The sequence below is a fragment of the Passer domesticus genome, chromosome 1 (assembly GCF_036417665.1).
Source record: "Passer domesticus isolate bPasDom1 chromosome 1, bPasDom1.hap1, whole genome shotgun sequence".
Classification (NCBI taxonomy): domain Eukaryota; kingdom Metazoa; phylum Chordata; class Aves; order Passeriformes; family Passeridae; genus Passer; species Passer domesticus.
Window position 1 is genome coordinate 31,761,068 of NC_087474.1, and position 115,189 is coordinate 31,876,256.

The window sequence follows — 115,189 nt, forward strand, 5'->3', positions numbered from 1 at the left end:
CAGCAGTTGTGCTAGTTGGAAGGTGCGCCCACACAGTCATTTTCATTTATCATTGCTGCACTTTTGCTCCCTGACATTCCCGGCTTACCTACAGCTGTCTGCAATTTTGTCTCATCCTCTGCCTCCAGCTTGGAGGAAGCATCCTGGTTCCCTGGCAGTGAAACCCAAGCACAGAAGCAAGCCCAAGCTTTGCTCTCACAGTTCATCCACTTCCATCAAGCTCAAGGCATCTGGCTCTGGAGGCTCAGCTCCGAAGTGGCACAGCCATTTGCAGGGGTATTTGCATTGTCTGTATCAGCCTTCTACAAATCCTCCCTGCTCAGGTTTTATGCTTAGGGGCTGTTTCTGGGACTGTCTCAATATTTCTTGTTGATGTTTCTTTCAATTCTTTGATAGCAAAAATGAAAAATACAGTTTTTTATTAGAAACAGTCAAATCAGACAAACTGAGTCCCCAGACAATTCCTGTAGCATGTAAAGTTTTTTCCTGAGACAGGAAGTGTTACTTCGGACGGCATAAATGTCTCACATGTGCTCAGCAGCTGGGAGCCTGCTGATCTGTCCCCTGACATTGTACACCTCAGTGAACATGAGCAACTCTTCCAGGCTTTTCACTTAACCTAAAAACAACTGAAATTGTAACTTTTTATGATTGTGTTCCACATGAGCTGGCAATGAGTCGGCGTCAGTTTGTCTAGATCAGCAACAAACCAAGAACCATTGTTTTTTTGTTCTCTGATAGTTTTTACCACACATTAAATGTTGTCTTGTTGTATTTAAATGTCCCATCAAAGCAAATAGTGATATTTCTCAGAGAAAAAACCTGGTTTTTACTTATGAGGGAAATGTTTTTTATTAGAATGAGTTCACAACTATTTTGACTGTTCTCCTTTGGTAAATCAATAAAATTCAGTACATTTGCAGAATGCTCCTGGTATGAATCAAGCACCACTCCAGCAAGACCGGCATCCCTGGGGATGCCCCTTCCTTGCTGAGCAGAGATTGCCAGCAAAAAGTCACTGTCCCCTGATCACTGGGAGGCCCAGCACTGAGATGGGGAAGGTGGAAGGTGCAGCAGGTGCTGTGGAGCTGATAAAGTTAACCACTGGAGTTACAACAACCCTTGAGAGTGGCCATGAAAAGCTGGATTTAAAAGAGGATCACTTGTAAAAACTGGGACATGGCTGACATGGGGGGACACTGGGACATGTTAACTAAGAACAGAGATGTCAAGGAAGTCAGCTGGCAGTTTTCTTCGCTGATCCTCCCGCACAAATACAGAGGTGGTTTTGGATGACTTGCCAGCTAGGCAATAAAAAGTGTCACTGTTAAAAATACACAAATATTTCTGCTGTAACTTATCATAATATGTTTCTGCAAGGATTCAGCAGGTGTCAGAACAGAAATGCACCAAAAGAGCAGAGGATCTCAGTGCTGGTGATTTGCCACCTTTGAGCTGCAGAGGTGTTAGGGTGGAGAACCGAGGCAGTACCAACATCGCTACCATATTCTGAAGAAGCTGGGCTGTTTCTTACCCAATTCCCATCTCTACTGCCTGCCAGCCTTAGCAGGGAGAGCAGCTCAGTGGGGAGTGACTCAGCCATGCTGCTTGGAGCAGTGAGCACATGTGCCCAGGTTCACTGTGCCAACTGGCTTCACACAGCTGTGTCCACACTGCAGTGCCTCGTGGGCTCAGCTTTCTTCAGGCCCACATCAGATGTGCAGCTCCCCATGCCCCTTTGCACTACCACAAAGATATTTGAGATCATTTATCTCCTGATATATCTACACCATACACTACTTGTCAGCCTCCAATACGCTCAAGAGAGTTCTCTGCGTTGCATTCACTTTGCAAACACGTTGCATGTTACTGGTTGTCACTGGTGCTGACAGGACATGTGATACCACAGCCAGGACTCAGGATAGTTTTCTCTCTGCCTGACAGTGCCACCAGCAGCTGTTAGAGTCCTGCTCTAAAGGAAAGCGGAGACTGGTGTGGAGTATGTCTCTATAGGTCAAGGTTAAAGGGCACTGCATGCATACATTGTAGTCTCTCTGTTCTCAAGCTGTGCTTTTTTTCCAGATACCTCAGCCACCTCTTGCCCTGCCTGCTCCTAATTTCTCTTTGAGTCAACAATTCCCCTGAGACTGTCTCACATGAAATCAGCCTCCTTAAGCAGCTGTCTTGCCTTCCATGCTCCCTTGCCCGGTACAATAAAAATCCTTTAAAATCCTCTATGTGTCCTGTCCTAAACCTTACAATAACATTTCCATGTCATGGAGAGCTACTGCAGTCTGGCAGTTTCCTTCTCCCTGTGCCCTACACCTGGCCAGGCTTTTCTTTCCACTCTGAGGTATCCCTGTAATGTAAGTGCAAGCTCCCTGATATGGTCCCTGCATGTAGTCATCAGAAATCCAAGAGAAGCAGATTGCAAGACACCCCAGCTGGTGGCTGGGACAAATGATAAGAAAACCTTTAAGAATCCAGAGAGCACTCAGCTTCAACAGGCCGAATATATTCATTCCCTTAGGAGCATTATAAAATATGGCCAGTCTTGGCTTGCAGTAAGAATACAAGTAATTAGGAAATCTAGTGCCTGTAGGTACATTACATGCCAGCAGAGAAAGTGGCAGCAGCAGCAAGATGTAACCAAGGCAGGCTAACTAGGCTCTCTCAGGAGTCCAGAGAATATAATGAATCACTGCGTGTTTGGAGCCGATATAGATCAGCCCCTGGAACTGATACAGATCAGCCCTTTCCACCCAGGCATCCAGGAAACACATTTAATTTTTTTTAGCCTAATTTAGCTCAAAAATATATTCTGGTTTATAGCAGAACGACTTGATTAATAGAATGTAAGTAAGATCTCTTCCTCCTCCCCCCCAACACACCCATGCAGACAGCACTCCAAAATACATTCCTTGAGGTTTCTTATCTGCAAGCAGATGTCATTCTGAAGTGAACATGTCAGGCATCCTCATCCTTCTGAGCAAAGCAAGAGATGGCTGGCTGTCACATTCATATCTCCAGCAGCTCAGTTTACAATTCAAACACTCAGACACCCTCACTACATTACAGCAGTGTTGTTAGTAAGACTGGGAGGACCTATAGCCCTGTCAAGCTTCCCATATCACCACACGTGCTCTTCCATGCACTGCCTGACTGAAGAAAAGCTGGGCAAAGGCAGATGGGGGGATGCTCTCATGTTTCTGCACTTGCTGCTTTTACTCCTCAGGGAGGCAGGAGAGCAACCAGCAGGTAAGTGCAGGAGAGAGACGAGGGAATACAGTTGTCAGACTGTGGCTACGGGTGCTCCTGGGAGGCTTCTCAACCAAATGCTAAACTGCCACCTCCATTCCCTGAGGTCTGATGAACTCAAAACTCACAGCTGTATTCTCATCGCTGTTTTGTGTCTCAGGAAAGCAAGTTGTAATTCTGTGGAAGTATCAGTGATAAATCTGCCCCATTGCTCCCTTTTTTCCTCTGGTCCTCCTGATGCTTCCCAGCTGGTAGGGCTCAGTAACTCCGTCTCACCAGAGCTCTGCCAGCAGAAGCAGGGAAAGGGAGTGTGAGCACAAGCACCAAGTCTGGCAAAGAGCATGCTCTGTAACATATGACTACGGGTTCTTTCACTCTGGTAATCATAATAATACATTTTATTTATATAGCACCTATTTGCATGGCAATGGGCGCAATATGTGTGTTTCAGTGAAATGAGACATGACAGCAAACAGATTAAAAACTACGATTCATCTCAAAATGAGGGAAAGCAATCAAATGAATCACAGAGCCAAGCAATGGTAAATCATTCTTAAAACAGCATAATAGCAAAACAAATGAAAAATATAGTGTACAACGCTTTTTCCTTGTCTGATGGCAAATACCGAGTGACATTGCCAAGCTTATTCAGAAACAGAGCCTAGTTTACCATTAAATTTCATTGAAACCCTTAAAGAGAGAATTATGTAAGTGCAACTTCAGTTTTGCATTAGCTCTGTGCTAACCCCAGTATACACATGGGTTTGGACCCTTGCAAAAACCATTATCTTCTAATCCTGGTACTGTTCATCATGTCACAAGAATAAATGAAACGTGTTTTCCCAAACTTTAAGCCCCTTCAATTTTAATGGATTTAAAATTGGAAAATAATAGAGAAGAGCCTATTAATATTCAAACTCTATTTTTCTCATATGGAATTCTTCAGCTTCCTCAGCCCTAATTAGTTTTTCTGAGGCTGTCAGTTGCGGGCAATATCAACACTCTAGTCATCTCTTCTGCCTTCTCCTCCCATGTCCTCACCCATATTTGTTATTCCTATCCTCCTCTTGCCAGAGTGTCAAGCGTTCTCCATGTTCATTTCTCCTAATGACTCATCTTCCTGCAAGGAACTAAAAAAATGACACAACAGTCTATGTACAAATGAAGGAATCTTAACCTCAGGACATGGAAGAATCTGATTTTTTTTCTAGCGGGAGGTTCATGCATCTAATGCCCTATAAGATGTTGGCTGGGTTGCAGGACCAGAGCAAGAGAAACTCTTCATTCATTCAAATTTCTAACAGTTTGACTTCAGCTGCTCTGTGCTGATCACTTCAGGAGAAAGCAAGGCTTTTCCTTAGAATTACCATCTTTAGACTTGTATGTTCCTGTTTATTATGTTTCTCTACTGACAAAGCTCTTCCCAACTTATTATGAGACATAAATATTTCAAATAGACAGTGGAGTATGGGACTAGAAATCCTTCTGGCATGTGACTGGATCTACCACATATTAAAGAGTAGTAGACAGAGAAGCATTTAAGCATTTCTGTCAATTTAGAAAAGACATATTACAACCCAAATTAGCAAAGCTGCCCTTTCCTCTAAATGTATCCATCTGGATGTCATAAAAATGCATTAACATATGGACAGCTTTTTACCCTGTTAGAAGCTGTCCAGCTATGGTTCAATCATGCTGCATAAAGTTGATGGAAAACTCTCCTTGACTTCATGTGTCAAAATGTTTAGTTATGATTTTAGTGTATATTCTCCTGCGCCTTAGAGAGATGAGAAAATATCAGCATGATTCAGGATATTTTAGGAAAAAAATATAAGTGCCTTAAGCCCCTGGGTGCCCTCTGTTCCTTGCCACTCCACTACTGTTAAATTAGGTTCTGACATAACAATCAATGGAAAGATGTGGGAGCCAATAAATAATGTGTGTAATTAAGCTGCAGCATTGAAACGTCTGTCTTTCCTGAACTTGGCCCAGAGAGTGGGAGGCTGTGCTCTGTGATAAGCACTGTGCTCTGTGATAAACACCTGAGCTCCTAAAGTCAGTGTGGGGGCAGAGACGGCTTGCTAGGAGAGGATTTGCAGCAGTAAACAGAGAGAGGAAAGGGAAGGCACTGATGGGAACTGCTCAGGCCATGCACCAGTTTTTCTCACCACATGCTTGAATCCCTTGCCCAGGTGTCTCTGGCTGTTTTACAGGGACATGCACAGCACCTGGTATTTTCCATTACAACAAGACAGAGGCACCAGGAAGAAAATAATTTGTGGAGAGGAAAGTCTCATTTGAAAGAACCCAGCTAAAAAAGCTCACTGTGAGTTCTCAGACAGGATGGAGGAAGACTTCAGTGGTCACTTTCAGTAAAGCTGAATGAAAGCCCAAGCTGGCTGAGCTCAGGGGTGCAATGGTAGAGCTGTCAGCTGGTACCTACTCCCTCAGGGGCACAGAATGATGTACATGTCATCTGCAGATGTTTGCATGGATCAAGGACCTGCAAACTGTCAAATGCAAATAGAAGATATTTGCGGTGTTGCTGCACAAACATGATTGCTCCTCCCTCTCCAGCCCTACGAGCACTGTGCTGCTGCCATCTTATCTGAGAAGAATGCTCTGCTCTGGTGCAATCACTTTTTTTTCCCAGTGTTTTGCAAACCCAATAGGCTCATTTCCTGACAATGTTCAGCAGACCCCCAATTTGGAAAGTATTTTTGAAGACTCCTGTAAGAAATATGGTGTGACTAAGGTGTAATCTTAGTTTAAGCAGTCTGTTGTGCGATTGTTTTCAAGCATTTTTCAGCACAAAAGCATTCACCATCTGCCTGTAAGCTCCTGCTGAGTCTCAGAGGGTTGTGCTTTGAGGTGTCCTTTGGTAAGGAGCTGCCGTGTTAAAGCAAGGGTTAACTGTTCAAAACATCAACTTAAGCAAAACACAATTCAAGCTAACCTAGGGATCATGCCTGGGTAAAAACCATCAGATGTAGTAGGGCTGAAGAAGCAAAAGGAAGAGCAGAGTGTATGGAGATATTTATAACTCTTCTTTTTGACTGACATTAATTAACTTGCCAACTGGACTAACTCACAATGAATCAACATCCTGCAGAATTGCAATGTTCCACCCAAAGTGGGAATATACTTTGCTACTGAGCTGTCAAACACATATTTATAAAACACCATGATGCTGGAAAGTGGTTCTGCAGTGTGAAGCAGTGCAGACATGAGCTATACATCTCAGCTGCAGTGTCATTTTTTTTTACTCATTTGGTTATTTTTTACATAGAACACTTTCGGCCTTTATATTTGTCTTTCAAAAAGTAGTAAGACACAACAAAAAATGCATATTAGAAAAAATTGGTATATGTTTTTGTCACAGTAATGCTATTGGGTGCTACTGAAATCTATAGACAATAAGTAATATTACTACTCAAATATGCTGGCTTAGGATACCATACTAGGGAATTAAAAGTTTTGACCACAACACTCATTCTACATTTTCCTATTAAAACTACAGAAACATTTTGAAAAATTTTAACAGGCTAATTTGAAAATTAAACATAGGCATTGTTCATTTTGTACTTTGTCCATTTTTATTACCTACCAGAATCTATAGTTGGTTAATTGGAATATCTGTCTTAATCACCAGTGTTTTGATTCCTGAAAGAGCACAGTCAATTGTGTGTTATTAAGATTCAGATTATTTTGGAAGGACCAAGATAATTACAGGTCAGTCCTGCCTTCAGTTCCCTATCATAATTTAAAACTGTTAATTCTGATTTCCACTGATGCAAAGCAGTTTAAAAAGTTTTGGTGAAATACTTCTTAAATAGGAAAGATTCTTTTAGAGGCAATATATTTTACATAAAATATTTCTGGTGTAAATGAATTTCCTGATCCCAAAAAATGGATGGATTTTGAATCTCCTACTGAATCTAATGAAAGCTGATGGAAATTTTGTGCCTCTGTGAGTCTGTGACTCCGTGGATTAGGCCTCTAGCAGAATTAGAAGGGGAACACAGGGTGTTGAACCTTTTGGATGCTGTTCATCTTATCTACCTTGAATATTGCCAGTTTTCAAGATTTCATAAGAGATATGATAAAAACAGAAGGATTAGAACCATGTCTTGGCTTTCAAAGTTATTGGTGAAATTTGATAAAAAGACATTTGAAACACAATAAAAACGATTGCAGGTTATCAATAAAAAAGGCAAGAAACAGATAAAGTCCATGTGCCATGTTCTTCATGTCTCAAAAGCTTCTAAGTGCTCTTCTCTCCTTCTTGGGGTAGCTTTCAGATCTCTAGAGTATAAATGAAGCATTCTCTTGCTGAGAACAGTGTACTATTTTGTCAATTAATAACATCTGTAAACACCCACATTTAATGACAACTGCAATTCATTTTCAGCTTCAAAACAGAATTTGTGATTTTCACTGAGAGAACAGTGACAAGACTGTGAAGACGATGAAAAATGCAATCTATTTTGCCCATACATTTTTAATAAATGAAGCACATATTACAGTGAGCTATTTTTAAAGCTTTTTCATCTGTGATGTTATAGTGTGTAGGTACAAAATCCATCAAGATAATACATTAATGTTTAACAGTTAGCACATCAAACTCTACTCTGAATAAACAGAGATGCTCTTTTACTAACTTGATTCTATTCTCTCCTACATTTCTTTATACTGTCAGAACTTATTTACTTCACTCTATTTTTGAAGCACTAATGTAATCTTTTTTTAATGCACTAGAAAACTCAAAAGTCTTGCCATACTTTTAAGTTATCACAGCATACAGGGTTGGGATAATTTATTGTTATATGCTTATTAATATCTGATAAAGTACTAGACACAAATACAAACATCTAAAAGTTTATACACTAAACATAACAAAAAAAAAGTGCATTGAGACCAATAGAGTAGTGGGGACATTTAGAACATTTATAAATTAATCTGTTCTGGCTTAATAGTTAGTTTTTCCCTTCTTTCCAGTATCGGTAGAAGTTGTGGCAATGTAATTCTGAGCCCTGCTAAGACTGACTGAATCATGACTGGATGAGGAAACCTCAATGCATTGGGTTGAAACTGCTGTCATTGTTAGGTATCCACAGAGAGGACACTTGGATACTTGAGAAGATTTGTGAAGTGTTAGTAAGCAGTTCTTCTTAGTTCTGCCCCTTCTGAAGAAAAGCCAAAGAGCTCAGGGAGAAGGCCTTGCAGGAACTAATCTTTGAGGCTGCAGAAGCTCTTGTTGAGAAATGCATCAGCTGGCTCAGCTGACTCAACTGCTCTGTTACTTATTTCCTATCATCTGGGAAGAACGAGAATACCTCAACAGCGAAGCTCCGTGGAAAGTCTGGAGAGAGCTTACCTATCCAGCTGTCTGTCCATATGTCTCTCTATCCCTAGCTCATGGCTGAAGTATTTATGTGCTAGCTTAGCTGGTTTATTATGGGAGGTAGAGGTTGCAATGGCAGTCATTCAGATGCCAACAAGCAGGCACATGAAGTCCACCAGATGACACCAAGTATGTAAGACATCTGTGCAGAAATGACAGTGAAGACGAAGGAAGACCTAGAAGAGGCTGGCACCTTCTGGAGAGACAGCTGGACACCATGCAGGCTGCCTGCAGTGTCAAAAATGTCTCAGTTTAGGCAAGATTCCTACCTCATATGACTCACAACTTTCCATGAAGTTCTGTGTCATCAGGGAGAAATGCCACAATTTGCCAGTTCTCCCAACATGTATGGAACACAGTGTTCTCATCCATTTTTTAGGCCAAAAGCAGTCAATATGTTCTCAGCGAAATGCAGCTTGTTTCACTCCATAATATACTGCAGAAAGACACAAGATGCCATGTTTCAATGGCCTATTAAAATGCACCTACTGTGCTTCAAAAAGCTCCATATTGGGAAACTTCAGCTATCCAAAGCTGTACTAATGGTCAAGCAATACATGCCTTATTGTGTGCTATTCCTATAATCATTTGGTTCTGTAATATTTATCAATAAACATCCATTTTAATTAAATCTATTTCAATTAGTTAATACTCCTATTTATGGAAAAAATAGATTTCTATAAAAGGAGAGGGCTTCTAGTGCACTCTATAATGATATTTTAAAGCTGTCATTTTAAAATAGTACCCTGGAAATGTAAGTGATAATCAGAAATCATATTTGCTGGGCTAAGATTTCTGTTAAATAGAAATCAAACTCAAGTGTTTAGTTTAGATGATTGCAAATTTGCACTTGGTGATTAATACAGCACTAAAAAGGTAGGATTTTCTCAGCATTCCTTTTCCCTTATGCAGAGGTAAAAAGGTCATGCCACAGAAGATAAATGTACAAAACCATATGCTCCCTTCTGCTTCTCTGAGTGGAAGAGAGAAGACAGCTGCATATTGTGGCAACAGGGTGGATCCCTAGTAGGGACTAACAGCTCTGTGCTGGCTTTTGGTTCCAGATAGAAACACTTCTCCTACCCTGGAAGGACTAATTCATGTCATACTCCCTATGATGATTTGACACTCCTTTCTTCCCAAAGCTGGTCTTACTCCTGAGGCTGTTGAAGGGCACAGAAAAGAGTCGTGTTTGCTTGAAGTGGCAGAGGTCAGCCTTCACCATTGGGGAAAGAATGTGAACCTTGGATGGACTCAAACTTCTAAGAACTTATTTCAATATTTTTAAGAGCTGATACCTGCATTTGGAGTTTGGCATTGTAAGCCTGATTTTGACATTGACTTCTTTGCATTTAATTAAATTTCCAGCTCGAGGAACTAGCATTTTAGCTGTCACACAACCTCAAGCACTGGCTTTACCAGTAGTAGTGTTTGTAAACATGAACTCTTGTAAGCAATGGTACTGGTGATTTGAGAATGGATGCATCTGTAGAATGGTTGTACCTGGCCCTGCTATAAGTCACTTTTGTCCTGCCTTTGAGCCTTGTCTCGCATTCTTCAGACACAGATAGGAATCTAGATGAGATAAAAATTCAGAAACCTGAAACAACAATCAAATTGTGATTAGAAGAAATCACATGGCCTTGTGACCTGGCCAAATTCTGTGTACACCACCTTCAAAAATTCAGCCTAGAGCTGAATACTTTACTTCTTCTCTTAATTTTTTTTTCTGAAACAGCTGTGCCCTGTTGAATATCAATGGCGTGTCCTCTTTCCTTCTCCCTTCCCCCCTCCAGATTCCAGTGTTTGACCAACTGACAAATAGATAGTATCGCTGCAAAACATGTATGAGAGATTATAAAGTAATTTGGACCATAGAAGGTGGAAGTCCAATACACTATGAGGTTGCAGGCAGCTACCATTATTATTTACCTTTGTTTTGAGTAATCTTATGCCTGGGAAACTACTGCTGCTAACTTTCAATTTTGATCGAAGACTTATTTAATTTTGTTTGCTTTGGGGTTTTTTTTAATGAGTAACCAGATAGGAAAAAGTGCTATTACAAATCTTAACCAGATTAGAAAAAAGTGCTATTAAAGATCTGTGGCAGTCTGTTAATAGAAAAAATAAGGGATTTTTACCCTTATCTGACAGGACTAACCCAGCTGTGTATTCCAGGCATTGCTGCTTCTAAATTTGGATTTAAAAGAGAGTCCTGAACTTCACACCATTAGATTCTCAGTAAAATATTAAAGAAGTAGAGAAGAAGCCCTGTGATATGTACACAGCTTTGGAAATGCATAAAAATTCTCTAGAACACCTAGGAGAGGTTCTGCTAAAATCTAAAGTCAAAACAAAAATGAGAACTCTGTAGACAATGAACAGAAAATCAACCCTGCCAACAGCCTTTGTCCTGTGAGAAGCATGAAGTAACCAGCCTTCCCCTTTGGCAGGTGCAGCTCCATCCAAGTCAGCTTGCTCTCATTTGCCTCCTCTGCCAGAAATTTGTCTGATGCAAAAGAGATGAGAGTTTTTTTTCTGTAGCTCCCACAGATTTGTATTTTACAACTCCATACATCTGTATTCTAACCATCCCCATTCACCAAAGTAAATTGCACAAAGAGGTTCAGGAGGCCATATTTTCCCTTGGCTTTCCAAAATCCACTCCACAGCAAAAATGGTGTTTTGACTGGTCACAAAACTCAGAACAAAAGGATCCATTAGTCCTACAAGCCAACTTTTCTCAAATAATGAGCAATTTTGTGAAAGAAATTAACTGCAGGAACAAAAAATACAAATTTGGGGTCTGTTTAGACCATTCACTACAAGTAATTAGTCTTTAAATGGAGATATTGTGTTACATGTGTCTATAGTAAATGATTTTTTTAAAAGACTGGTTTGCTGTAGTGCCCATAATTATATTTCTTTAAAATACTTTTAGGACTTTTAGGACTGGCTCAATTCTTAAAATTACATATTATACTCTTTCAAGCATTTGAAAATTAAAGAGGAAATGGGAGTTATGTGAGATCAATACTGGCAGAACAATTCCTGAATTGCTCTTCCCATGGTATCATATTTGTCGTAAGAATTTGATCTACAAATATGGTTCTAAGTAAAATGAGTCCTTTCTAAAAAGAAAATACCTAATCAGCAGTTATTTTCCTCTTTGTTCTCCTTTCCAATCCATGTACCTTTTAAAAGCACTTCATATTTTGTTCTTCAGTACTTGGTCTTTATTCTGTCATTCAGACAGCAAAGTGTCTTGTGATGCTGCTGTCATCTTTGCCAGACTGACCTGTGGGGTCCGTGAAATGAATTTGCTATGGCAGATAGCAGGGGACAGGCAGCAGTGCTTCCTACTAACACTGTTTATCTTCTACTACTTCTACTTTCACTGGAGACACAATTTTGTGCTGGCATCCCATTGAGGTGGAGACATGAATAGTAGTGTATTTTGTCTTGAGAAGTTTTGCAGCCAAAGAGTTTGGGGAAAGAGCTGTATTTTGTAGCCAGAGCTACAGGTGCTTTTGTAGCTACAGACCAACAACAATTAAAGGAAGAGGACCTTTCAGTAGAAGCTGCTAATTTAAAATTAATTTCTCTGCTGTAAGGAATGGCTCTTTCTGCACTCAGCTGACTATTACTTTGGCCTTGAAGCATGAGGATACAGAGCCTCTCTGGCAACACTTTGTGTAAGGAGAACACTGTTAGGAAATGGGCTGAGTCTACTCATGTAGGCTGCTGAGCTGTGGCTTTTCTGATATGGTTAGGTTCACAAATGATTTGATTCCCCAGAGTTTATTTGAAGTTTTTAATTAAAATCCTCTTCATTGGTACTCTGATTTTATTGAATGTGACAAAAATTTCTTGGGACTTGATTTTTCTTTAAACTACAGTCCCTTTACAGCTATCACATAGTGTAAAATAATTTTTAAGAGTGTGTAAAATGACATCATTTTAGCAATGTAAAGGAAACCTTTGGGAAAATGAGAATGTCTGTATTCTGTTTTTCTGGGATTTCATCTTCCTATGCCTGGACTGAAGACAAGATGGTGAAGTAGGAGAATTTCTACAATTTCTTTCAAGAAATTATTTTAATATGTGAGCACCTTATCAAGACATCTCATAAGCATTATTTTCATAATCTTGTAATTTTTCTCTTTCACTTTGGGGGCGCCCTTTTCTGGGAATGAGACTATGGAAAGGGAAAAAACGAAGACATTTCCTCATGGCCAAAAAAGACTCCAAGTGTGCAAGCTTTCTTCCTAAAGCAGAACAACCAGAAGTGCACAGTTGGTGAAGCCAGGAAGAGAGCAAACAGTGGGGAGTATGGAACTACAGCCAGCTTGTTACTGCACAGCTGGGCAGCTGTGGCTTGGATTCTGGTCCATGCTCCCAGTATAATTTAAGATTTATCAATGTATTGAATAACCCATACATACCAGAACTTTATTCAGTGTAGAAATAGTTTCTGTTTACTCATTGAGCCATTGTATCACTGAGTAATTCAGATAGGAAGGGAATCCAGGGGGTCTCTAGCTCAATCTGATGGTCCAAGAAAGCACAACTGTGAGAGTACACCATGTTACTCCAGGCTTTTATCCAGCTGAGTCGTTAAAACCTCCAAGGATGGAGAATGTATGACTTTTGGCAAACACTTCTGCTTCCTGTTGTGAAACAGGTTTTCTTTGTCTACAGACTGAATTTCCCTTGGTTTCATTTTATCTATTTTTTCTTATCCTTCAGTCATGCACCACTGAGAAGCCTGGCTCCATCTCCCCAGTAAGCTCCTTGCAGACACTGCCAGACTAGTGTCATGTCCCCTCCAAAGCCATCCCTTCTCCACACTGAACAAGCCCAGTTCCTTCAGCTTCTCCTCACTGACCAAGTGCTCCAGCCTCCAACATCCTAATAGCCCTCTGCTGAGCTCAATTCACTTCATTCAATGTCTTTCCTGTAGTGGGGGCCCCAAAGCCCCCCAAGAGGATACAGTATTTAAATGTGGTCTAGCAAAGATAATGGGGCAATAATATACTGACTTTCCTCCTGTATTAATAAAGCCTTGGTTTCTGTTGATCTTTTTTGCTGCCAGAGGACACCGCTGGCTCATGTTCAGCTTGTTGTCTACCAACACCCCCTGGGCCTTTTCAGAACAGCTGCTGTCCAACCACGCAGACACATTTTTCTCCAGCCTGAATCAGTGCAAATAATTAGTCTACCTCTGATGCAGGACTCGGCTTTTGTCCTTGCTGAATTTCATAAGGTTTGTGCTGGCCCATCCTTCAGCATGCAAAGGTCTTCCAGGAGGGCAGCCCTCCCACTCAGCATTGTAATTGTACCCCAACCTGCTCTCATATGTAAATCCACTGAGCAACCATCGCTGTGACATTTCCTCCAGGTCATTGTTAATGATGTGAAACAGGACATGTTCCAGAACAGACCCTTGTGGTGCTCTATTTGTTTTTCTTGCTACTGCCCTCATGGTCCACTAACCACTGCCCTCTTGGCCTGAGCATCCAATCCATCCGGTTGTCCACTCATCCAGACTGAAACCCGTGAACTTGGTGAAAGGACATTGTCAGAATTAGTGTCAGAAACCTTGCTGTAGTCTATTACGGTTTTTTCTACCTTGCTTAGGTCTTGACATCCACAAGATGGGATTGGCCATTTTACCATAGAAATTTTTCAGGCTGGTTAGACATAATTTACTCTTTGTAAATCCATGCTGACTGTTTCTGGTCACCTTCTCCATGTGTTTAGAAATGTGTTCTGAGAGGACTTGCTCCAGGACTTTATCAGTTACCTAAATGAGTCTGGCCCTCCAGTAGTTTCCCAAACCTTCCTGTTGGACTTTTCTGAAGATGGGAGCAAATTTGTCTTTTCTTCAGTTGTCGAGGACCTTCTTTGATCTCTATTACTTTTCAAACATTGCAGAGAGCAGCCTTGTATAGACACCAGCCAGCCCACTCAGCTCTTTCAGGTTCAAACCATCTGGGTTGCATGAGCTGAGTTCTTGCAAGTCATCCCTGCCATGATTTTCATCTACTGCTGGTACCTCTCTTTTTCCTTACACAGAAGCCTGGGAGACCTTGCTAGTGAAGAATGAAGGAAAAAAGGCATTGAGCACCTAGAACAGCTGTGTCTGCCATCACTACATCATCCCAGTTATTCAGTAACAGAACATTGCTATGGCTCAGATCTATGGATTATTTGTGCCTAGCTGTATTCAGGAGGATATTGTAGACAGTAGATCCTTTAGTGAACTTGTTACTGACACTCAAGGAGGAAAGAAATTTATTTTTGATTCAATTTCATTTAGCTGAGCCTTCTACAGCTTATGGCCATACATTCTAGTGAAATAAAGGGGTTGGATATTCTTTACATAAGAAAGATAAGCACTTTTGCACCTGTGGAGAAGTCTTGAAATGGTCTTTATGTAAGCTCTTCTTACGTTTTTAGATTTTTTTTGTCATTTAGTCAAAATTTCAAGATGGGGATGAGGTTGTGTTTTGGTGGATTCTTTCCCTGCTCTGAACAGTGTGTGGGCTGAGAGTTGAGAATGCATATAGGTTGTGCACAGGGAAAAAGTATAGGTCACCTGAAAATAATTAGCACTTCTGAAATAACACTCTTTGTGTTTGAGGTATAGCTCATAAAAAGAGACTTGTTTTCATAATATGGGTTTTTAAAGAATGTTGTTCTGCTGTCATGCTTCCTCCACATTGTGAGGAAAAACCCCCACCAACTCATAAAGAGTATCAGATAAAGAAATAAAATTTGCAAAGAAAAAAAGCTAAATATTTTCAATTGCATCTAAGATAATTTCTCGGATGCACACACTGATGGGAAATAAAATACAAGTATACACACAGAACACCTACAACAATATGTTCAGGCAATTAAAGAAAATGAAGGGTACTTCCCAAACTAAATATTCAAAAAAATACGTCATTTCAGCTCCTAGCTAAAAGCCCATCATCATTTGGGACTATGTCTTTCTGCCTACACTTCTGCAAAGATGCAAATTCTGTAACGTTACTGACCTAATGAGAGGGAAATGTGCACTTGCAACCTGCAACAGTGTAATCAATGTGATTCCCGTGTCCAGTCAGTGACAACTATTTTTTAATTGGGCAAGCAGTCACAGGTGAAAGAGTTTTTGACAGGTTTCAGACAGTAATGCACTTAGGTAATCATGTTCCAGAGATTTTTTTTTAAAAAACCCAAGAATTATAAAACTCTGTCAGTGTAAAGAAGCAGAAGTGGCACAAGAAAAGAATGTTTTGTTTTTTTTTCTGTTGGGTCAAGTACAGCCTCTGTTCTCTGATAATGCCAAAAGCTTGTTCCTTTAGAAGGCTGTACCTCTGCTCCCCAATAATAACCTTGCTAATTGTATAGTGTTGTATACAGTGGAAAGATTTTTCCTGACCCCGCAGGGAGCAAGTGCTGTGAAGCATGAGATTTGATTAGCCTTATTATCTTAGCCTGCCCAGTTACCAATGTTGTAAGCTGCCATGAAATTATCCATCCCTTTTAAAAATAAAGCCATACTATTTGTCTTCATTATCTCCTTCTATGGAGTTGAATTCCACATGCATACAGACCTCAGTGATGAAAATAGCACAGGAATTACACATGTAGCCTTTTAACTCTGTAGGTACTGTTTTCCTTTATTCTTTCATACCATCTTTCCTTGTAAAGCTCCTGAAAGAAAACTGGTTTTATTTTACCATCAATATTTGTAATTACCTATGTGATCTTTTAATGAGTTACTCTGGAGCAACTCATAGCTTGGAAAATGGTGTAATTTCTTAGAAATTTTGCTGTATTTGCTGAATATTTTTTTTAAATGTTCTATGATATCTTGCATACAGAAATGAAAAAAAACTACACACACAAAAAAAATGAAAATAATAACAATGATAATTAAAAATCCCCTAGCTCATTTCTTTGGCACAAAAAAACTTAGTAAAAAATATTTTGGGTATGTAAATGGATACATAAAGAAGTTATCATCATAAGATCTCCAAATAGTGATAAATACAGCAAAGAAATTGACACTTCATTGTCTTAATTTTTTCAGGTTATGAAGATGGCATATTCTGGTGGTTATCAAATAAATAAGTAGTCTAAAGTTAGGTCTGTCTTAAGACTGCTCATAATAAATGATTATCCAAATTAGACACTGCTTAACAAAAGTGTGTGGAACACTGGACTTGCTGAGTATGCCCGCAATCAGCTCAAAATCTCCTTTTAAATAAATACACCACCCCAAATTCCCTCTTCACTCAACACCAGCTTGCCACAATATGTATGGAAAGGGGAATGAACTCTAAGAAGCACCTCCTCTGTGGGTACAACTGTTCATTTTATCATTAAAATAGTCATCAGAAACTGCGACAGAAAATATGGAATTCAAACCCAAGAGTTCTGCAGAGAATAAGACAAAGAAAATTTCAGCACAGTTGACACCAGCCAGCAGATAACCTCTCCACCATTGTGGCAGTGCTGTGGTAATTACAGGTTTTTGGTTTTGTGTACATCCAGAACTATAACGGGACTGAAAACCACATCCTCCCTTCCACATTCTGTATGCTGGAATGTCTGTTCCTCTAACTCCTCTAACACCAGGGTAAGAGCTCTAGCAAACCAGAAGACCCTGGAGAAAGACCTCTACCCTGTTGCTTGTAGCATCTGCAGAGAGAAGTGAGAACATTAGCCATCCCAGTCCCTGCAGTTTTACAAAAAAGAGCAGAAGATTTCACAGCAAAAGCGCTCAAGTGAGATATGTATCATCAAAGGCTGAGTTCAAAGCTCTGAGGAGTCATAAACTCCAGCTCTAGTGAATGCAAATCAATCAGCCCGAAAGTATCAGGGCTGGGGCTGCCCTACCATACAGTCCTTACGCCGCCTGAATCCTGTGGCTAGACAGAGCCTGAGATAATCCCTGGCATAAAGAAACTCGGTTTTGGCACTCTTCTAACCTATGCCTGGCTGCCCATGATCACTAGCCAGAAATTGCTGGGATATAAGTCAGCCCTGGCCAGGTCCTGCCTTCTCCGCCACAGACTGGGAACAGGGTGAGGCTTGGCTGAGGTGCAGTAATTGCCCATTAAATGGACAGAAGAGATTTACGGTCGTTTTTGCACTGCGGGAGTGCTTCAAAGCTCTCAGATTGAACAGCACCGGCAGGGTCCTAAGGGCCATCCTTGTACGGGGGATTTCTGAGCAGCATGCAAATGTAAGTAGCAAAAAGCCCAAAGGATATGATACTTCCTGATACTGGCTAAACATCAGTTTCTAAGTTCTTCTCTAAAACAATACATCTCTATTTCTTCCTTGACCCTAATGGATCAAATGGATTAAATAGTGGGCAAAAAACAGCGTGTGAGCATTTGGGACACATTCCCTAGAGGGCTTTAATAGCCAAATAGCAGCTGCAGAGGCCAGAATGGAAGATGCTCAAAAGACTGTGGGGCAGTCAAATATCTAAACTTCGTGTTTAGATATTTCTGTTGCAGCCAAAAATGGGCTCTTGTATTTCACAGGTTTAGATTCAAGCTCTGAGCTAAACTGTAATAAGGAACCTCTAAGTTTTGCAGTGAAGCAATTTTCTTTCATTGGCCACAAAGGTAAAGCCAGAATATCATGAAAGATGCCAGCATAAATTGCTGCAACCCTTTCTCCTTAATAGAATAATGTTCAGTTTTCACAAATGCAGAAGCTGTGAGAGAAGAAGTCAACAAGATGTTGAGTTGTGAAATACAGGATGAGATGGCATTTATGCGTTTTGTGGCTCTGGTTCAATTAGAACATCCCCAAAAAAATAAATTACAGGCAAAGGAGAGAAAATGACCTAAAGTTATTTTTTGGGGAATGAGGATTTTTTATGCCTGTCAGTTTTTCCATTGTAGCTGCAGGGGCTCAAACACCGAAAGGTTGGTATAGGTCATTATGTTGCCTAGAATCCCTCATGCCATTTTAAGTTTCTTTCCAGTTCAACAAGGAAAAGATAACTGTTTGTGAAGCAATTTACCAAAAATATGTTCAATTTGGACTTTTTACTGAGAAATTGCAGGAGGGTTGTAAGCTGTTTCGACCTGGGGATGTATAATTCCACATGCCTATGAAGCTCTCAGCACAGGGTAGCTACAGTAATTTGAAGAGTAAGTAAAAATAATTCCTAAAGGAATTTAACACACTGTTTTCCTAAGATGAGGTGCACAAGATCTCATTTACTGATGCAACTTTATTGGACAATCTGAGAGAGGTTTTTCACCTGCTGGCTGCTATTCCACAGTTTCTGCAATTATGCCCATCATAAATATCAGCTGGGTTTTTTTTGATGTTGTTGGTGGCATAGAAATCAGTTCAGTCATTATCTGGTAGGAAAGCAGAATCTGAACCCATTAAGACGAAAATGGGTAACTAGTGGATTTTCTGTTAGAACTCTGCCCCCTCATAGCTCTGGCTTTCCCTTTTTGCCAATGGGTCCCAAAGAAAAAGCCAGCATGAATTGCAGGCAGCTTGTTATGAAGGTTTACCTTATGTCACACCAGGCTACCAGGTATTCATAAAACAGCATAATTATACAGGTTGCAATTCAAGTGTATGCTTGGATTCAAAAATTTCCAGGAAAGTCGGTATGAGGAGGAATAAGTGAAAAGAAACTGAGGAATGACAGATTGTTTTGTATATGAGCATTTTGTTTCTGGAGCAAATTTTACCCTTAGGTGAAAACCAAAAAGGTCCACCTTTAGTTAGTGAGAATTGTGTATGCAGGACTGATCATGTGCAACCCAAATTTTCCTAAGTCCGTGAGTATCCAAAGGTGAGAGCCTCCCCTGGAAAAAAAAAAAGCGAGAGCTGCTCTGTAATCATTGCTCAAAACAAACGAAATGTTTAAACAGTGACCAGAAGAGCGGGGGAATCGCTTTCCCAGCGTTATTCCCGTTTAAGTGGTCTTGCAGGTTATTGGCATCAGGGGAAACTCCCCACTTTCCCTTTCCCCTCTGAAATGCGTGACTTCTCTGCTAGCGTTTCTCGCACTCGGCGACTGAGCAGCCAGCGCCACGTGTCCCCTCCCGGGACTCGGGACCGGGGGACCCGGGCTCGGGACGGGGTCCCGGACACGAACCGGGGGGGGAGCCCGAATCCCGTGCGGGGGCCCCGGCGGGGACACGAGGGGACAGGGGCTCGCTCGCTCGCTCCACACCCACGGCGGCCCTCGCGCGCGCGTGTCCCCACACGGCCCTGCGCCACCCCCCACCGCCGCCTCGCGGACACGCGCGCTTGCACAGGCTGTGACACGCGCAGCCACGCGCACTCCCACGCACTCGCGCTCGCTTCCCTCACACTCGCCTGCCCCTCCCGCTCCCTCACACTCACTGTCACTCACACTCACACACTCACTCACGGAGAGGGGGGCGAGGCAAAGGCGCGCTCCCTCCCTCCGGGCGGGTGCGGGGGAGGCGCTCGCGCGCCACTGCCGCGGAGGCCGCGCGCGCGCGCTCGCCGGGGGTGGGCGGGGCAGAGGAGCGGCGGCGGGAGCGCGTGCTACAGCCACGCCGGCGGCGCGCGCCGAGGCGGGCGCAGAGCGGCGGCGGCGGCACCTCCGGCTCGCGCCGTCCCTCCGGCAGCCCCGCGCGCCCGGGATCGTCCATGGGGCGGAACGGCGCCCGCTGAGGGAGGAGGGGACGGGGAGCAGCGGGAGTCGGTGCCGGCCGGTGAGTTCCCGTACCGGCGGGGAGGTGGCGTGCGCGCGGCGGGGGGAGGGAGGGTCCGCCCGCCCGGCTACTCGCTTCTCCCGTCCCTCCCGGCCGGCGGGGAAATGGTGGTGGGAGGCGGGGTCCCGCAGCCATCCCGGCCGAGCCCCTCGACTCGGCGGCGGGAGCGGAGGCGCCGCGTGTGCGTGCGGCGTGAGGCGGGAAGAGCCGCCCGCAGGTAGCGGGGCCGGGCGGGCCTGCAGGGGAGCGAACATGGCAGCGCCGGAGTCCGGGAAGAGGGATTTTTGCCCCTAGAGCGGGGATTAACCCTCCTCCTCCCGCCTCCGGATGCGTCCCCGGGAGACTCGCGCTTCATCTGCCGCTCCGGATTATCCACCCGCCCACCCCTCTTTCCCCCACCCCCTTTCCCGGTATTTTCTCTCCTCCTGGAGATTATCAGGTTTCCCGCCCCTCCCTCTCCGGGATCCTCCACCTCCCCCCTCCGAGGGGATTATCTCCCCCCTTCTCTGCCGGATTATCCCCCCAGTTCGCTGTCCCTCCCTCCGCGTTTATGCTCCTCCGCAGCCTCGCCTCTCGGGGATTATCTCCTCTCCCTTTGGGGTGATTCTTCCTCTCCTGATCTCTGCCCCGGCCTTTCCCTGCTTATTTTCTATCTGAGGAAGTCAATCCTCCCCTTCCGTCTGCCTCGGACTGGGGAAAGGGGCGAAAATGTGGTTGTGATCAGGTGGGCAGGAGTTTCCAGCAGTGCTGTCATCTCCTCGGTCGTTGTACGAGTACTACAGGCAAGTGGATGTAGGTGTAGGAGAGGAGGCAGCGGGGATGGATGTGCGGAGCTTGGACCAGAGTTCAGCCTGTGGCGTTGTGCTCCGTGTGCAGGAAAATATCTGCACCCTTCCTGCGATGTTAACATCTGGTGGAGATGAAGGAGAGCCGACCTGGATCAGCGCTTTAAAAAAACGTGCATGGGTGCTGGGTGGTAGAGGCTGCACGGGAAAAAAGCCAGCAGCCTCTGAGTTTCTTTGCGGAAGGTGCAATGTACAGTAGTAGCATTGTAGGTGGGAAGGTGCTTGCATGACATTGCTGCTGTCCGGGGGTCAAAGCTGGCTTGGATAGCTTCTGTCTTGGCGTGAAAGGCAGCTGGCGTACGCTGTTGCGTGGTGTTGAGGAGGAAGGAGACTGGTATCTTTTGCTGAGGCTCTGATGCTGAATGTGGTTCTTTATGGTCAACTTGCTGGCTGAGGAAAAATGTGTGCGTTCCTGAAACAGAGGGGGAAGGTTTATCCCGTGTATTTGACTCCTGCGTAGGTTTGACCAGTGTCCTCTCCTGACTGCACATGGCTCTCCCTGCACATGGGTTTGCTGGAGGAGAGTTGCAGATTTTCTGGCCATCTTGCGGCACAAGGCCCAGGGTTATATCTATTAAACTTCTCCCACTTGGTTTTGAGAGGAGAAGGGGCTGCAAGAAATGGTACGGAGACTGGGCACCTATAAATAGATGTCGGACTAGAGGAGGCTTTGAAATCTTAGCGTGCTGCTTCTGAACAGATAGTGTCTGTTATACCGGCTGGGTTGACACTAGCATCATAATGTTTTCTTTTATTTCTGCCGAGGTGGTTGGCTTTTAACACTTTGACCAGACCATACAACATCTGCCAAAAAATTCTTCCTGAAAAGGACAGAGAGAAAATTCTCATTTAAATAAAGTGCTGACAATTGGAGTCTAGTTTGAGCGCATTTCAATGGGATTTTTAAATGACCCTTTAGAGAAATCTTTAGTTTCCTCTTCCCTCCCTTGAAATGCTTGGAATTGATGATCTTGTGTCCTTAATTTCTTCTCAAATTATTGCACTAGATAGATTACCTGAGAGCTTTGTTGGTGTGAAAAATCTTCAGTACTGAGGTATGGTGTCATCACAATGCTGGTAGCACTGCTAGGTTTTTATTTTGTTGTTTAGGTTTTGGAGTTTTTGTTTGTTCATTTTTTTTTAATGGAATCTTTGACATGTAACCAAAAGGGCGTATATTCAGCTTCCTTGAATTCAGGGTGCTTGCATTTATTTTAGATCTTACGGATCACTGCTCTTTCAGCTTGTCTTGTTGAGAACTAATTAATATGGAAATTATTGACAAATATACTGTACTAGCTCTGTGGAATGGTATCTGTTCTGCTGCTCTGTTAGTGGGCCAACTGCATACTCTAAGTCTCTAAAATGATTGAAAAGCTGTTGCAACATATGTGCAATTGGACCTTCTTTGAACTATCTCTTTCTTGTGCCCTTTTTTCCTTAAAACAATTAGCAGAAGCTGTTAAGTCATGATGGTTTCTTTTTTCTTCTTTTTTTTTTTTTTAATAAAAGGAAAATAAGAAAGGAAGTCATGAAAATGTGCCTGAATAATACGAGTCTTAAATGCTAATAGGATGAATATCTGCAAGACCCTGACTTTTAGGACATTTCTTATTTAGACCATAAAATTTTAATCTGATCTTAGTTTTCCTTTTTTTTTTTTTTTGGTAAAAACAGGAAAGGAAAGGTTTTGTAAACCTCAGGGAGGCAGAAAGGAACAGAAATTTTGGCAGTATGACTTACTAGTTTTGGTATTTTTAGTTGATATTTAACCATAGTAAAAGCAGGAAAAGCAAATAATTGATCAAATAATTTGGCTTTATTTTAAGTTGTTAAGGATATGATCAGAACATTATCCTCAAACTCTGGGTATCTTTGGTGAGCATCAAGATCCAGCTTGCTGTTAAGTCCATGTGTTTGGTATTTCTATGTGCAGAAACAGAGGTCAATGATCTGCAGAAAACTTCATAGTGCCAAAATGACAAGCAAAAGACTATTTAGTATGAGTCTCTGTGTACAGTGACTTAGTCTCTGAATTCTTGTATTATTCTAAATCTATTTGTTTGTAGTAGTTGTATTTTGAATGCCATTTTCTAGAAGTTCAGTGTCCTGCTTTAAACCCATACTTTCTGCTGAGTGGTTTAAAGTTCTCACTGAGTGTGACTGTCCCAGGCTTGGGTGAGTGCCCTTTGATCCTCTGTGCAGGACACTGCTCAGTGAATCTTTTCTCATGCTGAAGAAGAAGTGGGAGGAATTTCTCTGCTCAAGAGACAGGTATGCACTTGGGATTGTGACAGTCTCCATGCAGATATGGAAGGAATAATACTCTCAAGATCTGAAAAGATGAAAAGCTCACATATGTTAAAATAAAATGTCCCGTCATGTTCTGTGCTTAAACTAAAAATGGGTAAAACTTGGAAGGGTTGGCCTTGCACATCTGGTAAAAACCGGAATTTTTAGAAGCATCTTGCAACTAAAGGGGTAAAGACACTATCGGACTTATTTGTGTGGAAATATGACATAGAATATGATGGCAGGGTTAAGAGCAAGTCTGTGAGTGGGAAAAGTGGTTTTGCTGTCCCCAACAAGAGAAGAAGCTCATAGAGGGTGCTGGAGAGGGCGAGTTTGATTTGGTGTGACACGTGAGAGGCTGAAATACAGCTGTGCTGGTCACACATACTGTTACAGGGCCTGTATAATCCCGTGGTCACTATAAGCATCTGCAGCTGGATCTCAGCTTATACTACAGCCATACTGTAGTGAAACAAAGCATGGTGATGGTAATGTGCTATCCTGTGGCTTAAAATTGCTTTTTTTCAGAATAAAGCATGCCTGAATTATGTAGTTATGGATGATGTCACTCTTACAAGAATAATAGAGACCAAAAAAAGATAGAACGAGAGGTTAGGGCAGGGGTTCTTCCATGTGTAAACATTTACATTCCTGTTTTGGGTTAATTAGAGTCTTTGAAGTTACAGTAATTTCACAACCTTTGTTAAATAATAACAATCAGAATTGAAAATATGGGATGTTGTCTACTCTTATCGTCATGTTTTAATTATTTTTAATGTCTGTGGCTTAAAAGAAAAAGGTGTTTCATACAGTGTTTCGTAACATAAGTGTTTCATATTAGCAACCATTCCATGGGTTTTGAACATCAGTTATTTAAAGAACTCATTCTAGTGCCCGTGAAACCATGGTGGGAATTAGAAAGATACTGAAATTGGATGACATTTCAGATTTACTAGGAACAAGTGTTATTTAATAAATTACCTATACGTGTTTTTTAAGAGTGTTGACTAGTTTTACATTCTGACAAGGAACTGTTTGGAGTAGGGGCTCAGTGAAATCCGTGCTCACTGCAGAGAATGACTATGGTTTCTATAAACTAGTTTTTGGGGGAGAGGGACACAAAACATGATGACACACGACACACACAAATTCTTTGTATCTTACACAAAAACATTGCTCCTCTTGCAGCTTCTGCTTACCCAGATCCCAAAGGATCAAATTACTGTTTCAGTTAAATTCACTGTTCCAGTAGGTGGAGACAATTGTTGATTTGAAATAAGCTTAAGCCTTTACATTTTGATTGCAAACATTTTATCAAGATACTATTGAAATAATGAAAATTAGGATGTAAGAAAAAGTTTAAATTTTTATTTTAAGATAGTTTAGTTAAGCCTCTTACTGAAAGAGCTGTGGCATTCTAATATTGCTTCTGTAGCAAGAGTGGCTACTCAAATAGTTTTGGTTTAATTTTCTAATTATCTCCACCCACTGGTCAAATATGCATTAATGAAAAGTTTAAGTGATAGTTTTTAAAATATCGAAACACAGGATGGAGCAAAGCAGATTGAGAGTAAATAGACTGAGGGTAAAAAGATTGGATGAAGTTTTTTCTTAAGACTAGTTACACAAGGTAGGGGAGCCCTCAAGTAAATCAGCAGGAGAATAAAAGATGGATGTATCAGTCATTCTGACTGTGTTATTCCATTCCATGCTAAATTTAAAAAAAATATTTTATCCCGTGTTCATTCATTAATTGTTCAGAGATCTGATTGCAGGGATGATGTCAGAGGTTTTGCATGTCAACAACTTTTTATGGGATGTTGATTTATTTTTTAACAAGTCAGTGGGCCAGTTGGTAAGTCAGCCTTTACACATCTTATTAAAATTCCATCTCATTCCTTTCCTCCTCCTCTGTTGACGTTTACAGAAGTCTTTTTGGCAAGATGAAACTGCTTATGCAGCAGAAGTTCTCAAACTGGGAAGACAGACTATATTCTAGCAAATGAAGTGAGAGAAAAGTTAATTTCTCCTTTCCAAGCTATTCTGGCTTACTGTATTGTGAGTTGTGCTGTAGCAAAGGACAGGGTTGCTGCACAGAAATTGCTTGAACGTTATTAATTTTGCTGTACTCATACTGCTGCTTACAGCTTCTCACGCATTCTTCAGATCATTAGAAGGAGCTGTAATTAACAACTGAAAGTTCAGTTTACGCATTCTTTGGTAAAGAGCATGCAGGCAGGGAAAAGTTGGTAAGTGAAACTTAATGTTCATGGAGTGTGTGACAGTAGGGCATTCAGTCATCTGAATTCAAATCAGGCAGACAGTCTCTCATCTCAGATCTACTGGCATAGCTCTGCTGCTTACACTATATTTGGTACAGAACAGCAAAATGGGATGAGCAGTGCTTATTCAGTCACTTCTAACCAGTGAAGCTCCTTTATACAGATTTAATCTTGTAGTATTTTAACAACTTCCAGGAACTTGTTGCAGTTGGCATTTGTCTTAGATGATCTTCCCTGAGGACAAACTCTGGGTGTACATTGCTATGTGTGGTATTTAAAGCAGTGTTCAACTGAGGCTTATTTATCAAGCGAAACACTTGGTTTCAGTTCTGTGAATTTTGTTTTATTCTTTCGTAGTTTTATGTGGGATGGCCCACTTGCTGCATGGATAAAATTCAACCTTGTTGTAAGCCTGTTGTGTGAGAGTTGTCCATCATTAGCTCTGCAATAATCTCACTGGTGTCTTGTCGCAGGAGGGATCAAATGGACACACTAGCTTTAAGTCATTGTGCTTTGGGAAGCAAGATAAACTGGTAACTTGTGTTGCTGGGTTTTGATCAGCACTTCTGTAACATTACCTGGTCACGGGGCAGTAATGACTGCTTGAATTGCTCCGACTGGTGGTTGAGAGCCCTCACATGTGTTTCATGTTCCTGTTGCTGGAAGGGACAAGCGTTTGGGCAGTTTTGAGGACAGGCCATAAATACACAAAGAGAAAGGGGTATGGGAGCATTGAAGAGTTTTATTGTGTCTTGAGTCTGACACATAATTTGATAGGAAAAAAATCCATCCATCCATCCGTCTTTGTGTCTGCCCCACACACACCACGGGCCTCCAGCGGGTAAGTCTTAGGGATCCAGACATTGTTAGAAATCGTGCTATTGGAATGGGAGGTTAACTGGGTGTGTACACTGGTGAGAATGTCAGAGGCTTTGGCTGTTGTTAAAAAGGGGCAGAAAAGGGTTTTGTATTTAATGATTTCCAAGTTGGAGCGCGGAGCCCGGACGCGCCGGGTCGGCTCGCAAAGGTGGCTCAAGCGCGCTCTCCAGTGGCCGCACCGGGACAGCGCGCTGGGGTGGGCGCGGGGCCACCGCGCCGGCTGAGTGACAGAAGCCAGCTCCTGTCGTGCGGATGGCTGCTTGCCTAGCTGAGCACAGTGACAGATAGGCTCCTGCTTCTTAACAAATAAGTGGCTAAATTCGTTTAAAAAAAATCTGCTGTTGCCAAAAATTGATTCAGTTAGGAATCTTGCTCTTGTAGTTGGGTCAAAAAAGGACTGTCCCATCCAGCAGTCTGTTAGATGGGGAGATTGGTGCAGTCTCTGCTGAGACTTTTTGTGCTATCGGCTGGAAACAGGCAGGTTTACTGCTGAATGGAATTTATTAGCTATGAATTGAAGCGTGCACATTTAACTCTGTCAAATCTTGGCAAATAGCTCTGCAAACAGCACAGACTAACTAAACAGCAGCAGAAAGAAATGTGTAGTTCTTAACAAGTTTAGCACATAGTTCTTGGTCTTCCATCAGATTCCATGCTGTTCAGGAAAGCAGCAGGGGCCTTCAGAAGGAAGAACTTCATTGGCACTAATAAATAGGAAATGGAAAAGAAGGGCGGGCTGTTCAGCAGGTGGACTCATCATAAAGTGAAGGTCTCAAGGCGCACTGTGGTAATTTCAAATTTCTGAGATAACTCTTCATAGATGATTTCAAGTTTCTAGTATTGTTTTACTTTGTCTCTCTTTAACTGTTCAAACCATGAACTTCTGGCTCCTGGTAGAGTTCTCTTTTGTAGACAAGACATAAGTTAGGCCTTGTTTGACCACACACCTTGTTTCTTCAAAAACAACAAGTGTTTTGAGAGTTTTATATGACAGTGTGACTGTCAGAATGGTACTGTTAGGTCTTGCTATTAACTGGAGTTGTTAAACTAAGACACTTGAAGTAAGTTTGAGCTCGTAAGAATGTAGTGTTTGGTTGGGTTTTTCAAAGTAATTTTATTTGTAAGGTACTCGCAAAAAAACTACAAAGAGGAACATTAAGAATCCTTTCTTTAGGATTGTAAGAATTAGTCTAATTACAAATTTGCTAAAAAATGCATGTGTAATAAGTTTCAGAACAGTCTGCTACTTAGCTTAGAATGCACGGGCCCTATATGGAAAAGTGTGACTGTATCTATCACACTAGAAGTCACATATCAACAGTTGTACCAGTTCTCTCTTTACCACTTCTGATGAACCCCTTACACACAATGTGTACTTTTGTGCACAAAGCACATTTCTCACTATGGATGTCACTATAAAGCTTTTACATATTTCAAATAATAATAAAAAAATAAAATCCCTTGGGCTTCCTTACCCCAGGCATAAATGATTTTACTTTACAAATGTAATTACTGTACTTCCAGGAGGTAATCTCTCTGGACAGCCATAGACTAGTTTGAATTAGATTACTCTGTTTTTCCCTCCAGGGTGAGTTAATACATTGAGTTTTATTTTTCTGTAATTACTTTAAAATTTAGATCACTTTTAATGCTTACTATTCTTCATTATAACTAGACTGGGAAAGTTAAGAATACTTGCATTTGAGAGGATGACATTAACTTTTTTTCACCTATAACTTAATTTCCTTCAGGTAGGTATCTGTTCTGCTCCTCAACTTCATACAGCTCAGACTGTGTTCAGTTAGTCTCAGTTGTAGAGTTTCTTAATTTGGAAATACTGGAAATATTTACTTAATAAGCAGAGAGTAAGCACACTAAATCTTTCAACTGTGACATTTAACCAAGTCTAGCTAGAGCAATGTTTTTGTTAAATCTGTATTTCCAGAGTTCTGGGTTTGAAATCTTTCCAGTAGTTTGGCAGTAAGCTTCATGAATAAAGCACGTTACTACTTTTACCTCTGTTACAAAATCTTTGGACAGAAAGCCAGTCAGTGTGAAATAAACAGAGGAGCAGAGTTAGTCAGGGAAGATAGTCAGGAAAATGTTTTTCCTATTTTTTTTTTCATGAACTTTAGCAGGAAGGGCAAATCTCTGGATAGATGATTGTGAACCATGATTGGATGCAAATGCATTTATATAAATGACCTGTTTGTATTTGGATTTTACTTACTTTAAGAAGCAGCAACACAGTTAAGCAGTAGATGAGAGAAGACTACAGAGATTAATTTGCAAATTAACCTTCTAATAATACAATGCTGTTGTGAAATAGAAGGAAATCTTCGGTGTTTGAGGTGTCAGAATATGACTTCCTGTTTGTATTGAATACAGGACTAGCCAGGATATCTGCAGAGGCAATCATTTTGGTTCTGTAGTTGGCATCTGGTATCAAAGTGCAGGAGTATTATGTACTAATGCAAACTTAAAGGGTAAAACTTGTTACTTGTGTTGTCAGTGAAGTGCCACAGCCGAGCTAAGTAACATTGCAAACCTGAAAGTACTTGGGTCCCATTGAATACAGTAGGTTTTCAAATAATAATGACTGTCATTGGGTCAGACTCAAGTTCCATCAAGCTCCTTTTTCTAACATGCAGTGCAACATCTGAAACCATGCAGAATCTGTCAGGAGCTCCTATTAAAGTTGTCTGAGCAGATTTTCAAGAAGACAGAAGACATGGATGTGTCTTGATGAGAAGATGCTGGGACCAGAAAAATTAGTGTCTGGATAGTCTTAAATTCAGCTTCCAGATAGGCATAAAGAAGCATAGCATGGTCCCCAAGTGCCTAGACATCATTATCCAAAAACTGATGAAGAATTCATTGTGCTAATGCGCAACAGCAGCAGATTCCAAAATGTAGTGCGTTGTTCGTGACTAAAATAACATCTTATGTAATTGCCCTGGGCCTGCAAATTAGCAGCTTCCAAAAAGATCTTATAGCTTTGCAGAAAGGATTGAAATGTAAGACAGCAGAATGATTGATAATGCTGAAGGTGTAAGACTTGAAGGTCTCCAGGAAGTCCATCTCTGAGTGAAGAACAGATTATGCATTAGCCACTCTTCTTCTTCCTCTGCTCTTGTGCAAGTCATTAGGGAGCCAGCATAAATGCAAGAGGATGACCTGAAATACCAGGCACACATTAGCAGCTGTGGGTGTGGCTACCTGTACTCTCTAATATTGCGCTGAAGAAAGACCCTGCATCAGGAACTTTCTCTTTTATGGTGTGCTCTTCCTCTGTGTTAGGATATTACCCATTTGAACTGGACAGGATTTATACCAGTAATGGATTGGAAGTTGCAGTCTGTCTTTTAAAAATATGTATGTTTTATTTTGTTTGTATGCGTGCATGCAACTGCATACATTTATGGAAATATACAGAAAAAGAAGGAATTTTTAATAAAATGTACTATTTTATATATGTGTGTGGGTGTATATATATATGCATACATATGTATCTTAAGAAAAAGAACACTTGTCTGTAAACAGAAAGCCCAACATCCATAAACTGTCTAGGAAAGCGTAAATACAAAGTAAGCATATATGACATTTTCTCTAGGTAGTCTCCCAGAATCTGGTTAACATTTAACCTAAAGATTTTTTAAATTAAATTAGGTTGTGGATTGTTTATGTAATTTGTGTTGGGTGCTTTTACCATTCAAGACGCTTCAATTTCAAAACTGGTCTCAACTCCTTAATGGACTAGTATTCATACATAAATTGCTAGTGTGCACTGGAGATCTCTTTGATTAAACATGAGAAACTCTTATCCTTGGATTGGATTACTGTTTAGTTTCTTTAAATAATTAACAATGGATTTTCACTGAAGTGCTTGATAACCGAGATGTGATATGTGCAGCATTGTAGTCTTCTGTGAAGATTGAACCCGCACTAGTTCTTGTTTTGGTAACAGAGCTGGTGGCAAGTTTGCAGCAGATTAATGATTACCCATCTTTAGCTTAGGAAGCATGTCAGACTGACCAGGCTACCCATAGGTTGGTCTTTGGTGGGCCATTTCTCCATTCTGCCTAATGATGTGTCCAGATGAAACAACAGAAATAGATGTTTAGCCTCCAAACACTGAAGCTTGTAAGGCTGTTTACATATTTACCTGCTCTCTAGAAATCTGACAGCTGCCATGTGATGTGTTCCTTCTGATACTGGCTTCCACACAGGCACCTTGAGTAAGGTGGACCTGGCCTTGGCAAATATTTTGGTGTGGTTTTAAAGGTTTTCTGCCTTTAGTGTGGGGTTTTAATAAACACAGAAAGATAAAGTGTGTTGGAATTAAAGGAAGAACATTCTAATAGTTGGAATTTTGGGTTGTTTGGTCACTGAGTCCTTCAAACTTATATGTGTGTGCTGATAAAAGGTGGTCGTCTGAAGCTAAAGGGAAGACTTCTCAATTAGCAATAAAATGCTCTTTCAAGATAGTTTGACAGTATGGTATCCTGTGCCTGGAAGCATGTTCAACTGATCTGTGGAAATGCATAGGTAATAAGGAAACTGTCTCAATTGCTGTGATTAAAAAACTTCCTTCTTAATGTACCCCTTCACGTTGTCGTATATTGGAATTTGGAACAAGCTGAAGCAGCTTTCCCTCACTCACTTCAGTCATTTTGCAGGTAACTAGCAGTTTCTCAGATTTGGTATCACTTGGAAAACACTTCCAGTTTTACAGCAATAAGCAATGGCTTTAAAGCTTCTGCATTCAGTCTTGTGATGTAAGGAAGAGGAGTGGAGTTAGGTGTTCTAGATCATCCTGTGTTAGCAGTGAACTGGAGATGTGCTTTCAAGTGAAATCAGCTTGATACAAGATCTTAAAATCCAAGCAGTGATTTCCATACAGACTAAAGGCTTAGTGTTATAAAAATAGTTTCTACTACCTGCTGGAAATGTGGTGTCAAGGATTCAGAGATATGTAAAGAGCTCTTTCCCCTTTATTTTCCAGTCTATCATCATCTCACTTACTGGTAAAAGTCACAGTTCTCATGCTTGATCCTTTCATCATTTAAAGAGGCAATAACAAAGCAATGTCCCAATACAGTTCTCTAGAAAGGCTTTAAAAATATTTTTCAAGGTGACTTTCTTATAATCTTTTAATAGGAAGTGTAATCATTGACAAACCCCTAGTTTGGTCTGAGTGGAATGTGGAAGCTCTCAGGTTTGACAGAAATTGGGAAGCGTAAAAAGTGTGAAGAGTTCCATTACCAAGAACTTGATCTAGGCTTTTATAGGTGCTCTTTCTTTTTAGAGAAGAGATTTTGATAGTGGTGGGTAAAACAAATAATTATGTGAAGTTTTTTAAAATTTATTTAGTTAAATAATAATGCAACAGAAATGGAAAAGATATAACACAACGTACGTGGAGTTCAGAAAAAAATTGACTGACCTTTCTTATCCTGAGTTGCACCAAGAGGGCAGGTCTTCCTCTAATTATTGGTACATCTTGCTCAGAAAAGTGACAAAGGTTTATCTAACTTCTACTCTCAAAACCAGCTATAACTTGATCATCTTGATATGTTGAAAGTGAGGCTTGACCAGACTTGTGTTTTCTCTTGCTGAAGAATTAGTTCCTTTGGAGAAAAAAAACCAAAAAGAGTGCAGCATGAATATGCTTATTGTATAGAAATAGGAGGAAAAAAGGAATAAAATTTACCAGCTGTACATTGAATATTGTCTTTCCAAGTGATGCCCAAAAATACTCTTGTGCATCTGAAGATGTTGAATGCATCATAAATCTCAGCTAATATTATCTGGAATTGCTCTACTTAGTTATCTGTGACCAAAATTAGAATCCTGCTAAAGCTTCTGTTATGTAGTTTTTAGAGTTCATTGGCAGCTTCTGAATGAATTAAAAGGATGAAGAAAGGCTAAAGAAGTGAAGACTCATAAGGAGACTCTTGAGATCTTGGCCATCCTATTTTAAATTGGAATTTAAAAATGTTAGAAAGATCTCTGAATGTCTGTAGCATAGGTTGCTTTTATTCAAGCTACTCATTTCTTTTTTTGCAGCTAAGGTGCCATTTTGGTTTTAGTATCTACTCTGATTCTTAAGCATTTGGGTATATTTAGGAAACAGAAGGGGTACTTTCTTGTATGAACAGAAACAGGCAGTGAATAGAAAGATAGTGGAAAATTCTTGAGTCTGTATGAACCTAATGGACTAATCAAGAGTTGTAATGTGTGACATTTCACGGTTTGTACTTAAGGAAATATATGCAAATACCTCTTGTCAGCCTGTTTTGAGGGGATCTGAGCATATAAACCTCTGCATGAGTCTTTCATTCAAGTAGGTCACTTCCTTTTTATTCTTTTTTTTTGACACAATTCCGAAACCAACTTTAACTGATGCCTTAACTTGAACTCACTAGGGCTGGTAACCTGCTTGCAGCTAAACTTACACTTAAATCCTTTTCAGTAATATTTTTGCAAATTCTACTTCTCTGGAATGTTGTCTAACAAACTTTTGAAAAGGCAGCATGCTGAAAGAGGGGCACAGTGAGGCACTCAGCACTGGGAACCTCCCTCTCTTTCGCATCAATGACGAAGCATCATGTCATCTTCCAGGCAGAAGTGCCAGTCTGTACATGAAGACAGGTAGAACAGGTGACAGTTCCATTTAAGCACTACCCCTTCCATCATGGTGTAAGCACCATGTGGTAGTGCTAGATACAAAAATGACAGATAAGGGTGTGGTTTCCTGGGCCATTAGCTGGAATATCTAAGACATTTCACTTTTTTTTTGTTTTTCCTACTGAGCTACTCCTTTTGCTGTATCTAGTTTTTCTAAATTAATCGTAATGTATTGCCTACTTTCCAGCCATTTTTTCCCCTTTCATTAGATATATTTTCAAATAATTCACTATTAAATAGGTGTTCAGGACTTTTAGCTCTCAAACAAATTTTTTGTTTTATGTCTGTGTTGGAGAGACAACCAGCTCCTCTGTGTATGGTTGGGTATTTGGCTAAATGATTTGAACTCTGATGTTGGGGTATGTGCATCAGCCTGTGCTCCCATGGCTGGTATGATGACTGCAAAAAACCCATGAGAGATAATCTGACACTAAGATGATCTTGAATTTGTGCATCATGGTGGTGATTAAACTCACTGAAATATATTTTCTACCCCTCCTGAAATATAATCCAACAAAAGTCTTCAAAGGATTAAAGTCAGCAAGTTTTTATAGAGAATTACTTGTACATGATATTGGAAGTGCTGTGTCTGAAAATATGTTTGGGATGCTATTGTGTTATGTGTGTGTCTTTTATGGAATCTTGGAAGTCGTAGGACACTGTATATTGTATGGCTTTGCTGTGCTGTTAGCACAGTAGATTTAAGCATAAATATTTTGTGAGGCAAGAATGACTGGGATGCAGTTGCATGATATTTCCATGCTTCAAATTTATGGTGGAGTCTTGCAGCTCTGCTGCTTGAAGCAGATTTGTGCTGTGCTATAAACTTATCATTTTGTCAATCTTTGCATTGTTTTTCTGTATCTCTCATACAGAAAAATCTGTATGCACCTGTTCTTGGAAAGCCTCAGCACTGAAGAGCGAGACTGATAGAATTATACTGATTTATTCATTTTATTAAGTCTTGAACTTAAGATAGTCTTCCTGATAATTTAAAATGAGAGATCTGATGTGTGCACATAAAGCACTGTGTAAGTGTTCCTTTCTCACAAAAAGGTACCTCTTCTCTGGAACAAGAACTGCCTGCAGAGTGATAGACTTTATTTAAAGAATTAGGAAAACTGATGAACAGTGTAAGTCTTTGGTAAAATCCTTCAGGGGAAGGGTTCTGCAGTATCCTGCTGGTATTTAGCATGGATGAGAATGTTTCTCTGCTCATGTTTAAGTTTCTGGTTGGCACACGAGACCAGGAAGTTGCAGGTCTTCTTGGAGCCTTCTGTTTTAACTTGTTTGACATGTTAACAATTTATTTATTAAGCAGAGGAAGATCACAATTTTGAGCACATGTGAAATTTATGTAACTGTGTAGTGAATTTCAAGTACTTAGAGTGTATATCAAAAAATTACCATGAGACTATTTAATTCTCTACCCTTTCAGCCATAATTTAATCCTATGTTGAGCCAATGTAATGCATGCCTGATTGAATCTTTATCCTTCATAGCTCTTGATGTCCATTGTTCTGGACAGAGACATGGTAATTAATTTGTGAAAAGATTTTTTCAATACAGAGACTTGGCTTCTTTTTTGAACTACTGGCAGGAGCTCATTCAAAGCAGTCTCTCTGGTATTAAAAAACAAGTGTTGATTCCTTCTGTGTGAAAGTTGGCTTGTCTGGGTCTGAAAACTTACGCTGAGAAGTGATGTGGTATTTAAATCCTGACACTGTCTTTGGAAAAACAGAGTATCTGCCAGATTTTCTGCAGCTGAGAAAGCTTCTTTCATGTTCCAAATGCTTCAGTCATTGAACGCAAATTCCTTCTTACAGGATCAAATGGGATTGCTATAACTATGGCAAGTTACTGTAGAGGAATACTCGGTGCCATCAGTAAGCTTGATTTATGGAAACTTGATTTATGGAAAGGATATTAATGAAAATAGAAAGGGCCATTTCCGAGTAATATGGTGTTAGTACTGCTGAGGTTTGTTAGAAACAGTATTCCAAAGGAAGTTTTGACATGATAATCTGATGTTTTTAAGGGATCTCTCAATGTACAAACTATTGCCAGTAGGCTGGATCAGCGATCCAGTAAGTGCTCACCAGGCTGCTGGGCTCGTGCCCTTTTTAGTGTGCCACTGGATCTGTCCAGGGACAGGTGTTTGGGAGTCTACCTGCATGTGGTTTACTTGCTTAGATCTGTTTCTTCAAGCTGTTTTCCCTTCCTGACTGGACCAAAAAGCAAGCTAAAGTCCAGCGTGTGTCATTGCAGTCCAGCAGTCTTTACAACTCTGCACACGTGTGTAGCTGATTCTCAGGATGCATGTAGCTGAGGAATCAGGGTCTGTTGGCTTAGGGAAGTGCAAGTCTGGGTTGCTTGAAATTATAAGCTGCTCTTTGAGTAGAGACAGTCAACCAGGTTCTGTCCTGAGTTTAGGACTTTTCTTCTACCACATGACAAGTGGAATGTGTGCAGGTCTTCTGGGGGCTATGTTGATAGATAGGGTTTCTGAGAAGCTGAAACAGAATTAAAGTTCCATTTGGTGTTGGTCATGTCTTCAAGAAAAGTATAGTGATAAGTGAAAGAAATAGAGATGATTATTTGAAAAACATAAGTAAACAGGTTGATTTTCTTTCTACAAATAGGAATTTATACTTGTGAAAATGCATTCCTAGACTGTGTTGTTTCAGACCATTCAAGATCCTGAGGAGGAATGGGGCCATTTCACTTATATGCCAAGTTTGTAGGAGACAATGACTACTCCATCTATTTCTTGCTTCCTTTTGTGCTGTATAACCTGTCTGCTGAGATAGAACTTGGGTTTTTTTTTAATAACATTCATAAGTACTGGCAACAATGTGGTTTTGACCTTGTAAGACCCAGAAAGTTATGCAAAAAGACATCTTAGCCCTTTCAAGTTTTCTTGGGATCTTGAAGGTAATTTCATATTAAATTATTCCACAATCTTAAAACTAGTTACATCCAAAGAACCAATTGATCCATAGGAGGTTACATTGCTTTCTTTTTATATTGTTCTCAGGCCCAATACTCTTCAGGGAAAGAGGAATTCAGTGGGGAGTAAAATAAGCAGAAACAACTGTGGATGGGACTGACTGCTCTGAGAACTCATTTGGTGTCATGAGACAGTTCTCTCAGCTGCCATGCCGAAGGTGGCTGGCAAAGCAATTACCTTTTTCCAGGTCAGGACCTGGACTTCATAAAACCTTCTTGGGGAAAAGCTGTAACATGGAATTATTATTTATTTATTGCAGTGAAATTCCAAGGCTGGGGACAGAGATTCATGATCCCTAACCTACCATTTCTGATTGTACATGGACTTCAGTAGGCTATTTTGGGAATCCTCTCCTTTTCTGTGGGTGGCATTAGAGGTGGTTCTGGCTGCTGCTACCCAGGTGTCTGGGCCTTAAAATTTGTGCAGCTCTGAGAGATTTTATAGGCAAATCCCAAGAAGGGTTGTACTAGTACTTATTTGTACTAGTACCCTCCTCTCTTCTCCCAACCCCTTTCTCTTAAGACCCCTAAGAAGTGTGGGAAACAACAGAATGAAGGACTTCAGTGGAAACTAAGGTAGTGTGGCTTTTATTGTTTCAGCATAAAGAGGTTTGAACAGAGTTAGTGTATGAGGCTGTGTATTTACTGATTTTAAGAAACAGCAATTGCAGTTTGAAGTCAAGAAAGACGTTATCTTACAACGTCTTAGACGTTATCTTCACTTATCACTATACTTTTTTCCCCCCCTCTGTAGGCTTTCTCATGGCTCAGATGTAGTCAAAAAGCCAAGTTCCATCATGGTCTTATTTTTGCAAGAGAAGTCATTATAAAAGAGATGATGTCGTATCAGTAAAAGTTGTCATTTCAAACTTTTCAGATTTACAGCAATTTGCCTGTCTCAGAAAATGATGAAAAGCCTTGACAGATATTATCCTTCACTGAGTTTTTCAGTGGTGTGAGCTGTTCAAGAAGTAAAGTTCAGCTGTCTTTGCCAGTGCTTCTTTTGAAAAAAAAAAAAAAAACCAAAAAAAAAACAAAAGAAAACCAATCAACCAACCCTCCCCCAAAAAACCCTCCAAAAACAAACAAACAAACCAAACAAAAAACCCAAACAAAAACATTTGAACTGAAAAATGTGCAAAATTTGCTTAAAAGCGTGAAGTTTTTGCTTCAGTTGGAGTGGTGGGTTGCGTGACTGAAAATTCCAAGTTCTTAGCAAAACTTAATGAAACCCATCTTGATATTCTGAGGAAATGGAGTAGAAAATTTCAAACACGTCAGTATGCATCACATACAGTTTTGAAGACACCCTTTGCTGTTTCACTGCCTGTGCCCACCTTATACAACACAGAACACTGTCATTCAGGGTTTACAGCAATAACTTGGAAATTGACTTTAAAGTGGAGGTGGCAAACATTCAAAGAGAGCATTCAAAGTGGCAATTTCCTTAAAAACATAGCATTCTTAATCCAAGCTGCCCCAAGACCAGTAGAAATAAATTTTTCCTGATGTTATTGTGCCTACATATTCTTAAATTGAAATTAGACTTCCCACTTTTCATTAAACGTTTGCAATCATGAATAAATCCTGGTAACACTGTGGGGAAGTAGTCCAGGAGGTAAAACACATGACTAAGGGCAGTGTGACTTACTCCGTAAAGTTTTTCAGTTCCCTTCAAAATACAAGTGTCAAGCTGATCTTTTTATTCCTTTTTCAGGGTTCTTGAACATAGCCTGCAAAGGACCAAAGGAACATAACTGTTGAGGGTAATGAATAGGCAATTGTGTAAATCTTGACTGCATTGAATTGAAAGCAAGGTTTGGAATGGAGTGTCTTCACTAGGGGAGTGACAGATGTATTTTGATCATTCCTGAAGGTCAAGTAAGCCTTTAACATGCCATATTTTGCTGTTTCTTTATTAAAACACAAAGTTTTTTTTGTGGTATTTTTCACTATTTGGAAAGATAAGCTGTGTTATTTGGCAAACAAATCTGAAAAAGCAATTTTCTATCCACTACATCACTACTAACATTCCAACTGTGTTTTGGAAAATTCTTTGTAGGTAAAGATTTAGCTGTGTCCTTAAAATAAGCAAGAACTGTGTCATATGACAAAGGTAGTCAAGTAAAAGTGTTTTTTTGTTTTTCCATTGCAAGTCACCCTGAACTAGGACATTATTAATTTAGTGAATTGCTTTTACTGCTTCCTAATAAGTTTGTTTGGGCAGAAATGGGGGTGTGTGCATGACAGAGATTAATTTAGTGGAAGTGGAAGCATTAGAGTTTAGGGTTGGACTTGAGGTGAAATGTTTGGAAAATGTACTAGGCAATCATGTAAAATTGAAAACTGAGGTCCTGAGACAAAGATAATTTCATTTAAATGTTATAAATTTTGCAGATTCACTGCTGTTTGCAGATTTACTCGTGTCCTAAGTTTTTTGTCTTCAGTCTGGGATGCAGTAGAAAATTGAGTGAAATTAAGCGAACACTTCCCTATGGAAGCAGTTCATGATTTTTTTCCTTTCAATAGAAAAATGGGCTAGATATAATAATACTGTAATTAAATATCTTTTTCCTTTTTAATTAAAGAATATGTTGACATAGTCAACATACTAAAGATTTTACAACTTACTAAAGATTTTATAAAGTGCTTTAACTTATTTTGTGCTCCAAAAAGCTGTCTTGCATTTCTGTTTTCTGCATGTAATTTTATTGAGCGATTTTCAAATGCTTGTGTAGCATCCATAGTGGAATGTCAAAAGCATTTTTACACCTGCACTGGTACAGCTCTAATTTAAATACTCCAGTGTATTAGTTCGGAAGGGATAATTCAATAAATACTTCACAGTAGCAGAGGCCTGAAACAGTGCATGCATGAAATGTTAACATATGAGTGTGACTGGTAAAAGGGCAGAGGTGTGCTTTTTTAAGTGGCTGCATCATAATGGAGCAATCAGATTTTGAAAGTGCTGAGTTTGGATGCTTTCATTTAAAAAAGCATTCTGCTGTTATAAAAGAACTCTGAGAATGTATTAGGACACAGCGTTATTTCGCTTGATATCAAAACTCTTCATTATAAAATTCTTTTTTTTTAGAATTCCTCAGTGTCTCTTACACTTGAAGCTGTAAAAGGAAGTAGTGTTAAAAGCAACAGTAGTATCTGGATGATATGTGGTTTGTGGTGCATTTCCTTGTGTAAGCATTTTCACTAAAGCAAAAGTGGACCAAAAACAAAGTGCCAAAAACTGGCTTGAAACCTGGAGTAATAGCAGTGGGACGAAATATATATGTAGTATTTTCACTGAAGAAAGAGGACATTTTGTTCAGTTACAGTTTTTAATTTTGGAGGAGAGTGACGTTTAAAGTGTACCTTTGTACTGTTTTGTGACAGACCAGTAGATTGAGTTGACAGTATGACGTAACTATAAGAAGGTTAAAATAGATCTCATTATCTCTCCCTGTCACTAGAGAGGGAAGTATTAATGGTGTTGTGCAAGGCGCTCACGAGACTCTTGTCCAATATATTTGCCACACTTCTACACTTCTGACTGCCTATATGGAAAAAAAGGTGCAGACTGGAAGAGGTACGGGGCAGTTATGCTTCTTTCCCAGTTGATACAGGAGAGGAGAAACCTTCTGAAGGGCAGAAAATTGCCCTCTTTATGTTACAGTAATGAAAAGTGAGACATTTTTTCCTAGATATAAAAAAAAAAAAAATCATCAGATTAAGAACAGGGAGCAGAAAGAATTGTTTAATCTACATTTTCTATTAACCAAGATTAAGGAAATGCCAGATACCCCAAGTGTGGACTGTTTTTAACAACATCCTCCTGATACTCTGTTGAGTGATCAGTGCCTTCAGATACAAGGATGCAGACACTCCTGGGATGCAAATTGCATTGAAACCGACATCATCTCTGGTAATAAGATCACAGATCTCTGGAGGTGCAGTGTTGTTACTTTGCTACACAGTGGAGTACCTAATTTTGTTTATTAAAAGTACCTTGTCTTTTTTGTAGATGTGCACACAGCACAGTACAAAACAGCTCTGTGACTGATGTTCTGAACTCTTTCATTTGCACAGACAGTAGCGTATGTTACAAGCCTTGTGAATTTTAGCTTTCTTTAAAAAAATACCTGTCCAGTGTCCTAGAAGAGAGTGCAAATGATTGGAAAAAGATGCTGATGGCCAGTTGCTCCTGGGATGCCTGGTCTCAGAAATGGGACACAATGTGCAACTTGCCTTATCCACTATGCAGTGTTCATTGGAAACCAGCAACAAGATGAAAGCCTGTTCTTGGAGTGGAAGTCTGCTATCCCTTTGGAAGGGTGTTCATAATTTTCTCTTCAGGCCTAATTTTTTTACTTGTGTGAAGAAGAGATCTAATTGAGGAAGAAATCTTAATTGATTTCCAGCTGTCCTTAGGCTGAATTTGTGAATGGGATAAAACAATAGATGGTTCTGCATGGCTTTCCCTCAAGTGCTTTACCAAGAAAAGTGGTACAGTAAACTGATTCTTACATTTGTTTGAGTTTGTTTCTTTGTTTGTTACACATTACTTCTTCCTTGCTATATAACTGTCGTCTTTACTTATGTTAGCATTTTTTCAGTCCTGCTTTCTTCAGGCTCTGTTGTACTGCAGCAGATAAATAATACTGAGTTCTGTGGCAGAAATGCAGATACAAAGCTTTTGATTCATTTGAAAGAGTGCGCATTAGAGAAAGCAATACTTCAAAAGCTGCACTTAGGTTGTTGTATCTCTTTTGCTGGCATTTTAGACTTCATATAAACTGGCATTAATTACTATAGGTACTGCAGAGAATGCAAGTTTCTTCATCCAGCTGCTGTTTTCAAAATACCAGGGAGAATGATGGATGTGTGCAATAAGCTCAGCCTCTTGTATAACTTGAGTGGAGTGCAGGATACATTCTGAAACTTTGTTGAATTTCTCCTATAACTTTTGACTACGAAGTGGTATCTTAGACTGCCTAGCCACTGACTGTTTTGCCTTCATTTAAAAATCTGTTCAAATATATTCTCCAGTACCTGAAATACTAAGGTAGTTGAAGAGCTAAGGGTAGTACAGTCTTTCTTCACCAAAACTGAAAATTCTCCTGGGGCATGTCCTAGTATTCATTTAACATGCAGTAGTCTTTGCGTGACATCAGTGTATGCTTTCCTAATATCTGTAGAGAAAAAGTAAAAATACAAAAAAAAAATTTTAAATTCAGCCTTTTAAAAAACTTCTAGTTGACTTGCTGTACATGCTCTGGTTTGTGCTGTATAGTGCTTGAAGAATTTTTTTTTCTGTAATCTTGTCTGTTTGTGTGCATATGTGTCCTTCCTCAGTTAGTCATTTCTGTGCCTGAAGCTTACATCGTTCTTCCTCTAATTAAAAAAGGTCAAAAAACTTGGTAATACCTAACACTTATATAGGCTTATCTTCAAAGCATCAAGCTTAGTTAGTGAGTATGAAGTTAATTGCCTTTGTACTTTATGAAATATTTTTCTTGGTAATCCTTTAAGAAAGAGAAGTCTGACATAATTTCCTTAAAACTAGATTTTAGTGTATCTGTCCTCAATATCTTGTTGTTGGTCATGATATATGTGTTTAAATAAGACTTAAGCTTTTAATTCTGCTAGTTTTGGAGTTTTGATGTTTTGTTCCTTTTTTATCTTTGCTGAGATTACTTTTAAATAGTGCTTTTATTTTTTCCAAAAGATGCAGCTGTGAGGTCCATCTGTTCGTCAGAAAATTTGTGCTTCGTCTTTTTTTAGACAATCTTCGCAGCCTCAAAGAAGTATGTCTGCAGTGTTCAAGCTGGGAAAGGGTTGTTAGCTCTTCCCTATAGCTTTTGTGACCTTCACAGTCATGAAACATGGGCATGAAAGATATAGTTGAGCCAGGTTTGATAAGGGTAGGGACTGCTTGAGCTTCTATTTATAGGTATGTTAAAATAGTTCCATCTTGGTTTGCTAGTAGACCTGTAGAAAATGAAGTTACAAAAATTAAAAAACTTTTTGAAGCACTTATGTTATTTCTTTTCAATGTGCAGAAATTCAGTGGGCAGCATTTGAACATCCAGAGGAATATTCATTCTTATCAATTAGACTTTTCCTTCTTCCTTTAAAAATTCATTGCAATATGTGATTCTGCAGTCAGAAAAGTGTTCGTGCTGCAGACAACAGCTTTCTTCATTAATCAATCTTACTGTCTTTTTAGGGATCTGCTGTGTTTGCTGCCTGAGGAAGGGGTCCTATTTAGAAGAGGTGCCTGAGTGCTGTTACAATGGAATGCTGCCCAGGAATGTCTGAGTTAAGGCGGCCGTCCAGGGCAGCCCGCTTGGCAGTGTCTGCCGGATAGGAGGTGCGAGGGTGGGTGTTTGAAGGAGTGCCACTGCCCCCTGCTGCAGTCAGCAGCTGTGTGGAGTGGGTGACTGATCTGTGGAGGAGCGCGGGATGGAACTGCAGAGCTCCACCGCTCCTGCAGGGCTCGCTGCTCCGGAGCTGCTGCTGGCAGTGATCCTGCTCCGTGCTTGCAGCTGCTGGCTGTGAAAACACAAACGTGATGTTGTATGTGCTCACTGCATAGTGCTTCCCCAGAGACTTTTATCTGAAAATACAGCTTCTGAAACTTACTCTAGCAGTAGTAAGAGAGCTTTGTCAGCCTTTCATATATTCTTGGTCAATAGTCTGTTTGTGAATGAACTTGTGAAATATTCTCAGAATGTTAACTTCTTCATAGGTTCTAGACTGCCAAAAATGCTATCATTTGTGACTGGGGAGAGAAGTGGCCAAGACAAAATAACTTTTTTTTTTTCCTTTGCCTTTTATTTAAGCATAATGATCATAATTTAAAAACCTTAAACACAAATGGGAAAAAGTTACAGAGTTGTCATTGGATAAGGGCTAGTGAAGTTAAAAATTATTCTTCTTTTGTCTGAGCTTATTGTGTGTCTTGTGAAACTTCAATATATCCCTCTTGAAAAGGTTTTAAATCACACAAGAAACTCTTTCTGAAGTTTATGTATGTGACAAGATTTTAATCTGACTTTCTAGACTTTGTGTGGAGTACCTGCCTCTCCAGTAGTCCTTGAGGTATTTATTATAACTTTCTATCCAGATGAATAGGCCATGTGGAAATAAATATGCATGTTTATTTAAATATATTATACATAATTTTCTTTTCATTCCTGTTATTTTGTAAGCTTGGAGACTAATAAAATGAAGCTGAGCTAAAAAAATTGTGCAAGGTATTCGCTCTGAAAAGCTTTAATTTTCCCCAGTGAGTGACACATTTGTCTTCTGTCTGCAAATCTGGAAAATTTATTTAAATGTATGCTTCCTCTTTCCTCTACATAGAATTAATGTAGACAAGAATTAGGCACTGAAAGAAAGAATAAAAATCAAATTTGGTGGAAGAATCACAGCTGAGAGCTTGGCGAAAACCTGTCTTTTTCTTACAATTACAAGAAGAAAGGAGTTATCAGGGTATCTTTTACGTCTGTTTGATTTAAACTTACAATTGTAGGGTACAATGTGTAGATTAAACCTTTGAAACATCCTTTGGCTGTCTGAAGAACTCTGTGGGAATTAGGGGAATTTAATTCTGGTTAGTAAATTTTGCATTAGGAAGTGGGATTTTTGTATTTCCACACCTTGTTTGCCACAGAGATCAATTAACATCGCTTTGCCCCTTTTCCCTTTTTGAAATGGGGTTCAAATGACAAACTAGTTTGCCTGAATGTGGGGTCATATATATATAGTAGGAATAAATTGTTCAGTGCATGCACAGAGCAGACCAGTATGTTCCTGCTGAGTCTTGCTTGAGGCTTTAAACTTGCTGCAGTTATGAAGATGTTCTTTGAAAATTGACTGTGGAAATTAATTCTATGTGTATTCCCTGCCACGAAAGCCGGGGGCTGGAGTTGTAATCTCATTTTCTCTTAGGAGTTCCAGCTCAGACTCAGTTCTGTTGTCACCTTTCCTAAGAATCCCTGTATTTCAGCACCTCTCCTCAACTGAGAGTTTGTTTCTGCCACCCGATTCCTCCTGGTGTGTCTGGAGGCTGTTGTCAGTGGGTTTCTTGTAATATGTGTGTATTCCTCGGTGGTTTTGTTAACCATTGTAGTCAGCCATGCCTGTCTCATGGTGTCCTCGTGAAAACAAATCCTTATGTGTTGCGATGAGAGTTTAAAGTTTTCCCCAGATGGGTCTTAGAATATAGAAACAGGCTTGTCTTCAGACAGAGGGAGGTGAATAGTAGAGCTCTCAAAGTTAGTATATTCTTATTATTTTCCTGTAAAAGATGGGACAGGAGAGGGAAGAGAGACCAAATTAGTTTTCCACTGAAGCAAAAGCATGCATTTCCTCTTTGTTGTACACCAAAGTGCCCAGTAATAAGAAGCACTTCTGACAACCTGGTTTATGCAGTTTGTTCATGTAGTCCTTAGTTCTTCAATATGCCTGACTTGAATGTAAGTTCTACAGGGCTTTCTACCCCCCTGTGAGTAACTTCTATCAACATTTCAAGGGCAGATTCACCACAAAAGAGATGTGCGGCTCAAAAGGCAATTCTTGATGGGATATTTAGATTTGGTAATCTCAAAACTCCTCAGTTCCATCTGTTTCTTGCTTGATAGGAGCTGATCTTTTAAGTAAAACTTTCCTACCTAAGTACTTTCATCTTCAGCTTTCATTCCTGCTGTTTAGGAATAAGATGCAATGCTTTTTAAAAAGTGCTAAGGTGGCTTTACCCCTGGAAAGAAAAAAAGGAATTTGTTTAAATGAGTGCTACTTGAAATTCTATGTGAATCTACATTATTCTGAAAGATCATTATAATTAAGCCTGGAAACAAAGTATCTCCTGTTGTTTGTTGTCTAATAGACCCTAGAAATGAGTAAACAAAAGCCTCTTGAATAGATACAGAAGAAATGGTTCCATTATACATTTCCCCAAGTGTCTTCCCCTCCTCCCACCTCTGCCCTTAGTCTTTAGATAAATCAAATTTTTTGAAAGTACATGTATGAATATCTAAGGCTTATGTAGTCTGTATGTTGCTTAGACTTTCAAAGCTATTTTCACACATCAACAAATACCAGCTTTTCACATTAAACAGGAACTATATTTGAAAGTGGCCCATGACTTGTATAATACACATAAAACACTGAGATTAAAATGCATTGTCTAGTGCATCAAAAGAAGTATCCATATATTTGTGATCTATTCTTTTAAAATAAACCAGCAGGCATCATTCCTGTTGGAATATGCTCTTGATGATTTTTCTTTTGGCAAATAACATTTGATCATGTTCTGAATATTTTGCCAGCTGAGTGTAAAGCAGTGAAACTTGGTGAAGCATATAAATATTCCTCTGCCTACCATGTGCTAGGTAACAGGTGCAAAGACTATTGAAGCTTAACCTTACTCATGCTAAATTTTTTTTGCTTAACATTGTAACTGGTTAAAATAAAGGGGTGCTTAAAAGTTTTTTTTTTTATTCAACTATTTAGAAAGATCTCCCCTTTGAGATGGGGAACTATCTACACTGAGGCAATATTGACCCTCATATTGTGTTCAAACACAAACAATACAGCATGAGTAAAGGCGCTTTATCCTGCCTTTTTGGTTTGCTTTCTATTTGCTTTGCTAATATTAAGACAACACTATTTATAGCTAAGAAAACTCTTGACATGATGGCTGTGCTATGAGGCAACCAACACACAACTGTAGGAAGCTGTTTCTGAGAACAGCTGGTTTTGGTGACCTGGAATGCAAGTCTGCCTTTGTGAATTTTTTGAACTCTGCATGTTGATAAAGCTGGTTGCTGTTTTCTAAGAATGCTAAAATATACTTAAGTAGTTCTGATGCTAGATGTTTTTGAAACCTTTATTAAATTAAATATTGATTTGAAAATACCCTGACTACTTGCCTGAGGACATTGTTCTGAAGCTTAACATTACTCTTAACATTTTCTTTTTGATGGTAAGATTTTTTTATGTAGGGACTATATTTTTTAATTTGATCTAAGGCAGAATTCTGAAAGGCTTAAGTAAGAAACAGGATAATGTAATGGAATTAATATGAAGAATGTGTTTATTATAGATGTCTTTGTCACCATCAAGTGCTGGAATTGCAGCTGGTAGTTGAGATGCATACATTGACTTCAAGGAAGCTTTGCATTTTCTCTGATTATTTGTAGGAGAAAAAGTGCTAACCTGAAATCCCTTGAAAAGAATTTGCAAAACTGTTAAAAATGTAAAGAAAGCTTATTATTCTAACACTTGCTTTATTATGCAGCACCTATGACGTAAATTGGCCAGAAACATCTGCCCACTTCTCCAGATAGTACAGCTTGCGTGACTACATTAAAAGTCACGAGTCTGAAACTGGGAATTGAGAAAATGTGAAGAAGGCAATTTCACCTGCAGTTGAACTAGTCAGGATGTAGGATGTACCTAGTCTGGGGAAGTTGTGAACTGTTTGCATGGTAATTTTGTGACTTTATGTAATGTGTGGTTGCTGACAGGACTTTGTCTGTTACAAAATAGAAAGAATGCTGCTTCAAAATCTGAAAACATAAAGTGTTATTTTCCCTCCTACTCATGGTTTCACAGAAGATTCACTTTTCTTGAAAAAAAAAAGTACAGTTAAAACATTTAACATAATACAGGTCTTTTGACATGCACTGCTGTAGTTAAAATGTCGCACGTGAGTTGACTTGCTTGTTGAAAAGTGAGTTCCACTTAATAGAAAGAATGGCCAGAAGTTTTTTTCTTCAGATGGAATTTTCTAGGAAGAATTGAAATCAGAAAGTAGGTGTTGAGAAATGCAGTTTGTTCTGTTACTGTGCAGTTTCATAATAGCTTTCATTATAAAGCAGTGAGGAAATTTAAGGGTAAATTCCTGTGTGGGAGAAGGGGCATATAGGCTTTTCTAATTCTCTTGATATATACTACTCTGCAACATGCAGAGCACTGCAGAACACAGTGATTATTCCAAGGCTTTTGGGATTGCTGTGGATCTCAACAGGAGATTTTGTTAGTACACCTGTGTGTGTGTCTGTTTGAGAATGCATATATAGCTTGGCGAGAGTTTAAAAGAGTAAAGTTAAGAACAAAGACAAATTCTCTTACTCACCTCAATGACTTCAGGGGACCAGACAGCTGGAATGGGGGCATTTTCTGACATGTCTTTGGGCAGCATTTTTGACTCTCAGCCAAGATAGGTTCTCTCAGCAAGTCGGAGGGTACCAGGCAGGCACGATGCATTTCTCATTGCAGGATGTACTTCCCATGGCAGTGTGTAGTGGGACCAGGCTGGTGTTAGCATCTGCACTGTGTGCACTTAGTGCCAGAGTGCAGTGGGTCAGACTGGCTGTAAAGGACTGCTGCGGTGGACACAAGTGCTCCCACAGTAAGAGCTGCCTTGGAAGCAAAGTTTTGGTTTAAAAAAATTAATTTGGAACTGCATGTTCATTTTTACAAGAGTGAATCTGCCTCTACAAGCATTGAAAAACTTGTGGGTTGCTCTGTGAATGAGGGCTAAAAACTTCTAAAAAATATGAAATAAAAAGAGTACTGAAGGAGTTGATTTTATTGTGTTTGGAGAATTATGCATACCTTATACATAGTTTGTCCGTGTTTGTTTTTTTCAATCCTTAGTAGCAAATCTTGGAAGGAATGTGCTGGGCCTGGATTCAGTTGGATATAATCTTTATTTCATTTTTCAGACACACACACACACACACACACACAAAAAGTTCTTTTTCTCTTCTGTCTCCTTGTTCTCAGTAGATGTACTTGACTGCTTAATGTCTTTAAAATTACTGTTGTGGTGTTTCCCAGAGCTTTTGCTCCTTATGGAAGCCTGTTTTGGTCAGTATTTACTTTTTGTTTTTGTTTTGTCAGCAGCCATGCAGCAGGTCTTAGACAACCTTACCGATCTGCCGACATCAACAGGCGCTGAAGAAATAGACCTGATTTTTCTTAAAGGAATTATGGAAAACCCTATCGTAAGATCACTTGCTAAGGTATTTCAATTTGCTGCTTTGAGTAGAATCTGGAAATGTTTTAACTCTTACGTTATTGTGTGAACATTGATTATGGATTGAGGTGCCCACAACATGCTGTTGGTTCATCTTATTAAAAGACTTGAAGGCCAGCTTGAAAGTGAAGAGTTGGTGTAATTTCTGTGCATGCTGGTTAATAGTCATATAGAAAAATCTAGAGGAAGATGAAAAATTCAGAGACTACAGAAATAATGTGGTTACATTATTTATGAAGAAAAAAATCATAATATTTGAAATCAGAAGCAGTTGATTTTAATGTAGTCTTGTAACCACTATTGTGTGCATAACCCATATGCCTTCTGACTTTTAGTGGTTTTGCCAGAGATGAAAAGTGAGAGCAGTCACCTTCATTATCCCATGGCATAAAAATGTTTTCTTTTCATCTTTAGCTCAAAACTACGTTCTGATATGCCAGGAAAATATTCTCTCCATGCCCTTTCCTGGATCTCAGACTAATAATTTTATCTTTAATCGTCAGCTTGCTAAAAAGTAGATTATCCTAAGTTTTTGTTCTTGAATTACAAAAATATTTTATGTATGGGTGGTAGCAATCAGTTATAAATAAGTAAGGTGATATTTGCAAAAAAAAATTTGGACTCTTTAATGAAAATGTAGCTGGTCTTACCAGTAGGAAATGCAGTCAAATACTGTTCATCACTTATATGCATTCTTAATCTTACTTCATACAAATAAGCTCCTTTCATGAGGAAAACCCAGTTAAATTAAATACAGCTGTCTCTTAAATAGGAATAGACATCTGAAAGCAGTGCCCTCAGGGCAGGTATGAAATCCTCTGTAAAGCTAAAGGATTGTTGTCCAGGGATTTTGTTCAGTATAAAAATCTGAAAAGGAAAACTTCTCATGAGTACTCATATAAGAATTTACTTCTGTTTAGCTGTTCAAAAAATTGGTTTTAAGATGAAGACATGGCACGGTAATAAACTTAGAAGTAATGGAAATGTCTTATCTGGTGGTGAGATGACTGCAGAGAGAAAGATTTGTGTACTAAATTTACTAGAGTAAGTAAAAGAATTTTTTTACTGATGATGGGAAAAACTTCGAGTACCTGCTGCATAAGTCATCTTTAATATTTATCATGAGGAAAATGATCACTGCAAAGCCTTTTTTTCTTATAAAGAATTTGTGCTTTGATGGCTAGTAACAATTAGGTGGAATTTAATGACTAGCAGATGGAAAAAAAAAGTGCTTGTAATGGAAACAGATTCTTAACTGTACACATGCTTTATCTAGAATGCTTAAAGGTTTTAATTGTGTTCACATGGTGTGACTGCACTCATATTTCCTTTATAATTATTTTGGAAAAATCCTCAGTCTTAACAAGCAGTGCTAAATAAGGATAAGATCAAAACACATTTGGTGAAGCGTATGTAATTCACATATTTGTCCCTAAAAATACATAAACTTGCTTTTCTATTAGAAGAGCTGGTTCTCAGTTTTCAGTCATCTCAGTTCTCTGAGATGGTTACATTATTTAAACAATCATTTCAAAGCAGGCCAGAAATGCAAAAGCTTTTTCATTTTCCTTTATTAGCCAGTTATTAAGACTAATCATCATGTAAAGTACACCAAAAAGGACAATAAGAAACTTGGGGAAATGTGCCACAAGCTATACAAACTTACTTTCTCCTTTTGGGCCTTAAATAAATGAAGGCGAACAATAAGTATAGTAGTTAGTTTATAGTATTTTGCAGAGCAGTGTGGCATTACATTAATTTCACACTTTTCCTGTATAGAATAAAGGCAATAAGGTAGAAATTACAGATTTTTTTTTTTTGGGATAGGGTTCTTTCACTGAATCTTTCCATTTTTCAGTAGGTGGTAGAGGAAAGGAGAACAGTTATGATTGTAAAATGTTTTTCCTGTCACTGATGTTTATGGAATCATACAGTAGTTTTGGTTGGAAGTGGCCTTTAAAGGTCACCTTGTCTAACCTCCTTGCAATGAGCAGGGATATCTTCAAGTAGATCAGGTTGCTCAGGGCCCTGTTCAGCTGACCTTGTTTACAGGGATGGAGCGTTTGCAACCTTTCTGGACAACTTATTGTGGTGTTTTACCACACCCATCCTAAAACTTTTCTTCCTTACATCTAGTCTCAAATCTACCCTCTTTGAGTTTAAAATCATTGTGCCCTGTCCTGTTGCCAAAGGCCTTACTAAAAGTTTGTTCCCATCTTTCTTGTAAGCCCCCTTTTAAGTATTGAAAGACTGCTATAAGGTCGTCCCAGAGTCTTCTCTTTTCCAGACTTAACAACCCCAGCTCCATATCTTTCTTATGCTGGTGTTTGTGTTCAAGCCTAACTAGTCTTTAGAATTAATACGCTTTTTGGAAAATAACTGTTGAACTTGGAACAAGCATTAATTCTCCTCACTTTTGCTACTGAACTATGGTATCAAAATTCTCTTCTCCTCGATGGTTAACTATTCTTTCCAATCTCAAAACTTTATCTTCTTTCTGCTGTTACACTACTGCTTTTAGTGTTGTAGCAAAGCCTACAGGAGACTAGGTGAATGCCCAGCCTACGCCAAGGAAACATCTTGGGAGTAATCTATAAGCATTTAGTCCAGTATTTAAGATGTCAGATTGTTGGAGGTAAAAGCTTTACTGTTTGAACATTTGGCAGGTATGATACGTACTGAATGCACAGAAAGGCTCAATTCGCTTATCAATATTTCTGAAATGTTCTATTGAAGTGAAAAAGAAAATTGCAGTGTCCAAGTTAGGTACTCCTATTTGTTTGTTTGTTTTTTAACTTACTCATTCCATTCCATATCCTGTTACTCCTCAACATATTACAGGATCAGAGATTGTTCACTGAATAAACTTTATGTTCATCAGTATATACATGGCCTTGATTTTGGAGTGAAGGGTGAGAATATTTGTATTTAGATTATATCACTCAGTGTTAGTGGTTGTTTTTTGAAAACAATTAATGAGAAAAAGGTAACCCATACTCTTTAATCATACAAAGGTTTTGCAGTTGGGTTGTGTTTAAAATCACTAGATTTGTGTTTTTACTTGCCGTAAAAGAACTAAATTTCAAAAGGAGGATATTGTTTACTGTATGTGTTCTGTACAAAATAGCCTTCCTTTATAAAGGAGAATGTGTGTAGGTGCCGAGCTTCCTATAACTTGGTAATCACAGTCATTTGGTTTGTGTGTGTTGGTGTTGGAGAATGTTTGAAATGCCTTTCTGTTAAGTTAACCTTTCCAGAGTTTGGCCATCAGGCCGACAGAAATAGCATTTTATAGATATGAAGTACTGAATTTAAGACTCAGATGATTTCAGGAAGCCAAGTTCTCTGCTTTTAGCAAAATTTTATTTTATTGTCTGTTTTAAAGCAGTAATAAGAGGGCAGAAGTGCTCACATACCTTCAAATTATATCTGTGGGAAGTATATATAGATGACTCTGAATTATATCTATTATGTGTTTGTTTTTATATGCCAAAGTAACTGCTCCTTTGTAAATTTCTTGTGCTACATTGTTGAAAATAACTTCTAATTGAGAATTTGAGTTATTTTTGGCCTCCTCTTATTTCCTAATTCTATGATAGAGCACTGTCTGTAATAAATAAATTAAGCATTCAGATATGCTTCTCTTCCTGCTCAAAGCTCCTACCTTTCAATGAATTTCAGTATCTGCAAAGTTCAAGAAATGATTATGTCTGCAGGAATAGCTCTAGAAATACATGAAATGTTATCAAAGAATCACAGGATGGTTGAGGCTGCAGGGACCTCTGGAGGGCATTTGGTCCAACTCTCCCTACTCAAGCAGGGCTGCCTGGCGATGGTTGCCCAGGAGCACATCCAGACAGCTTTTGACTATCTCCAAGGAGGGAAACTCCCATCTTCCTGGGCAACCTGTGCCAGTGCTCAGTCACCCTCACGCTGGAAAAAAGTGTTTCCTGATGTTCAGACAGTGCTTCCTGAGTTTTATTTTATGCCTGCTGTCACCAGTCAGCACTGGACACAGGCTGTCCCTGTCCTCTTTGCATAATATACCTTTTATACACATTGATGAGATTTCCCTGAGCTTTCTTTTTTTCCAGGCAGAACAGTCCCAGCTTGATCAGCCTTTTCTCAAATGTGGGGTGCTCCAGACCCTTCATCATATTTGTGGCCCTTCACTGAGCTATTCCAGAATGTTCACAGTGTTCCAGGTGTGACCTCACTAGTGCTGAGTAACACTCACTCTTCTAGTAACATTTTAATGCAGCCCAGGATACTGCTAGCTACCTTTGACTCCAACTTTTTTTTAGCATTTCCTTCAGTTAGGCAGACTTTAGCAGGTGGAATGTGCCATTCAGAAGGTGTTTGAATGGGAGGAGTCTGAGGTAAATGTTTTTCTTGCAGACTCTGAAAAGATCCCATAGTTCCTTTTCTGCCCTTCTTCTAGAAGGTGTACTTCTCTAGGATTCCAAAGCAGGAAAGGTCCTGAGGTGCTGTTCTGCTGACAGAACAGTGCTTGGTGTGTGTAACATAGAGGAGATAAGCACTTACAAGCCTCTCTGGTATGTGCTGCTTATAAAGTTTATTGGGTAGTGTAGTTGAGCATGCAAAATCCTTCAGCAGTTTAATCAGGTTATCCTGTATATAATTTTTCTGGCTTTTCTGCTGAAGATTGCTCTGTGAAATTACTTGAAAAGTTTATAGATTTGAACCACTCAAAACTTACTTACATTATAGTCTCATGTATTTAATCTTACAGGCTCATGAGCGACTGGAAGATTCTAAACTTGAGGCTGTCAGTGACAACAACCTGGAGCTGGTGAATGAAATTCTTGAAGACATCAGTCCCTTAGTAAATAAGGATGAAAATGTTGCAGAATTGGTTGGAATACTCAAGGAGCCTCATTTTCAGGTGCCACCTTTTTACTGTATATTACCAAGTTACTGTATCAGTGTCCACGTAGAGATCCAGGAATAATAATGAAACAAAACCTGAACTATAGCAAAGTGTAATATGTAGGATTTTAATCTAAAAAAAAGGCTTTATTTTTTAATCAGAAGCCATGTTAAAAATAAGCATGGTTTTATTTTATGATATAATTTCAACAACAACTTTACTCACTGTGTTAAATTCTTCTGGAGGTTCTGTTATGAATCTTGGACAAGCTTTTACTTCCTGTGTGACTGGAGTTTCCATAAAAATTCCCCGAAGGCTTGCTTCATCTGTAACATTTCCAGGTGATCTCTGTTCCTGATCTCAAGCATTGTGCATTTCAGTTCAGGTGTTTGCACTCACACTCATGTAAGATGTATGGTTTTCAGAGTGAATGAACCTGATTCTTCTGTGATCCAATCTGCACTGCAGCTGAAGCTGAGACTCTGCAGCCCTCTCACTGTTGCTCTGCTTAAGTGAAGTGTTGACATATGCTTGTCAAAAGCAGATGTTTTTCCATTTTGCTGTTTCTATGATCAGCTTCTGTATTGAGCCTCAAAGATCAAGGTTTGAAAATCCTTTGTAGATTCTGGCCTTTCCTAGGTAGGGTTCAGTGGACTTCAGTGGGCTGCTACTAAGCTAAAGGTATTCTGTAGAAGAACATAACTAGTATAAGTGGGTTTCTTTCGGCAGGTATGAAGTCATAGGCATTTTTGGGATAGATGAGTTTAAACACACTTTTTGCCCAGATTTTTCATTACATGTTTTACAAACATAGACGTGAGATATATTACTGTTTAACATGGATAAACACTGGAAATGCTTTTAGTTATATTGTGTGCTATTGGAAAAGGAATCACTTCAAGAACTCAGCTTTTGGGGCAGTAGCTTTTCTGAGTACTCACAATTCCTCTGCCGCTCCTGTGTTGGCCTCCCTTGTGCTCTTGCTTGTCCAGAAAGGCATCACAGCTGAATGATGAAAAACTATGATTTGGAGACTTACTAACCTACAAATCAGTCTTTGATCCCATAGAAGAAAATGTTACTTGAAAAGGACTACATGAATTTGCAGGAATTGATAGTTAAAATGCACAAGCATTAGAACTGAGGGCCAACTGTGCACTGACAGATCTGACAATGATCCGTTGTGTTAGACAGAGAAAATAAAGCCGAAAGTCAAAGAGGATGGTGAATCAAAAGATGAAAAGGGCATAACAATTGAAGTGCTGCACTTTGAAAAGCTCAATAGCAATGATCTCTGGAGAGAGATGGCAAAGGCCAAAGACAAGCTTGGGAAAAGGATCTTTGGGGTGGAAACTGGAGATGGCCTGTAGAAAATAAAAATTTTTGGGTGACTAAGAATCAAATAAGTATTACTGGGTGAATAGCCAACACTAAGGCAAACCCAGCATTTATTCCTGTTTGGTGGTCAGATCTGCAGAGAGGCAGAACATGATGTTGGTGTCAGATACTTCATTAGTTAAGACTTAAGCAACTTAAACATGTAATGTAAAAGTTCCAAAATAGCTGATGAACTGGAATGTCAGTATTTATGCTCTTGTACCTTTTTTGTTGCTTGGTATATAAGGAGCAGACGTGAAACTGCATATATGCTATCTTAACTTTACAATTTTGCTCAATTTTTTTAATGCTTTCTAATTGCATGTTAAAGATCCGTTTAGCAAACATCTCTTCTTTTTTCTTTCCCTGTCACAGCAGTAGGTGTCTAGTGAAGACTATAAGGCTAGAACAAGTCAACAATGATACCTTCCAAAATGTGTTGTGAAGATTTAGTGATTTGTTGATAAGACTTCTGAGTGAGAAGTAGTGTGATCCACCTGTGGTTCTCTTCCATGAGCTTATCCTGTTTTTTTTTTCAACCCATGTGAAAATCTGTCATTCATGCATCCCCCATCTGAGTGGAGACTCTGCTGTTTTGGTTTAGAGACTGTCTCCTGTCAATTTCACTTAATATTCTCATCCTCTTGTGTAGGAAGAAAGTGAACAGTTTTTCTTAATCAGCTTTTTCATGTTACTTGTGGTTTGAGAGGCCCCATTGTGTTTCTCTATGTCAAACAAATAAAATGAAGGAAAGCAAAGCTGTATACAGCATGAATTTCTAAAGTAGTCTCATAACTTCCATTGGATTTTTTTACTCATGGCATAAGAGTTACTAGTATTTGGTTTCCCTGTTAAACAGCTGATGAATAGAGCAGAAAAGCTCAGTTAGAAAGGACCTACAGTGATCATCTGCTCCAGCTGCCTTACCAATTCAGAGCTGACTGAAAATTAAAACCTGTTGTTAAGGGTGTTGTCCAAAGGCCTGTTAAAAATACTGACAGACATGGGGCATCAGCCACCTCTTTAGGAGCCTATTCCAGTATTTGACCACCTTGTCAGTAAAGAAGAGGTACCTCTAGGCTCAGGGAAAGTAGAGGTGGATTGCTTGTTAGGCTCAGTTTGGTTTTATATTGTTTACATCTTCGAGATACCATTTCTGAGTCTGTCACTTAATATGTTAAGCTAGGATTGTGTTTTCCCTTGCAGTCTGTATTGAATTTAATTTGCCTTGTTCTCAGTCTATTGCTCATGAGCTGCCTGCAGAGGCAGTTACAGTCAGTTGTTTTAGTCCTTGAGTAGTTCATCAGCATCAGGAACCTGTCATTTCACTCCTCATCCCCATTTCCTAGGTCATTTATCTGACATGTCAGTATATTGGCAGGTGCAGAACTGAGCCCAGATGCCTGTGGAAATCCCCTGATGACATGAATTCTGAAAACTAAAAATACTATATTCCTGGCACCAATTTTTCTGTCTTCTAAGCAATGTTTTCTTCCACTTGAAAGCCTTACTGCTTATCCTGTTATAGTTTTGTTGTTTTGAAAGACTTCTGCCAAAGGGCTATGGAAATTGTTCTACATTAACAACTCTAACTGCCTTGTTGTCATGCTTGGTGACTCTTCCAAGGACTAGATTTGAGAAGCATAACCTCCTTTATTAAGCATGTTGATGCTTTCCCATGATCCATTTTGTCCAGTCATTCTGGGTTTTATGGAAAGTTCTGATTTGTTTAGTATCAGTGTCACACTTGCTGTTTTGCAGTTTGTCGACTCTTCCATGGAGCCTAGTTTAAATATTCATGTCATGATTATTGCTTATATGCTGCTTCTTTCCCTATAGTGTTGGGTGAGTCATGGCATGTAAAAAAAATACAGTGCAACTTTGTTGCAAAACCTGGATTGTGCCAAAAGGACCAAAAAGTGTGAAAGGAAAATAGATGGCTAAGATAGTTAAATGCTACCCTGGAGAACTGGCCTATTCATCACTCTGTCATAATTGGAATTCATTAAAAAAAGAAGTCTGAAGAAGTTTTAATTGGTATTTTTAAAATTTATTTTCTGTGTGCCTGTTGTGAGGCATGAAGTCTCATTTGCAGAAACAATGAGCAGGTTTGGCTGCTGTGTATGGGCGAAAGCACCTATCTATTTACTTCTTCAAAGTATATCTGCTGTGATTCAATTTGGAAGCCTAAAATTGGGGAGAATTTTCAGCCCTTAATTTTGTACTTCTATTACCCTTGTGAAGGCAAGCAACAAAATCAGCTAAGGTCAAAGTACAATTTTTTATTTAACCAATATCATAGTTAAGACCACTCTAGAAGAACTTCTAGGACAAATTGCAGACCAAAATGTGGTTATAGTATCTTTTTTTAAGGCTTGAGAAAGTTATGTGTTTCCTGCAAAAAGGAAACAGAAAATTATAAATACTCAATAAATAAGTGCTATCATTTCTGTCTCATTTGGTGCAAGTAGGCATATTCCAAATTCTGCATGAAGGGAAAGAGGAAAAATACAATGTCAATTGCATTTGTAGAAAAAGTCATTTGCATCTCTTCTCCAGTTCAGTAAAAGTGCAAACAACCCAACCGGCCTCTTTAAAAGTTCCATGGACACTACTGTGTAATTGGTTTAGAGGCTGACTGTATTTTACAAATGACACAGTTGTAACCTGCTTCGGTATGCAAGTATAAAATGTGATATACATGGCATCAGTGCAGTAGTTTGTTTGGAAGTATCATTTAGTGCTAGAAATACCAAATTATAGGACTTCATTTTTTCTACACATTTTTGTAGAAGAGCATTTGGGAAGAGCTAACTCCGGAGTACAGACAGGTGCATGCCTAGCTGTATTATTATTTCCTCTTTTCTCTTTTCTCCTTTAATTTTATTTTTTTAAATCCCTTCTGCTTTTTGTCCTTTTTAGTTTTAACTGAACTTTTCAGAGGTCAAAGTGTGAAAGTTCTAATGAGTTTCACAGTATTGATGGCTGGCCAGTAGGTCAGTATGTGTTGGAAAGCCAGCTGGCACATGCTGCACGTGGAAAAGGCTGTAGCAAATCTTACCAGACAGTAGCTGGAGAGCAGAAGCAGGAGTGGTAAGAGAGGTTGCTTTGAGGAAAGAAGCAGCAGTTCAAAATTTTCACACTACTGGAGTGGTTAAATATGCAGAAGAATCGCTTCTACTTCCTCTTGGAAGAGCTTGTTCTGTTGCTTTCACCCTTCAAGAATTAGCTAAACCATTCATCCTAAATAGATTCTGCTGGCAGAAAAATACTTAATCTGAAAAGCAGCCAGTATTGTCTTCTACTAGTTAGGTTTGTAAGGGCTGATCATACCTTTGAAATGTTTCATTTAGAAAGAGTGATCTTAAATTGCCTCCTAGTCAGACATTAATACATATTCCTGTGTTCTTACCAGCCCTGGTAAGATTTTTTGTGATTTTTGTAAGGTCATGAATGATTGCCTCACTTTTCCAGGAGAGCCTTTAAAATGTGTTCTTTTCACATGAACATTAGGGGTCTCTAGTCTATTTATTAAGTTCTTGTATTTAAACAAGGTTATCAGGGAAGACTAACACACATTTAGTGCATAGAAGAGGAAAGGAAATATTTTAGAAACTTTTAATCCTAAAGTGTTAGGAAAGGAGTCCTGAATTCAAGACTATAAAGTAATTCTACTCTTGTGTATTCCCTCCCATCACAGCCTCCAGTTTGTAACTTAATTGTTCTTTTGCATCAGAATTGGAGAAATCATTACTATATTATTTGGGGCAGTGCTTCATAACACATTTAGATTGTGTAGAGAGTTTCTTAAATTAAAAACAAATGTTGAGTTTGAACTTGGGTTCAGCACTGTAGAGAGCCTTGCATGTTTAATGGTTCTCTGTTTACTGAATTTTCAATTACTTTTTAAAATATTTTTTTACCTGTCAAATATGTGCAGCCACAGAAAACTACTGTAAAGAGATCAATATCTTCTAAGTTTATGGATTGTTTTTTTGACAGCATCTTGCATAAATAGACCATACTGTCTGTCACAGGACTGTGTATCCACACGACTGTGTGTTACTTCTTGTGATTTGTAGCAGTTCTTCTAAATGCCTTTTTCTGACAATATTGGCATTTTTTCATGAGAACCTTTCTACAGCTGTCCACTCTTGGATAATCAGCTGATCCTGTTTACAGGAGGAAATTTTATATGGAGGAAACTTTGAACTGTTTTATGGTTGTTGATCATCCATGTTGTTTTGCAGACTTTGGCAGTGGTTTTATAAGTGTTTCAGCACCAGTATGGAAAGGTCAGATTCCAGTGGAGCTCTGGAGTTGCAGGAGCACAGGCTATCACTTTTTCGGGTATCACAAGAAAGAAACCAGAGAAGTCCATGTATTTCTCAGTTCCCTCAGCCATGTTCCGAAATAAGAAAGTAACTTAGCAACATAAAATGTTGGCAAATAGTCCAGCAGTGGGACAGGCTCAAGGCCCCCATTGCCAGGCATCTGTACTAAAGTGTTCTTCAGGACTGTAGGTCATGCCCTGGCTGGCTGGAAACAGGCTCATTGCACTGGTACAGATTCTTGAGTTTCAGAACTGAGAGTTAGGTGTGGGACAGTAATAAGTTAACTGTGCCTTCAGGAAACCAGTGAACTGCTTTTCTTAAAGAAACCACTTTAGAGTTGTGGGCAGTCCCTGATACTCCTGTGACTCAGGCATTGTGTAAACAATAGGAAAAAGATCCTTTGGCTGAGAGATGGTTAAGTAGCAGTTGTATTAAGTCATGATTATCCTTAAAACTGAATGGTTAAAAAGAATCAGAATGTGAATTCTGGGATCAGATTTAAGAACTGAAGAATTTTATAGAGCATGTTAATTTGAAAAGGGTGACACAGACTGTTATTTTAGTAGGCTTCTTGGACTGTGGATCAGATTATAATCTATAAATTGCATTACTGTTAAAGGGCAGAGACCTGTCCAGGCAGCTGTGTGAGGCTTTATGAGAAGTATAGTGGGTTATGGTCAGAAACTTCAGGGATAATTTGTTCTAGCATGTGACCAGAAGAAAACTGGAAGTTTCATACCACTGTATCTACCTGGTTTTGTGAGTGCTAATCTGTAAAAATGGGTAGCTGATGCAAATTAATTTCATTTTGGAAATGTACAAATATCCAAAAATATGTTGCTTGCAAACATTGGCAGAGAGATCTATTCTCCTGGTTTCTGGATTGGATGTGTCTTGGATAGTGAAGAATTAGAAATTGCTACCATCTGACAGCTGCTTCATTTAAATAAATGATTGTTTTTCCTATTTAATTTGATTTGGTTTGTGTCCACAGTATCAGAGCAGCCACAATAAGCAGCTGTCTTTACAGTCTTAATGGAAGGGGCAAAATCGGTGAATTAATACTTCCTTCTAACCTCAAGTTGAAATATCAGCAGGTTCATCGTGTAATGGGCAGATTAAAATGACTGCTCAGGTTTGTGACACCTTGAGGGCTTGCATGCTGAGCTTAGCACTAACCTAATGTGGTTGCACAGCCTTTAGCTTAGAGGTGGCTTACAGAAGGGTGAAGCAGACTGCACAGCAAATCATTACTCTTACCTGCCCATCTGCTCTTCTTTCTGGTGGTTTGCTGTCTTCCTCTGGCATGTGCATGCCAGTATCAGTGATAGTCCCATGGTGTCTTCCTTTTTAGCTACTCCTGTGACACAGTCAGTAACCTGCCTTCAGACCATATCTGAGCAGTCACTGTAGGAAACAAAGCTGTGTAGTTGGAGGCCCAGTAGGCATCTCTTCTGCTTGCTGCTTCTCTCCATGTATCTGTCAGTGTGACTCCCTGTGCTGTAGGATGCTTTACCTTAGACTACTGTGTAGGATGGCTATCAGGTGTCCCTTTTCCTCTCATAGAATCACAGAATGGTTTGGGTTGGAAGGGACCTTAAAGATCATCTTGTTCCAGATTCCCCACCATGGGCAGAGTCACCTTGGTCACCTTACACTAGAAGGTGACAGAAAGACAGAAGGTCTCCACTGTCTTAATGCACAAGTTTGATCTTGGTTTACCTCTACGTATTGTCTTATGCATTTTTCTTTATCCTAAGATATCTTTTATGAAAAAATCATGCTTAAATTACATTGTCTTCCAAATATGATTATATTCATTTTAATCTCCTCCTTCTACCTTGTATTTATGTGTGTGGACTGGAGAAAACACCATCAACTCTAAGGTCTGAGCTCCTGTCTTCCAGAAAGTAAACTTTGAAAGCTTGGATTAATTTGTTACTAGAATTCTGCCTTGGCTTTATGCAAGCAGGAAGCACTCATTCTGCAGACAGCTAGAAATCCTTGCATACTTGTCATTATCCAAATTACTGTGGAGGAATATTTTATTGCATTAAATGCAAGTATCTAATGATGAGTTATCTTCATTTTTTTTGCAATGGGTTGTTCATTTACTGTAACCATTTGCTCAGATACTGTCTCATTGGGTGGAAGACTATTTTAGGTACTCCTTTTTCTGTCTTCTTCCCTTGTAATATCACACATTCCTCCCCAGTTTAGTTACATTTCTCCTATATTTCCTTAAGAAGCAGCATTTTTATGTACAAGATAGGATATTTGCCAAGCCAATAGGCTTATCAGTTCATGTGAGCACTTATTGTGTCTGTTTTTGCTTCATTTCATGTGAAGTAAGAGTATTATGACCTGATCCCAAAAGGACAGATTCAGTGGCTATTCAGCACTAAATCCTTTCACAAACAGTTATTTCATGACTTTAAAAAATATTTTTTTCTGTTCCTTTGCAGTCACTCTTGGAAGCACACGATATTGTTGCTTCAAAATGTTATGATTCCCCTCCTTCTAGCCCAGAAGTCAATAATTCTTCTGTGAACAACCAGGTTGTTCCAGTAGATGCTATTCGTATCCTTGGAATTCACAAAAGAGCAGGAGAGCCACTGGTAAGTAATTGAGGGTGAGTGTGTCTAAAGTGCTAGTGAAAATGTTTGTACGTACCTGGTTTCTTGCATTATGTTTTAATTATTTTCATAATGTTGTGTAATTTAATGGGTAAGTGTTGAGAGGTTGAAATAGGAAGATACTTCCGTGTACTCCATCCCATTCTGTGCAAGAGGAAATGGGATAGTGATTAGGCAGTCACTGGGCTGAATGTCTGCTGGCATAACTGACTAACACAACATCTTGAGATGAGATGACAGGGTTGCATGCAATCAAGAACAGTAAATTTTTCAGTCATATGAAAACCTTGTGTGAGAGCACTTGTGTGTCACCTAATGCTTCTCTATATCAGGAGCTCTGACACTGTAGTAGCTGTAACTGTTTTCATTGGGGTCGGTGGAATATCCCACAGCTGTGTGTTTGTGCTTGAGGTAATGGTAAAATGAAACTGAAATTCAGACAGTGGTAAACTGGGTGTCATGTGTCTCTTTCAGGGAGTCACGTTCAGAGTGGAGAACAACGATCTGGTAATAGCCCGAATTCTTCATGGAGGAATGATAGATCGGCAGGGTCTTCTGCATGTAGGGGACATTATTAAAGAGGTGAATGGCCACGAGGTTGGAAACAATCCAAAAGAATTGCAAGAACTGCTGAAAAACATCAGTGGAAGTGTGACTTTGAAAATTCTCCCCAGCTACAGAGACACTGTCATTCCTCAACAGGTCAGTAGCACATTTCTGATGATTCTGTGAAAAGAACTGCTGCTCAGTACTTTATTGTGTAAGATTCTGGATTAGACATATTTTGATTATTTTGTGAATATAATGCTAGGAGGAAGAGTAAAATGTAGATACCTGTATTTACCTTTAATTACATTTTAGAAATGAGTTTATTCACCTAATATGCCTGCCTAAAAAACTGGAATTAGTGTCTAAAATTGTTAGACATTTGTATGCTACATATAAAGCATGTTTCCTTGACCTTAAGTGACCGCTGATGACCTGACCATGATCACACTTCATGCACTGAAGTGTGTGTGTGGTTATAATGTGGTTAGTGTCAAAATAAGCAGCTTAACAGAATTCAGAAGCATATTTAATTCGACAGACAAACTTGAACTCGCTGACTTCAGTGGGAACTTGGATGGTGGCTGTTCCTTATCCTTTTGTTGTTGCTTGTAGGCTGTCAATTTCTCCATGGCAGAAGTGACTTCCTGAGCTAAATCAGTGTCTTTGGAACACCCTATGAGGTGCTCCTTCAAGTAGTGGGTCTTAATGCCTGTGACTATAACAGGCTGTGCTTCCACTGAACAGAGGCTGAGGGAATGTGCTCTGTTGAGGCAGGTGCAGGGCTTCCTTTGCTCCCCAGCCTGGTACAAAGACAGTCAAAAATGTTTTCAGTTCAGTCATGCAACCTACTCTTTCTTCCCCTGCATCACATTTGAGTCTTAAGCAGCTGCATCCCCTGTTATTTTTGCCATGAACTCAATGTTCTAAAAGTAATTCTTAAGATTCTACAAACCTTAGAGTGCTCACATTCCAATAATTTGTTTGTGTTTTTAAGAATTAAAGTCAGAATTCTAGTTGAGTTGTATACACTGAAATGCAAAAATGAGCATTTTGTAATACCATGTCCAAATGGAACAGATTTTTCTATTTTTGTCATGAAGCTACTTCAGCCAAGGTTTGCACCATTGATTATTCTGTCCCAGTTGGTGATTAACTTTTTCCCCCTAGATTGTATTTTGCATGCCAAATGCAGCTTGGATCATGTCAAGGTTTTTGTGCTGTAGGTAAAGACATTACTTCACTTTGACAGATAGATTAGTCAGAATGTATTTTATATTGCTTAAGCTTTGTTGCTTTTTACACATTTCAGGTTTTTGTGAAGTGTCATTTTGATTATAATCCATATAATGACAACCTCATCCCATGCAAAGAAGCAGGTTTGAAATTTTCTAAAGGAGAAATTCTTCAGATTGTAAACCGGGAAGATCCAAATTGGTGGCAGGTTGGTAAAAAGATTAAAAGCAAAATAAAAGTAAAATAAAAACCTGAAAAGCATCAGTAGTTGCCTTAATAATAAATTCTTTAAATTATGATATATTTCCATTTAACAGTAGATACATGAAAAAAATATTTACACTGCAGTCCAATTTCAAGGTCATATAAAGATATGAAGGTGAAACACTAAAGGAAAAGGAATGTTTTAAATTGTATATGTAACACTCATTTTACTGTTAGTTGTGTTTGTCTTTGTTCTTGTATCATAAGCCTGGACATTCCCAAATCAATCTAAGGTGAACAATTTATAGAAAAAAAGTCATAGTTTGACTGTAATTGTGGTAAGCCTTCCCTGACAGCAGCTGTGGAAGACATAGACCTCTTCCTGAGTGCTCAGAGGTGTGGAGAGAGAAATTAATCTTGTGGATTTGAAGGGGGTGAGAACAGCTGTTTGGAGAGGCTGTATGTTTCATTTCTACAGTGGTGGTCAGTGTCTGTGAGCTGTGTATCATGCATGCTCATAGTCACAGTGTTTGGCACTATTTCAAGTATTAACAGTTCATCCTGGTTTAAGGTGGTATTTCTACATTCAATCCTTCAGTAGAAATGTAATCCAGTGCTTATGCTATGTTTATTTTTTCCAAGACACTATGTACAGAATTAAACATTATCAGTGTCTCTGAAAATGGGACAAGTGAACTTTTAAGACCCTTTTATCAAATGAGATCCTCAAAACTGTCAAAGGGTATAGCATTATTAATTTCCCTTTTGACCCTTACATTGCTCACCCTTTGCAAGGTAACAGGCAGAACAGAGCCAGACTCTTCCTGAGAACAAGATATATGACTTCTGTAAAAGCAACAGAAATATTCCAATATACCTAAGCAGATGCTGAATTTTGTTGCTTCTCAGTGACAGTAATAACAGAAAGAAAATTAATAAAAAGTGTGAGGAAAGGCTGAAAATTTATTGTTGCCAACTTAATTAGTTTCAGAAGTAGACAGTCCAAAACTCTGGAGGAGTTTGATGTTTAGCACTCATGCTGACTTCTGTATTGCCTTTGAAACTCTCCAGTTGTAACTTGTGGGAGTCCAGGAGAAATAAATCTTCAACACTCAATCTGGCAAAATTGAAATGTGTTAAATCAGTATAGTGTATTTCTATGCAGATCATGCCCCAGGAAAAAGAAATTTAGTTTTTCCTTATGCTTTCTAGAAATGCTAGACTGTTAATGAAAACTTCATACTGTAAAAAATCAGCTAGTCATAGATAAAAGCATACAAGTTGAAAAGCAAACATCTCATCTTAGCAAAAGAAGGATTTATTGCAAGCAAAAGATTTATGGAGAATTAAACATTTCATAACTGTGTTTGTGTGTGTTAAGCTTGCTGAGAATTGAGCTTGCCATGAATTATTTTATAGAGAATTTTAGCCAATTCATTACTGGGAATACTTAAGTTACTGAGATTTTAAATCTGTATTTGCTTAGTGCAAAAACCTTGAAGGCATTATTAGGGATGTGTTACTGGTATTCATTGGGAAATGACAGTTAATAACTGCACTGAAACCTCTTTGGAGCAGCTCAAAAATATAAAATAAGTATACTGTATACTAGAAAATCTTGAGTTTTGTCACCTGAGACACCTGAGTGTCTGGAGCCAGAGAATTCCACTTGGGAATTTTATGCCAAAGTTTTATGGCTGGAGGAGCTTACTAATGTAATGGGAACCAGTAATGAAACTTGCATCTATTTTATTTAAGTGTTCTGAAGTTCTGAATTTTAATACTCAATAGCAAGACACTATTCCTGTAAAGGAGAATTTTAATATTTACATCTGACTCTGAATTTTTAAGTATCAGTAGTAAATGTATCAACACTCACCACTGAGAAGCTAGCAGTGAGGAAGTCAGTCAACACCACGTTGATGAGAAAAATGCTTCTTGCAAGTTAAATATAATCTTTTATTTTTTTTTCTTTTTCCCACAGGCTAGTCATGTCAAAGAAGGAGGAAGTGCAGGTCTAATTCCTAGCCAGTTCCTGGAAGAGAAGAGAAAGGCTTTTGTTAGGAGGGATTGGGACAACTCAGGTGAGATTTAGTAAATTTCAGGAGTAGATTTTGCTCTGACTCCATTTGTTTTGCTTTTCTTGCCTTATATAAATAATAGAAAAACTGTCGTGTGAGATTACACAGATTATTGTGAACTGCTGAATTTCATATTTTGGCTTTTGCTGAAGGACAAAGGGTGAAGTCTCTGTTTAGTGTTCAAAGACACATGAATCAGTTTTGCCACCTGGTGATGAAAAGCTGAATGCGGTGGGACAGGCAGTGTGCACTTTTAAAAAAAAATTTGTATGATATACACTGGAACTTAATAAGCTAAACATAATTTTTTCAGCTGCTTTCTTTTCTAGAAAAAATTTTTTTTCCATGTTCAGTTCTTCCTGTACCATAATGATGGGTTTGTAAATAGATGTCATTTCTTTCCCTAGGATATGTACAATTCTAGAATAGTCCTTATAAATTTATTAATGTAAAATTTCATATTTTCATGTAAATAAGATTTGGAAATTAACAGAAATTGTGAGTTCATCTAGTTTTTTATTTTTAGGGCCTTTCTGTGGAACAATAAGCAGCAAAAAAAAGAAAAAGATGATGTATCTCACTACAAGAAATGCAGGTATCTCTTAATACTACATGAAAGTCAAAGTTCTTTAGGCATCAAAACTTGCAGAGTGTAGTGTATCCATAGCTAAAGATTTGCAGTAAAATATTTCATTATAAGTTTGATAGATCAGATAGTTTTTATAGTTTAAAAGCAATAGTGACCAGTGCAGACATGGCTGTGCTGAGTACATAATTTGATGGGTGGAAATCAGAGAAAAACTGGGAGTTAAGAAAAAAAAGTGAAATGTTTGCTGCCAGTGGGCTGAGGGGATGTGGTTTTTTGCTTCTGTTCAGCATTGTTGAGGCCACACCTAAGAGTACTGGGCACCTCCCCAGTGCAAGAGAGATGTGGACATACAAAGATGTTCAAGGGACTGGAGCATATCACCCATGAGAAAAAGCTGAGAGAGCTGGGAATGTTCAGTCTGGAAAAGAGGAGGCTCAGGGCAGGTCTCACCAATGTGTACAAATACCTGAATGGAGGGTGCAAAGAGGATGGAGCTGGGTGGGTTTTTGCAGAGTAGTCCAGTGACAGGGAAAGAGCCAACAAGCAACACAGGCTCTGAACGTCAGAAAACACCTTTTCCACTGGGAGGGTGACTGAGCACTGGCACAGGTTGTCCACAGAGGTTGTGGAGTTGTCATCCTTGGAGACACTCAGCAAGTGTCTGGCTGTGGTCCTGGGCATTGAGATGGACCAGGTGCCTTCCAGAGGTATCTTCCAGCCTCAACCATCCCACGATCCTGCGGAAGTTCACAAATTGTTAGCCGCAGTTTTCACCTTCTGATCAAACACAGACTTTTCTCCTTGGGAGTAAAAGAGAGAACCTGAACTTATGCTGTCCGTGGAGCAAAAACTATTTTATTCCCAAACCAAATTAAAGCTAGAAGTCTTGTATCAAACTTACTGCCCTCTGAGTACTGTTTATATTCATATGGGGTCTGTTGATAAATAGCAGGACTACTATTTTTTTTTTTCTTACAGCCCTGAGTGTGTATTAAAGTTTTTTGTACGTTTCTCAATGTAGAATTCGATCGCCATGAAATCCAGATATATGAGGAAGTGGCCAAAATGCCTCCTTTTCAGAGGAAAACCCTGGTCTTGATTGGAGCCCAGGGAGTGGGGCGAAGGAGTTTGAAGAACAGGTTTATTGTGCTGAATCCTACTAGATTTGGAACTACAGTGCCATGTAAGTTGTTAGCATTCCCACTGTAATATCATACTTTGATTAAGTATGATATTATGATACTTTGAAAGTGTGTGATGTTTATCCTAGTGATTCAGTGTGGGAATGATTTTGTCAGAGCATAAAAATTGTATAGAGTGGGAAAACAAAAGGCTCTTCCTGTTTTCAGAAACCTGAACTAACATATGACCATGAAAACATTTGTAACTAGCACTTAAATGTTACTGATGCTGCAGAAGACCAGTTTTTGTCTATGCAGTATTTCAGTCTGGGTTTCCTCAGTGTCAGTTGCCATCCATTACTGAGGTCATTCCGTAATTTCTTAGTAGCCTTCTGTAATGAACAGCCAGTGGAGTTTCTCAGGTCTGCCTTTTAGTTTTCCACCTGTGGACTAGACATTATAAATTGTTGCTTTAGTTTAGAAATGTAAGGAAAAGCAGCAAACTTCCAATAAAACTGAAGTAAGTGTTTGTGATCTCCAAGATTTGTGTAACTGTCCAATATTTTAATATATCTAGCCTTAAGTACATGATCTTTCATTTCCCCCCCCCTATAAATAGCAAAAAAAACCCCTTCTTTTACCTGAAGCATGTTTTCTTGCCTTTCTTTCAAGTACTTTGCTCATTAACCTTTTTTTTTAACTCTTCCCTCCTAATTGGCTGCTGACCAGAGAAGCCCACTCTAGCCTACATTGTTATTCTCCTGCCATGTGCTTTTCAGAATTTCAAAAACAATCTGTTCCCTTCTGTTTCCAGTGGGCAAGAAATAGATCTGATAATACTAGGAGGAGGGACAGGTCTGAAAGATGAATTGTGCAAGATGAGAAAATCAGTCTCTCTCATTTGCTGAATCTCTAGCATCAAAACTGGCCAGGGCAATTAGAATTGGTTTGTGGACCTGATAACAAGGTTTACTTCTTTTTTTAAAAGAAATCTTCTCTTGGGAATTCCATTATTTTATATTGGTAAAATAGTAAGAGGCTTTTTATTGCTTCTAAAATTCTTATTCTATTTCAAAAAAGCCTTCAGAATTATTTATTTCTCTAAAATGCTATATAGATGCTTGAATATATGTGAGTAATGCAGCACAGTTGTTGAACATAAAAGTAAACTTTCCCCAGTCTGATAGTCTAATGAATGCACATGCAATACCCAGTTTATTGTATACAGAACCCTTTCTCTGCTTCAGATTTTAAGTGGGATAATCAGTAAACTTCGTTGGTCTTTGATTAGAAGAAAATTCTCCAGGTTATTCATAAACGTATTTGTGTTGAATGTGTTTTGGGAGGTGGGAAATGGGTGAAATTGATCCACTGCTCTACGGGGAGAGGCATGTTCTTGGTGTTGAGTTCTAATCCAGCACGTGGTGCTGTGGTTTTTCTTCAGTGTGGATAACTGAACTGTTAAATTATCTCCTAGCTGTAAGTTGTTAAAGCTTGCTCTCCAAAATTAATTGAAAACTGATATATGATTTTTTTTAATGTATTGTATTAACCACTATAGTTTTAATCTTTCCATAGACTCTTGACTAAAACTAGATATTCTAGTAATATATTTATTCTTAACAGGCTCAGATGATCATTTTTCTTGGCACTTGTGTTTTCTACAAGATTGAAGTGGATAGGAATTAGTGGAAGGGAAAGATTGCTTTCCACTTGTCACAACAAGTTGCACCAAGTGATGATAGAAGCATTACCAAAGGAATGCACTGACTGTTAGGTTTAATATGTTCTAGAGTTCAAATCTAATTAAATATAAGTACCAGGTACTTAATGTGGCGATAGGGCAGCAAAGTCAATAATAATATATTGTATTTTATTTTACTTTTTTTAAATTTTATTTTTACTTTTTTGTTTAAGTAATGTCTGTACTGCACAGTGTAGCCAATACCCAAGATAGCTGATAATGATTTTCTCAAATACTGGCTTTAATCTTTCTACAGGGAATTTAACTTGCTTTAAAAAGGACGTTGTCCTGGAAAGCAGCATTAGCTGGCCTCCCCTAAGATTCTGCTATGGTGGCTGGGCTGCTTCTGATATTTAAGCTGACTTTCTTTATAGCTAGCTCAGATAATTCTATCCTGAACAACAGGGCAAATAGAGAGAGCAAAGGTTTTGAGGGTGGGATGGGGCAGATCTTGTTGTGCTCAGCTATTTTCAGAAGTACATTTGGCATTTGAGAGTTAAACTTCCGTTTGATTTCCAAGTCACTTAAATAAATATTTTATTAAGTGAATACTTAAAAAGATTACATGAATGAGTATTGTATATGGTGTGAAGGAGTAAAACAAAGGAAACAGGCAAATGGGTGGGTAAGCAACATATAGAAAGCAATATAAATAAAGGGAACAGGAGGGGCTGTCCTCAGTTTTGAAATTTATCTAGAATAATGAATAAACCTGTACACGGAGCAATTACAACTATGTATGTTATAGTCTCTCTAACTTAATAAGCAGTCAAGTCTCATATTTATATTCCAAATATGAAATGAAAGCATTCGACTTATATTTTTAATTTTTTGTTTAGTTACTTCACGAAAGCCAAGGGATGATGAAAAAGATGGGCAAGCATATAGATTTGTGTCACGAGCCGAAATGGAGACGGATATTAAAGCTGGCAGATACTTAGAGCATGGAGAATATGAAGGAAATCTTTATGGCACCAAAATTGATTCCATCCTTGAAGTTGTTCAGACAGGAAGGACCTGCATTTTGGACGTAAATCCACAGGTATATGATTTATAATGTTATTATTATAACAAGTGTGAGATTATAATGTTGAAGAGGTGAAGAGAGATGCCTTCAAATTTGGAGGCTTCTTATCTGGTTTCAAGGTTACAATTATCAACTGGATTCTTGTGTTTGTGGCATTTACTTGGAATGGGTTAGAAAGATGGAAAAAACCCAACTTAAATTCTGCATGAAGGAGGAGTCTTGAAGAGTAATAAATAATCTTTTTAGCCAAGGAAAAACTGATGCTGAGCATTTCAAAAGGCAGTGTAGGAATTTCCAGAATAGAAATAAGAATCTTCACTTATGTATTGCTGCCCATTGTAACAGATGAGTTATCTTGTGGCGTTGCTAAAGTAATGGGGAGATGTGGTGAGTCACTCTCAAACTTTGGTGTTTTGTTTTTTTTCTCTTTTTCTTTGCCTCTAGGCTCTAAAAATACTGAGGACTTCAGAATTCATGCCCTATGTGGTGTTTATTGCTGCTCCAGAGTTGGAGACTTTGCGAGCTATGCACAAGGCTGTGGTAGATGCTGGAATTACAACCAAACTTCTCACTGTAAGCAAATCATTTCCTATTTAGTTTTCTTTGAACAAGATGTTCTTAGATTTTTAAAAAAATGTTTACCATTCAATTTAGGTGGAATTTGTTCCAAAACGAATGTCTCTAAGAAAAGTTAGGCAGGACTTTTGCTGATTACTTAGTAGAAGTTAATCAAATACTATGTATTAGGAAGATTGCCTCTTTCTTAAAAATAGACCTCTTACGGAGAAGTGTTGATTACAAAAATTACTTGTAATGTGTGCTTTGGGAACTGTCACCTTTGATTATTAGCAGCAAATGGTAGATATTTCATGGTGGCAATTGTTCTTTTATGCAGATATCTTTCCTTGACTTTCCTATCTCCCTCCCCACCCAAATTTTTGTTCCTGTTTGTCTTAATAATATGTAATGCTTGGCAAAGATATTGCAGCTTGTGTCAAAAAAGGAAAAAGCAAAAACCTCAATAACCAACAAACCATCAAAAAACGTCCAAAAAATACAAAGAAACCCCAAGAATGCAGGTTGTCCCTGTTTCCACTGCTGCAGCACTGAGAGTGGCTGACAGCTGCCAGAATAAGAAGTGTTGAACAACTTACCCTGAAGTTCCTTTGATTTGTCATATAAAGTGAAGTGGCATGTTTTGTTCATTAGATCTTCCCTCCTTTTCTTAGACACTATGTGTAGCAGAGGGAAATAAGATGATTCCTCTGGTGCAGCAAAGTATAAATACTCTGTGTGGGCATGAACTTTCCCAGCTTCAGGAGCAAAGGAAAAAAAAAAAAGTCAGATTGAGCAGTTCAACTTCCCCAACAGAGAAAAGCTGTGTTTTGCTGATGGCTCATAATGATAGTGCTGCAGCTTCATAGGAATATCTTGAATAAATGCTGACAGGGCATTCAAAGCTATAAAATGGGGGTGAGGGGTGGGTTAGTATTTTCATGAAATGAGTGTGTAATTTTTAGTCATGGGTTCTGGTTATTGTGCATTCTGGTGTGTCTGTGGATGCTCAGTCATCTCTCTTTCCTGCCCCAAATGAACTCTGAATTTTATGGTGCATGTACGAGAAGGCAATGTTAAAACTGTCCACACAAGTATAAAAATAATTTCCTGTACTTCCTAATATTTGATTCCCTAAGGGACGTCTTTGCCTCTGTATTACTTCTTACGAATAATAAAGAGGGTTGTTAAATTTCAAATATGCATTTATGTGTCTTTACGGATTCTGCATCGCATCCCTGCACATGTATATGGAGTATGATTTGCTGTTTCATATTCTTGTGCTTCCTGAACAAATGAAAAACAAATGTCATTTAAAGTATTACAGTTTGCTTGTTAGTGGACCTGGCTGTATTATTTCTAGCATTCTAACCTGTTCCATTACAAAAAGTCTGGCTCTTGGGGTCACACATCTTACTTGTTTCCTTCATTCACTGTGAAGGCAAGGCTATTGACAAACTTAGTTTTTCATTTTGGCTTTTTATTGACAGCGGTATCAGGACTTGAAAATACTGAAATAATTACTGTAAATGGGGACAAATCTCATAACTACTTCCAAAAAAACTTGCTGTTCCACAAAAATTGAGAGGAATTTTAAAGAATGTAGGACTAGCAAAATACAAAAACGTGCTCAGATGCACTTTATAAAGGCTTCCTAATGTAGGAATACAAATTTCCTGCATATTTTGCAGCTCATGTCAGGACTACAATAATGTAGCAGTGGTTTACAAATGAGGGACTGATGTCAGGTGAGCTAGGCTGAAATGTTGTCTCTAAGAGCCATAAGGTATTCTAGAGCTTTATTCTGTTAGAAATTGCCTTTCATTTCATACTAATTTAAAATCTTGGATTTTTGGTGTCTTCTGTGGAAATAAAAGGGACACAAATGTTTTTACAAAACTGATTGGCTTAGTCATTCCTAAAGCATTAATTTTATTCTGGTTGGATCATCAGTTGCCCATACAAAATTATTAACTGCTCCCTGTGCACACCAGCTCAAGTTCACGTGCTTCTATTGATTCTCTACAAAATTGCAAGATTGGCAAACATTTGCTTGCTATATTTAATGTTATTGACACCTTTTTCAGCCCTTTCAATGTATTTTAGGTCAATTTCTGTTTGAATGTATTATAAATGAAAACATCCCTTTTTTTAAAAATGTATGTGGTATCTAGGTTTAAATAGTCAGTTGCAGTATGTACTTCTGCATCTATAAGGATTTGCTAAGTCTTCTCTTTAAATCTTTAGTAAGATTTAGATTCACTGACCCTTAAAAATCTCTTGCACAGGACACTGATCTGAAGAAAACAGTGGATGAGAGCGCCCGGATCCAGCGAGCCTACAACCACTACTTTGACCTGACCATTGTAAATGACAACCTGGACAAAGCCTTCGAGAAGCTGCAGACGGCCATCGAGAGACTGAGGCTGGAGCCCCAGTGGGTCCCCATCAGCTGGGTCTATTGAGCTGTTCCAACTGGAGCTGAAGTAACAAATAAAGTCAGCAGCAGCAAATGTGATGTGTAGATACTGGTGATAACCTACAGCACCTGTGCATTTTTACTCTGTGTATATTCAAAAGTACACTGTTCTGAATTTTTATAAAAATGTTGAAGAGAAAGTGTACTTAAATATGTAATTTATTTTAATTTTTCTAACTTTTTACAGATAACCTTTCTATTCATATCACATGAAGGAAATGCGTTTAAGCATTTTTCTATGTTTTGATTTAGTATCTTTGCCTTTTTCATCTAAGAAACTTTCATTCACTTCAACATTTACATCTTGGTCTTACATTTTCACTGTGATTAAAAAAGGATACTTGAAACAATTTTTGTAAAATTTGTTAATGTTAGTGTTTAACTGATCAAAAGTCTATAGCTCTTATTCGGAAAGAACACTAATTTCTTTGAGGTTTTTTTTTCTTCAAAAAATAATAATTTCATGGGAGCAGAATTTTAAATATTAAAAGCAGTAACAAAAACACAGGTCCATTGCTCCAGCTGCTTTCAGCTTAATGTTGGTGCATTCCTGATGTTTCAAAAGTTCTTGATATCTCTTGATTTGTATAACTTTTGTGTAGATTCCCTTATATCTGTCTCCTAAAATAACATAGAGCAATACCTTGCAAACTGCTTATTATGCTTTCTTGGGAGCCAACCTGTTAGCCCATTACAGTTGAAGTACTGACACTAGAAAGTCATACGCAAGGTAATTCAGTGCAATTTGAATAATGGTGAAGTAGCTTGAGAGAGAACCTGATAATGTGGAGCCTTGTAGGTGACACTTAATGTTTAGGACTATTTATTCACGCTTGTGAAAACACATTGCTTAAAAAAAAAAGAAAAAAAAGGCATTTTCTTTTCTTAGGACATTGTTCTGTATTTGTGTAGTGATCTGTGGCTTCATTTCCTGTGATGTCTAGCTGGGTTCTAAATTATCTTTTAAATATTTGTGTGTGATCAACTGCTGTATTTTGAGTGTTGTGTAATGGCATTTCTGTGCTTTTTCTTACATTGTTTTTAATTGCATTTTTCATTAGAGAGTTTGTGAATTGGAAGCTTACTGCTAAAAAGCAATGTTGTTTATAGGTTTTTTCATTTACAGTGTATTTCCTTTTTAGTGACAATTCTCCCCTCAGTACGCTCATTGATATGATTCGTATTAGGTTCAGGTTCATTGATCAAAACTTAAGCTGATGTAAATTTCTGCTTAATGAGAACAGAAGGAAAATACAGCTTATTGCTCTGATGAGCTCTTTTTGTGACCATGTTTTCTATGACATTGTCAGCTGTTGTATATAGTCACATTCACTATCACATACTGAGTTAGGTGTCTAAACTGAAGTCATCTGTTTAATTCCGCTTCCATCTGGTGACAGGCACCTGGCTTCTGGATTCCTTTTCAACACCAAAGTGTGACCCAGAATGCTATCACAAAAGGCATCTTCCTCAGAACTATTTCTGGAGGAAGACAGGCTTAGACACTGTAAAACAGCATTGCTTCCTGTGGCTCTCAAAAGACTTATGTGCACAAGGAAAGGAAAAAAATGAGTGGATGCAGTAGAGGAAGCCTGTTTGAAAAAACCTCAAAACACCTGTATGCAACAGATGGTTTTTACACAGCCTGTAAAGTTGTTGTGGGGGAAGAGGGACAGAGGAGACTTGAAATCCCAGTGTGTGTGTATGGAAAATGTTAGTTAAACTTGTGAGACAGGAGATCTTCTTGGCTTTTAATACTGAGATTTCAAAATGTGTTTCAGAGGGAATATGAAATTCTCTAAGGAAAATTTGTACCACTGCTTATTTATTATTATGCTTTTCAGGATGTGTTTTCTCTCTCTCTCTTTTTTTTTTTTTTTTTAAGTTTGGCAGAGCTCTCAGTTGTGGTACCAGCATGGGACTTGTAGTTGTCTTTCCCAGGAGACATGTTCTGTGATCCTATTGCTCAGAGGCTGCTTTGAGAAGTGGATGCGGTGTTGTGTGTAGCAGCAAATGATAGCAGGGCTGTTGCTTGGCTATTTCAGTGGTTTGCTTTTGGCACTCTGAACTGTTTGTGTACTGTGTCATGAGAGACCCCCATATGTTGTAAATAAGATAAGCTGTCTGGACAGATAAGATGCCTTTTCATTATGAGTTAGAAATATACCCTTATTTCTGATGCCAGAAGTGGGCTGAGTTTACTCTTCCCCAATGAATGGAATGAGAAGATTCTTCAGTTTACATACCCCACTACTTCATATTGCAAACATCACTTATTTTCATCTTTTTTCTGTAAATTTACTGAACCAAACACATGAAACACAGCCACCAAGGTGTAGTCAGGAAAGCTTCTCTCTGCTCATTCTGTTTCCATCCCAGGGAGAATACTGTCAAAGAGAGTCTCCCTAGTTAGCAATCTCCAGAATAGTCACATATTTGCTAAAGCCTAAAGCTTTAATATTTGCTACAGGTTCATACTGTGGGTTTAAATCAGGAGGTAGAGCATTGTGGCTGAGCTTTGGGTGGTGGTGGTGGTGTAGATGGCAGTGAGCAATTCTGCAGTGCAGTTCTGAAGCAGTAAGAGAAGGTGACTTGCTTGGATTGGCACAAAGATCATGTGGAAGTATCTGCAGGTCTGATGTGGTTGTCTGTGTGGCAGGTTGGTGGGGGGGAATGACCCAAAACCAAACACCACACCCCTTGCATCTGTTTGTTACATCTTAAGTGTTCATATTGGATTGTTTAATGGTAAGAGGGGGAGAGAGATTGCTTTGTTTCTTCATGGTAGTTTTGGGTTTTGGCACAGTCACATTTTCATCAGATACTTTGCTTAGTTTGTCCCCACCTGGTAGAATGACTGGAATGAGAATAACAGTTACTACTTTTTAAAAAGAATGTTCTTGGAGGTTTTTGAAATGCTGCTGTTGTTTCAGTCACATCCACAGCAGTGACAGTCCCTACCTGCCAGGGTGTGCTGCATCAGCTGTTGGACAGGGGCCTGTACATTGTGCAATTAGGGGAGAAGACACTATGAGAGGTTCATTTTGAGCAAGTCAAAACATTTCATAAAACACCTGTTTGGTGTATTTTGGAGGAGTTAAAATAACTGGGATTTCATGTTATCTCATTCTGTACTAAACATTCATTTTCCAGATACTAACAAGAAAACTTTACATTGACTGTTAAAGAGTACAATAGGTGTGTCTGAGCGAGGTGAAGATGCTGCTAAATGTTTAAGATATGTGGTATGTATCACAAGATAAATATTTAAGTAGTTTAGAAAAGTAAATTATCAAATAGTTGTCTGTGTATATGTATGTGGATGGTAAAACAAAAAATGCTCATGTTGGTTATCACATTACTAAGCTACCACGACTTAATCCAGAAATGTTACCTGCATGTGAGACTTTAGAACTGGTACACTTCTCTACCTGGTTTATTGTGTTTACTAATGTATATTTTTCTAAATATACAGATATTTCAATCTAAAAAAAAAAAAATCTATATTTATCTGTAATTTCTATCTGTTTTGGACAGTGCATGAGGTGCTGTAAAATTCTGTACATATAGAGACTTATAGAAGAAACACTGTAGTTGCCCCGTGAATGAAAAGTTACACATAGAAGTACAGTCAGTATGCCACGACCTGTAAGTTATTTCCCTGAATTCACCAAAAAATTCACTTAAGCTTGCACCAGACTCAGCTCTCCTGTAAATACTGTGGTGCATTGTGTACCCAGGTGATGACCTTGCTGTCTCTAAGTGTTACAGCAGGTCTGCTTTAGGTTCTGCATCATGTGACAAGATGCAGTCCAAGTTTAGTGGGATAATTATAATGGAATACGTCATCTACATAGATTTATAAATGTCTTTCAAAATGGTCTGCAAACCTTTGCAACGAAGGTAAACATGGAGCAGAATCACAGATCTTGGTAGGCAAGGAAAATCAAGCTCATAACCAACACAGTATCTGTGACTTGTGCCGTGTTCTCGGCTCAGAGCAGCTCTGTGTACTTAGTTGTACAAAAGCTTTGTGGAGCAGGATGGCAGATCAGCTCATTGCTTTTGAATTTCTGTTTATATAAACTGTCACATCTTGGCTGAGCTCAAATTGTGATATTTTTTCCTTCATCCTCTCTAGTCACTGCATCTTCTAAAATACCTAAGTGACTTGCTTACAAATTGCCTGCAGCTCAGTGCTCAGGAAGTCACCTGGGTTTGGTTTTGTTTTTTGAAGAGGGTGATTCAGCTAAGAAATAGGAAACTTCTTTCTTTGAAACACAGAAAATCCCTGGCTAGGTACCCCCCTGAGCCCAGTGGGCCTCTGCTATGCCCAAGGACCAGTGAAGAGCGATCAAGCAGAGCACTCCAGAGATCAGGAACTGGGTTCTTACCTGTCCTTATGCATGAGCCAATCTTGTGAACATCAACTCCCTTCACCTATCCCATGGTTTCCCATCCAGGCTTCCTGTAGCTTGCTTCTCTGCTCACACTGAACCTTGAGGCCATGTCCCAGTGCATGGACAGTGCCTCCTGCAGCAGCTGCCCCGTTGCCCATTGTGCCTGTGGGTGCAGCTCTGGGCTAACCAACAGCTGGGGCTCTGTTGTATGTCTGCACATCTGTTTGGGCTGTTTGCTTCATGCGGGGTTCCCTGCCTCACCCAAATTCCAAAGAGTTCGAGTACCACATGGTTATTGCCAAACTTCATGATGCTACTTTGCAGAAGTGATGAGATCGTTTTATTGGTGTCTGTGTGGTGAGTACTGGATCAAAGACTCCTTAGTCTGCTGGGCCTCTTGCCTTAAATACCCTCAGCTCCCAGCACCCTCCTCTCCCTGCAATAAAAACCTCTCCTGGGCCACTGAAAGGGTTTCTATCCTTAAGGGTACTTTAATTTCCTTCTCTGCTGGACTCTTGTGACTGACAGTGCTGAAGTGAAGTCCTGGCCCTTCTTTTTTTTTTTTTTTCCCCTTGGGTTTCTTCTTTTTTGGCCTGTACTTTTAGTTTTCACATATGTTTAACAGGCTTGCTGATGGGAATTGTCTGGGATTTTCCACTTGTGTCTTATAGAGGAAATAGTAGTTAACAAGAACATCAGTATTTAGGACTTGTGTAACTTACTGGTTTTAGGCCCAAGACAGATCCTAAAAATAAAAATAGAAAACACTTGTAAAATAATCAGTTCTGGTTATTTTTATAGGCAGCTTTTCCTTCTAATCATATTAAAAGTGTGCTTGTGCCCACACACACAAACACCCATAAATATATATAAACACAAACACCCATATATAAATAAAACTTCGGGGTAAATGCTGCAAATATTTCAGGCAGTGTCTGCTAAATTACCTGAATTCTCTGCAGTGGGATATGATTCCACAGTTACGTTGTCAACTGCTGGATCCTCAGTTCTGAACTGCAGCTGGGATTTACTGGTACAGGCCTAAAAACAAACCCCAGCTTGGTGAAGGCTGTTATGTAGCTTCACCTACAAATGGAATTTATTCAGCAGGGGTTCAGCAATATTTGTATTTTATAGAATAAACGACACATGAAGTAAATTAATTTTTTTCTTGGTACTTGGAACTGTTTGTTATGCTCATTGGGTATGGAGTTCCTTTTGCTGCTAGGACAGTGGTCAGGTAACAGATTTAAGTAGTCCTGGAAACACTTTCTCCCATTTAGCCTTTTCCTTTTTATGTCACCAGCTCCATGCTAATGCTTTTCCATGCAATTTTGGTTGCTCTCCTGGCTGAGCTAACTGTTGGTTACTCCACAAGCAGCCAACATTTAACTGAATTCATCAGAGCCTCTTCCAAAAACCCAATCTCTCTGTTACCTGACCTCTCACATGATCCATAGCATAAAGCAAAATGAACAGTGCTGCTTTGTACAGGCAAAAAAAGGTTTTTTTTTGTTGGCTTAGGTACACAATTTTGTGTGGAGATAACTGTTGAAATATAGTTTCCCCCTAGGACAATGAATGTTGAGCATCCCTTCCCCACCCTCCATGTGTTGCCCATGTGTAACATTTGTGCACTGTGGTGTAGGGAGGGGAACTGCTTCTGTGGGGTTTAAAACACAAGAAAGTTGCTGCTCTCTGCCCCCACACCAGGCTAAGAACTCAAGGATCTTGGTTGTGTTTGGGTTTAAATGTGTATTAGAACTCTGTTACCAGGTGTTTCCTTACCTTGCTTTTTCTCACAACTGGTTTTGCCAGTTGGAAGGTCTCATGGTTTTCTGTTTTGTAGGGTTTTTTTTTATTATTTCTACAGTATATTAAATTAACCTGGATTTGAATTTGTAAAACTTTCAAAACTGCTCTCCTGTAAAAAACCGTTTCTTTAGCTGAAAACTTCCTACAAGAAAAATCTTAACCATTAGCTGAATTTTTTAACATAAACCTGGAAATTATTTAGTACCTAATTGTTTGAATACAGTACTGTAGAGCAGGCCTAGGATATGGGACTTGTGTTAGCATTGTGACTTCATACTGATAAAGTCAGCTACTGTGTGGGATGTTTTTAAATTGTGACTTGTTTTCTAAGACCCTCCCGCCTTGTCTTTTTCACAGCTAATATTTTCACAATAAACACAGCCAAACATAAAATGTTGATGTACAAATGATGAAATTCTGTTAATTCCCAACAAAATATTTTTGTATATAATAAAGATTTAATATTGAAAAAATGTAATTGGGTTTTTTTCTGATTTTTTTTTTTTTTTGTCATGGTCTGCATTTGAGCCACAATCTACAAAGGAACCGTCTTTGAATCTGCCTTTTTTCTTTTATCTGGATTCTCCAACCTTCCTCCTGGGCAAGGCAAAGGGAAGCAGTATTTTGGGGAGGTAAAGTCAGGATGTGAAATCGAACCTTTTGTGAGACAAGCTTCAGCCTCCTCTGAAGCACCCTATGGGTCTTTTACCACCTCCTTTGCTAGGGAAGACCACATCTAAGCTTGAAAAAGCATTTTCCATGTCAGGCCAGCCTGGAGTCGCTTGTTTGTCAAAGATGTAGTCCCCCCAAAAAAACAATGGAAATTACATGTGTAAGTTATTCTATTGTTTTGACATAGCATTTAATAGAAAGTTTTTGTAAATTCATTACAGAGGCAACTTTTAGTAGTGATAGGCAAAAGACAACTGTCCCACTTACACACTGCTCCCAGAAGCAGAGTTCCATGCTTCCAGCTCCTAAAGGATCTTTCTTTCTACACCAGCACAAAGTTCAGGCAACACCATCAGCCTCCCTGAACAGATGAGATGCAGAAACACCCACGTCCCAGCGTGCAGAGCTACCCTGAGCTCCCAGGGACTGGAAAGGCACCGTGGTGCTTTTCTGCAAAGTCCATGTCCTCAAGGAAAGCTGAACTGATGTGACTTTTTAAAAGCTTCTTAGACAATCTGCTCAAGGCCACGTGGGAATAGAGCAGGAAATTGAGCAGAACTCCTAGCCACCAGCTACGCTGCAGGGCCTGGTTACTGATCACCCCCACACAGGTGCCTGCTTGTTTGTCTCTCAGCCATCTCACGATCTCATCTGTAAGCACTGATACTCCACCTACTTGGAACATCTTCCCAAGCCCACATTTACAGTGATCTATGCTGCATTTCTGTTCCATCCATGATTATACAAAATTGTGATGAAAAAACAGGCAAAATAGTTCAAGCACACAGTGCTTTACTATTACTTTTCTGTTAGTCAAAGAAACAAGGAAAATATCTGCACTGAAAATGTCATATGGGTAAAATGATAATTTCTGTGGTGTGCAGCAGGGACCCTTCATGTGCACACACCAGAAGGCATCGCCATGCCAAAGTTCAGCATGCAGTTTAAACAGCTGAAACTTGCTAACATGAGTAAAAACATTACCAGAAAACAGAAATGCTGTACAGAGGTATAAATCCCTAAAGTGGGTCTGGGTGGTTGAAAAAGAGACTTTGCTATTTCCTGCAGTGTGCAGCTCATATCTGTAAAAGTCAAACAATAATTAATTAGATAATCTAATCAAGTACCTTTTTGAGAGCCCTCCACTGCACTTGCTCCAGAGTGAAGGCATTCTGCACACCCAGGCTTAAGGAGAAAAACAGTTGCTGCATTGCAGAACCCTGGGTTTCCAGGGCCTGCCTGTTTGCTTGCTTACAAAAAGCAGTTTGTACTTTGCTGCCTTCTCCCATGCATATTAATGCAAGCAATCTGGCTTTCACTGCCCTGCAGATCTGACACCTACCAGAGCAGCTATGTTCAGTTTCTCTCCCATGGCTCTCTTTTTTAATTTCTCCCCTTCATCCCTTATTTATGTATTTTCCACTGAAACTGCAGAGTCCCCTGGTCACCCTAATTCCTGGCTGTGCTGCCCTAAGTACCAACAGAACAGCTCTACTGCTGATCCCAAACACACCAAAATTACAGAGAGCTACAAAAGAAGCAACAGGCTACAGCAAAAACTGGATACTCAGTATAGCTCCTATACATTCCCACCTAAAGCATGAAATCCATACAGTGCAACATAAAGAACAAGTGGGAAGAATCTCGGTTCTTTCGTAGTTACAGCCTTTACAGAAGACTCTGTCATTTCCAGATTAATGTTTGATGAAGCAAACAGCCTTTGCACGACCTCAAATCTTCCTCTGTCAGTGAGAGTGGCCACCAAAGGACTGCTCAGCGCCACAGTGCCATCGGCTGAAGCGACGTTAGGCTGTATTCATGAGAGACAGCAAAAGACACAGACATTAAAACATTTTCCAGGCACTGCTGTTCCTGCCATTGCACAGCTCAGTTTCATATAAAACCACCAGAGAGCTGACAAGGCAGCAGCAAAAGGTCAAGATTCCCTTTACTATTAGCACTGACAAGTACAACATACTGATCCAGAACCAAAGCTCCATGGCACGCTTTAAGGGGAAACATCTCTCCTACTGTGTCATTCCCTGAGTTCAACTTCTCTCACTGCACATCACACTTACCTATCACTCTGAGCAAACAGAGAAGAACTCCCCTTGCCCCTGCATATTTAAAGGATTTTACTATTGTTTTTTAAGTGACGTTAAAAAGCTTAGAAAAATCACAGAATCATAGGTTGTTTTGGGTTGGAAGGGACCTTAAAAGATCATTCAGTTCCAATCGCCCTGCTACAGGTAAGGACACTTTTCACTAGACCAGGTTATTCAAAGCCCCATCCAACCTGGCGCTGAACACTTCCAGGGCTGGAGCATCCACAACTTCTCTGGGCAACCTGATACAGTGCCCCACCACTTTCATAGTAAAGAGTTTCTTCCCATCTAAACCTACCCTCCTTCCACAATTAGGTCACCCTGAAAGCATTCTTTTCTCCAGGCTAAACAAATCCAATTCTCTTATTCTTTCCTCACAGGAGAGGTGCTCCATTACTCTAATGCCCTGCACCATTCCTTCAGCAGTTTCAATAAATAGCCTCAGAGTTTTGAGACTTCAGGGTTTGCCAAGGCTCAAGCACTGTTGCTATCAAAGCGAAATTTGTTTCCCAAGGAGAGCTGATTACTGTTACTGAGCCTTTAAAACAGTGAAACTATTAGAAAAATAAAACCAGAGCTTAAGTCACAATTTTCTTTTGCTCCCAAGCTGTGAAATCTCCCAAATACAGCAATGTTCAGAAGTTAGGTATCCACGTGCAGTAAATTACGTGTTGCATTTGCCATGTCAGATTCTGAACTTGGCTAAGCACTGCCTACAGCTGAAATTCCCACTGGAGCTTGACATCTCCTCCTTTATTGGGGAGACATATGGCTGAGGACACAGCCACTGCTGCTGCTGTGCCCACAAGCACATCTCATCTCCATTACTCACCAAACAACACAAGGCTGGAACAACGTGAAGATCACAGCAGGCACGCAGCAGGACAAGGGTGTCATCAGGCAGCTCTGTGGAGGACACAGTCACAGGCAAAGGTCATTTCCAGTGAACCATGCACCAGGCTGGCTGCTGGAACAGGAGCTTTATCAGGGAGCTAACAAGGTCCTTCTCAGCTGGATGTTTGGAAGAGGCTGATCCAGCCCCTTCCTGCCTGTAGAACAGAATGGGATGGGCAGAGGGTCTGACTATCTCTATCCTTGAGAAAAGGCTTTTGTAGAAAAGGGGTTTTCCCCCCCGTCACCTTGCCTTGTCCTTATCTCCTCAGGGTTTTACTTCGAGTCTGGAGGCTGGATGAAGGACTTAGGCCTTGAATCAACCAAGAACCTGTGCTCCCAAAATCCATATGTGATGCTAACTTCTGCAATGCAGAATTTGAGAGGAATGGCATAGCTGAGATTGCCTCGATGCTGGGAGATGGACTAAATGATCCCTGTGGTGCCCTTCAACTCTAACAAAAAGGCTGTAATTCCTACCACAAGCAACAAGCATAAAACAGCTTTTGAATCTAGATCCAGCTACACTTATGTCTGGACTTTAGAAGCAGACATTATGTCCAAAGTCAGGTAATAATGCAACACACTCAATTAACTGTGCCCTGCTGCTAATGGCATCTGACAGTTGATACCACATCAGCGGGTTTCTGTTTTTTACTTCTTTTCTCTCTCCATAAATGAGTTAAGCTCTCCCACCTGGGTCCTGTGCATATATGGATGCACACTGACATTCTGCTGCATGGTGCCACAATTTACACTGGACTTCCCTTCATTATCTTAATGTCAGGGAATTCTTGATATACAAGAGAGAAGAGAAAAATCCAGGGAAGTCTGTCTTGGACTTTGCAGGTAGCTTTTAATTAACACTGAGGTGCCAACTAGATTGTGAGGATGGCATTTGTTTGACATTTATGTTTAATCTCCTGTTTCAGCAGCTGCAACACAGCCCTCTAATTGCAGTGTCTCTGTGTTAAACTCATTTTTGCTAAATTTAGTTTGCACTTGAACAACATACACTGTTACACAGGAGACAACACCTAATTTGTAATTCTCGGCATTTAGGCAGGAAGGACTCTGGCATGCAGTAAGTACAGAAATTAGCTTGCCAAACTGCAAATGCTCACACTCAGCAGAAGCAAAGTTGAGCAGTCTTGGGGGAATGTGTAATTTACACACAAAATCTGTCAGTGATTGAGGGCTGAATTTAATTCACAGCCAGGAATGCTAAGCATAGTATACCAAACTCATAAAAAAGGAACAGAAAAATTTATGTTCATGCAGCTCACCAACTGCTCAAAGAAAGCCATAAAAGCTTTAACATGGAGGGAGCTTCTAAAAGGAAAATAAAATTTTGAAAAGGGCTTTTCACAACATACCAGATATAGCACTGATAAGAAGGTGAGCAGCTGAGAAAAGTTCTTCATCCTGAGGCTGATATTTCTGCAACAATAGTTCACTCTTCAAACTGCACCCTAAGAGCTGCAAGAAGTCAAGGAGGTCTCTTTGTTGCTCAGGTTTTAACTCCTCCAGATCTGGCTTGTCTCCTGTGCAGATATCATAGAACTGAAAGCAAAAGAAATAAGCAAAACTTCTTGAAAAGAGAAAATTCAAGCAAAAGAGAATGCTAGTACTACTCTGAAATTACTTTTAGGAAGCAATCCAAAGGTTCTTCATCTTACCATGTCCCCCAGGGCAGTCACCATTTCTTCATGGAGCAAGAGCTCACACAGGGTTTTATATAAAGCTCTTTGCTTGTCTTCTGCAAGCTTCATAAAGGGCTGGAACTGGGTCTTCAACCGGGACAGATCTTTCCCAAGAAAGCAGTGGAAAATAAAACTAAGTATTCCTATACAAATGCCAGTAAAAACAGATAACATTTTGCTGTGTGTTTCACAAGCTCATTCATCACCACACCTTGACATCCTTGACATTCTGATTTCCACCAGCACAAGTTATTATGCAAGGTTTGAAAAGATCTGATTTTATTTCCTAAGAAGCCAATGAAACCTCAATGCAAACATTAAGAAAGAAGAACAGCTACCAAGAATCAACATTTTGGTGTACAGTATTTCTAATAGTTTGAAATTCAATACTTTAATGTTAACAAACTAAGTACATGAAGAGTACTCATTAAGTACAAGGGAGTGCTCTGCATTCATCTTCTCACAATTCAACTATGATACTGAAATTAAATCTTCTGTGACATAAAATTACCATGTTGCTAAAAAAAAATGAAGCTTTCAATTCAATAATGCCAACTGGAAGGTTGGAATGGGTTTTTTTTCCACATTCCAAAAATGTGGGCATACAAGTGTTCTCAAATTTGTTTAAAAGAAATTTTCCTTCATGTCACTCCAATCAAGAAACATGCTCTGTTTAAAGACATCCTTTATAACTAAAAAATTACTTCACTGGGGAAAATAAAAAAGTTCAGCCACAGGCAGGTATTTTGTTTATCTGATGCAATGGTATGAATTTGTCTATACAAATAACAGAAAATGAACTGTGCTTCCAAATTCTTTAGTAAAAACAATTTTTTTAGCTTTTTCATTTTCCAAGAGACAGCAGAAGTTAAATTATTTTAAAAAATCTCTGAGCCTTTTAAGCAAGAAAAGCAAATAGGTATGTCAAACTAAAACAAAAAATAGAACAGTGGCATACCATTTTTTCACAAGTGTTTTTTACATATTGTTTATTAATCAAGGGTGAAACTTAGAGCCAAGAGGGTGATATTCATCAGGAGAACCAGCTGTAAGAACTCCACCAAGAACTGAGGAAAAGCACAGTGTGTTCTGAGATCTTGACTGGTTTTCCCTTTTTTCTTTCCACCAGTAACATTCCCACCTCTTCTTTCCACATTCCTACAATACAAACTTGTACCTGGGCCATTATACCAATTTGCAAATCTCCATTTAAACCACATTTTGATTTTCTCAGTTACCAATCTTCTCAGAAAATAATGAGGCTAAGTGAAGGCAAGGGAGATGTCTATTTCTGAGACTTAACTGGTAACTGAGAAGCTTTACTGAGTATTTTTCAAATAATGAGAAACTATTTTCAGTGACCCTTTCTGAATGAAAGCATGTATCATCACTACACTTGAAGAGGTTATCTGGAATGTAAAAGAGTCATCTGACTTTGTAAGATGGTATTTATGACAGATGGATTCAGAATTTTCACGGAAAGAGTCCACTGCATACATGCACTGCAATCTGATTTTTTATATTCTTCCAGTACATCCCCCAAGAGTTCCTGAGCTATTAAAATGAACTAACAAGATTTCTTACTTACTATTGTACCAGATTATTTCTGCCTATCAGGTTATTTAATGCACTGTAATATAATCATGCAAAGCATTTCTGGTAATACCTTGTTTCAATATACTTAAAGAAGCATCACTGGGAACGAGGTTTTTAGCCCCAGAGTACATCTCATTATCAACAGCATCTGGCTGATAGAGGAACGAAGCATCTCTGAATTGAACTGAATGGGGATAAGCTGAGCCTTCTGTACTTTCTTTTTCAAAACCTCCTTGCTGTTCATCTAGCAGACAGAACTCTGTAATTAGAAATTCAATCAAAAACAATAATTAATAAAATACATGAGCAATTACTGAATGAGATGATAGCTTGTATTTCCCAGGGCTCTCACATGTCATCTCTCCATGTCTTGTCTCTTCCAGATGGAGAGAATGCCAGCGGTTGCTGTGCATGTGAATTATTGAGCATTCCTGCAGCCCTGATGTTTGGTACAGTGTGTACAGACAAGACCTGTGGTGCAGCTGCCTCCTACAGAACATGACACCAGCTCCTGTGAACTAAATTAATGTAGAGAGAAAATAACATGAAAACTTCCCACTGACACTGTAAACCAGAACGCTGCAGACAGGAGTTGCAGGTAGGAATTCCTGATGTTTTCATAGAATCACAGAATAACCTGAGATGGAAGGGACCCTCAAGGATCATCACGTCCAACTCCTGGCCCCACACAGCATCATCCCCAAGAATCACACCATGTGCCTGAGAGTGTTGCCCAAATGCTTCTCGAACTCTGTCAGGTTTGTGCTGTGATCACTTCCCTGGGGAGTCCATTCCCATGCCCAAAGACCCTCTGGGTGAAGAGCCTTTACCTGATATCCAACCTAAACCTCCCCTGACATAACTTTGGGCCATTCCTTGTTGCTGGTCACCACAGAGAAGATATCAGCATCTGCCCCCTCTCCCCTCATGAGGGAGTTGTAACTGCACTGAGGGCTCCCCTCAGTGTCCTCTTCTCCAGGCTGGTCCCCCCAAGTGCCCTCAGCTGCTCCTCACACAGCTTCCCCTCAAGGCCCTGCACCATCTGCACTGCCCTCCTTTGCCTCTCTAACAGTTCAATGTCTTTCTTACATTGTGGCACCCAAAGCTGCCCCCAGCACTCAAGGTGAGGCTGCCCCAGCTCAGAGCAGAGCAGGACAATCCCCTCCCTTGCCTGGCTGGTGATGCTGTGCCTGATGCTCCCCAGGACAGGCTTGGCCCTCCTGGCTGCCAGGGCACTGCTGGCTCCTGTTCGCCTTGCCAACGACCAGGACGCCCAGCTCCCTTTCTATAGCACTGCTCTCCAGCCTCTCATTCCCCAGTCTGTATTTTTTCTTCCCTCTAGGAGGTGTGCTGTAATGCAGGCAACGGGATCCACTCATGAAGGAGACACACAAAAGTACTTTCTGAGATTTGTAAGAACTCTTGAGAGTCCTTCACAGAGCTTCTGGTGGTCATGGCACTGACAGACTCCACTTTCTCAGCCAAGCCACAGGTCCATTCTCAAGTCCTCCAGGTAAGTGGACAACAGACTTCTGCGAGTCTCTAAAGGACATCACCCAGGGATGTTTCCTAACAGAATCACTCCGTAATAATTGTCTCTCTTCAGTAACATCACAGAGGAAATAACATGCCCTGGCTGGATTACCCTTTCTGCCTTGTCTTTGTGACAAGCACTGGCCAAACTCACCCAAACAGGACTGTTCTTGTCCTGCCATCCCAGTGCCCCCCAGCCTGATGAAGTTAAGGCTTCCTGGAAGGTAAGCCTTAACTTTGTAAGAATTATGCTGAGAAATCTGGAGTATCAAATTCTATGCGTATCTGTCCAATACTGTACCCTAAAGATGCAGAATACAGTCAAAGCCCTATGAAGATTCTGATGATCTTTAATTGGCTCAAATGCAAGATTTGGATGTGTACCCATGGCACTCTGCAGTGGGTCTGAGGAGAACACAGGCAGGCTAGCAAGAGAAACTCAATTTTAAAGTAATACCTGACAGCAAAGGGGAAAAAAGGTAACTAATCAAGCACAGTGCTCAGATGTACCAGGAACAAAGCCTAAATATAACCCTTCTGCAGTTGTAAGAGTCTGTCTTACTAAATTAAGGACATTCAAAGCAGATGAGAAAGCATGGAGAGCACTCCATCAGCAAAAAGCTTTTTCAAAGAGAAAGCAGACAAAGAAATCCCTGCCATAGAGAAAGAAAGATGACAGACCTTTACGCTTGCATAACCCTTCACTGAGAAGAAGGAGCTACAGAGGAGCAGAAAGCGATTAACACAAGCCAAGAACTTCCCAAAGCAACGAGGCTTTGGACAGCAGCTGAGGCACCACAAAGGCCAACACACTCATGTTACTGTCACTGAAAGTAACAAGGCTTTCACATGAACCCTGAGGAGGAAAACTGTGCTAATACACTGCCTCCCCTCCTGAGGCAAAACAATGCTAATAAGGGAAATAGAACTTTTCAGATGATGTTGTTTAATCCTGTAATGGGACTCAATTCACAGGAAAACACAGGACTCAAAATTCTGTATTATGAGGATTGTTAATAAATTCTGTATTGAATTCTACTACATTAATCAATGACAAACATCCAACAGTGCAGTTACAGCTTGTTAGTTACTCAGAAATGTTAACAAAAATGCAAGAAAACTAGAGATGATCAATGAAAACAATCAAAGAGACTCCTTTATGTGGAAAAGTGGATATATTGGGACTGCTTAATTTACAGACATTTAAGAAAAGGCAAACCACACACATATACCCATGAACAGAACAAAACAAATCAGCTGGGTGCTTTTATATTCCCTGATTCATAAAGCAAGAACAAGAGGCATTTCAGCGCAACTTTAGAGACACAAAACTGCAAAGCCTTAAGCAGAAACAGCTTTTACATGGAGTGAAAAATTTGCCTGTAGAAATCAAACAGAATTATTACAGGAAAGCATAATGGTAAATGGATCAGAAAAGCTTTAGATCCTTCTTCCTTTAAAAAAAAAAATTTATTTATTTATACAAATATCCAAATACGTCCAGTCGCATTAATCAGAAGAGAATCCCATTAGGTTACACCTGCTATTGGCCACTTTCAGTGTCATGAGAAAGGACTATATTAGTCCTTCGATTTAACTTCAAAGGCTATTTCTATTTCCATAAACAGACACTGATCCCTGCTGCTCAGACATTAACAAGTTGAAGTTTAGGCTCCACCATACTTACTCTTGCTGGCAAAGCCCTAATTTTGTTGTCAGTTCCTCCCCTTTACCTTCTCAAAGACACTCAGGAAAGGGAAAATAGCACACATTAAAAAAGAAAAGAGGCAGGACATAGATTGTTTAAGATAAAACATGAAACAAACTGTGCTGGTTTTGAAGCTTAAAAGACAATAATATTAAATATGAAAAAAAAAAGTGGAAAAAGAAGCAGAAGCGGAAAAAAAGCAGAGAAATACAGATCATTAACAAGACCCATGTATTCTTAGCTAGCAGAACATCATAATTTCATGTAGAAATCTCTAAGTAGGCTATCAGTTATATACCTATGTAGTCAGACAGCGTTAATTGCACCTCATTACTCTGAATTACAGTTCTATTATAACCATGACGTCAACATCTGCTGCTACTATCTCTGTGCTCAGTCTGCATCAGAGAAATTCCACTTTTCAGAAACTTTTTACAGGTTACATAATATTTACTTCTATTCCTGAGCCTACAGACTTTCTTAATATCAGAAGGAGTATGATGGAGAGTTAATCTTCTGCATTTCTCATCCAAGTGAGTACATCCTGGATTCAAATCTCAACTCTACTCCAATTATTTCTTCAATGTATCTCCTGTTTCTCTCCACATCAGTCCTTCCCAACTTCCAGCTCTACTATCTGATTTTATTCCTCCTTGCATGACATCCTCTGAAACCTCCTTTAGGTCCGTGAGTTTAAATGAGGATAGACAAGAAAGAAAAACCCAACTGATTGTGCAGAGCAGAGATACAACTTCCCCCAAAAGCCAATTTCAACATTTTTTTAACCTGAAAAATATTCGACTTGACATAAGTGAAGCATGACCAGACAAGATGACAAGGGCATTTCCGCAACCACTCTGAGGGCACTCTTTAAATGAAAGTGGAAGAAAAGTTTAAATTCCAGTCCTGAATGTACGATTCTGATCTTAACATGACTGTTGTCTAAACACTGCTGGTTGATAGCTGATTTACATTCAGGTCACTCTCTGTAACAGGCAAAGGGAATAGCCCAGGCCAAGGGCCAGCTGGATGGAAGCACAATTGCAGTGAAAGACATGGATGATAAATCTGAGAGGATCAGTAGCTTGCCCTTGCAGTTATTGAAGTTTGCTCCCAAATTTGCCCTAAACCAGAACAGCTGCATACTGGGCTGTACTGACAAGACTGTAGCTGGTGGATTGATGGAACAGAATTTTCAGTTTGGGAAAGTGCATTCAGACTGCTATGCCCAGTTTTGGACTCTTGAGTGCAAGCCCCACATTCACAGACTGGAGCTATCTAGCAAACGGCAGACACTGAGGAGAATAAGTTCACTACCACAGTGGTCAAACATAGTAACAGGCTGCCCAGCGGAGTGATGGAATCTCTGTCTCTGAAGATAAATCAAAACTTTGTAACAAACAAGGATATGAGCAATCTGATCTAACTGAACTTAGATCAAATGTTCAGAAGCTGGCCTTGCCTTAAGCAGAGGCTCGAGCTACATGATCTCTTGTGGTTTCCTGAAACCTAAGTCATTCTGAGTTTACAGTGCATTCAAGACAGTGAAAAAGCATTACTATATCAAAGTTTTAAAATTCCTCAATCTGCATTCCTAGCACAAATAATTATCAAGGCAAAGAACACCACACAACATAATCACCTTCACACGCAGGGAAACACAAAAATCATTGTCTGACAAACAGCTGTGTCCACAGTTAAACTGCGTGCCACAACAAAAGAGTTTTTTACTTACCAAACTGTCCATTGTGCTTTATAAACAGTTCAATTACACCGTAGGCAATAGTAGTTGCAGGAGGAATTTCAAGGATCACGCTAGAATCCTTCATCAGACTCCCATTCTCACTTACTGAAACCTACAAGACAGATTTATTCACCATTTATCTGATTCAGCTACTGCAGAGCTTAAACACATAATTAAGGTGAAAAATACAGAGGGAGAATATGCTTTATTCTTCATGATGTCTCATCAAAGTGTTACACCTTAACATCTGGCATCTAAGAAAGGAACTAGATGAAGAATGAGGTAAAAACATAGGGCCAAGAGCAGTTCTCACGCTCTTAGCTACCCTGTCCTAGCAAAAAGCTGAGCTCCAGGCGTAGCTTTTGCCACAGATGGAGCCCCATGTCACTAGGAAATGGGAACCCACTTCAATGTTCTGCCTTGCCCAATTCTACTGTGACATCTCTTTTGCACAGCTGGAAGCTGGTACCAGGAAGGTGGCACTTGCAAAGGGGGTTGCTGCACTGCAGTTCCCGGATTCCTGCAACTGGAGACACACTGCACACAGAAGTGATTTCCAGCTTTAAAAAAAACCCAAACAACTTGCAATGAATGAGCTTGTTTTGACTTTGGTAATTCCTTCTCAATTCATAGGCAATTTTTCAGATAGCCTCATAACGCAGTTAATCTCTACTCTCATGATTGAAAACAAATAGTTTCCCAATAAATATGAAAACTCAGTAGACACTGAAACCATTTGTGATGAAGGATTACTTGGCGTTTCAAATAAATGTGATTCAGCAATGCATTTTGCTATTCAATTGCAATGAATTGTTTTAGATTTGCTTCATGTTCTGCTGTAGGCAGGAATCTAGAGAGAAACGGAATCACAATTTGATGGTATTGATGGAAACTACACTCCAGGCTCATATAAAAATAAGGCACCTTTTGCCAGAAAGGCAATGGAAAAAACATTTTACCATACAGAATTTTCACAAACAAGCACTGCAGTTTGTTCGGCACATTAGGAAAGCACAAAAAATACTTGGAAGTCCATTTGGAGAAATCATTTCTTCTCAGATAATGTGCAAACATTCTATTCCTTGCAGATTTTTAGTAACTTTTACCTTTATTGTTGTTGCAGTGCATCCCATCACACCACTGACTTTTTCTTCTGTCTGGATATGTTCGGATATTGTACATCTCTGAGTTGTGATTATCTTTTCTCTCAAGATGCACAACACTTCACGTTTTCTTTCTATTACTTGTTGCAGTAAACTACTGCTTAGATCTATTGTTCTGGAAAAGAAAAATATGCCATTAACAATACTATAATTGTGAAAAAACCCCAAAAAACCAAAACCAACCACATTTTCTTAATTGCTTGAAGAAGCTTTTATTGCAAAAATGACAATGGTTTCTGTATGAGCAGCCTCCTCTAAATTATGATGTCCTCTTTTGTTATTTGGCAGCAGTGAATATCTGTTTTCCACAGTAAATCCTCACACACATATTGAATTCTTGATTCCCTACTCTGAGCAAAAATGGAAGTTGTATGGATACTTTCTAAGCAAAGAACAAAGCAAGAGGGAACCAAAGGCAACTTTAAGTTTTCTGGATAATACAAAACCAACCAGTCAGGCTCTTGGGCACTGGACTGAATCCTCTCCTACTGTGAGCTCGCACTGGCATTGCCATGGCAGGGGGTGCTGGCTGGGGGGCACAATGACAGCAGTGCCCCAGTGCTTGCCATGGATCTGCTGCAGTGCTCTCCTAAACCCCAAACAGGCTGAGTGGGATCTGCACTGACTGAGCATTTCAAAGGGCTGAATGAGAAAACAGAAGATTTAATTGATTTTGACACTGGGGATTACTGAAAAAACCCCACCTGCTTCAAAGTCCTTTGTTATTCATTGGTATAGACTCAAAACTTAAAATTGGTGAACAGGACTGTCACAGTCAAGGAAAAAAACTGTGGGGGGAGCTCAAAACTCTAGTCCAGGTACCAACTTAATAAACCATCTCTACTCCAGAGCACAATTCAGCATCTGTTTAAATGCTACTGGAAATAATTCTAGCATTAGGTTCTTCTTAGAATGAGCACAAGACAGAAAGTGAACCCCCAGAAACAATACAGGAGCTTTATTTTCTAAGAAGTTACAAAATCCACTACCTTGTCTTTTGGGGTGTTAACAGACTTTCTGGTAACAGTTAAAGCAATTTCTTGATTGTATTTAATTGATTAAAATGTGTCAGTTATATTATATTTTTGCAAAATATTCACTGGAGGTCCTCAGATGAGATGTTATATTTTTTATGAACAGGTAATCTAGCAAAACTGTTGGACGATTAAAGGATTGCTATCCCTGACTCAAATTTTTCAGTCTTTTCTCCTCCCTTTTATTGTAAATGGCTATTCATGGAACTAAATGGCAATTTCCCAAAAATGTGACAGAAAGACATGTCTGAGTCCAATTCATTTAAATCTAGATATCTCCACTTTTAATTAAAAAGTTTTAGATTTATTAGATTCTGGAGTTTTGAATTTATGCAGTCTGTTTAAGTCTGAAGTCAGCTGGGGTTTTTATTGAATTAAAAATATCCTCAGGCAATTTTTGATCTTTGGAGACTTACATGCTTATATGAAAGTTCAATCAGTTGGAATGAACTGTCTGAAAACCTTAAAGTTGATTGTTTAGACAAGGGAAAGAAAATACCTCTGAAGCAATGCAGCAGCCCCAAACATTCCTGAGATTATTAATATAACCTTTTTTCATTTGCTGCAAAGTCATGCTTTATGCTTGGAATGCAATGAGCCTTTGGATTAAGCAAAAATTCGAAAAACATCAAGCAACCACAAACCTCACCATTCTCAGAAGTGTCTGCCAAACCAGAGCCATTAGTTACAGTCTATCAAGCCTATCATATACTTCACAATAATTATTTATGTTTCTAAAGTGGTGTGCTAAGCACCCTGAAAATACAAATGAATGCACTAAGAACCTGCAGTTTTAACATTTGACCTAGGGAGCCACAGGGGAAAAATTACAATGAAGAAGCACAAAAGCAACTTGTCATTTGCTTTTATGTGTATTTTTTGACTGTTTAAGAGGATGACAAACTTGCTGAATATCTCCAAAACTTACAGGGAAAAAAACCCTCAAACAAAGGTAGAAAAACACCTATTAAATAAAGATTTGCTATTTCTGAATAAGTGTTAATTGAAAAAGTGTACAGAATGTGACCTAACCCTGTGCAAATGAATTACCAAACAAATTCAAAAGACTTTTTCTTCCACCTGCTTCCACAGAATTCTGCCTGAGGCAGGACAGGCTCAGACCCTGTCACACTCCTGGCTTTGAGGTCCAGATGCAGAAGTAGCAGCAGAGTGGCAGAGCAGAAGACATTAACTTGCAGGGAGAGGCAGTGAATAAATCCTGGAGGCAATGCTGCAGGAGCTGCTGCAGCACTGAGGCTACGGAGTGACAGTGACACACAGGAACACAGAGCTACCTGCTGCAGCAGCACACCCCAGGCAGTGCCCAGAGGTGACCTGGGATCCCCTGCACAGAGCTGAATGTGTGCCAGAGACAGCCACTGTCACAGCCCAAGGTTCAAATGACTTCAGTGGGATGTGTCCCATTGTAAAGCTGTCAGAAATGTTCTTGTCTGCCCAGTAAGTTTAGTGAGCTCCAAACTCAGAGCTTTCAAACACATAATCTTGCTCTCAGCTACAGAAACCTTTTCTTTGAGGACAGCACAGTTAAGTGCTCTCTTCTAGACTTCTGGCACTGAACTTTCTATCATAAAACAGAACTCTGGGGTTGCATTTAGGCACATTACGAGTTATTACTGAGGCACAGCCCGTTGAAGACAAAATATTCTGCTCTCCTCAGCAACTCAAACAGGAGATGACACGAGGTAAGCAAGTATCCAGTTTATCTAAATTATCACTAAAAACAGCCATCAAGAGCAATCCACAACAGGGTTAAAGTTTGATAATCAAAGCAGGGCTTCAACTATTGCAGGGCAATGGCCGCTGAGTCTATGACTGTATTTTTCCAAGAACTGAACTTGCCAGCATAACACTGAATATAAGAAAATATCTGAGTAACACATGATGGCCAAGTTAAATCCTTGAGAATACATGCATGCAAGGCACATAAATTGCATTGCATTTTTTTATTTTACAGGTCATGTTTCAGAGCTTTAACTTCTGTTCTACAACCATGGCTCTTACCATCTCTTTCACCCTGTACTGTACAAGAGCCCCCACCAACCCTGTGCCATTTGTACTACATCACCATTATCCATCCCACCCCAAGGAGCTCAGCTGAAGCACTCAAAAATAACACTATAGAAAATATAATGAGGTGCTGGTTTGCCAAGTCCCATTATCAACACAGAGAGTACGAGCCTGTATAAATAAGAATTATTTTAAAGATACAAATTATGGGGTTTTGCTTGATTGCTTGTTCTGCTTAAATAACTTTCCTGAGGTCAATGATTTACTATGCTGGAAGCTTTACAGGTCAAACATATAAAAGAAATTAAAGAATAAAAGAATTTCTTTGAGTTTTGATCTCACTCCACATTTAACTAGATTAAACACTTCTATTCTCCTATAATGCAAAGACTTCTTTCACCTTCATTTGGTATTTTTCTTGTCGCATTAGGAAAGCAGTAAACAATAGAGGCACAAAGGCAATTTGCAGACTGGAGTCAGAAAAGAAAAGAGAAAGGTAGAAACCAAATAAAGACAAGAAAAAACAGACAGCACCTGGCAACATAGCAGGCTCTCACAGTTAACACAGAGAGCACGAGCCTGCTCCAAACCCCACTGCTGAGACTGAGGGTCTTTCCTTTGGGCACAGAACTTGACCTAATTTCCCACAAAGGAGAGGCTGTAGGACCATTTTTCCATCAAATCCTGTCTAACCATGTCAGTAACCTGCCCACAAATCCTCAAAGCAAGGTACTTGTCCATTTCCTACAAATTCCAGGAAGAATGGGTATTGTTGTGAGTACTCTCTATCCTCACATTGAAATCAGCAGTGTTTGTTGTCTGCAAAAATATTCACTGGCCCAAACTACTTACAAGTAAAAAACCTTTTCAGTCCTGTACTGGGCAATGTCACCTCAATACACCTCCTCTCCCAGCTGCAGAGACACAGGCAGCTCATGCTCACAGCTTCTTCTCCACTTCCTTTATCATGTGCAATAGTTTGATGTCTTCCATACAAATACTGCTTGTTGCAATGAGAGCCTTCACCCAGCTTTGTTCCTGCTCTAACAGAGATGAATGTCAGAGAGTAAAATCTCACTCTGCCATTTTCCACCAAGCACAGATGCATATTTCTTTTGTTAATCCACTTCAAATATAACCTCTCTGACCTGCTTCTTACAGAACACAGCATCTGCAATAGTCAGCTTATTGATAGCATTTCACTATTTTCCCTACAGAATAACCTGACACGTACTTCACAGAATATCTTCCCTAAGAATACCAGAGACTTCTCAGACTGCAAGTGACAGTAGTCTCTCTATTTTCTATTTGACATGCTCCCTTATTTTTTAAATCACAGGCACACACAATTGCTTTTATTCAATCCTGTCTCACAACACTTTGTGACTTCATATTACCTCATGTAGCAGCTTAGGTAGAAAACGGAATGGTTTTCTCATCATGCTCATCAATGCTCAAGGAGTTTTAAACAATAAATCACAAAATGGTCTGAATTTCCACAGCACTCAGATTGAGAACAGACATTTATTTTTGTCTCAGGATGGACAGTATACCATGCAGTTTAACTAATTCACCTGAAGTGCAATATGCAACAGTATGAAAGTATCTTTGAGCCTGGCCAGAGCATGCCGTTAAAAACACAACTCTTTTCCCAATATGCTAATCACAGAGTTAGGAATCATTCACACAAAATGATGGAAGTGTGACAGACAATTTTTTCTGCAGCTTATGTGAACTGATTGACTGCTATCACTGTCCTCACAGAACTTCTCATTCAATCACCTTCCATGACTTTTAGTGAAATGCTAAAAAACAAACAAGCAAATTGATTAATATATGAGAAGTACGGAGATTATAGTATCCTCATAATCCTTTTTACTGGAGGGACAAAGACAGAATGGTTGAGGTTGGACAGTCATCTGGTCTAACCTCCCCGCTTTAGCAGGGCCACCTAGAGTCTGCTTAGGATCCTGTCTCCAAGGTGCAGAACTCCACAGCCTCCTCAGGCAGCCCGGGCTCAGTGTCACCCTCACAGTGAAAAAGAGTTTCCTGATGTTCAGACAGAGCCTCCTGTGTCTCAGATTGTGCCTACTCCTTTCTGCTCTGTCTCTGGGCACCACTGAGAGTGGCTCATCCAGCCTATACTTCATCAACTTCTCTAAGAGGACCTTATGGCAGACAGTACTGAAAGCCTTAAAATGGAAGATGGAATACAGTATCTTAAATCCATAGCAAACCAAGTGAGATAAAGGCACAAGACTCTGCCTCAAATCATGTATGTATCATTATGTTACAGCGCTCTGTGAACTAGCAAGCACTATGCAATACAAAATCAAAAGTAATATAAAGGCAAATATGCCAAATTTGTGTACCTATAACTATTGTTTAATTTATTTTAGGTATTGCCTATGATGTTAATTATTGTGCTCTGCATTTACAATGTCACTGCTTCTGCAAACCAGGAAGCATCTCATCCCACATCCTTCAGCTGTCACCCTTTTTCAGAAAAAGGAGCTAATTAAAAGATCAGTAGGATTCTCCTTCAGCAGGCTCACCTAAGAAGTGACAGGAAACTGATTTCCTGCCACTGAGCACTTTCAGGTTGCTCAACTCTGAAGACTCACATAACTTATTTTAAAAGGCACATCAGCTTTGACTTTTTAGAGTTTACTGCTACTAATCTGCAACTTTGACTTAATCAACCTAATATAAGAACATTTTAAAAATACAACTTAATTAGGTTATATATGTAGAAATAATAAATGAAGCAATGATTGATCAAACAAGCAGCAGAACCACATGTTGTTAAATGACATCAAGAACAGTTTGCTGACTCACATTTCACAAGGCCTCTGACAGATAAACATGCTCTTTTAAGTACTGTAATGTTTTGCATTCAAAATCACTAACTTGTAGGTATCAGCACTCCTGAATTCCACACAATACTCATGAACGAGATGAAATCTTGAAGCTTGGACACAATCAATCATAAATCATAGAATATTTATGAACAAGTAAGTAGAATTTCATCTATAAAGCACTGCCAACAATTTCCAGTGAGCCTCTGCATTACACTAGAGAAAAAAAAATCTGCTATCTTCATCATTTTCAGTGACCTGGCAGAAGGCAGACTGACTCAGTTTCAATTATACACTGTGCATCATAAGCTTTAATAAGCTATGAGCATCTTTTTTATGAACTAAGACCTACTGCCTTGCATAAAGTGGCACACACAACAACTTCAGTTAACAGTCACACATAGATCAGTGCAGAGCTACTGATTTTCAACACTCAAAAGAAGGTAATGTATTTTTGAGTATTTGGTTACATAAAGGATTGTGACTCCAAGATGTGCTGATTTGCTGTGGTAGGATTGTTTTGGTGAGCAGAGTAGGTAACTTCAAGTAAAAGCTTACTGATCCTAAATCAAAGTTACTGTAGTTTGTTTCTCCATAGGACTCTACCTAGTGCTAGAAACAAGACTCTAAATCTTGACTGACACTATTTTTTTCATAGTAGATGCAGATTAATTTTACAGGCTTGGTACACACATTACCCCAGTATTTTCTGCTTTTAATAAGGCATTTCGTACAAAGAGAGCAAGGAGCCTCATTAGAATAAATTTGTTGACTTGTGAACGCTCACAATAAAAGGAACACCAGCCATTTGTTCCCATGAAAATGGAGAATTGATTATTTCTAGAACATCAGTGTATCTAAAGCAAATTTACATTGCTTCTGACAACTTCTGCACTGATAGCAAAAACCTATCATCTTTATCTTCAGAGCATCAGCAAAAGCTATTTAAATTCATTACAGCCCCTGCCACAGATCTAGAGTACAACACTGTCACAAACGAAGCACTCTCATCTCCCATTGAGCCTCGACCTGCAATTGAAAGCAGACCCCTGACTTGTCAGCTGGCTGCCAAACAGGCTTTGGTCCATGACACTCCCATTGAACATTAAATAGATCCCATTTCAGAGCAGGACAGGAAGTGACAAAGTGTTGCATATATTGGAAAATAAAGAATATGGTTCCCCTCAGTTAATAGAGTATATAGCAGGAAGCAACAGATCTATATTTTGTTCAGCTAGTAGAATATGCCCTGACTATGCTTGCTCACCTTTGCTATTCCTTCAACTTCAGATAATCCCGTTTTCTAGCATGGTCACTTACACACACGAAATTACAAAGCCTGCTTACAAGAACATTAGCAGTTCTGAATTCAATTTCCATATTCAATGCCCCAGTAACACAGAGAACTAATTCTTTTTTTTTTTTTTTTTTCCCAGATTGTTACCACAGTACAGTCCCCCAAAGAAGGGAGGATTTGGCTCTTGTCCCAGGTGGTAATTCATGCAAAAACGTAAAATGAAATAACAGAGAGATGTTTTTAAAACAAGAAAGGGAAAAGTCTGACTAACAAGATTTCAAAATATGGAGAATTCCATTTTTGTATATATGATTTGTCATGAATATGAAAGCTTGCAATAAAAATAATTTTCAAACTGTGGCAACACTACAAAATCAATTGGTTGGTGACCACTGCTGGTCCAAGTCTTTTCAGCTCAGTAACCTCTCCTGGCCACTACAACACCCACATTAGAAACATACCTGTCCTTGACATCTTTCATAAGCTGCTGCAAGTCAACCTCCTGCTTCCTCAGGTTTCCAAATGAGGACTGGTTTTCCACGTAACCCTTCCCTCCAGCTCCCAGGCTGAACTTCACAAATGATGTTTCAATACTTCCTTGAACAAAATCTTCAAACTTCCCCATATATTTTGCAAAGTCAGACTCCACAATCACTAGGAAAGCAATAACAATAATTTTTGTGAAGAGAAGTGCTGAAACTGTCCTGAAGTGATTGGAGGAACAGATACTTACAGAAAATATGACAAGTTAGCAAAGGCAAGGAACAGTATGAAGAGGTAAATAATGAAATTTACATCTCTGCAACTCCTGCATCTGCTCTCTTCATGTTTTCATCATCTTTGCTCTACTATCTTTAGTATTTTGCCATTTTAGGAAAACATAGGTGACTGAAGTGCTGAACTCAGACACTATGAAATATTTATAAAGAATGATTGAAAGTTATTTCAGCTACAAAGAAAACTACAAAGCAGACCTGCTTGTACAACAGGGCTAGTATTTTGGCATTATTTTGACACATCTCATAACAGGGCTGTCCCAAAGCTCACTGAAAACCGTGGAAAAATCTAACTGGCTTAAAATAACTCTGAATTTTATATACCTAAAAAACAGAGAGATGACTCAGAATCAGCTATATTTCCAAGCCACCGACGAATTAACATCTTAGGTTAGGGAGTTATCTATTTTCCTGTGTGGAATTATGACATGTCCAGAAATATGGGATTCCATCTCATTAATCTTAAAACATGGGTGGGACTGCTATAGTTGGATGAAGAAAAAAGTACAAGGGTCAACCTTCTTTAACAGTCTGTGCAAGACAAACAGAATGGGTGGTAAAACTCACTTGGCCCGGCCTGGAAGCACTCCCTGGGCTACTAACACCAACAAGACACTGTTTATTCACTGCTTTTTACCTGAAGCACAGTACAGTTTCACACTACTATCACTTACAACCCCCTATAATATTCATGGGATATTCCTGTAGCTGCAAGACAGCTACTGTTATTAAACGGTAGGGCTACGCAACCTGACAACATTCAGCATTTAATTTAACACTCTATCCAGGCAAAACTTTCTTCTTATTTTAACCAACATTTATTACCACCAGTTTTAGTTACATAAATGGTCAAGTGAGAAAAGATCCATTCATCTCATTCCCATGGATGGAGGATTCCTTCAGAGCATTCCTCTGAAAGGAGCCCTCTAATAACATAATTGAGAATAATAACAAATCAGATCAGGGATTGTACTGTTTTTATCTGCACTGGCAGTGCTGCCCAAGTATGGCTTTACCTGGTTTTATTGGTTTGTCTTCAGTAAGCACATCACTCAGGGTGACTGTCAAGAAATGATACTTGGGCTTCTGCCAGCACCAGAATTTCCTCCTCTTCGTAACTAAGCTCAAAAGCTGCAGCTTGTCTGAGGCGTTCAAGTGGGAGACAGGGATCAAGTCACCTCCACTGTCAGTATCTCTCACGAAATTCTTCGTTGCTTTTGCAAACATCGTGGGGAATCAGTTAAAGCCTGAAAGAATGCATCTGTTTTCAGACAACTGCAGTTGGAAAGTATAAATATTTACGTTGTCCTTTTAAGAAGTCCTTCACAGAATTGGTACAAAGGAACACCATGGTGTTTTCACCCTATCTTCTCCACTCCGAGCTGGGAAGGAGTTCAAATCACTTGTCCCATTGTAAGTTCTCAGTAGCTAACAAAAGAATTCTAGTTAGAGGAACATTCACAGGTTACTAATCTGTTAGGGAGGAAAAACTTACACAGCTTACCTGAAATTCTATGAAAAAGCATCTACTAATGAGCACCCTGTAGAGACCAGCTGTGATGAGGAGAGCTCTGGGGCAATGGCAGAGGATTTCTGCCTCCCCACAGGATCCTTCTTTTATTACCTAACATAAAACTTACTCCACATAAGGCAATTAGGTATTACTCACACAAATTATCTTGATCTTTTTAATGGGGAGTAAACACATGGATAGATAATAACAGTTGTTCTATAAAAAGCACCAAATACATGAGCTGGCATCTTTGCTACTAAATTTTGTTTCTGAACTACACCCCTAGAAAGTTCCAATTAATTTTTTTATTTATGAACTCTTTTTTACCTTCAATGTTTTCTAATTTTCTATTTTTCATTTGCATAACTACAGCTAAATTGAACATACATTATTTGCAACTGCTATTTACAACTGTTATTCATATCCCCTACACAACTACATACATTATCTTACTGTTGCTTTGCAATGATTTTAATTAAAAATTACCAGCATCTCTTATAACGTGAGGTTTTCCTTATCCCTGGGAATGTATTTTACTGTATTTACAAGGAACGTCTTCCAGTAAGGCAGACTGGCTGAAATCACAGAAGAAATGGTAAAAATAACCATTCACAAATAATTCTAATAAATTAATATTTGATCTTTTTAAAAAATCTTTCTAGTTCTTGAACTCTCTGTTATCTGAGCTAATGATAGCTCAGGTTTTTTTTTTAATCCAGCAGCATTCCTTTAAGTCCCCCAGCTGACAATGACTGGAAAGTTCAGCTAAGATCGTAAGACGTCTCAGCTGGGTATTCACACTTCCATGATTAATTACCTGTCTTGCTCCACACAAATCTTAGATTTCTCATTTACAAACACAGACCACAGTAAAACAGGACAGACTTCAACCAAAAACTGACATTGCAGTGAGCACTCAGGATCATTGACAGAAAATGGAAACCCGAATAAGATTATTAATGCTTGGACCACAGGCTCTGTATTTTATTATTAGTGAAAAAGCCTTTTTGCAGATGCAAGCTTACCTGTCATTAGTTTTTCCCAAATCCCATTTCAGATATTCCACACAGTATTTACCAATTCATGATGAGGTATTTACTTCCTCATCAATCCTCTGTGGATTAGCCTGCATAACAAATAAAGGGTGTTTTCCGACACCACCTGCATCGAAAGGATTTGAGCAATGTCTAAGTCACATAACATTTTACTGCAGTCTTCTGGGGCTTTCACTGTAACTGCAGCAAACCCTGCAGCACGACCTCAGCTGTGGGCATTGGAAATACTTCCAGTGACTTCTTGCTCTCTGACCTTCTCTTAAACTGAACTCGGACTGATTTTCTGCATTCTTATGTGTCTCCTCCTTAATCTCCCTGGTTTTAATCTCAATGAGAACATTTTTAACAGAATAAAGCAGTGCAAATCCACTGCAGCAGAAAGGGAAAAAAAACCCAAATAAAACTTCAAATCAAAATTGGTTTCCTTTATCCACAGGACTTCTTTTGCAGGTGTCTATAGTTTGCAAACAGCCAGATGACTGATTTGTTATCAGGAAGATAACGAAGGGGACAACCAAGAAAATTCTCACTGCCTGCATTAGTTGCCTTTGCCCAGCATAACCTTATACAAACATTTTTGTACTTTAGATGACAGCTCACCGACCCTGATCCCCTTGCTACACAGCCAGCTCACAAAGGCATAGAAAAAAAAAGGGCCACCAATTTCTGAGTTTATCATAAAACAAATTGCAAAACCAGGTCCTAATACTTAGCATTCTTAAGAACTCACTAAATCTCATGAGACAAACCACTGCACCAGTCCGTAAAACTTCCAATTCACAGTGTTTTGCCTTCATTCCCCACCACCACTCTTGACTAGCAAAAGGAACATCCAGGGAAGAGGACAGAGTGCCTCTGAGGGCTAGCAAGACTCACCAAGCAGGACAGATAGGGCAGTTTTCAGCCTCAAAATGATGGCAACGTCTCCTACACTTTGTTGTGCTGGTAATGTCATTGCAGGGAGCATATTTTGCTGGTGTAGATGTACCTACAAATCAAGAATATTCTATCCAAATTTCTGCTTATTTATCTTTGGATATAGCACCTTTAACATAAATTTGACAATGGCCTAAATACCTTGCTTCACTACAAGAGAGACACAGAGCAATTACGCCCCTAGCAAACATCAGGGGGTTAATACAGACACAAGGCTCAGCAGCATCCTGAATCAATGGACAGGGAGTGGTTACGAGACCCAGCTTTAAGAAAGCTTTGCCTTGGCAGCTTCTTCCTCTGCAAATTTCAATAGAGCTGTGCTTGGTTTGACAGAAATAAAAGGGAAGGTATCAAGCTGGTAAGAAATGCCCGTCAGAGTGAATTCACTCTTGTAGATTGACAGCTAGGCATGAAAGAGAAAAGGAAGGAGGAGTACTTCCTTGCCTACCAATAAATTTAAAATTAGCCTGAACCCAGACTACAGGAGGATTATTTAATTGCAAGGATAAGAACAAAAGAAGACAATGAAACTAATTTCACCGTTTACCTAAACAAATAAATCTCATCCCTGCTTCTTTGCTTTGTAGCTCCCTAACTCAGTATAGTTGGACACTAAATCCAAAGTGACATTTTGTAAGCAACTGTTGTTTACCTGTGTCAGTATAAAAGAAACCAAACAGTTGCCTGATATTTCTTCCATTCTGTATCTTTCATGTAAAATACAATTTTATTTTTTTTTTGCATTTAACCTAAGATCCAAGTTGTAAGAAAATACAATGTCCAAAAGCCAAAGAGAAAGCTCTCTTAAGACTAAAGCCTTAGCGTTGGAAGAGCTGTTAGGCATTAACCACCGTGTAGGAGGGGTAATGGCCTTGGAATCCTAAAGGAGTATGCCTCTGTGTCCGAAGGGAACTGGAGCATGGAAGTGACGACATGCACGTTACATGTTTTAGTAAAGAACATTACAGTTACTTTCACCTCTTCTCTAGAAAATTAAAATTATAAAGAGAAACAAAAAAGCACCCATAAGAGCTAATACACAAAGCCCACCAGGGCTGCCCACACAATGCATTACAGGTTTTGAACGCACGTAGTCCCCAAAAACACATCCAAGAGATTTTAGCCCTGGCTGAGCCCTCTGTTTGCTCCTCGAGGGCTCTGCAGCACGTGCCTCCACACACGGGTGCCGCAGCCCCGGGCACCCCGGAGAGACGCGGCGCCTTTCCGCGGCCGCGGGCGCCGTCCTGCGGGCTGCGGGGGCGGAGGGCAGGCCCCGCGCTGCCCCGGCGCCGGGCGCGGTCCGGCCCGCCTCTCCGGGAGCATCGCCCGCCGGGCCAGCGCTCAGAGCGCCGCACGGGCACCGCGGCATTCCGGGCACCGAGGCATTCCGCTCCCCGCGGCGCGGAGGCCGCAGCCGCTGCGCCGCGGCAGGGCGGAGTGGCAGCGGCCGGGGGAGGTGGGCAGGGCCGGGCCGCACCGCCGCCCCGGGCCCGCTCCCGTACTCACGGCATTCCCGGCGCTCCCCGCCGCCGCTGCCGGGGATGCGGCGCTCTCCGCCCGAGGGGCGTGACGAGCCCGCCGCGCCCCAGGCGAGGGCCCGCGGGCGAAGCTCAGCGAGCAGGTCCCGCAGCAGCGGGGGCTCCGTGCCGGTGCGGGCAGCGCAGGCCCCGCCCGGGTGCCCGGGCCGTGCGGGCGGGCGGGAGCCGCGCCCGGGGCGCCTCCGCCATGTTGAGGCGCGGGGCCGCCGCCCAGCAAGCACCGGGCACGGCGCCCGCGGCTCTGCGAACCCTCGGGGCGGCTTCTGCCTCGCTCGCCATCCCGCCCGTCTGCCCGAGCTCCGTGGGGCGCTGGCCGTCCTGCCGTGAGGGTTGGAATGAAGGGCTGCAAATGTCCCTCTGAAATAAATGGGCAGGAGATCTTTCTCCCTTTTAATGCCTTTATTAAAAAGACTCAGCTCAGGTGGGGAGAAATCGACGGGTCGCGCCCACGCCGCTGGTGCTCCCAGGAGTGGCACGGAGGAGGAGAGTGATGCAGCTTTGTCCCCTGGTCTGCAGGCAGAGCTGGGGATTCCGTCCTCATGGGAGATTAGGGGATTCCGCTTTTTCGGTCCAACACCTCGGGTCCTCTTAGGTTAGGGTGAGAAGCAAAAAGGATCCAAGCAGGCACGGGACTACGCTCCCATCCTTAGACATCACTTAGGTCCCCTAGTTCTATGTTGGCTCATTATTTTTAGGGGTTTTCCTGGAAAACTGCAAAATTTGGTTGCAACGCATTTCTCATGTGCATAGTAGCTCTGATGCCACTCCCATTCTCCTGATACCTGCAGGGTCCGGTGTCATTCCCTGGTAAGCATCAGGGGGACAATGGTTAGTCACCAACCATTAAGAGGTAATTGAAGAAGAACTCTTAACAATGAAGCTAACTTAACAGCAACTGGTCCAACTTGTTTTAACTCTGCAACCTTAAAAAAAAAATAGATAACTTATTATTCATAACACCTCTGCGTGGGGCGGTGGCCCTGCGCAAGCCCCCCACGGCAGGTCTGGGTGTGGGGCAGCCCTGTGAGTGTGGCGCTGGAGAATTCCCACTGGGATGGGACAGACGGTGTTGTATGGCTGCACCTTGGCAGCTGCCTTTCTTTCCAGGTAATTGCGTGACAGCGATGTTCTGTGGCACGTGTGATAAGGACATGTTTGTGACAGCCTCTCAAGCCCGGCTCGGTCCCCCGTGCTCACAGGTGCACGGGGCCGGTGCGAAGTCCGCTGGAAGCAGCAGCCCTGCCACGGTTTTGGCTGCGAGGTTGCAGCTCTGGGTTGGCACTGCGGGCCTTGTGAAGCTGCCGTGGACCGAACGGCAGCTCCCAGTCAAGGTCCCCTGTCCAGGGCCCTCGAATGGCAGCACTGCAGAAAATGAGAAGTGTGGTCAGTGGGGCCTGGGGCAGCGTGGTGAACCGCAGTGTGAAATACTGAGTGCTGTCCCTGTATCTCAGCCGTCTGAAAACACCACAGTGAAAAAACTTGGTTGTTTATGATGCCAAAGGAGTGATCCAGTGAGAAACAGATGAGTCTGCAGAAACCCAAAGAGTAGTTTTTTTCACGATAATAAATATCAAACAAATCTTTTTCAAGTGAACCATGCCACAGGCTGGATACTTTCCTTTTGGTTCGAACATCACCAGACCTTAATAGGCTAACACCCTGACTTCGGGACAAAGGGAAGGTGAAAGCTTAATGTCTAAATGAACAGTCCTGGATGAAAAGTATCAGTAGATGCACATAGATAGAGTAGATAAATTTCTTCTGTTTAGCTACGTGCAGCATCCAAACCTTCCAATGAATTTCAGCTGATATTTGTCCATCACCTCTTTCTGATTTCCCCAGGTGACATCCTTATTGATTCAATGATAAAACATCTTCATTCTGGGGTTGCATCTGCTTACAGAAATTTGAACAAATAGCCAGAATGGAACTAAGCTATTTGTGATAGTTTAAATTTTATGAACTAATGAAATTTATAAAGTCTAATATTCTTAAGAGCCTCTTAGAGCCTCTAATATTCTTAGAGCCCCTGCCTGAGAAAAAGTACTCACACATCTTTGGGAGATCTCTTTTTAGGATCAGCACTGAGCTGCAGAATTGCTAGCTCCAGTAATAATCTGGCCAGTAATAGCACACGTTTCATAAGCTATCATGTGTTTTTCCAGGGAGTGGCAATGTGTGATCTGTTTCAAATGCAAGAGTCTGCTAAAGCATATTTTGAGAAATCAGGGAGGAAGTTGCACTGAACCACATTGCTATGGAAATATCCACTGGGGAGGCAGGACTTAAATAAAACTAGTGAAACTTGCTGGTAATTTTAAGGACACTACCAGCAGTTGCATGTACACCAAATAGAGGGTATCCACACCAGGAATATTTAAATGTTTTTAAGAAAAAAATCTTCAACAGAAATCTTCTATCCATTTGAGTGGCACCAGCTGATATAGGGTAATTTTCAGATGCATTTCGTTGACTAGAAGAAACAGAAACACAGGTTGTTAGCAAACAGTTTTGGGGCTGTGCAGCAATTAACTTTGAGGCTTCAAAGTCTGTCATTGAAACTGGTTGCAAATGAGAGACATTTAGGACTGAACACCCACCTTGAGCATTCAGTCTTCATGGAAATGCTCTTCAGGTGCCCTGGACAGTCAAAATTCTCAGCCCGTGGTTACTCCATGCATGACCAGCTGGGATGCCAGCAGGGAGAATATTGAGTCAAAGAAATACACAATCTCAGTGTGATCTGTCAGCCACAGACTCCATCTCCTGAGCTGAAGCATGAACTGCATCACTGCTGTGTGAGAAGAGCCTTCTGCATTGATCCTGCATGAGAAGATCGTCTTGCAGAAGGAGCAGAGGGAGAAAACCAGAAACTTTTGCCTCTGGAACAAACTGCTCTTAGTATGGGATGAGTTCTTAAATAAGTGAAGTGAGGCAAATGGCTTCACAGCCACAAATAAATGAGTAATGCACATAATAAGTGGGTAATAACACAAAAGATAATAATCTGAAAGGGGAAAAAAGGCCCCAGCAAAATAGTTGTATGCTTTTTGAGTATGGCTGTGTGAAATTCCTCAGGTATAGCTTTTAAAAAAATCACTGAGCATGCCACCACAAGATGTCAGCATTGCAGAATGGTTATTCCTGCCAGAAAAAAGATTTTTGCATCCTATATGCATTTGGTATTAGATTTAATTGTTTTTGTATTATGGTGGCGTAATCTGGCCTAATTTTTTTTAAACCATTGACATTATGATGTCAGTCCAAATTTAGTTGCAAGGGAGAATTTCTTGAACCGCTTTTAAAAAATTAACTCTATCTTAAAATTTTCTAAAAATGCTTTCACAGCGTGAACAGCGGTACTAATGGCAAATAATACCTTGTAGCCATCAATGTGTTGTTTCAGGCTGCATCCAGCCTGGCTAGAAAGCACTCACTAAAATTGTGCCTTTTTTTTTTTTGAGGTGTCCAGAGGTCATCCAAAGGTCTCTGCTGCTGCAGGCTAGCCCTTAATAAAACCCTCATGCTGGCTGAAGGAAGCTCTGCTGGCCTTAGTGCTGTGGAGGAAGTAGGAAAAAAATGTAAAGATATTTTGGGCTTCTATTTAGAAGAGAATGATATTTGGGGTAGCAAATCTTTTAAAAGGTTTCCAGCAACACAAGCCAAATCACCAGCAAAAGAATTAATTTCTACACTCCTTTTTGTAAGAATGAAAGATCTGAGCAACAGTTTTTGTTTGTTTCTGCATTTCTTTCAAATCAACTAACCAGCCTCATTTTTCTTCCACATTGAAATTCATGTCCTGTTTTGCTGGGATGCTCTGTACTTTTTGCCTCTTCCATTCTGTCCTCTGAAACATTTCCTGTTGCACACAACAGCTTTCTCCCTCTCCTGCTGTTACGGCTGTCACCATCCCTGCCAGCAGCAAGTGACAGGCTTAGCAAGGGACCGTGTCCTGAGAAGGGGAGATGAGTGGGAGGGTGCAGTGAGCCAGGAGGGGCTGTGTGAGTTCAAAACAGCCAGAGAACCCTTCTGCTGTGCTTCCCTACCTGTTCATGTGAGCTTCTGTGCATTCTGCTCTTGACGATGGGAAGGTGACATCTTTAACCATCTGCACACTTTGCTGCAAGATGAGTTTGGCCACTCTTTAGAGGCTATCTTGTATCGCCAGGTTCAACTCTGCTACCTTTACAGACCAATATGAGGAAAACAGTTCACTTCTGGGTCTTCAGTCCCTGGGAAGGACCACTGGAGAGTGCCATGGTGAGATGCAGAAGGAGACCGATGTGTTCAGCACAACCTGTTTCTGTAGCTCAGTCAGAGCTCTGCCTTCAGCACTGATGTTGGCATGGGGGAAAGCAGTGCCACACCTGCCTTTCTGCAGTGCACAGGTTGTGGCACAGGGCTCCCCTCTTTCTGTCCAACCATGCAATGATTCTGTGATGTCTCCAGTAATAATATGGAGAACAATTTGCATGAATTTGCATAAACTTGTGCTTCTGACTTTAAATTGTAGATTAGATGGCAGCCACAGAACTTTATTTCTTTTACAACAGTGATAAATGAAGACTTAGGAATAGATAACATTTCTTGCACATCTCAAAAGCCTTCCATAATAGTTTATTAGAAACCATCTGGTTTCATTAATGTTTTATCAAATACCATCTGGTTGCTATGTTGTTCAAGCTATTTAGTAGTAAAACTTGCTCATAAATTAGCAAAAAAGAATGGCTATCAAACTATTGTGTAGGAGCCCCAAACAACTTTCATGTAGGTCCTATATAAACAGTTATTTTAAAAGTATAAGACTACACTAAACTTCAACATTAAACTTCAAAAGTCTAGAAAATGTATCAGTAATAATATCTGAAATTTAGCTTATTCCTCAGGCTTCTTAATTTTTTTCCCTCTTTTCTACATGTTTAATTCTTGGCCAGTTGGAACGGGAGTGTCAAAGTCAAAATGACAAACTGTATTTAAATAAAGATTACTAGAATTTTGTTGTTCAATAATACATTGCAAACAGAATACCTGTCACCATGCCTCCAAAAAATGAAGCCCTTCATCTTTGTATCTCTGCACATGTACACTTTTCAGACTGTAAGCACTCTGTCAGGGTTTCTGGCACTGCTCTGAAATCTAACTGTACAGTAGCACAGGGCACCATTCAGAGTTGTACAGTGCCTACTACTATGGGCAGCTAGGTAACTGATTGTAAATGCTTACCTAATATACATTGTTTTAATAAATTGTACTTCTACTCATAATTATTTTACATTTTCAGATCACTCATTATTATTATTTTACTGTTACATTTTCAAAAAATGTCACCCTAAAATTAGGGCAGTTCCTTGTGATTTTGTTGTTTATAAACAACCTTAAAGTTACTGTGAATTGAAGAACTAAGGGAAGCATATCTAAAGAACACATGGAAGATTTAGGACAAAATTGGCAAAGCAACAGGAGGTAGAAGATCCCTGGGAAAGAGCCCATGGCTCAAGCTGCCTGTAGAGAGAAAAGCTGGCTGTAAGTTTTCTTTTATCAGCTCTACAGATTTGTTATGTTTCATGCAATTCCTTTTGCATCCTCTGAATGTGTATGCACAAGCATACTCAAAAAAACCTCACTATCCACCTGTGGGAGCAAATTATTTGGGCAGGATTTTCTGAAGAACGGGCAGTATGTGATTGCAGTCCCTCATGGGACACCAGCCTGATGGTGTTTTTGTTGTGCTGCTGCAAAACTGGAGCATGGCCATAGTCAAACCTTGCAAAATATTCAGAAGCTAACATTAATATTTCATTCAGTAACACCAGATGCATGTTGTCATGTACTACATTTGTAGAAACAGCTTTATTGTGATTTAAAACAAATTCTCTCTCTCCCGTTTGGTTTTTGTGTCTTCTTTGTTTTCTTTTCTAGTTGTTTTGCAATTCCATAATCCCCCTTCTCATTACCTGTTGTCAGCTCAGTCTCTCTTGCAGGAATTACAGCAGAAATTCCTGTTCCAGGACAATCTGAAAGGGGTTTCTCCAGAACAAAAAAGAAAAAAGTAGTTTTAAATGCCCACAAAGACAGAAATTGAGAATTTTGTTAAGTGATCTTTGAAGCAAACCATGGCCCATAAACGTGGCAGATATATTGAGGAGAAGACCACAAACAGCAAAGAAGTCAGTGGCTGCAGGGGATCCTGAGGAGTGGTGAGGCTGCTTTGCTCCTACAAGTGAGTCAGAATTCCTGCAGCTTCCCAGGGGCTCTGCAGCAGGAGCTGCCAGGAGCTGTCTGCATCTTCTGCTGTAGAAACACACACCGCAGAGGAGGACAGAAGTTAAAACCCCATCCTATTTTCCACAGGAGTGACAGCCCCATGGGGCACCAAGAGGAAGGCCTCATGTTTCTTCTTAAAGTCACTTCATTTTTCAGCTTGCTATTGCTCCTCCTAATTTCAGCATGTGAAGTGTTTGCTTTCCGGCATCCTACAGGCAGTGGGGTAAGAACAGTGGGTGAGAACATACCTGGGTTTTTCCTACAAAAGGGAACATGATGAAAAAGGAACACAGTTCTTTTTGAAACAAGGAGCAAGGGCTGGCAAGCAGCTAAAAAGTATGTGGGCTGGTAATTTCATGGGAGCTCTTTTTATATTATGCAACAGTGTTGCCCAAAAGGACGGCAGGTACCATAAAGAGGGTGCTTTGGGTAAAAACGATTGGTAGATATAAAAGCAAGGTGTCCCAGTCTGGGCTCCTCAGCACAAGAGACACATGGAGCTCCTGGAGCAGGTCTGGCAGAGGGCTACAGAGATCATTGAGGGACTGGAGCATCTCTGTTTCGAGGAAAGGCTGTGGGAGCTGGGCCTGTTCAGCCTCGAGAAGAGATGACTGAGAGGGATCCTCACCAATGTCTGTCAGTGTCTGAAGGGAGGGAGCCAAGAGGATGGAGCCAGGCTGTTCCCAGGGGTGCAGAGCAATAGGACAAGAGGTGATGGGCAGAAACTGCTGCACAGGAAATTCCACCTGAACATGAGGAAGAACTCCTTTACTGTGTGAGTGACCCCACACTGGAACAAGTTGCCCAGAGGGGAAGTGGAGTGTCTCTTGCTGGAGACACTCAAGCACTGTCTGGGTGCAATCCTGTGCCATGTGCCCGAGGATGACTGTGCTTGAGCAGGGAAGTTGGCCCAGATGATTAAACGTGTTCTCTGACTGATTTTGTGAAAAGGCTGCAACTGTCCTGAACAGAGTGGGAACTACAGAGGATTGTCCTGCAAATTTATAGTGATGGTGGCCCGGGACAGAGTTACAAAACTCCAGGTTGTTGACACTCTTTGTTACATTGCAGTTCCACAGGCAGACCAGGTCTTCACTATGCTGAAAAAGAACCTTGTGTATGAAGTGCTGGCCTCTTCTCTGACAATTAAAAATGTAATTTATTTGCTTCATCACAGGACTAAAACTGGTATCTTTGCTGCTTGTACTGCCCTTGTTTATGTGAACAGTGCAGTGATTTGGGTGAATGGCATCTGTAAGAGGTGATGCAAGTACCCTTGGGTGGATGGCTTTCTTACTGCCAGAGGCAACTCTCTGCAGCTGGGAGATGGGATTGTGCTTTTCCTGCAGAACTGGTTGCTCTCAGCTTGAGGTGGGGCTTATTTCGTTCTCCCACAGTTACTGTCCAGCCTCAGCAATGCCAATGTACCACAGTGTGAGCAATACAGTTTCTAAAAGAGAAGGAAGATCAGCTGTGTACTGGGAGGAAGCATTATCAGGAAAGGAAACAATGAGCACCCCTGGGAAAGCATGAACTGCAGTTACTCCTTTTTCTTAGGACCTCACAACTGCACACTTCAATAATGAGAATCATATTTCAACATATACTCTTTCCTCTCATTCCTTTCTCCCATCATGTCAAACAATCAATTCATGTTGCTATCAAGACCAAAGCATTCACATGAACATCAGCTTTAGGAAGCTTTGCACCTAGATAAAGTACAATGGAGCTCCTACTAGGGCTTTTTTTTTCCCCCTGTGATATGGCGCATGCTCTTTTTCAGTTCCTGATATTCACAAATGGTGAGATTATAATATCCTGGAATTCTCTACCCTGCATCACCTTTAACTGAAGCTTCACTCTGTCTCCAAAATGAAAGGAGATGTGTTAAGGAAGAGCTAGGCTCGCCATCCTTTAGTAACTAGAGAACTCAGAAAAAGTCAAGCTTGCCCTAAATGACGTATTTGCAGTGCTCTCTTAGGCAAAGTCATTAGTAAAAGATTTTCCCCACCACAGAACTTCATAATTCGGTACACTACTTTTAAATCTTATAAGGAAAAAGTGGTTTTTCCATCCAAAAAACCTATATAGCTCTTGTTGCCTTTACAGGGTTTGTTTCACTGACTGAAGTGCAAGTAGCAAACAATGACTGCAAGTAGGATGACCTCTTGACTTCACTCCATCTTCAGTCTGTCAATTGCCAAAATTATAACAAACCTTGCAGTAAACAAAACTGTAAATCTCTTTCAGCTATTAGACAGGTTCTCATCTATTGATAAATCTACATAATCTTCCTTGCCTTAGGCAGCAATCTAGGCATTGCAGACATATCCTCATAAAAACCTAAGGAGAGGATTTTTCAAGGCAAGTACTGCAGTAATTCAAAGTTGCCTTACTGCAACCTTTCTATTTTTTTAACACAAGCTGAGAAGTAAGGAATTTGTAATTTTGGAAAACAATTTTTATCAAGAAGTTTTAATAAAGGCAAACAATGTTAAGCAAGCAAAAAAAAAGTACTTTTGAATTTTAACAGCAGGTTTTACTAGAATAGCATGTGAAACATCAGCACACAAAATCCTCAAGGATAAGTAGTACCCTCATATTTAGAGGAAGACAATAATTCCTGGAGTCTGAAATTACAGTCAGAAACATTGGATGTTCATACACAACATCTTATGTTCCAGGAATTTATTACTGTTTCAAGAGCCTGTAAAAACTTACATCAGTGAGCCCACAGAGACAAATTCTCAGTTAACTCAAGCCTCAGTTACATTCAACTCACTAGAGCAATGTTGATTTACCTCAAATGAGAGTTTGCACAAAGTAATTTCAAATATTTCCCTAGGTACAGAGTAAGCAAAGATACAAATTCCTAAGTATACATCAGAATTTGAATTCTGGCCAGCTTTTAACCCCATTTAAAAACAGATAATAACCCTACAAATTCTTTTGCATAAAACAAAGATTAAAAATCAATAAACCAAGCACAGAGAGCAACTTTTACAACATGAAAAGAATATAAGGAGCATATAATTATGTATCATATATATAATATATAATTTATAGAGGCATAAAAAAACAACAAAAAAGCCAAGATGTGTTGGTTACTATGTAGAGCAAGCTTTGCTCAGCTGTCAGTGTTTTTCCTCATCCTATGAAGGTTTGAATCATTTTGCAGTAAGCAAAATGAGTTTTAAATAGAGATTATTGTAAATGAAAAGACAACTGAGCTTAAACACAAATTGGATACAAGTTCTACACAAGCCAAGTTTATCTTGCACTTCTGTAGAGGAGAACAGCCTG

General features: G+C 39.8%; 2 protein-coding genes and 1 long non-coding RNA gene across 10 annotated transcripts; 2 read left to right on the forward strand and 1 right to left on the reverse strand.

Moving 5' to 3' along the window:
• Window positions 1-20,229: 20,229 nt before the first annotated feature.
• On the forward strand, window positions 20,230-79,947 carry PALS2 (protein associated with LIN7 2, MAGUK p55 family member). Of its 4 annotated transcripts, none has more exons than XM_064412594.1 (13): window positions 20,307-20,391; window positions 38,106-38,154; window positions 48,302-48,420; window positions 53,188-53,340; window positions 61,502-61,654; window positions 62,147-62,374; window positions 63,531-63,662; window positions 65,643-65,742; window positions 66,266-66,334; window positions 67,350-67,511; window positions 70,033-70,235; window positions 70,665-70,793; window positions 73,064-79,947. In XM_064412594.1, the coding sequence occupies exons 3-13, from the start codon at window positions 48,304-48,306 to the stop codon at window positions 73,238-73,240; spliced, it is 1,623 nt and encodes a 540-aa protein (XP_064268664.1). In that variant the 5' UTR covers window positions 20,307-20,391; window positions 38,106-38,154; window positions 48,302-48,303; the 3' UTR covers window positions 73,241-79,947. The 4 variants fall into 4 exon arrangements, with proteins under 4 accessions (XP_064268657.1, XP_064268647.1, XP_064268664.1 ...); XM_064412600.1 differs by having other exon boundaries at window positions 20,331-20,391; window positions 48,299-48,420; XM_064412587.1 differs by lacking the exon at window positions 38,106-38,154 and having other exon boundaries at window positions 20,230-20,391.
• On the reverse strand, window positions 62,530-104,133 carry GSDME (gasdermin E). 5 transcript variants are annotated; one of them, XR_010358426.1, is made up of 13 exons: window positions 104,022-104,133; window positions 101,594-101,824; window positions 100,263-100,455; window positions 92,528-92,699; window positions 91,413-91,533; window positions 86,507-86,695; window positions 84,817-84,944; window positions 84,514-84,700; window positions 83,079-83,152; window positions 81,269-81,951; window positions 66,795-67,065; window positions 65,538-65,693; window positions 62,530-63,021 (listed from the first exon to the last, which is right to left on the reverse strand). XR_010358426.1 is itself a non-coding variant. In XM_064412612.1 (10 exons), the coding sequence occupies exons 2-10, from the start codon at window positions 101,802-101,804 to the stop codon at window positions 81,721-81,723; spliced, it is 1,506 nt and encodes a 501-aa protein (XP_064268682.1). In that variant the 5' UTR covers window positions 101,805-101,824; window positions 104,022-104,133; the 3' UTR covers window positions 79,559-81,720. The 5 variants fall into 5 exon arrangements, 3 of the variants coding, with proteins under 3 accessions (XP_064268682.1, XP_064268699.1, XP_064268701.1); XR_010358425.1 differs by lacking the exon at window positions 62,530-63,021 and adding an exon at window positions 64,604-64,775; XM_064412612.1 differs by lacking the exons at window positions 62,530-63,021; window positions 65,538-65,693; window positions 66,795-67,065 and having other exon boundaries at window positions 79,559-81,951.
• Window positions 86,825-95,425, forward strand: LOC135296380 (uncharacterized). Its single transcript, XR_010358450.1, has 3 exons — window positions 86,825-87,034; window positions 87,779-87,949; window positions 94,711-95,425. It is a non-coding gene; the product is annotated as an uncharacterized LOC135296380 (long non-coding RNA).
• Window positions 104,134-115,189: the final 11,056 nt, after the last annotated feature.

Excerpts from the sequence above, each read along its gene's own strand:
- PALS2 (XM_064412587.1), top strand. The coding sequence starts at position 48,304 with ATGCAGCAGGTCTTAGACAACCTTACCGATCTGCCGACATCAACAGGC. Across the intron at positions 67,512-70,032 it reads ATTTGGAACTACAGTGCCAT|TTACTTCACGAAAGCCAAGG; the intron begins GTAAGTTGTTAG and ends TTTTTTGTTTAG. Across the intron at positions 70,236-70,664 it reads TTTTGGACGTAAATCCACAG|GCTCTAAAAATACTGAGGAC; the intron begins GTATATGATTTA and ends CTTTGCCTCTAG.
- GSDME (XM_064412612.1), bottom strand. The coding sequence starts at position 101,804 with ATGTTTGCAAAAGCAACGAAGAATTTCGTGAGAGATACTGACAGTGGA. Across the intron at positions 86,696-91,412 it reads AAAGCACAATGGACAGTTTG|AGTTCTGTCTGCTAGATGAA; the intron begins GTAAGTAAAAAA and ends TTCTAATTACAG. Across the intron at positions 84,701-84,816 it reads TGACTGCCCTGGGGGACATG|TTCTATGATATCTGCACAGG; the intron begins GTAAGATGAAGA and ends TTTTGCTTTCAG.